Raw genomic sequence first — 144179 nt, forward strand, 5'->3', positions numbered from 1 at the left:
AGATACTTCATGCAGAAAGTGCCTTTATCATCGTTTGCCGTTCTTAGCTGCTACGGCAGCCCACGGCCAAAAAATTTTTTTGCTAAGAGGTGACGTTTTCAATAGCCATGCGGTAAATCCGGTGTTCTAAAATAAGTTGTATACCATAGGAATGTGTGCACCATGTCACTTCCGATGACGTGTAATCAGCTGTTGGAGGGGTGTGGCGCGCACTGCGCATGCTCAAGAGGCCCAACCGCCTCAAAACAGCTGTTTAAGGCGACTTTTTTGAGAACAACGCCCAGCTCCATTTAATTTCCAAATTGTTCCATCGCACGCTGCCGACTTGCCGTGCCCGGGGGGGGGGTTGTTGTGCTTATGGGGTTTACAGTGGTTGCTGATGGGGCTTATGTAGGTTACAGAGGGGTAACCTACATAAGCCCCATCAGCACCCCATGTAGACCACATAAGCACACCCCCCCCCCCGGCCATGGCAAGTCGGCGGCGTGTGATGGAAGAATTTGGAAATTGAATGGAGGTGGGCAAATCAAATGGACTACGGACCGATCAGATAATACATAGTAAAAAAAGCATTACTGCATTATCTGATTGGTCCGTGTGTCCGTGAAGTCAGTGGCTGTACAACCAATAGGGTCCAGTGTGCTGCTAGTGCCTTGTCTGATGAGTGAAGAGTAGGACCGTGTGCGCATGCACGGCACATAGAATTCCTCGACCCGTTGTTCTCAAAGGAGTCGTCTTAAACAGCTGTTTGTAGGAGGTTGGGCCTCTTGCGCATGCGCAATGAGCGCCACACACCTCCAGCAGCTGATTCACGTCACTGGAAGTGACGTAGGTCGAACATTCCTATGTGGTATACAACTTCTTTTAGAACACCGTTTTGGCGCCCATGGGAGCTGGATTTACAGCACGGCTATTTGCTAAGAGGTGAAAACGTCACCTCTTAGCAAAATATTTTTTTGCCGTGGGCTGCGATAGCAGCTAAGAACGGCAAAGGGTTGAAACGAATAAAGGCACGTTTCAAAAACGCTATGGTTGACTTTCACTTTAATGAACACCTAACAACATATGTTTTTTTTAAGTATTTTGATACAACTCAGGCTTATTTGTAAGCTTAAAGTGTTGCTATGACCCAATAAAGAGTTAACCCCTTAATGACCGGACCATTTTTCAATTTTCTTACCCTTAATGACAATGGCTATTTTTACATTTCTGCAGTGTTTGCGTTTAGCTGTAATTTTCCTCTTACTCGTTTACTGTACCCACACATATTATATACCGTTTTTCTCACCATTAAATGGACTTTCTAAAGATATCATTATTTTCATCATATCTTATAATTTACTAAAAAAAATGAAATGATAAAATATGAGGAAAAAATGGAAAAAAACACACTTTTTCTAACTTTGACCCCCAAAATCTGTTACACATCTACAATCACCAAAAAACACCCATGCTAAATAGTTTATAAATTTTGTCCTGAGTTTAGAAATACCCAATGTTTACACGTTCTTTGTTTTTTTTTGCAATTTATGAGGCAATAAATACAAGTAGCGCTTTGCTATTTCCAAACCACTTTTTTTCAAAATTAGCGCTAGTTACTTTGGAACCCTGATATCTGTCAGGAATACCTGAATATCCCTTGACATGTATATATTTTGTTTTAGAAGACATCCCAAAGTATTGATCTAGGCCCATTTTGGTATATTTCATGCCACCATTTCACCGCCAAATGAGATAAAAAAAAACAAAAAGTTCACTTTTTCACAAATTTTGTCACAAACTTTAGGTTTCCCACTGAAATTATTTACAAACAGCTTCTGCAATTATGGCACAAATGGTTGTAAATTCTTCTCTGGGATCCCCTTTTTCAGAAATAACAGACTTATATGGCTTTGTGGTTGCTTTTTGGTAATTAGAAGGCCGCTAAATGCCGCTGCGCACCACACGTGTTTTATGCCCAGGAGTGAAGGGGTTAATTAGGGAGCTTGTAGGGAGCTTGTAGGGTTAATTTTAGCTTTAGTGTAGTGTAGTAGACAACCCCAAGTATTGATCTAGGCCCATTTTGGTATATTTTATGCCACCATTTCACCGCCAAATGCGAGCAAATAAAAAAAAAACTTTACATTTTTCACAATTTTAGGTTTCTCACTGAAATTATTTACAAACAACTTGTGCTATTATGGCAGAAATTGTTGTAAAAGCTTCTCTGGGATCCCCTTTGTTCAGAAATAGCAGACTTATATGGCTTTGGCTTTGCTTTTTGGTAATTAGAAGGCCGCTAAATGCTGCTGCGCACCACACGTGAATTATGCCCAGCAGTGAAGGGGTTAAATTAGGTAGCTTGTAGGGAGCTTGCAGGGTTAATTTTAGAGATCAGCCTCCCACCTGACACATCCCACCCCCTGATCCCTCCCAAACAGCTCTCTTCCCTCTCCCACCCCACAATTGTTCCCGCCATCTTAAGTACTGGCAGAAAGTCTGCCAGTACTAAATAAAAGTTTTTTTTTTTTTAAATAAAAATAATAAAATATTTTAGTTGTGATGGACCCCTGCCTTAGCACCAACCTCCCTGATCCCCCCCTCCAGCTCTCTAACCCTCTCCCCTACCTAATTACCGCCATCTTGGGTACTGGCAGCTGTCTGCCAGTACCCAGTTTGGCCCCACAAACCAAAGTATTTCAATTTTATTTATAACTTTTTTATTTTTATTTTTAATTATTTCTGTAGTGTAGCAGCACCCCCACCCCCTCCCCCTCCCAGATCCTTTTATATGTAAAAAAAAATAATTACTTTTTTTCCCCCTTCCTTCCTTCATTGGTGTCAGTGTGGCTTGTGCACGCACGTGCACGCGCGCCCCGTGCACACGCGCCCCATGTGCACGTGTGCGCGCATTGTGCACAGGCGCGCATCGTGCACGCGTGCACGCACGCACACGCTCCCTCCTCCCACCCGGACAACGGCACCATCGCTACCTGTGCAGAGAGGGCCACAGAGTGGCTCTCTCTGCATCGGAGGCTTGTTAAAAGGTATTGCAGGATGCCTCCATATCGAGGCATCACTGCAATACCCTCAGAGCTGCTGGAAGCGATTGTGATCACTTCCAGCACTCTGTTAGACAACTGACGTACCAGGTACGTCTAGGGTTGCCACCTCAGCCATGTTTTCCTGGACACTTATGAGTTACACATGCTGCAGGGTGTGCAGGGAGGAACATGTATTGTGTTTCTGGACAGCACTATTCATGTTCCTCCCTGCACACCCTGCAGCATGTGTAACTTATAAGTGTTCTGTATTTTAAGGGACAGGTGGCAACCCTAGGTACGTCTATTGTCATTAACAGTTAGTTTTTGCATGACGTACCTGGTACGTCAGTTGTCATTAAGGGGTTAATGAAGGTAAAATAATGTATTATTATAAAAAACTAAAACTACATTTATTATTGTAGCACTGCTTAAAATAAAAAGTAAAATGCACATATGTTTCTTCAAATCTGAAAGCTCCATTACAGTGATGTATGTGACAGATTGCACTGTAGGAGCAGCCTGTATAAGTAAAAAAGTGCCTGTCATGAGATGGTACAATGCTATTTTATTGCAGAGCATAGAAGTATACAGCTTGCACAACACATCTAACTTAGTAACTGTGACATAGATAATAACGGCTATAAGCCACGCCCCCATCTGGTGACATCACACTCCTACTCTCATCACATCTTCCCCTTTTACAAAGGATAAAGCATACTTTTTTTAAAAAAAAGTACAACAAATAACAAGGTATACAAAAAGCATACAGTACAAAAAATGTTTTGTTTAGTGTACAACAAATAACAAGTTATAAGAGAATATATATGAACAACAAGAAATACAATCCTGTCTACCCTAGTCCACAGTGACCATGGGATTATTCTGCCCATTCTTCTGGTCACTGCTCTAACTACAGTGCTAATCCTGGTAGCGGGCTGGAAGTTTCACAACTCTTACACTTGACGCCATTTTACATGAACTGTCCTCTGATACAGAAGAAGGTGATTGAGAGTCTGCTGGAAGCAAAGAAGTATCCCCGCTGGGGACTTGCTGAGGGGTAGTTACCCCTCTTAAAGCAAGGGATCCCACCGGCTGTGGCTCTAAGGCATCCAGTTCTAAACTCTCAGGTACTGGCTGAAGATGTCTTCTATTTCGACGTGTGACTGTCCCTCTATCAGTAAGGACTACATAAGACCTTGGTTCTGGAGAGTGTCCTATTACCATAGCAGGTGTCTTCCATTTCTTCTCATCATCCAACTTAACTCTGACATTTTGGCCAACATTCAGCTCCTGCAAGGGCCTCACAGAGTGTTTTCTACTGTAGAAGAATCGGTAGCCCCTTTTCGCTTCTTCATCCCTCCTAAGGACCTCGTCCCGAGGAACAGAGCGGGCAGGCTGGAAAACACCCACAGAGGGTAGTGTAGTGCGGATCTGACGTCCTAGCATCAACTGTGCCGGGCTAAAGCCTGTAGCATGGATTGGAATCGCCCTATAGGCCAAGAGAGCTAAGTACGTCTCAGATTGCTTCAAAATGAACTTGGTTGTTTGAACTGTCCTTTCGGCCATTCCATTGCCCTGCGGGTAATGCGGAATTGATGTAGAATGGACAAAATCATATTCACTGCTGAAAGAACTGAACTCCATGGAAGCAAACTGCATTCCGTTATCACTAACTCCATTGGTATGCCCCACCGGGCGAACAAGCTCTTGAGCCGAGTGATAATGGCTTGACTGGTGATCTCATTCATGGGTTCAATCTCCAAATACCTGGAATAGTAGTCAATCACGGCTAGATACTTCTTCCCATGAAGTTCGAACAAATCTGCAGCTATCTTCTGCCACAGTCTGCGGCACCGGGGTAGAAATCAAAGGCTCTCTTCTCTGAGTAGGCAGGCGTTCTCGGCAAAAGGTACATTTTTACACGTGGCTTGCAATGTCGGTACTGATCTCAGGCCACCATACCACCGTAGTTGCCCTTTCTCTGCACTTTGTAATGCCCAAGTGGCCATTGTGAATCCTGCTTAAAATCTCCTGCTGCATGCTGACAGGAATAACAATATGGTCTTGGAACAGCACTAAACCATCCAGCTCTGTGAGCTGTGACCTCTATGACTGGTAAGAGCTTAAAGACATCCAGGCTACCCGGCTCTCGGGCCAACCTTTCTTTATGTACTTAGTAACTTTTTAAAAGAACTGTATCTAAATGTGTCTCCTTTCTTATTTGCTCTAGCTTTCCTGACGAGATGGATTTGGATGCCAGAACTGAATCCACGTACACTTTCACCTCTGATTCCGTTGAAGAGTCTTCAGCAGCAGCCAGCGGGAGCCTGGAAAGTGTATCTGCCACAACCAATTTTTTCCCAGGCACATGCACTGCCTGAACATTGAACCTGAGCAGCCTCATCAGAAGTCTCTGGCATCTTAGGGGTGTCTTGTCAATATCATAGGAATTGATTAGAGGGACTAGCGGTTTATGGTCAGTTTCAAGACTAACTTTCTCTAAACCCACTAGGTTATGCTGGAAGCGCTCACAGGCCCAAACTGCAACCTGGCACTCTTTCTCAATTTGGGCGTATTTCGATTCTGCAGCTGTCAGTGTACAGGTAGGCTATGGGCTGTAGTTTGTTCTCATTCAGCTGCAAGAGGGCAGCCCCTAGCCCATAACTGCTTGCGTCAGCACTAACCACGGTCTTTCTCGAAGGGTTGTAGAGCCCGACACTGGGGTAGACCCCAGCAGGGACTTGAACTGCATATAGGCTTCTTCATGTGGAGGCCCCCAGACCCAGGCAACATCTTTCTTTAACAACTCAGTGATAGGGTGGAGTACTGTGGATAAATCTGGTAGGAACCTGCCCACATAATTCACAAGGCCCAATATTTGTCTCAGCTCGTGTACATCAGAAGGACTTTTCATCTGTTCAATAGCAAGGGTTTTATCAGGGTCCAGCTTGATGCCATCTCCATTGATAATATGCCCAAAATAACATAACTCGGATTTTCCAAAGTGGCATTTCTCTTTTTTTAATTTCAGCCCGGACTCTCTAATGGTCTGCAGCACACAGCTCAATCACTGATCATGTTCTTCCAGTGTAGACCCATACACTAAAATGTCATCCATGACGACTGCCGTGCCCTTGTGGTCCCTTAAGAGGGAACTCATCTCTCTTTGAAAGATTTCAGGAGCAGAGGATATCCCGAAGGGGAGTCTGCAAAAACAAAACCGACCTACCAGTGTAATGAAGGTAGTCAGTTTGCGGAACTTTGGGTCTAGAGGTATCTGCCAGAAGCCGCTGGAATCATCCAGGGTAAAGAAGAACTTTGCGCCAGCCAGTTTCGGATCTATGTCTTCAAGCGTGGGCAGCACGTATCTCTCTCTTTTCACCGCTTCATTCAGCTCTTTCAAGTCTACACAGATTCGTACCTTACCGTTCTTCGCAGCAGGCACAATGGGGGCACACCAGTCAGTTGCTTAAACAACCTCTTCAATAACTCCCATATTCTTCATATGCACAAGTTCCTTCTCCACTTGAGGCATGAGCGGGAATGGAATTCTACGAGGAGTAGTAATGCTGTATGGGACTGCATCACTCTTAAGTAATATTCAGACTAGGTTGCAATTTAGCAGGCCCAATTCACCAAACATGTCTTCTGTAATCTCATTCACTCTGGCGACAGGGCCCAAACCACAGGCTGCTTTACTGCTCAATAGGTTGTTAACACACTGACCTCTAATTACATGTACCCACATGGTGAATTTCCTCTGCTTATACTCGCAGCTGGCAAGAAATGTCCCCGCACAATTGATGTGGCCACCAGGACTATGAACTTTCGTTGTAACTTTCGCCAGTTGAGGCTGTCGAGGCAGTTTTATGAATGCTGCAAGGGACATAACAGTGATGTCTGCTCCTGTGTCAATCTTCAAGGCAACCTTGGCTCCTATTACCATAAGAGGAACCTGCCAATCTTTGTCTGAACCAGACAGTTCAACAACAGACCCTACCAAGGACACTTCTTGACCCTCCTGGTCACGTTCTACCTGCATCTCCTTAATGGATTGTTTTACACACCATTTTAAAATGGCCCATTTTATTACACTTCCTACATCTTTTATCTTTAGTAAGGGCATATGACATTCGGATCATGGGTACGGTTACACCACGTGCAGCGAGCCTGCTGCACCCATCCGCTTCTGGGCCTATCAGTTGCCCTTAGTCTACCGCTCACACTGTGCCTTTCACCTGCAGCTCTCCTGAACTGCTGCACTTCATCCACAATACTCTCAGACCTCAGATGAGCACATTTTTTACCAGTTCACTCTGACGGGCCATCCTAATCGCCCCATCTAACTTTAATTCAGCCTCCAACTGTAGCTTCAGTGAGACCTCAGCATCTGCAATTCCTTTAACTATTCTGTCTCTGATTTGCTCTACTTTAGCAACACCAAGCTCACAGAATTCAGCTAGTTCATACAGGCTGCGCACAAATGACTCCACAGATTCTCCCACACGCTGAGCACGTTTGTGAAAACAAGCCCTCTCATGAATCACATTTCTTCTGGGCACAAAGTGAGCACTGAGATTGTTGATAACTATTTCAAAGTCAAATTCTTCCCCTTCTTGGAATGTAAAGGCATTAAACACTGGCTCCACATCTTTCCCCATAAAGTATAAAAGAGAATTAACTTGTACTTCACCACTCTCCTTGTCCAGCTTGGAAGCAATCCTGAAGCGTTGAAACCGCTGACGCCATGTGGGCCAAGCTGCAGGCTGAGAGAAATCAAAAGGCTCAGGTGGGGTAAACTTCGACATCGTCATTACTTAGAAAACAGAAGCGCAGGCAAGTACTTCTGACACTATGTCATGAGAAGCAGGACGCAGCATAGAAGGTTCAACGCTATTTTATTGCAGAACATAGAAGTATACAGCTTGCACAACACATCTAACTTAGTAACTGTGACATAGATAATAATGGCTATAAGCCACACACCCATCCGGTGACATCACACTCCTACTCTCATCACAGTGCCTTTATTTTTTTCTTATTTCACCAATTAAACAAACCATAAAATAAATCTAAGTTTGTTCCAGGGTTTATATATTAGCACACAATCCTCATTATATATTTATAGACCCACATACATTTTACATATACAAAATAAAGCACTGCATTACAAAAGATGCTAATCTAAAAATCCAGTATAAAACCATTTAAAAACTTACTTAGAAGCTCCCAGTTTAGCACTGTTAAAAAGGTTAGCCGGAACACCCACTAAAAGTGGTTCTATAGCAAAAGAGCACACTCTCCCCCTTCCACTGCATATGAAAAGACCCTTTACACAAACAGAAGCAAGCTGGAGTAGGTATACATCAGTATTCTCCTAAAACTTTGGGGCTTGGTTAGGAGTCTGAAATCAGTGCAATGTTATTTAAAAAAAGGCAAAACTATACTTTTTTTTTTTTAAATAATAAAAAAAAGCTGTATGGGCTATATAAATGGATCATCTACAAAACATTTATGCAAAGACAAATCTAGTTTATAATGTCCCTTTAACTGTCATTTTGTTAGGAAAATGTTTTACACTCCAAGGACATATCATTTGGTAAGTAATTTAAAGGGATAGGGAAGTCATAATTAAACTTGTATGATTCAGAGAGCACACAGTTTTAAGAAGTTTTCAAATTCACTTCTATTTTTAAATGTACTATGGTCTCTTGATATCCTTTGTTTAAAAATATGTACATATTCTCCAATACTGGGAGATAGCTGGTGATTGGTTGCTACACACATTTGTTTCTTGTCATAGGTTGATTGGATGTGTTCAGCTAACAGTGCTTTGCTGATCCTTCTACAAAGGATACCAAGAGAATTAAGCAAATTTGATTATAGAAATTGGAAAGTTATTATAAAAAAATGGGGGTTTAGGAGGCGGAGCTTAGCCACGCTGGATGATGGCTGCTTTTTGCTAGAGCTCCTATCTCCCTTCCCGGCAAAATCAGCTCCAAAAGCATGTCTTAGCTCTCAAATTCCCCCCTATCCCCTCCGATAGCTTTCCTGAAACTCCCCCAATCTTTTCCATGCTGTTATTTAACCAGAAACAACGGTAACAGTATTTCATCAGTACCGGAGGTATGGCAGACTAACTGCAGACAGCTTCTACAAGACACCATCAACTAAATCTCCTCGGATCCCAGCTTAAACCCCAAACTCCCCATCAGCCCGGACCGCCTTAAGATTGGATAAAGCCTCTAACACCAGACGGCGGATAACTCACCACATATTGGGGCAAGCTGAATTAGCTGCGGATCTCCCGGTCGCCATCTTGCTCCCACGTGGCTGCCTGTACTCACTTCTCCTCAGCTCGCTCACAAGACAGATCGGGTCAGGAAGGCCCAGGAGCTAATCTTTATTGCAGCAGTGAGCACTCTAGCAGCGACATCACACCGGGGGTCTGCAACACCGGACGGAGGACTGGTTCTCCCAGTAATCGTAACAACAAGATCTAGGTGAGATAGTGAGAAATTCACATGCTTAAACAGGGGGATTCTTGAATTTACATCTAAAATAAATGCTGTAACCTTTGGGACTATTATTCCGGCAACCTCAGCTAAACACACCACTTACTACCTAGAACAGAGGCATAACTTTCACTTGCACCACATACAGTGTCATCGGACATCCACATTCCCCCTACAGCAATTCTACAGCAATACTGCCCCACAGCTTCTCATACAGGAACATTACAAAATTAAAACAGAAGTCTACAGCTGTCTGCTCTTGCAAAAACAATATTGAATGGTTTGCTGCTTGTAATGCCTTGCAAAAAGAATAATAAAACAGACAAACCTGCTGCAAATAAAACCCTAAACCATTATCTTAAACCTGTGGAAACCCAAACACAAACTACTACAGGAGATAAGACACCCTCTCCCACGCTTGGGCCCCTACAAATGCAATTAGAGGAGATTTCCACAGATATGTACCTAACAAAAAAGGACATTACACATCTTTCCTCAAAGGAGGATATTAAGGAAATTATGCAGGAGATGAGAAGCCTGTTTGGAGACCTCCGCAGGGATATAGGGGCACTTGACCAGAGGGTGGTCACCTTGGAAGAAAAACAAGCATCTACAGAAAAAAATGTTCAGACAAATACTACACAACTAAATGAACATTCCCACCAGATTAATATTCTGGCGGACAAACTAGAAGACCTAGAAAATAGGTGCAGACGCAGTAACCTGCGCATAAGAGGTGTCTCAGAGACTGTTTTCCCCCCTGCCATAGAGGGCTACTTACAAGCATTATTTAAAATCATAAAAGATGATCAGGCTGCAGAGGACATTCCCATTGAGAGAGCGCATAGAGCTATTAGGCCTAAACCACCCCCAAAGGCTCCACCAAGGGACATCATAGTTAAATTCCTGCGATACAAGGACAAGGAGGATCTCCTCCGCTGTGCAAGGGCCAAACATCCAATCTACCACGCAGGGGAGGAAATCTCTTTGTTCGCTGACCTTTCCCAAGCTACTTTACAGAAAAGGAGAGAACTGGCCCCCCTCACTACAGCCTTAAGGAGACACAAAATCCAGTATAGATGGGGCTTTCCTGTATCCCTCATAGTCTCCTACAACAATAAATCGGCTACCTTTAGATCTGGGGACGACCTTGACTCTTTTTGCAAAGACCTCTCTTTTCCATTTGATCTAAAAGAGGTCAATAGGCCAGCCCCCTGCTTACCAGAAAACCACGGACCTCGCCAAGCCTCTATACATGAGTCTGCATCAGTTTAAGAGGCTCTTTTGATCTCTGTCACAACATCCCTTATTGCTACCGACCTCCTCTGTATGAGAATTTTCCACCCAGTAATATTGGAAGAATCTGGGAACAGGGGAAAACATAAGAAGAAAAGAAATAGCAGAAAGTTGGAGAATTAGAAAATAATAAGTTTAAAAAGACTGAACTCGCATCCACACTCCTGCCTGTTAGTGAAGCTTGAGCTTCAAAGTTTATGCTTTTGGACATCCTCGCAGGACAATGCGGGGACTTCCCTGCAAGAGAATATGTATCCTTTTTTGCACTAAGAACTATTGCTGTGCCATCAAAGCTTTTTGTTATGCATTTAATATGTTCTTGATTCTGTTCCCTAAGCAGTAGTGTTGATAATATTGTTCTTAATGTTGATCTTTATATTTGTTCAAATGGTTACTTTTTTTTTAATGGTTATTTGGCCCTCTCTGAGGCCTACACCACTCCACACTGTGGCCGAGAGGCAGGTTGTGATTCATTGTAAACATGAATCAAGATAGTTAATAGGCCTTTCCAACCTCCTCTCTCCCTTCCTCCTTCCTTCCCTCTCCCCTCTACCCCCTCATCCCTCCCTCCCTTCATACATCATTTTCCCAACTACCCCTGTCATCCCCTCTCCCTCCCTCTCCTATACATCTCCCCTATTCCCTCGAACCTAGAAAAGAAACATACAAAAACGGGAACTCAATATTGCTTCAGCTGATTTGAAATGTTTTATCAAAATTGTCTATCAGTAACCTAGTCTTTTATATTATATTATGACAGTTGAAATGTTGTTAATATGTATGTATAATCAGTTTTGTATGTTGAGAACACCCCAGGCCCCTTCAGGGCCTGCTCAGTGTGGTATAGGGGGGATCAGCGGTCTAGTTTTAAACCCTACATACAAGAGACAGAGGAAAGGGGCGGTTTCTACCTTCCACCACCATACTCTCCCCTCTCTTAACACCACCCATTTCCTTCTGATTATACTCTCCCCCTTCTTACCTCTACATTCTATGCCCCTCATCCTTCCTTCCCCTTCCCCCCCTTCCCTCCCAACCTCATCTTTCATTATCCTCCTCTCAAATTACCATACATGACATGCCTTTTGGAATCAATGATTAATCTACCATATCCCTTTACAAGCCGGACAGAGAGATACTCCCTCCAAGAGTCTTTACTTTCTATCTTCTTTCTGGCACTCTTAACAAGTGTTTTTTTCCCACACCTCTCTTTTTCCTTTCTCCTTTTCTTCTTTCTTACCCTCTGACCCCCCTACCTTATAGTGTATTTTGAGTGCTCTTTCTCACCTAACCTCTCCTCTTCATCACTCACCTACATACCCCTTATCACCTTAACCCTTCCCCTTTCTTTTTTTCTTTTTTTTTTTTTTTTTTTTTTTTTTTTTTCCCTTCCCCCCCTCCCTCCCTCACTAGCACAGATCCCAATCATGGCGGGTAAAATGAGCAGATTTCAAGAACACAACTTGTTAATTACTTCTATCAATGTCAAAGGACTTAACAGTCCTGGCAAACGGTCTATAGCATGTAGAGAATTTTCTAGACTAGGGAGTCAGATCTTCATGGTTCAGGAAACTCACTTTCAGAAAGGTAAGGAACCTAACTGGAATACCCCACAATATCCCACCACCAGTTTTGCTTCAGGACCCCATAAGAAGGGAGGAGTGGGCATATTGATCCATAGATCTCTCCCCTTCCAGGTTACACAAATTGATAAAGACCCCGAGGGACGTTATATCCTTATGATAGGTCACCTTTATGGCCAACAACTATCATTGCTGAACATCTACGCCCCAAACCAGGAGCACATCTTTTTTTTTAGAAAGATCTCAAACTTGATCTTAGACATGGTCAAGGGGACTTTATTCCTGGGGGGGGACTTCAACCTGGCCTTTGATCCAGGGCTGGACTCCTCTAGAGGAATCTCATCTGTCCCGAGGTCCAAATTGAAAACAATAAAGCAATTTTTCCACAATCTACACCTACATGACACATGGAGGACCTTACACCCACAAACCAGAGACTACTCTTACTATTCACCTCCTCATAATTGCTACACTAGGATAGATTATATCTTCACTGACGCTGACGGCTTATCACTGACTACCCACTGTGAGATCGGTCAAATAACTTGGACTGACCATGCACCAGTAACTTGTTCAGTTCAATGGCCTGACCTCCCAATAACATCCAAAATTTGGAGACTTGACGACTCCCTCTTAGAAGATCCCATTGCGTTGGCAGACTTGAAAAAGGAGGCTGCGGAATATTTTTTGCTTAATGGCAACTCTACAACTTCGCTGCAGTGCGAATGGGAAGCTCATAAATCCGTCATGAGGGGCATATTCATCAAGCGTAAAGCTAGGCTACTCAGGCAAGCTAGAGAGAAACACACAAACCTTCTACATAAAGTAGGAACTCTAGAAGCTGCTCACAAGCGCAACACTGATAGTGACACCCTCAGAAGCGAATTGTTTAAAGCTAGAGCTGAGTTAAAAGCACACCTGATAACAATACACCAGCGTAATGCACTCCATCTGAGGCAACATTACTATGAGGGAGGGGACAAACCAGGCAAGGTCTTGGCCAGATGTTTGAGGAGAAAACAGTTATCCTCTTACATTCACAACCTCCAATCCTCGGAGGGTCAGTTAATAAAAAGCAATAAAAACATAGCGGCCACATTTAGACATTACTACAGTGAACTTTATAACATTCAACAATCTAAGGCTCAGCCACAGGGAGAAACTCCCCCCTCGGAGCAGATTACCCACCTTGACAGCTACTTTCAGGGATTAGACTTGCCCACTTTAAACGAGGAAGGGAAAACACACTTAGATTCACCCATCACACTTGAAGAAATATTACAGGCAATCAAAGACTCCCCATCAGGGAAAAGCCCAGGCCCGGATGGTTACACAATGAGCTATTACAAGAAACTATCGGAAGTTCTATCCCCGCACCTATTAAAACTATTTAATGATTTAAGAAATAACCCATCCCTATCTAAAAATCTATTAGAGGCCCATATCACAGTCCTCCCCAAGCCAGGCAAACCTGCAACCCGTCCTGAAAACTTCCGTCCCATCTCCCTCATCAACACTGACATGAAAATCCTAGCTAAAATCTTATCTACCAGATTAAACAAATATCTCCCCAATTTGATATCCTGTGATCAATCCGGATTTATTCCGGGCCGAGAAGCCAGAGATAATGTCATCAAGACCGTTCATCTCATTAATTCTGCTAAGGCTTCGGGCACACCTATGGTCCTCTTCTCGTCCGACGCGGAGAAGGCCTTCGATAGGGTTCGCTGGTCTTTTCTGCGTCGGGCTATGACTGAGATGGGAATCCCGGAATCTTTCCTACATCTGACCTTTGCTTTATACTCCAATCCCAACGCGAAGATAAGGGTGAATAACACCCTATCAGAACCTTTTCTCATAAACAACGGAACTAGGCAGGGCTGCCCACTATCCCCCTTGCTTTTCGCCATCTCTATAGAAATTTTAGCCCAAAAGGTTAGGAACAATACCAAGATCAGGGGCCTCAAAGTAGGCCACTCAGAACATAAGCAAGCGTTGTACGCGGACGACATTTTGTTCTCCCTGACAGAAGCGGAAAGCTCCATGCCAGAGTTATTAGCAGAGTTGGAAGCCTATGGAAATGTTTCAAATTTCAAACTTAACTTAACAAAATCAGAAATTTTGAACATCAATACCCCCCACAAAATCATACAGGATATTAAAGACAACTACGGAGTCCCTTGGGCCCCACGTACACTAAGGTACCTGGGTGTCCAACTGACACCCAACACCCAAGATCTCTTCAAATTTAACTACTGCCCCCTGAAAATTGATATAACACGAGACTTATCCTCCTGGAAAAATAAACCCCTGTCCTGGCTAGGCAGGATAGGGGTGATAAAAATGAATATTCTCCCTCGGATTTTATATATAATGCAAGTATTGCCCATACAACTCCCAGATAACTACCTCTCTCAATTACAAAAGATAATAGACCAATTCATATGGGCTGGCACCCACCCCAGAGTTCCAAAGAAAACACAATACCTTCCTAGAGATAGCGGGGGGTTGGGGATTCCGAATCTCTCAGCTTATAAACAAGCAATAGCTCTCCGCCACATAGTAGAATGGGCTCATAACACCGAGAATAAGACATGGCTCCAATTAGATAGAAACATACTTAAGGTAAATAATGTTGCGACATTGGCCTGGACCCCGGCACAACAGAGACCTAAACACATTCAACAATACCTAATTACAGCACATATTCTATCGGAATGGGACAGAATTATGTCTACCACGACACACATCTCCTCAAAAATAGGCCCGCTCTCCCCGCTGCTAGAAAACATTGATCTTCCTTACCATAAACTGAAAAGTAAAATATTGACACCATATCCTCTTAGGACCGGTTCTATCAGTTTCGTTTCTGAGGAGGGTGGGTTGAAATCACAACAGACTTTAGCAGAGACACATGGGGGAATCTTCTCCTCATGGCTCCGATATAACCAACTGATTCACTACATTTCGCACCATAAACACAGATCAGACTTTGGGAGAACCCTTACACACTTTGAGAAACTTTGCATACATCCTAGTTACCCTAACCATTTGATTTCCAAATTATATAAACTTATCGCTGCCCCCTCCACAGCCTCTCTCCCATCATACACAACTTCATGGCACCGGGAACTGAACCAAGAAATCGATCCTGAAAAGTGGCTGAGAGCATTTAGGCTCATTAGGTGCTCCTCGGTTTCAGCAAAAGTACAAGAAATTCACCTTAAGCTAACTAGCAGATGGTATTTGACACCATTAAGACTGAGTAAGATGTTCCCCGGCACGACCAACACTTGTTGGAGAGGGTGTGGGGAAGTGGGTTCTCTCCTTCATATCTGGTGGAGTTGTCCCCGCTTGACTTGTTACTGGAAGGCGGTGTTCCAGGCTATGTCGGACGTGCTGGGAACAGCGGTTCCGCAAGTACCTGAGACATTAATATTCTGCTCTGTGCCCCAACTAACAGCAAGGGGCAAAAGAGCTTTGTTTCTACTCATGTTGACAGCGGCCAAAAAGATCATTCCAAAATACTGGAAAACACAAACAATCCCCTCAGAGCAGGAATGGCGGAATCAGGTGGAGGATCTGCTATTATTAGAGAGATACCATTACCTGAAAGTCCACAAATTAGATAACCATGATCTTTTAGTTGCATACTGGAACAAAACCATATAGTATTGTTGTCCATTTAGCTAGGGACCGAGGTCCTCTCCTAAGTTGGGTGACCCTGCTCCAGGGATTACCAAACCTCCTCTCCCTCCGTCACTGGTGTCGTTTTTTTTTTTTTTTTTTTTTTTTTTTTTTTTTTTTCTCCCCCTTTTCTCCCTTCCCCTCTCTTCTTCACCCCTTCTATTCTAACGCTTTCTCTCTTTCACTCTCCGGAATCTTCCGGTCAACACTCTTATCTGCACATACAATGTTATACATTCTTGAATGGAAAAAAGGAAAATGAGGTTTCACCTCATAGATAGAATCCGAATAGAGACTAATCATTCACAGGGAATTTCCTAAACGACAAGAACTACATTGGACTGAAGATTAAGTCTCATTATCGTATAACTAGATTGTATTAACTCTCAGTTCGTAACATCTTTAAAACTATGTACTAATTATTGTCAATGGAACTATTGTGTCATTATCGTGTAATAATGTTTGTCTCAACTTTTATTTGATATGTTTGGTGAACCTCAATAAAAAAAAAAATTAAAAAAAAAAAAAAAAAAAAATGGGGGTTTAAGTAGATAAGTACTGTTTATCTTATCTGCTAAAGACAATTAGAGTATATGAGCTACTACAGTGATCAAGCAATCACTGTGTATACTGTAGCAAGTTTTGGTTTCTGAATTCTGGAGTATGGATTTAACATTTTAATCTTTTGTGGAAATTGGAAAAACATACATTTTCAGATTAAAATTACAGGACATGGAGCAAAATAAATACTGTAATGTATTTAGATTGCTGTATTCTTATGATTAAAAAAATCCATACACAAGTCAGATCTCATTTTAAAATGAATAAAAAATATATATGTGCATTTTTTAATATACATATTCTGTATATCTTGCATTCAAAGAGATGATGGTAATATGAGATTGTTACAGAGACATTGTATGTGTATGTTTGGGGGGGGGGCAGTGGAGCTCTGTTATCGGAGTAGAAAAGTGTCCCTCTGGCTCTTTCAAATGTTGGGAGGTATATATATATATATAGGTATTATTATTCTTTATTTATAAAGCGCCAACAGATTCCGCAGCGCTGTCCATGGGTAACAAAGATAAAAGGACAGTACAATATGAGACACCAGACAAAATTTAACAAATAAATACAGGGGGAATTGGGAGCCCTGTTCCTGTGGGAACTTACAATCTAAATGGGTAGGAGGGTGAGAAATAGGAGGTTGGGACTTCAAAGGTGGAAATGATGTTAGTGTGGAGTTAGATGAGGGCAATTATTAGGCAAGTGGAATTCATTAGTTACTGATTTGGTGATAGGCTTCCCTGAACAAGAAGGTCTTTAAGGAGTGTTTAAAGGAGGAGAGGTTGGGGAACAGTCTGATAGCTCGAGGAAGTGCGTTTCAGAGGGTTGGTGCCACACGAGAGAAGTTCTGTAGTCTAGCAATGAGAGGAGGTGATGGTAGAAGAGGCAAGGAGTAGATGTTGACTGGCGTATATTTGTTGATGAGTGAGGACAGGTATGGGGGGGCTGCATTGGTAAGGGCTTTGTAGGTCAGAGTGAGAATTTTGAATTTAATTCTGCTGTGAATGGGGAGCCACTGTAGGGACTCACAGAAGGGTGCAGCGGATACAGAGCGTCGGGAGAGGTGGATTAGCCTAGCAGAGGCATTTAGGATGGATTGAAGGGGGGAGAAGCGGGAGAGAGGAAGGTCAGTTAGTAAGTTGTTACAGTTGTCAAGTCGGGAAATTACTAGGGAATGGATTAGCTGTTTAGTAGTTTCAGCACTCAGAAAAGGACAAATTTTGGAGATATTGCGTAGGTGGTTGCGACAGGATGAAGAGAGCGATTGAATGTGGGGTATGAAGGACAGATTGGAGTCAAGTGTAACTCCTAGGCAGCGGACTTGGGGTGATGGGGAGATAGTGGTGTCACCAACAGTGATAGTAAAGTTAGAAACTGGAGTAGAATTAGTTGGGGGGATTAGAAGAAGCTCAGTCTTGGACATGTTGATTTTTAGTTGGTGAGAGGTTATCCTGGAAGAAATGCCAGATAAGCAGTCACTGATGTGGGAAAGAACAGACGGAGAGAGTGCAGGGGTGGATAGGTAGATCTGAGTATCATCAGCATAGAGGTGATAGTTGAAACCATAGCTACTGATAAGTTCACCCAGTGAGGAAGTATAAATAGAGAAGAGTAGAGGGCCTAGAACAGAGCCTTGAGGTACTCCAACAGACAGAGGCAATGGAGAGGAGTCGCCAGCAAATGACACAGAAAAGTACCTATTAGAGCGATAAGAGTGGATCCAGGAGAGGGCAATGTCACAGAGTCCAAGGGAGCTGAGAGTCTGTAGGAGGAGGGGATGGTCAACAGTGTCAAAAGCAGCAGACAGGTCAAGTAAGACAAGTATACAATAGTGGCCATTGTTTTTAGCAAAAAGAAGATAGGTATATATATATATATATACCTATGTATAGCAGTTAAAATTATACAATATTTTTATCAGCACACAAAATAATCGTTTTAAAATAATCTAAACGGTCTTTTTTTAGTATATTCTGCATTCTTTTGAAGTTCACAAACATGCTCTTAACACAGTTCTGATTGCCACAGCTGAATTAGGGCCAGTGATCTATCTATCCAGCATGTAGCATGGTGAGCCTGGGGTGTGTAATTTCGATGCACAAATCACTTGGACAAAACATTAAAATAGAAATTATTTATGTCACAGGGAGAGTCACACACCGGGTACAGATATGCGCGTGCACACGCACAGTAGTGTGCTCGGTCGGTGATCCTTTCGCCTAACTCTCTCTCCCGCTCATTTGCCCGAAACCATACAGCTGCAGATTCGTTTCTATGGTAACAGATCAGAAAAAGGCGTTACCCCAGAGCGTTGCATTATTGGGACTTGTAGTTCTAGTTATATCTGAACTTCTAGTTGGTTGAACATGAGCGGCAGAGTAGGACTACAATTCCCATAATGCACTAAGCTAAGCGGAGATTGGATGCTTGTGGACCTATACATCTCTCGTCCCGGGAACCTTGAATATGGAGTTGGTGCTAAATGTCTGATGGCAGCGGAAGCCGCCGGGCCCTTGCCTAGAGACATGTTACTGCTCATCGGGGTTGTGTGCGGCTTGAGTTACCATGGTGAGACCTGTGTGTGACAGAACCAGCATCAGTGACCATGGTGAGACCTGTGTGTGACAGAACCAGCCTCCGTGACTACGGTGACAACTGTGTGTGACAGACCCAACCTCAGTGGCCACGGTGTGACAAACTCAGCCTTAGTGACACCTGTGTGGGATATACCCAGATTTAGTGACCATGGTGATACCTGTGTGTGACAGACCCACTCTCAGTGACCATGGTGAGACATGTATGTAATATACCCAGCCTCAGTGACCATGGTGAGACCTAGTGTGATAAAGTGTGACAGAGCCAGTTTCAGTTACCATGGGAGAACTTTGTGTGATAAGACCCAGCCTCGGGGACCATGGTGAGACCTGTATGCGATAAGATGTGCCATACTCAGCCTGAGTGACCTGGTGTGACAGATCCAGCCTCAGTGACCATGGTGAGACCTGGGTGTGACAGAGCCAGCTTTAGTGACCTATGGTGAGACAGAACCAGCCTCAGTGACCTATGGTGAGACCTGGGTGTGACAGAACCAGCCTCAGTGACCTATGGTGAGACCTGGGTGTGACAGAACCAGCCTCAGTGACCTATGGTGAGACCTGGGTGTGACAGAACCAGCCTCAGTGACCTATGGTGAGACCTGGGTGTGACAGAACCAGCCTCAGGGACCATGGTGAGACCTGGGTGTGACATACCCAGCCTGAGTGATCTGGGTGTGACAGAACCAGCCTCAGTGACCTACGGTGAGACCTGGGTGTGACAGAACCAGCCTCGGTGACCTATGGTCAGTCCTGGGTGTGACATACCCAGCCTCAGTGACCTATGGTGAGACCTGGGTGGGACATACTCAGCCTCAGTGACCTATGGTGAGACCTGGGTGGGACAGACCCAGCCTCGGGGACCTATGGTGAGACCTGGGTGGGACAGACCCAGCCTCGGGGACCTATGGTGAAACCTGGGTGGGACAGACCCAGCCTCGGGGACCTATGGTGAGACCTGGGTGGGACAGACCCAGCCTCGGGGACCTATGGTGAGACCTGGGTGGGACAGACCCAGCCTCGGGGACCTATGGTGAGACCTGGGTGGGACAGACCCAGCCTCGGGGACCTATGGTGAGACCTGGGTGGGACAGACCCAGCCTCGGGGACCTATGGTCAGACCTGGGTGGGACAGACCCAGCCTCGGGGACCTATGGTCAGACCTGGGTGGGACAGACCCAGCCTCGGGGACCTATGGTCAGACCTGGGTGGGACAGACCCAGCCTCGGGGACCTATGGTCAGACCTGGGTGGGACAGACCCAGCCTCGGGGACCTATGGTCAGACCTGGGTGGGACAGACCCAGCCTCGGGGACCTATGGTCAGACCTGGGTGGGACAGACCCAGCCTCGGGGACCTATGGTCAGACCTGGGTGGGACAGACCCAGCCTCGGGGACCTATGGTCAGACCTGGGTGGGACAGACCCAGCCTCGGGGACCTATGGTCAGACCTGGGTGGGACAGACCCAGCCTCGGGGACCTATGGTCAGACCTGGGTGGGACAGACCCAGCCTCGGGGACCTATGGTCAGACCTGGGTGGGACAGACCCAGCCTCGGGGACCTATGGTCAGACCTGGGTGGGACAGACCCAGCCTCGGGGACCTATGGTCAGACCTGGGTGGGACAGACCCAGCCTCGGGGACCTATGGTCAGACCTGGGTGGGACAGACCCAGCCTCGGGGACCTATGGTCAGACCTGGGTGGGACAGACCCAGCCTCGGGGACCTATGGTCAGACCTGGGTGGGACAGACCCAGCCTCGGGGACCTATGGTCAGACCTGGGTGGGACAGACCCAGCCTCGGGGACCTATGGTCAGACCTGGGTGGGACAGACCCAGCCTCGGGGACCTATGGTCAGACCTGGGTGGGACAGACCCAGCCTCGGGGACCTATGGTCAGACCTGGGTGGGACAGACCCAGCCTCGGGGACCTATGGTCAGACCTGGGTGGGACAGACCCAGCCTCGGGGACCTATGGTCAGACCTGGGTGGGACAGACCCAGCCTCGGGGACCTATGGTCAGACCTGGGTGGGACAGACCCAGCCTCAGTGACTAGGGTGTGACAAACTCGGCCTTAGTGACACCTGTGTGGGATATACCCAGATTTAGTGACCATGGTGATACCTGTGTGTGACAGACCCACTCTCAGTGACCATGGTGAGACATGTATGTAATATACCCAGCCTCAGTGACCATGGTGAGACCTAGTGTGATAAAGTGTGACAGAGCCAGTTTCAGTTACCATGGGAGAACTTTGTGTGATAAGACCCAGCCTCGGTGACCATGGTGAGACCTGTATGCGATAAGATGTGCCAGACTCAGCCTGAGTGACCTGGTGTGACAGATCCAGCCTCAGTGACCATGGTGAGACCTGGGTGTGACAGAGCCAGCTTTAGTGACCTATGGTGAGACCTGGGTGTGACAGAGCCAGCCTCAGTGACCTATGGTGAGACCTGGGTGTGACAGAACCAGCCTCAGTGACCTATGGTGAGACCTGGGTGGGACAGACCCAGCCTCAGGGACCTATGGTCAGACCTGGGTGGGACAGACCCAGCCTCAGGGACCTATGGTCAGACCTGGGTGGGACAGACCCAGCCTCAGGGACCTATGGTCAGACCTGGGTGGGACAGACCCAGCCTCGGGGACCACGGTGAGACCTGTGTGTGTTTTATAGCCAGCCTCAGTCACACCCAGGTCTCACCATGAGTGATCCTAGTGGGATCAACAGACTTGAGTGGCCATAGACCCAAGTGTGATATGTTGTGACAGACCAGACTTGAGTGGCCACAGTGAGATTTGAGTGTGATACAAGCGATAGAGCTGGCTTGAGTGACCACACTGAGATATGGTATGGCACAGTGACACACCCACCATGAGAGACCACAGGGAGACCTTTGTGTGTGAGAGATGTTATTGCGTTGGATATGTAATATGATACATGCAACAGAGCCTGCCTTAGTGACCACAGTGAGATACACTGTGTTAGTGACATACCCCCCCTCCCGACTGAGCATAGTGAGACCTGCATGTGCAACACAGTGTGATAGATCCGGTATGAGACCAAACTCTGACTATTATATTGTGTGATCAAGCTGGCCTGAGTGACCATAGCTGGGCTTGGTGAGACCTGTGTCTGCATACCCTGGGTGAGGTTATTTTCTATGGGATAAGATTTCTGACAAAAAGGTAAGCGTGCGTAATTCTTTATCATTGTACATTATACGAATAAAATTGTTTTTTTTGGAATTACACTTCCAGTATGTGTTGAAACACTGTCAAAAAAATAATAATCTAGTTCCCATTTTGCTAAAGGACTTGTGATGTCACAGCATTCACTTCAGTAGTTTGCCTGGGAAGCGGGGATAGGCAAGGTGTCCGTACACATACACTGGTGTCTGTGACTAGCCCTTGCAGTGTCCCCGACAACCTTAGTATAACTTTTCTTTCTGATTAAATAATAGGAATAAAAAAAAAAATATGTAGTGTGAATAAAGTTAGTGGCTTGTCAAGAGATTGCTAATATTGGGTGATAAGTTATGGAATAAATAAAGCCTGGGTGAAATACTGGATGTGTATCTGCATCTGTATAATAAAACCAGCTCTGTACAAAGACTTGGTAGTTACACTGGCACATGTATAGCCAGACAAGGGCTGGTTATAGGATCAGTGGTATCTGCATCATTATAACACCCAGCACTATATAATGACACAGTAGTGACACTGGCACATGGGTATAGTCAGAGGAGGGCTGGTTATAGGATCAGTGGTATCTGCATCAGTATAATAACACCCAGCGCTATATGACACAGTAGTGACACTGGCACATGGGTATAGCCAGAGGAGGGCTGGTTATAGGATCAGTGGTATCTGCATCAGTATAATAACACCCAGCACTATTTAATGACACAGTAGTGACACTGGCACATGGGTATAGCCAGAGGAGGGCTGGTTATAGGATCAGTGGTATATGCATCAGTATAATAACACCCAGCACTATATAATGACACAGTAGTTACACTGGCTCATGGGTATAGCCAGACAAGAGCTGGTTATAGGATCAGTGGTATCTGCATCAGTATAATAACACCCAGCACTATATAATGACACAGTAGTGACACTGGCACATGGGTATAGCCAGAGGAGGGCTGGTTATAGGGTCAGTGGTATCTGCATCAGTATAACACCCAGCACTACATAATGACACAGTAGTGACACTGACACATGGGTATAGCCAGAGGAGGGCTGGTTATAGGATCAGTGGTATCTGCATCAGTATAATAACACCAAGCACTATCAAATAATGTTTTTAATTTCAAATGTACCTTGGTGTCCTTCACTAAGGAAGGACTGTACTTTAGAAAATGTCTGCCACAGCCTTTGTCTGTACCTATCCCTGCTGGGAAGTATCTGCTCTTTTGCTTTCAATTAAATGTTGAGAAGAAAAGCTGTGATTAAATCATCAAAATCAATATTCCTTAGTACATTATTATTCTAAAACAAGGCAGAATAAGCACTTTGGTCGTGTTAAAGCATGTTGTATGGTAAAGCATAAAAACATACTCTGAAAGAAGACCACGTGCTACAGTGAGTTTTTGCTGCTACCATAAAAACTTTAATTAAAACAACAAAATCAATATTCCCCTGTATTGTGTTGTATGGTAAAATGAGAATAATCACTTCTGGCACGTTAAGCCATGTTGTATGTTACATGCTAAACGTCCTAAAGTTTACATAAGATGTTGATGTACTGGGATTGTCAGTCATTTCTCCACATTTAATTGAAAGCAAAAGACTAGCTACTTCCAAGGCCTTTAACAAAATGGGAACTAGATTTAATTTTGACACATGCTAGACGTGTAATTCCCCCCCCAAAAAAAAAGAATTGTACTTCCAAAAGAAAAATCATATTGTATTTCCAAAAACAAAAGTGCAATTCCAAAAAAAGACGATCGTACTTCCAAAAATGAATGGTATTTGTAATTAAAGATTTGCATTCTAAAAAAATAAATGTATTGCCAGAAAAAAAAATTAGATTTGTATTTATATGTCACAATTTATGTACAATGATAAAGAATCACACGCTTGCCTTTTTTACAGCAATCTTATTCCATAATTCTCTGGCTTCTAAACGGTTCTATGTCTGGAACCTCAAAATTGTGTGCGCTGCCTTTCCTAATTTTTAAAATAGATTTTTAAATACTTTTTTTCTTGATTACTATTTTTGTATACAGAGAAGGAGTTTAGCTCCCAGTCAACTGGGAAAAAGAAAGCCGGGTAGCTCATCTGAAGACGAGGAATGGCGTGACGATACAGTGAGTAGCTAAACACAGGGTAGGCCACATGGTGTACTTGTTTTTATTGTGCACTAGTTTGGTAAAACGTCCAAAAGTAATGAATCTCCATGAATACTAATATTTTTACACATCAGAAATTAGACATTGGTAGAACCCCAGTATTGATACCATGTAACATTCCCAAGCACTGATAATGGTACTTGAAATTGCTTAAAGGGATACTGTATTATTTACATTTATTTTGTCTTAATGTGTTTCAAATTACTTGTTGTTCCTGTATGTCTTTTTTTTTTTTTTTGTGTTTACAACATCTCATTAAAACAATCACCCGTTCTTTTCAAGGAAATGCCCTTAAAAATGGTCTGACCCTGTTGGTAACGCAGACCTGGTAATGTTATCTATGTCTAAATATAGTGGTATTGAAATGCTAAGTATAGCTGGGCCCAACCAGCTATTTCAGATACAGAAATCTCTCTGCTAACCCCCACTGGCAGATGATTTAGTGCTATCTTCTCCCCTTGACAAAGATTTTCTACAAAGAATACATTGGTTTACTCATATTTTCAGTCTAGGTGGTGGGTACTACAGGCAAAACCAGCTATTTAAAATGACAAAACAAAGGTAAATAAATACTTGTTGACAAATACACTCCAGCAGGTAAAATTGACAATTGGGAACACATTAATGTGAAGAAAATGTTAATGTACAATGTCCCTTCCACTATTGTACATTGGCATTGACCGTCTTGTGTTAGTTGAAATGCTCCGCTGCTTTGTACTTTACTGTAAATTTTGGCATTTTTACTCTTATTCTTCTAACTTCTGCAGAGTCCATCTCTGGAGGTTTGTGGTGCCTGCACAGTGCAGCCCTTTTTCTTTACTGTAATAAGAGAGATAAGCATTTTCAGGATAGAGGTATGAAACTATAGCATTAAGCTGTACGAGACATCACTCTAAATGGTGCTGTAGTGTCATTTCGCTGGAGCTTTAATGTCTTTACACATTGCTCAAAAAAATAATACATTTTACCAGAGAATGTATAAGTGACACATTACACACTTTATAGCAGTGAGAGACAGTGGGATTATGTGAATAAGATAAACCTAGCGGATACAGGGCCGGTCAGCAGATACATTATTTCCAAAAAAGGAAAACTACAAAAACGGGGTGAATATAAAAAAAAGTGTGATATGAATAATATGCTGTGTGCTCGGATATGGGAGATGCACCTTCTTCTAGTGCAGATGTGACCAGACTCACTGCTTCCACCAGGCGTCTAATCACCCAAACCAGCAATGCCCCCTTCGGGCATCACAGACAATCGCAAACTATACCATGTGGGATCTGCAAAAATGTGAGAGATCAGCAATAGACCTCTTATATCACTATTGGTGTGTACCTTCCAGCATCTGGTACCACACAGAAATATGAGCTTATCTACAGAAGCAGACACATTTTGAAAATAGCATTGAGATATGATGCCCCTAAAGTTAGCTCTTTGTGTCACTAGACCCCTCTTGCTTCACGTTAAAATTTAGAGCGAAACAAGTAGTGTATTATTTACATTTATTTTGTCTTAATGTGTTTCAAATTACTTGTTGTTCCTGTATGTCTTTTTTTTTTTTTTTTGTGTTTACAACATCTCATTAAAACAATCACCCGTTCTTTTCAAGGAAATGCCCTTAAAAATGGTCTGACCCTGTTGGTAACGCAGACCTGGTAATGTTATCTATGTCTAAATATAGTGGTATTGAAATGCTAAGTATAGCTGGGCCCCTAAAGTTAGCTCTTTGTGTCACTAGACCCCTCTTGCTTCACGTTAAAATTTAGAGCGAAACAAGTAGTGTTCATTTTTCAGATATCTTGAAATGCGCTGTTCACATAATTTGTACTTCGTGTTCTTAAAGGGATAGTAAACCCAAAAATTATTTTCCCATTGTTGGAAACCTCATATCTCAAATAACACCTATTAGCCATTTTTTTTACATTTACATACAAATTGCAATTGAAAATAAATATATGTGCTGCCAAACCCTTATTTTCAGTCATTATGCTGCCGAATTAACAAGTTCTACCTAGGTTGAACTAATATGGCGTCACGCCTGCGCATTTAAACATTTTTTCAATGCATGTGCATATCGGAATTCTCTCCTGGTGTTTCAGCCGCCGTGTCATTACCATCTCGCCGGATGCCGTTGAAGAGTCGCTTGATCAGCGATTAACAATGTATTGCGCATGCGAGTGCCCACACATTAGATTGTGCATGCTGAGTTCGAGGAGAGGCATTCATTTAAATATTGTAATTAGCTGTTCAGTGCTGCAGCGCCATTGGAGGAAGGGAGGGAATGCATTATGTTACTCCAGCTTACATCTATGGGCGGCTGTTACAGCTGTTTACAGGGAAAACTGTTGTATACATTTCTTAAACATTAAAGCTTCATTTTAAGGTAAGATTTCATCATTTTTAATCTATGAAACCTTAGCTAAGTGGTTGTGTATTTCTTTTTTAAGACACAATGAGTCCACGGATCATCTTAATTACTAATGAGATATTCACCTCCTGGTCAGCAGGAGGAGGCAAAGAGCACCACAGCAGAGCTGTTAAATAGCTCCTCCCTTCCCTCCCACCCCAGTCATTCTCTTTGCCTACGTTAGTGATAGGAAGAGGTAAAGTGAGGTGTTAGATATAGATTCCTCAATCAAGAGTTTATTATTTTTAAAGTAGTGCAAGATTGTGCTGCTTTGTCCTAGGGTGTAGCCGTAGTCCATATCAATCTCTACAGTAGAGCTTTGGTGGCTTTTGAGCAATGGGAACTTGTGGGACATAATTCTCACTGCGCCTCCCATATATTTTGCTGCCCTATTGCTGATAGCCTAAGTAAGATAACTCAGGCTTTATCTTTTTCCACAGGGCTATGGGAGGGAGAGGACCTCTTACACCTGCTGAGCTGCCCTGCTGTCAGGCAGAATTAAAAGGTAAGTGCTGACTTTTTATTCTGGGTCTGGGGTAAGATCTCAGAAGAAGTGGAGCACTTTAAATTATGGGACATAGAGACTCCTATTGGTAGAGGAGGACAATTTAGACAGCACCTTATTAACAGGCACTGGGGCTGAGGAGAGATTAGGACTTTTTTCACTATGAGCTTGTTTCTCTGGGTCTGTGCAAGAAATGAGGAAACGCTCAATATGAGGTGAATGCTTATAGATGGGCTAAGTTGCTGGCTAGCAAGGGACAGACCCTTTTTGGCTGCAGACTTTCAGTATGTTTATTTACTATCGGCAATAGATCCGTTTTCTATAATAATGGCGACCGGAATTTCGCCTTGACAACGCCCACGATGGGCGGAGCTTCGAGTGGCGCCAATTTGGCGTTCAGTCTGTTTATTTTACTATCGGCATTAGATCCTTTTCTATAATAATGGGGATTTCGCCTTGATAACGCCTGCGATGGGCGGAGCTTCGAGTGGCACCAATTTGGCTTGCTCACTCTGCTTCTACTCTTTTCTTGGCAACATGTACTTCCTTCTAGTACGGAAGAATAAGGGCAGTGGTTAGTGAACTGTGTGAGAACCGGACAGCACTACTATGCTGTATCTGGGGTTTTGGGTCTGCAGAAATAAAATGCATTTGTAGACACAGTAAAATTTTTTGTGTTTTTAAATGTCAAATAAAAGATTACATCTGTTTATGTGTACATTTGAGTACCGTTAAACTTCCTCTACATGCAGAAATAAATGTGACGTTTTAACATTTAAAGACATAAATGTTTAATAAAGATTACAACTGTTTATGTGTACATTTGAGTACCGTTAACCTTTCCTCTACATGCAGAAATATATATGACGTTTTAACATTTAAAGGCACAGTAACATCTTTTATGTTTTAAATGTGTAGTAAAGGATTACACCTGTTTGTTATAATTTGTTTTTGAAGCAAGAAAAAATGTGTCGTTTTAACATTTAAAGACACAGTAACATCTTTTCGGTTTTAAATGTTTAATTAATTAAAAAAAAAATTTAAACGGTTTATTGGATAATTTTTTATTTTTGAACAAGAGGTCCTGATAGATCTTTTTTGTAAAGTTAATGCCCTGATGCCGATGTGAATACACAATTTTTTCTGTTGTTGAATGTTAGGTTGTTCAGATAGACTTTTTTCTGAGCCAACTCCTTTTTAAGGCAGATACTGTTTAAGAATCTATTGATAAGGTTCAATTTATGCTGCAAATCTCTCCTCAAGTGTCCCAATGTTATAGCCCTCACAGGCAGTGCTCTGCGATTTACCTCAATCTCCTTCTGGAGTTACTTTGCCATTTTTTTCCCCATGTTGCGGGGTTGGTGCAAAAGGAAATGGGTTACATCAGTGAATACGTTTTTCCGAATGTCTCTTCCCTGAGAGCTGAAAAGGAAGATTCTTCAGGAGTGTCTGAGGAAAAAAATCTCAGACGGTAATTCATTTATCTGAAGTAATTTCATTCAAGTTTAACCTGACATACCTCCATTTATTAATTAAGGAGGCTTGGAAAACAGTTCCCAAGGGGGAGGAGCCATTTTCCACCTTAGCTAAGAGATCTACTATTCCCATAGAGGATAGTTGTGGCTTCAAAGACCCTATGGAAAGAAGTTAGAGGGTCTATTCAATAAGATGTATGTGCAACAGGGCTTACAGGCAACAACTGGGTACATTGCTACCGTCACTAGTGCGGTGGCATATTGTTTAGAGGATGGAATCTTCCTTGGATGAAATCCAGGCTAGGATAAAGGCTCTTAAACTAGCTAATTCCTTTATATGGATGTCTCCCTTCAAGTCATCAATTTGGGAGCCAAGATTTCGAGTTTCTCTTTTCCAGCTCGCAGAGCCTTATGGTTAAAACCTTGGTCTGCGGATGTATCCTCTTGGTCTAAACTGTGGGCTATCCTTACAATGGGAAGACCTTTTTTTTTGGGGGGGGGGGGGGACCTGGCCTGTCGGAGATTATCTCAGATATCTTGGGTGGTAAGGGTCATCTTTTCCGGCAGGATAAGAGAAACAAACGGACAAAAAGGACGACAGAGCAATTTTCGTTTCTTTTTGGAATTTCAAGGGAAGTTCTTTCTTTACTGTCTCCAATCAGGAACAGACTAAGCCTACATGGAGATACAATCCATAAAGCCTGCTGTTGAATTAAGGACAGCATGCCCCGATCCGGGACTGGATCTTGTAGGGGGCAGTCTTTCCTTCTTCACTCAGACTTGGGTTGAGATGTTCTGGATCTCTAAGTATTGAAAAATTTTAAATCTCAAAAGTCTAAGCAAACTTCTCAGGGTACCGTCCTTCAAGATAGAAACTATTTGTTCCATTTTTCATTTGACCCTAGAGGGTTAAGTTATAACAGTGGATGAAAGGACGTGTACCTACATGTTCCCATCCACTGGGATCAGCCAAAGTTTCTAAGGTTTGTCTTTCTGGTCAAACACTTCCAGTTTGTGGCTTTTCCTTTCGGTCTTTCAACAGTTCCCAGAAATTTCACAAAGGTTCTGGTAGCTCTGTGGGCGGTGCTTCGATTACGAGGAATTGCAGTGGCATCTTATCTGGATGACATCCTAGTCCAGAGGCCATCTTTTCAACTAGCAAGATTCCACACGGATATGTCGTTTTACTTCCTGCGATCTCACAGTAGGAAGGTAAATTTGGATAAGAGTTCCTTAGTCCCAAATACAAGGGTAACTTTCTTGGGAACCATAATAGATTCCCTATCGATAAAGATTTTCTGACAGAAGTCAGGAAATCTAAGATTTTCAATGCTTGTCTAGCTCTTCAGTCCACTCCTCGGCCATCAGTGACTTAGCACATGGAGGTAATCGGGCTGCTGGTAGCGGCAATGAGCATCATCCCGTTTTGCTTGGTTCTATTTCTGACCTCTGCAGTTAAATATGCTCAGGTAATGGAACGGAGATTATGCGGATTTGTCTCCTCGAATACATTTGGAGCAGGAGACAAGGGATTTTCTTCAATGGTGGTTGTCTCTGGATCATCTTTTCCAGGGAACCTGTTTTCGCATACCATCTTGGGTGATTGTGACAACAGACGCCAGCCTTCTAGGGTTCCCTAATAGGCTCAGGGAGTGTGGACTCAGTCGGAGTCTGTTCTTCCTATAAACATCCTGAAGCTGAGAGCGATCTTCAATGCTCTTCTGGCCTGGCCTCAGTTAGCCTTGGTTCAGCTTATGAGATTCCAGTTGGACAACATAACTTCAGTGGCTTACATCAATCATCAGGGAGGAACGAGGAGTTCCTTAGCGATGACAGAGGTAACCAAGATCATTCAGTGGGTGGAGGCCCATTCTTGTTGTCTGTCGACGATCCATATCCCAGGGGTGGAGAACTGGGAGGTGGATTTTCTGAACAGGCAGACCTTTCATCCGGGGGAGTGGGAACTCCATCCGGAAGTGTTCTCCAGCCTGATTCTCAGGTGGGGTCAGCCGGAATTAGACCTCTTGGCATCTCAACAGAATGCCAAGCTCCCAAGATTTGGGTCGAGGTCCAGGGACTCCCAGGCGGAACTGATAGTTGCTGTGGTGGTTCTTTGGACCTTCAGTCTAGCATTCCAAATTCCTCCGTTTTGCGCTTCTTCTTCGGGTCATTGCTCGGATCAAGCAGGAGAGGACATCAGTGATCCTCATTGCTACTGCTTGACCTCGCGGGATTTGGTATGCGGATCTGGTGGATATGTCATCTCTGCCACTGTGGAGACTTCCGTTCAAGAAGGACCTTCTAATTCAAGGGTCTTTCTTTCACCCAAATGTAGGGAATTTCCTTTGTGGTGTGAGGGCGATGTTCAAAATCATTGCTCTTTATATTGCGGCTTTTAACACTTTCCAGTATGGTCCCAGCGCTCTTGGGGGTTGTAGGGAAACCCCATACACTTTGAATTGTGTGAGCTAATATATCCTCCAATGCCAAAAAGTGATCAGATACTAATTTTGTGAGATCCTGTTCCCAGCCATCTACTGCTAGCAAGGCAGAGGAAGCCATTATTCAGAGTCTCAAGCTGTCACGTATCGTAGACTAGGATCACTGTACCTTGTGCAGTATGTCTATAAATTATAGAATATTTAAGTATGGCGCCCAAGCCTATCGGGAGAAGTATTAGTAGCTCAAATCTAGTTAGAGTGAATAAGTATCCGTTATTAATAAAATAGAAAAGGTAGAGCAGCACTTTTCACTGCTTATAACCCAGGATCGTTTAAATCCTGGGGGGGGGGGTGCAGTAGCCCTAGCAGCGTAGCCCTAGCACGTCATAGGTCTCACTGCCATGCGGTCAGTCTCCCCGTTGCTTAGCTGAAGAGCATAGGAAGGATTATCTTTGTGAGATATGTTCACAAACTCTCCCAGGGTTTCCCAAGAGGATGTAGTTCAAAACTCTGCTGTAGGAATCCGATTTTGGGGAAAAATATTCTTTAAAACCTAGTGAGAATCGGGAGCTCCTCTAAAACATGACCTTCCGCAACAGCTGTAGACTCCGCCCCTCGTGTCCCTTTATTTTAATTGTTTCTGCCACAAAAGTGTCCCCACGTGACATTGAGTTATCAACTGATCGTCTTGCAAAGCGAGACATCTTCACTTTGCTGGCAATTTTTGTTTATCTTCGGCTGTAGTGTTTAGGCTTCTATACATAAAGCGACATAAAACACAAAACATTTCTTTCATTATTCAGATAGAACATACAATTTTAAAAAAACTTTCCAATTTACTTCTATTATCAAATTTTCGTCGTTTTCTTGTTATTGAAAGCAGGAAGGTAAGTTCAGGAGCGTGCACGTATCTGCAGCACTATATGGTAGCAATTTTACAAGAATGTTATAGATGAGCAAGAGCACTAGATGGCAGCACTATTTCCTGTCATGTAGTACTAATGTTATACATTAGCAAGAGCACTAGATGGCAGCACTATTTCCTGTCATGTAGTAATAATGTTATACATTAGCAAGAGCACTAGAGCGCAGCACTATTTCCTGTCATGCAGTACTAATGTTATACATTAGCAAGAGCACTAGATGGCAGCACTATTTCCTGTAATATAGTACTAATGTTATACATTAGCAAGAGCACTAGATGGCAGCACTATTTCCTGTCATGTAGTACTAATGTTATACATTAGCAAGAGCACTAGATGGCAGCACTATATCCTGTCATGTAGTACTAATGTTATACATTAGCAAGAGCACTAGATGGCAGCACTATTTCCTGACATGTAGTACTAATGTTATACATTAGCAAGAGCACTAGATGGCAGCACTATTTCCTGTCATGTAGTAATAATGTTATACATTAGCAAGAGCACTAGATGGCAGCACTATTTCCTGTCATGTAGTACTAATGTTATACATTAACAAGAGCACTAGATGGCAGCACTATTTCCTGTCATGTAGTACTAATGTTATACATTAACAAGAGCACTAGATGGCAGCACTATTTCCTGTCATGTAGTACTAATGTTATACATTAACAAGAGCACTAGATGGCAGCACTATTTCCTGTCATGTCGTACTAATGTTATACATTAACAAGAGCACTAGATGGCAGCACTATTTCCTGTCATGTAGTACTAATGTTATACATTAACAAGAGCACTAGATGGCAGCGCTATTTCCTGTCATGTAGTACTAATGTTATACATTAACAAGACCACTAGATGGCAGCGCTATTTCCTGTCATGTAGTACTAATGTTATACATTAGCAAGAGCACTAGATGGCAGCGCTATTTCTTGTCATGTAGTACTAATGTTATACATTAGCAAGAGCACTAGATGGCAGCGCTATTTCTTGTCATGTAGTACTAATGTTATACATTAACAAGAGCACTAGATGGCAGCGCTATTTCCTGTCATGTAGTACTAATGTTATACATTAGCAAGAGCACTAGATGGCAGCACTATTTCCTGTCATGTAGTAATAATGTTATACATTAGCAAGAGCACTAGATGGCAGCACTATTTCCTGTCATGTAGTACTAATGTTATACATTAGCAAGAGCACTAGATGGCAGCGCTATTTCCTGTCATGTAGTACTAATGTTATACATTAGCAAGAGCACTAGATGGCAGCACTATTTCCTGTCATGTAGTACTAATGTTATACATTAGCAAGAGCACTAGATGGCAGCACTATTTCCTGTCATCTAGTGTTAGACATGTGCACGCTACCTATCTAGATATCTCTTCAACAAAGAACAAGAAGAAAATGAACCAAATTTGATAATAGAAGTCAATTACAAACTTTTTTTTAAATTGTGTTCTCTATCTGAAAGAAAAAAAAATGTTTAATGTTCCTTTAAAGGGATAGTAAAGTCCAAATTAAACTTTTATGATTCAGATAGGGCATGTCATTTTAATCAACTTTCTAAATTACTTTTATCATCAAATTTGCTTTGTTCTTTTGTTATTCTTAGTTGAAAGCTAAACCTAGGTAGGTTCATATGCTAATTTCTAAGCCCTTGAAGGCCGCCTCTCCATTTGACAGTTTTTCACAGCTAGAGGGTGTTAGTTCATGTGTTTCATATAGATAACACTGAGCTCATGCACAGTGTTATCTATTTCCTAATTTCCTGAAGTGCACGTCTGTCAAAAGATCTGAGATAAGGATACAGTCAGCAGAAGCTTAGATACAAGGTAGTCACAGAGGTAAAAAGTTTATTTCTATAACAGTGTTGGTTATGTAAATGGGGTATGGCAAATAAAGGGATTATCTATCTTTTTAAACAATAACACTTTTGGTGTTTACTATCCCTTTAATCATAGGCACATACATTGCTCATTACATAGTGATATGATGATCTAAAGGTCTCTGCTCTGGTGAGATTATCTAAGATGTCTCGTCAGTATTGTGAAGTCCCTAAAATAATTTTAGAAATGCAAATTTTAGCTTGAGAGCTGTTTATCTCACTATACAGCTTCTACATGTGAAGGAGAGACACATACATTACGGCGTTTTGCGGCACTATACAAATAAATTATTATAATATTAATGCTCAAATTTAAAGCCCAAAGATGTTGTGCGATTTCTCTCCATGTCAGCGAGTTTTGGTTATCAAGCCCGTAGTCTTGTGAATATTTTGCAATTTTTAGCAATAAAAGTTTACCTCATTTTTCTTTTGAATATTTTTATGTAGCCCAGTACCATGATCAGCAAGTATAGCTTCCACAAGGCAACAAGGTTCGTTGTAGTGCAAATTTTTACTTGCCCTGAATTATTTGAGCATTTAATTTTGGCATTACTTATCATGCAAGTCTGTTTTTAACCCCACGCACAGGGGTTAAACAAATAGTTAGTCACACTTGGTAGCTGCAGACATGACTGGTGAGTCAATCACCAGCTGTGCCTTCTTGGGACCTGCAGTTCTCTGCGGCTCCTAAGAAGGACTTTAACTATTCGAGTAACCCCTTTGCAATTTAGAGCATGTACGTTTTCTACTACAGCATCCCTTTTAAAAATTCTACATATTAGCAGTAATACGCAGGCTTTATATGTGGGTTTGTGTATTAGCAGATCTATAACTGCCTATGTTTATTAAACTTGCAGTGATACCTGCTCCTGTTCATAATATACAATGTGATATTTTTTTTTCTAGGTCCCAAAAAGAAAACGTTCTGCCACTGACCAGGACAGTCGCGACAGCTGGATCTCACCTTTCCGTAAACCATTGGCGCAGCTGACAAATCGTCCATTGTGCCTTGATAGCCGCCAACATGTGAGTGACGCATCACTGCCTTTTAAATATGGGTTTGTCCTGGTTGGGGGTTGCTGCTAATATTAAAGGTACAGGGACAGCAGATTAACTGTCAATTGCATATTAAAGAGACATTAAATACTAAATACAGCTCTTGCACCTCCGGGTGGCGCCATTAAGGAATCTAAGTTACGCTGCAGGTGCATGAAGGAGAGTTACTGCACATGTCAGGTTAGTACTGGGATGTAGTGAAAACCAGACTACAACATGGCTGTACTATAGTATATCTAGTATAGTCTAGTATATCTAGTATAGTACTATATATTATATAAAATCTGTTTAAACAAAATACCTACATACTGCTATAAAATTGCGCAACTACTGTTAAAGCCTGTGTACACGGGCCAAAATGTCCCCCTCCAAGATCCTTTCCTTATCCTTCATTCCCCCCTCCACTTTAGGATCCCCCCTATACCTGCTCCCCCGCCCTCCTTCCACCTCCCTGCCGCTCTTGGCATAAAATTTTTTTCTGTAGTGTAGCGGTCCCACCCGCCTACCTCCTAACCCTCCCACGCCACCAACGATCGTCACCACCGATGCAGAGAGGGACACTCGTGGGGCATGCAGAAATAGCGCAATCTTTACAGCGCTAGTCGTTAAGGGGTTAGGACCAGGTATGTTTGTCTTGCGCAGTCTCTATTGCGCATGACTGCGTCGGACAAACATACTTGGCCTTTTATTATATAGGATAATCTATCATTTGCCAACCTATAATAATTGTACTCAGAGAATTACAGGGACAGTAATTAATCATAGACATTCATGATTTAGAGAGCATACCATTTTAAAAAAAACTATCCAATTTACTTCTATTATTTAATTTGCTTCCTTCTCTTGTTATCCTTTTGCTAGGAAGCTCAGGAGCAGCAAAGAACCTAGGTTCTAGCTGCCGATTGGTGTGTGTATGTATGTATGTGTATATGTATGTATGTATGTATGTATGTATGTATGTATGTATGTATGTATATATATATATATATATAAATATGTGTAGCCCTCAGTTTACGCCGGGGTTAGGTTCCAGAAGGAATGGTTGTAAATCGAAACTGTTGTAAATTGAAACCCAGTTTATACTATAAGTCAATGGGAAGTGAGGGAGATAGGTTTCAGGCCCCTCTCAAAATTGACATAAGTAACACCTAATACATTATTTTTAAAGCTTTGAAATGAAGACTTTAAATGCTAAACAGCATTATAAACCAGATAAAATAATCACACAACACAGAATATATAATTAAACTAAGTTAAATGAACAAAAACATTTGCTAAACAGCATTATAAACCTAATAAAATAATCACCCAACACAGACTTCACTTGCATTTTTCTGCAAACAGTTCTTTCTATGCATTCCAATCTGGACTGATTTATAGACAGGAAGATCTTGTTCCTTCGAAATCTGCTCGATAGCTCAGGTCTGGTTAAACTGATTAATTTCAGCTTGCTTGGCTGCAACACAGGCGGACAGCTCCACCTACTGGCTATTTTAATCAATGCACTGCTTTCAATGCTTTTCAATAGCAGTCACATGACTGGAAAAAAAGGTTGTTATTCTGAAACGGTGTAAATTGAACCGTTGTAAAACGAGGGCCACCTGTATGTATGTATGTATGTATGTATGTATATGTATATATATATATATATATATATATATATATATATATATATATATATATATATATATATATATATATATAATGTGTGTGTGTATATATATATATATATATATATATATTATAGTATATATTTTGTCATTGGCTCACCTATGTGTTCAGTTAGAAACCTATAGTGCATTGCTTCTCCTTCAACAATTGATACCAAGAGAATGAAGCAAATTTGATAATAGAAGTAAACTGGAAAGTTGTTTAAAATTGTCTGTTCTACCTAAATCATGAAAGCATTCTTTTGGGTTTCGTGTCCCTTTAAGCATCTAATTCTTCCATGAACTTTGCAAATCAGCGTGATATAGCTAATAATTGCTATTTAATTCTAGACATTGAACAGCTGGTGTTGGCTGTCTGCAAGCGTGCCGCTGCTCTCTTAGAAAAATATTGTCATTTAGTAGTATTGCTGTTTAATATTGTTATAAATCCAGCTCTGAAGCCAATAATGACTGCTGTATTCTTCCTATGTAGCCGGCCGCGGTTTGCAGATCAACACCATCTGTGTAATGTAGAATGGCTTCTGGCCATTTGAGGTGCAGTTATAGCCCAGCTGTCTCCGTCCTGTGTATCTGGCATGTTGTGTATAATGTGCTGGATAGTGGCAAATAAGATGGTGGGAACAGCCAATAATATCAGTGTGTTTTATATTTTTTTTAAAAAGTATAAAAACAGACACCAGGTTCCAGCAATCTGTTAATATGGCTATTTTTGATTCATAATTGTTGAGGTCACTAGTTATCATCTAACCTGAAATCTTCTTTATAAAAGTGCCATGAGTCAGCTTATTAAAGGGATATAAAACTCGAAATGTTGTTGTTTTTTCTTCATTCAGAGCGTCTAGTTTTAAACAACTTCCTAATTTACTTCTATATTACCACATTTGCTTTATTCTATTAGTATCCTTTTTTGAAGAAGCCGCTATACATTGCTGGATGCTAGCTGAACACATCAGCTGAGCCAATAACAAGAGGCATATGTGCAACCACCAATCAGCAGCTAGCTTCCAGTAATGCTTTGCTGCTTCTAAACCTACCTAAGTATGCTTTTCAACAAAGGATACCAAGATAATGAAGCAAATTAGATAAAATAATTAAACTGGAAAGTTGTTTAAAATTGCATGTTTTATCTGAATCATAAAAAACAACTGTTTTATTTCCCTTTCAACATTGGTACCATGTGCCTTGCCAGCTTTTTTTTCAATTACTTCTTTAATGGTTGACATGACACCTTAATATCATTGCAAGAATATTTTTTAATATCTTCACTTTGTTCTTCTTTTAAAGGAAGCCTTTATCCGTAGCATATTGTCGAAGCCTTTTAAAGTACCAATTCCAAATTACAAAGGTAGGATTTTCGCTAATTTATTACTCCTGAATGTAAAAAAAGTAATTGTAAGATGTATTATTCAACCAGAGCGTATATAAGCACAACAGCGGCGCAACAAACATTTCTTTTAACCAGGACATCTTTCAAAAAACTGTAATAGGTATAATTTAAAAAAACACCTTTATTAGAAGTAAAATGTCTTAAATGTCTGTAACAAAAATGTGCAAAGTGACAGAGGCAAATTTGTTAAATAAAAGGTAATGATGATTTATAATCTCACAGTATGCTCCCAGCGGTGAGTAATGTGCAGCCTATTTATGTAATGAGAAATGCTCACATGTTGCACTTTTTATTTGCCAGTTACGTACACGGATGGTTTATAAATAGAATTTCTGGTGTTAGAGTCATTGTAAAGCTGTGTGTATATGTATATATGTGTATGTATGTGTATGTATATGTGTGTGTATGTATATGTGTATATATATATATATATATATATATATATATATATATATATATATATATATATATATATATATATATATATATATATATATATATATATATATATATATATATATATATATATATATATATATATATATATACACATACTGTAGGTAAAGCTTTTAGCACCATGTTCCATATACTCTCTTTTCTTTAGGAGGTTTGGGCTTGCGAGCTTTGGGCATTAAGAAAGCTGGCGTAAGGAGAGCACTTCATGATCCCTTTGAAGAGGCTGCTTTGGTCCTGTATGAGCCTCCTCTGCTAAGTGCCCACGATCAGCTTAAAGTTGACAAGTAGGTGGTCTCTGGATATTGTTGTTTTTTTTTCTCCAACATCAATAAGATCTGTTAAAGGGACACTGAACCCAATTTTTTTTCTTTCGGGATTTAGATAGAGCATGCAATTTTAAGCAACTTTCTAATTTACTCCTATTCTCACTTTTTCTTTGTTCTCTTGCTATCTTTATTTGAAAAAGAAGGCATCTAAGCTAAGGAGCCAGCACATTTTTGGTTCAGAACCCTGGACAGCACTTGTTTATTGGTGGGTGGAATTTATCCACCAATCAGCAAGAACAACCCAGGTTGATCACCAAAAATGGGCCAGCATCTAAAGTTACATTCTTGGTTTTCAAATAAAGATACCAGGAGAATGGAGAAAATGTGACAATAGGAGTAAATTAGAAAGTTGCTTAAAGGGATACTAAACCCAATTTTTTTATTTCATGATTCAAATAGAGCATTAGATTTTAAGCACCTTTCTAATTTACTCCTATTATAAATTTTTCTTTGTTCTCATGCAATCTTGATTTGAAAAAGCAGTACTGTAAGCTTTAGAGCCAGGCCATTTTTTGTTCAGCACATGGGTAGCACTTGCTGATTTGTGGCTAAATGTAGCAAACCAATCAGCAGCTCTACCAAGGTGCTGAACTAAAAAATGGGCTGGCTCCTAACCTTTTATTACTGCTTTTTCAAATCAAGATAACATAAGAACAAAGAAGAATTGATAATAGGAGTAAATTAGAAAGTTGCTTAAAATTGCATGCTCTATCTGAATCATGAAAGAAAAAATGAGGGGTTAGTATCCCTTTAAAATTGCTGCTTTATCTGAATCACGAAATAAAAAAATTTGGGTTCAGTGTCCCTTTAAACATATTGGGATTGTAATAGGAAATGATTAATTATGTGCAATAAAACAACTTTAGAATACACTTTAACTATGAATTTTGACCCCTCTTCCTGTAATTTAAATATGAAAATTGTGTGTTTTTCTAATTCTTTGAACTAGAAGTACACGCAGCAGACTTCACAAGCTTAGCCCTGCTACATATCTGTCACTGATTGGCCTCAGCAGTAATAATATAAGGAGCCGCAAAACAATGCAAGTGGCAAGCCTGGTTTACTTCAATAACAAGTCCTTATTGGCTCCTCCAAACAACCCAAATGTTGAGTGGGGTTTGAGTATTGGAAAAACGAGCGTTTTAGTGTTAATGAATTAATATTTATTTTAATTTTTTTATCTAGTGTGTTAATTAGAATTTTCTGCAGGAAGAAGGGATAAGGTACCCAGCAAAAAGAGTACCTGATAGTAACGTTGGGCTGTGCAGCTTGTCCATGCAGTGGTAATAGGTTTCCGAGCTGGCTTTTGCTGTTTGCTACTGGTGTAATGATATGTTTGTAAATTGCAGCTCTGTAACTGCCGTTCTCTGTGTTTTTGTAGCTCTGTAATTGTAATTTCTGTTTTTGTAACTTTTTCTCAGGGATAAAGTTCCAGTACATGTTGTGGTTGATCCTGTCCTTGTAAAGGTTCTGAGACCACATCAGAGAGAGGTAAATATGTTTTGTTTTTTGCATATAGTTACTGTTTTATGGTGGTTCTGTGTATGTCTGGAGTAGTAAGTAGATGCCCTTGGTGAGAAGGGGAGAGATGCACTGTTTGCCCTATCTAATCGTCACTTGTACCTGGATAAGCACAGAGTCAAAAGGAGCTGTGTCCTTTTTATTAAACGTGTGCGATACTCATATAGTCATTGGCTTATGTGTTGTCCTTTTTGAAGGGGGTAAATCTTATATTCTAAGGGCTGCGGACACCATATATTTTTATTTTTAGTCATTCCACCTACAAAATGCAGGATCACAACAATCTGTTTAAAGCTATAATCCCTTAGTTTTATTATTATTTTTGTATTTGCAATATGAGGTTCAGATTTCATTACTTGTGTCACATTTAAATATGTTTAATAAAGTGGTTGAAAGGTAAATTATATTTTATAGTCAATATACACTAAATGTTACAAAAGCAGATTCATTTATAATTATGTTTTTATTAGTATTTATTAAACTTGAAACAGTACAAGAAAAGTCAAATAACGTATTGGAGTTATACACGCAGAGTAAATATTTATTGTATCTTCAGAACCAAAATTCTAAAGCGAAAAATAAAACAGTTTCTCACTGTCAAGCATAGTGTCCATATAAAGTGGTTCAGTATAGGCAAAGTAATAATACTATAGTTTAACTACTGGTTTAGTATTATCCTGCTAGTTCTTGATTTAAGTACAAATAAGAATAAGTACATGAAAGTAGATAAGTGCTCCATAAGTTGTTTAAAGTGCCAAAACTACAGGGAAAGAGTAAGAGGAGAGAGAGATGGATTATTGGGACGAGGGCCAACCCCTGGGCAGACCCAGCTTGTTAACAGAACCCACATGTATAAGATATCTAGCTTTAAAAAAAAAGGTCAGGGAAAGAGATGTTATGGTTGCTGTGTGTCATTGTCAGGTGTTTGAAGAGATTCATCTCTGTAAAACGTAGAAGAAAAAGGCTAATTTACTGCGTTTTAGGAAACCATATTCTTAAAGCATTAGCAATTCAGAGACCCTTTCAAGTCACACGTGTTTGGTAAGGATGGTTGCTGTCTTCCAGTGACAGGCCTTATTTGTAGCAGGAGAGTTCTTAGTTTACATGGAATTTTCAGAAGATCATTTAGCAAAGCTGTTTGAGGGGTCAATGTGAAGTCGCCTCCAAGAACTGACCGGAGATGACTCTGTTTCTAGCCAAAAAGGTTTTATTCGGCTACATTACCACCATTTGTGCACACATTTTTAAATATATATACTCCTGAGAAGTGAATCACCCAAGGTGTGTTTATTAGACGTGCAAAAATGAGTTCTTAATTATTTGTTTGACAACTGAACTACAAAATTGAAATATTTTGGCCTGCATTTATTCATTGCCAGAACAAAACAAATAAAACATTCATTTTGTTTATCGATTAGGTAGAGCAAATGTAACATTCTTTAATTTGTTTAGTTCCAGTAATGAATGAATGCCAGCCAATATAATTCAACTTCAATATTTATTTGTCTAATAACACATTTTTGCGCATCTACTGTTTATATCTCTACACAAAAAGAGAACATTTGTTCTCTGGCCTGTTGACCTCGAAAATCTAGTAGATGGCCTTTAACTTGATTGCCATAAAACTGGAAAAATGAACAGCAACAGTGTCTGAGGTCACATACAATTAGACACTCCAACCTCAAACAGATATACTGTTGTGTAATTGCCATGTGTGGTCATGTTCATATTTATGCACATTCTTCTCCGTTCTCAGGGTGTGAAGTTCCTTTGGGATTGTGTGACTGGAAGACGTATTGATGGGAGTCATGGCTGCATCATGGCAGATGAAATGGGATTAGGAAAGACCCTACAATGCATTAGCCTCATGTGGACATTACTCAAACAAAGTCCAGATGCCAAACCTGAAATTGAAAAGGCTGTTGTAGTTTGCCCCTCCAGTCTTGTGAAGAACTGGTATAATGAGGTTGGCAAATGGCTGGGAGGACGGATACAGCCACTGGCCATTGATGGAGGCTCCAAAGAGGAGATAGACAGGAAACTAGGTTGGTTCTTAAAGCGTTTGTGTTTATTGTATTGTAAGAACCTAGTGAGGCTTATTGGACCTAAACTAAAGTGCACACAATCCTAGAGAGATAATATGATGGCGGTAGTTACTCATGTATCATAGTGGATAATAATGTGTATGTAACATTTATATCCTTTTTATAAAGGTCTGTTGTATAGCAAAAGACATTCTTGTAAAAAAAAAAAAACATTTACAAGGCAGTGATTCAGAATTCATATAAAACTGGAGGTCTATATGAAGTAGCACTTTGCATTAGCAAGAGGCCTTGACTGGTAGGTTTTGTGTACACATAAAACTGCATTAAATATGAAAAATTGTCATGTAAACATTTCTGGTTTGTTGACATTTTGTTCTTTCATACCAGCGGGGTTTATGAACCAGCACGGGACACGGGTCCCCTCGCCAATCCTAATTATTTCGTATGAGACGTTCCGTCTGCACGCTGAGGTGCTGCACAAGGGCAGTGTGGGATTGGTCATCTGTGACGAGGTGAGCACAGGGGTGATATCTTTCTGTCCTCTACTGATGTGTCGCAATCAGAATGTTTTCTGCCTCCAATAACAAACGCCCAGTTATAAATGTGAGACTGATGAGCTCACTTTAGGCTAATGGCTTTATATCACAGGCTTGTTTTACAGACATATGCAGAGCAGAAAACCATTGGCTATTTTTTTAAACAGTGGGCTAAATAATTTGTCCTGAGTTGAACCGCAGTGTCCCCAGTGCTAAGCATCTTGGGATATAATGTGAGGTTGGGTGTCGTCTGCCCCACTTGGTACATTAGTTCTAGTGCTGGAGATTTGTGATGTTGCTTTAATTTTTCCTATAGTTCTCCTCCCTGCTGTCCCTCGATTGTTCTGTACAAACTCTAATCCCTAGTAGAGAAGAGCAAACTCAATTTGTAATTACATGCACGGCAGAACAAACAGCTTACATGGAAAATATTCATAGGGATCTCTGATTGCTTCTTGTGAATTTAATTGTGCGGAGGGATTATTTCATTTTTTGTATTAGCTGTGTAGTTTAAGCAGAGACTGATCCCATCCTTGTGAAGCTACTTATAGATAGGACATAGATTAACCTCTTTACTACCAGAGAATGTACAGTCTGCTGCACACACAGACATACGTTATACTTGTTTTTTTAGGGCCACAGACTAAAGAACTCTGAAAATCAAACTTACCAAGCACTGAACAGCCTGAACACAGCGCGACGTGTCCTTATCTCTGGGACACCTATTCAGAATGACCTTCTGGAGTACTTCAGCCTTGTTCACTTTGTCAATGCTGGGATTCTAGGTAAGACCAGTAACATTCTGTCTGAAAAGCCCATTTGTCACTAAAAGCTTTTCTGAAACCAGTCCATCGTCATTAGTCTTTTAGTGCCACAGAAATCTGTACTGGTACAGTAATGCTTAGCTAAACATACCATTAGTTTTTACAGCCGATTAGCTTACCATCAGTTTATACAGCCGATTAGCTTGCCATTTATACAGCTGCTAAGCATACCGTTAGTTTACACAGCTGATTAGTTTATCGTTGGTAAGCTAATGGGCTTTATAAACCATTAGTTTATACAGCTGATTAGCTTAGTTACTTTATATAGCTGATTAGCTTACCGTTAGTTTATAAGCCCATTAGCTTACCATTAGTTTATACAGCTGATTAGCTTAGTTACTTTATATAACTGATTAGCTTACCGTTTATACAGCCGATTAGCTTACCATTAGTTTATACAGCTGATTAGCTTACCATTAGTTTATACAGCTGCTAAGCATACCTTTAGTTTATGCAGCCCATTAGCTTACCGTTAGTGTATGCAGCTGATTAGCTTCGCATTATTTTTTTTTTTACAAATTCCCCAAGCCGGGGAAAACCTTCTAGCAGAAGCGCTTGTGATTGGCACTTGTTTCTGACTGTTATTTTGCACAGGGATATAATCATAGACCCATATGTCCTGGCAATAGCGGTAATCTGGTGATGTACTTACCCCCCTCTTCAGGGCTCTTGTCTGTATCCGCCTAGTGTGGAGTTGCCGTTCGGGAGACCTCTCTCCTGGGCGATGCAGAATCTGGTTGTCCTAGCTTGAGGCCACACTGCTCCCACAAGCCGTCGATCCGGACGCCGTAAGCTCTCACACGTTCTGGCTCAGACATATGACATCATTGTTGGTGCAGACTCTTGGGGGGGTAAGTGATTCCGGAATCACTGAAACCGCTTCACAGACTGCCTCCAATCCCTTGTGCTGCCAAACTGGAAACAATGCCTCCTAGGAACAAACTGCATTAGCTCCTAGAGCGGCTCAATGAATAAATAGAAAAATGATGATCCGGAGCTGCAGTAAAAACTTGATGCTTTATTTAGTAACCATTAAAACTGGTACAGTAACATATAAAGAAAACATGACAACTACATGCCCTTAGTAGTTAGAAAAGCTCACACGTTTTGGCGGTTTGCCGTACTCATAGCTCTCTAGCTCCCTTTGTTCTAATGGGCCTTTTTAAAAGGGAATAAAATCATGTGATTGGCTAAGGGCTTAATGTTAACACATTCATTACAGTTATAAATGTTAACTACAAATTTCGTTGTCTACTTACATTTTCATTATAACCATACTGACAATACTAATACATGTTACTTCTTTCATGCTATGTACAGGTTCAAACGTTGTGAATTGCTCATTGATTATTTAGACAAAGCATATATAGACATTTCCAATGTATGATAGATAGTAGCAATTTCCACTAGATACCTAGTAATGGGTACAATTAAATTGTCTGAGTGACATGTGCAAGGCGCAGCCCCGGAATAATACTGTACTCTGCGCTATGCTAGCTGGACTCTGTAATTCAATTTAGTTTAAATTATACCTAGATGGTATTCGCCCATTAACTTATTATGCAGTTGGATAGCAACTGATTAGTTTGCCTATTCATATATATGGCTTTCCACAATTTAACAACTTTTTTGTGGACTATTTGTTTAATTGCTAATAATTTTATTTTACACAATCTAAATGGCTTAATCTGCCACACATCTAGTACTAAAAATTAATTAAATCATAGGCTGAATTTAGTCCCATTGGATATCCTAGTTTCTAATTGGAATATCCAGAACACCTCCCTTTTGGTTAGTGCTTTATTTCTGTCCCCCCTCTCCATCCAGCATCAACAGTTTCTATGATTGTCCATGTAAAGCTTGTACTGTCCTTATTATGGACTCTATTAAAATGCTGGACTAGAGGGGTACTCAGGGCCCCTGTCTTGATATCAGAGAGGTGTTCCCTGATGCGTACTCGTGTTTCCCTTGACGTCATACCTACGTATTGTAGGCAACAGACCGTGCAGCCTGCTAAGTAAACAGCAAACTTACTTCTACAATTCATGCACTTATTGTGATTGTAGGTTTTATTTGTGGCATAGCTTCTGAAGCCTTCCCCCACCATTAAATGTTCGCAAGCTTTGCAAGAAAGATTACTGCATTTGTAAACGCCCTTGAACCTAAGCCAAGAGCTTTGTTCACTCCTCTGTGGTATTTTAAGTTGTGTGGGTGCTAAAATATTACCCATAGTAACACCTTTTCTAAAGGAACATCTACACCCTTTTTCTACTGTTTCTGCTAGGGCTTCATCAGCTGCCAATATTCTGAAATGCTTCTGCACTATGTGACAGATTTTATGATATTGTATGCTGTAATCTGTGACAAAAAAGATTCCTTTGCTTTTATCCTTCATAGTTTCTACTTTTTTTTTAATTTTATTTTTATTATTTTGACTTTGTTAATAATTGCTGTCTATTAACTTTAGCCACTTCATTTCTAGCCTTAACGATGTCCTGAGGTTTATAACCTCTATTCCTCAGGCGGTTAGATTATTTTTCCTCATGTTCCCCATACTGTTTTTCATTGCTACAATTTCTCTTTAGTCTAGTGAATTGTCCTTTTGCGACTAACCTAAAGACCTGTTTCGGATTCCTGCTCCTGGCGTGGAGGAGTGTGTTACCAGTAATTGGTTTTCTTTACACTTCTGTTTCAATGCCAACATTGGGTTTTCCTGTGAGGGTTAGATCAAGAAAATTAGTCCAGCATTTTAATAGAGTCCATAATAAGAACAGTACAAGCTTTACATGGACAATCATAGAAACTGTTGATGCTGGACGGAGAGGGGGGGGGGGGCAGAAATAAAGCACTAGCCAAAAGGGAGGTGTTCTGGATATTCCAATTAGAAACTAGATATCCAATGGGATTAAATTCAGCCTATGATTTTAATTAATTTTTGGTACTAGATGTGTGGCAGATTAAGCCATTTAGATTGTGTAAAATAATTATTAGCAATTAAACAAATAGTCCACAAAAAAGTTGTTAAATTGTGGGAAGCCATATATATGAATAGGCAAAATAATCAGTTGCTATCCAACTGCATAATAAGTTAATGGGCGAGTACCATCTAGGTATAATTTAAACTAAATTGAATTACAGAGTCCAGCTAGCATAGCGCAGAGCACAGTATTATTCCGGGGCTGTGCCTTGCACATGTCACTCAGACAATTTAATTGTACCCATTACTAGGTATCTAGTGGAAATTGATACTATCTATATGCTTTGTCTAAATAATCAATTAGCAATTCACAACGTTTGAACCTGTACATAGTATGAAAGAAGTAACATGTATTAGTATTGTCAGTATGGTTATAATGAAAATGTAAGTAGACAACGAAATTTGGAGTTAACATTTATACCTGTAATGAATGTGTTAACATTGAGCCCTTAGCCAATCACATGATTTTATTCCCTTTTAAAAAGGCCCATTAGAACAAAGGGAGCTAGAGAGCTATGAGTACGGCAAACCGCCGAAACGCGTGAGCTTTTCTAACTACTAAGGGCATGTAGTTGTCACGTTTTCTTTACATCTTACTGTACCAGTTTTAATGGTTACTAAATAAAGCATCAAGTTTTTACTGCAGCTCCGGATCATCCTTTTTCTATTTATTCATTGAGCCGCTCTAGGAGCTAATGCAGTTTGTTCCCAGGAGGCATTGTTTCCAGTTTGGCAGCACAAGGGATTGGAGGCAGTCTGTGAAGCGGTTTCAGTGATTCCGGAATCACTTACCCCCCCAAGAGTCGGCACCAACGATGACGTTGTATGTTTGAGCCAGAATGTGTGAGAGCTTACGGCGTCCGGATCGAGCGGCTTGTGGGAGCAGTGTGGCTCCAAGCTAGGACAACCGGATTCCACATTGCCCAGGAGAGAGGTCTCCCGAACGGCAACTCCACACTAGGCGGACACAGACAAGGGCCGTGAAGATGGGGGTAAGTGCATCACCAGATTACCGCTATTGCCAGGACATATGGGTCTATGATTATATCCCTGTGCACAATAACAGTAAGAGACAAGTGCCAATCACAAGCCTTCTGCTGCAGCTAGAGGGTTTTCCCCGGCTTGGGGAATTTGTATATTGTTGTTTAAGTGTACGGCTTTACTTAACCCTTTACCTTGAGGTCTACTAATTGGACATTTTGGGACTTAGCATCAGCGCTTAATACTGCCATTCATTGGGGACTCAACTAGATCGTAGTATCAAGTTGCACTATGAACAAAATGCTATTTATAAAAGGAGTACTTTTGTTGTGAATTGAATGGTTATTCCTTAGACTACTAATGTCTTGCAACAGCCTTGTGCTTAGATATATGGCTTATCATGTTATGCAAGAATCGGCTAAGAATCAGCTAACATCATTTTGCCCAATATGAATGACTATTGATTAACAAAAGGACACAATCTTTCTGTTATCTACATAAGCATTAAGAGGGATTGTAATAATTTAATCTCTAATTGCTAATATTCCCTGAATTGTCCGGCCAAATACTGTGATTGTTATATAGTGTGATGTATTTTACATAATATGGTGATACATTGGCACTTATTTTAGACCACGCTTAACATTCAGGATTAATTACATCAGTTTGCAGTCAGTAAGGTGTTACATTTTAATTGTTAATAGTCATCGAATAGATGGAGATTACTACTTGATGACACAATTTTGAACAAATGTTTTGATTGTATTACATATATGCTTGTAATGGTAGATATAGTCTGTGCAAGAAGCTATATAACTTCAAGCCATATCAGTTTTCAGCCATAGATCTGTATTGAGGGTTTATTACAGTGGTTACTTATCATATCGGACTAAACTTTGAACACACATAACCAATTAGACACTTTATTCCAGTGTACCAATTGTCATTGCATAGTAGATAGCCTAAGGGCAGGAAGACACTATGGAAGTAGCAGTATCAAATGAATTGGGGTCCTTTTTTTTTTCTTTCTTTAAAAACATTACAGGAAAGGGACAATAGTATACAGGACTTAGAAGTCTTTTGCACAGATAGATCAGTTTACATTAGCAAAACTGTTTGAGGAGATGGAATTTTTACTTTTGAAGGACAACAAATTGAGATGGGATATAATGACACTAAATGAATACCATGAATTAAAGATTATACCTAGGGGCCTTAGGCTCAATAAATTCCCTACCTTCCAAACAGAGGATCGTGAATTTATAAATGAATGGAACTTAATTCTATCTGAATGTTCTCTCCGCCTTATGTTGCTTCTAGTTGATTAAAAAATTCAAAGCCCTAAATTTGATAAATCATCAAATAGAGTTACTTCAAGTGGAATTAAATTTGAGGAGAAATGCACTTGAATACCCTAAATATGACCATATTCTTCAAAAAACATTGGTAGAAACCAAAGCACTTTTGATTGAAACCAAACATAATAAATATTTAAGGGATCAATCAGATTATGATAATAACAGGATTTTTGTTTGGAATAGAAAGGATAGGTTTTAAGGTCGTAGAGCCTATAATAGGTCACGAGGAAGGGGTAGGGGTTTCAACAATAATAAAGGCAACAGGAATAATAAGGAAGTGGGGCATAAAGAAAATGATTCCGGAAAGAGTAAGAAAGTTAAATTTTCAGAAAGTGAGGCAGAATCATATGATGATAGTTCAGCGTCAGGTGGGGAGGATAATGCCAAAACTTCAAGTTTGAGTGAACCAATACTAGAGGACCCACTTGTTGTGAGACCTAAAACTTCCAGCACAACTATTCCTCCAATTCTTAAACAGTACCAGGGGGGATCAAAATATACCCCGGATGCTGTCCCTATCGGGTGTCCATCCAATAAAGATAATGTTGTAATAGATCATGAGGACAGACACGGTTTAGAACAGGTTTGTTCCCTCCCACATGCAAAACCCGAGGGGGGAGGAATAGGAAGGGGTGGCCAAACAGGACACCAAGGACAAAATCGCTACTCAACCAGAAGACGGAGATCAGGGAGCAAATACCAATAGAGACTAACACAAATGTAATTAATCTGTCAGATTTTAATTTGTCTGACATTGAAATAAGTGTTAAGTCTGGGCCTAGGCTTTATACCCTTACAAAAGTTCAATCTCTTTAATACCCTGATAGACGTCAACAAATTAATCAGAGGATTAACAGTACAGAAGTACTACTACTAGACAGATCAATACAGATTAATTTACCTTTAGTGAAAATTGTGATGTGGTCACTATGGAAGGTTTATTACAGGAAGGGGCAGTAGGAGAGGACCAGCAGGTGTGCAAAATACCACAATTCAAAGAAATATCCAGATTTTACCCAATACAGAATAGAGGCGGCACATTAGAGTTGTTTCAGGCAAGAGTTGAGAGAGATCTTACATTGCTACACCGTGCCACCACCGACAATCGGCATAACCTTAATTTTAAAGAAAGAGAAGCACTAAGCAAACTCCAGAATAATGATCAACTAGTAATTAGGAATGCTGACAAGGGTGGCTCGGTGGTAGTAATGTCAAAAAGACAATTTGTTGCAGAAGCGGAAAGACAATTGTTGGATGAAAGGTATCAGAAATTGAATGGGGACCCAACTTTAAAATATAAACAGGAATTAGCACAGATCCTAGATGATGGCAAGGAATTGGGTATCTTGGATGGGTCTACCTGTGACTTCCTCCTGGTGGACAATCCGGTGACACCTATTTTTAACCACCTCCCCAAGGTGCATAAGTCTCTGGAGGGAGTCATGGGTAGACCTATCGTAAGCGGTATAGGGTCGCTATTAGAAAGGACATCACAATTTAATTGTACCCATTACTAGGTATCTAGTGGAAATTGATACTATCTATCATACATTGGAAATGTCTATATATGCTTTGTCTAAATAATCAATGAGCAATTCACAACGTTTGAACCTGTACATAGTATGAAAGAAGTAACATGTATTAGTATTGTCAGTATGGTTATAATGAAAATGTAAGTAGACAACGAAATTTGGAGTTAACATTTATAACTGTAATGAATGTGTTAACTTAACATTGAGCCCTTAGCCAATCACATGATTTTATTCCCTTTTTAAAAAGGCCCATTAGAACAAAGGGAGCTAGAGAGCTATGAGTACGGCAAACCGCCAAAACGTATGAGCTTTTCTAACTACTAAGGGCATGTAGTTGTCACGTTTTCTTTACATGTTACTGTACCAGTTTCAATGGTTACTAAATAAAGCATCAAGTTTTTACTGCAGCTCCGGATCATCATTTTTCTAATTATTTTTTTTCTAGCTGATTAGCTTGGTTATGCAAAACTGGGGAATGGGTAATAAAAGGATTATCTATCTTTTTAATCAGTAAAAATTCTAGAGTAGACTGTCCCTTTTAATGTGCCTTTAAATCATACAGTGCTGGTCTCAAACATAGGCAACTTCCAGTTGTAGGGTCTTATCAGCCCTGTGCACGTACCAGGTAAAGACCGATCCAACATGTCCTTGAAACCTGTGCTGTGATATACAGAATTGGGTTATTTTTACAAGCGCCCTCTATATGTCTTCACATTATTAAGTCAGCAAAGACTGTGACGTCTTATCAGAAAGCCAAATCTAGAGTATGAGGCTCTTATAAGTTTCCTCATCTTCTTAGTGTGTCGTTGGTGGTTTTGATTTCTTTTTTATGCCTACAAAGCCTTACCTCAATTTTGGTTTAGGTATGAGTGGTTTGTGCTCTTTGTATTACATTGCACAAAAAAAATAATCAGGTCCATGGAGGACAGAATGGGAGGAACAAGCTATGTACAGTATCTGCGGGTAGAAATGTAATGGACAGTACTCCCCCCGATCATTGCTTTTAAACTGCTTCTCACTATTTATAACAACCTCCCTTAGCCTTTCTGTCTCTAGCTACTTACATTTTAATGTCTGTCTTCACAGGGACCGCACAAGAGTTTAAGAAACGTTTTGAAATCCCCATCTTGAAAGGAAGAGATGCTGATGCCAGCCCGGCAGACCGGCAGAAGGGAGAGGAAAAGCTGAAAGAGCTGATTAGTGTTGTAAACAGGTTTGTTGTTCTGTAGGTTACACTGATAACATGACCGCAACGTGACATGGACTTTACAGAGTATCTATTTGATATGTTACATTGCTGCCTATTTCAGATACTCCCTTTCCTACTGTCCTGTGGCAGAATTGACCAAATCAAATAGCGATTGCACCTGTGCCACCCCATTGGCTCCCGTATTAAAATTTGTAGCTCACTACTCCAGATCTGCTAATTGCTCAGATTAGACCAGTTGTTCATTTTGAAAATCCTCAACTAAAAACTGGTTCATCTGTTCGCTTGTTCTACCTAATTGATGCTGCCTGTTACGTTGTGCACATCCTTATGTTACTGTCCATTACTTCTGCCCAGATAGTGGTGCTTCTTATGCTGATAGATATGAGCACACAGTTCTAGCATAAATGGTTTATGCTTGTCTGTAGCAGGTATCGGCTATGCCCCCTAAAGTAATAACTGAAGCTAACTTAGGGTAAAGTCCTACAGAAGAAGGTTCAGTAGGGGTGTGCATTTGGATGCTTTAGTAGAAACTGGATGCACTTTCACAAGAATAAATGTGTCTTTGAAAAGAGCCAAATGCCGCCACCACCGCCGACTTCCGCATTCGAATGCTACCGAAGCATCGAAATGCAGACCCCTAATGTTCAGTTTTCATTATTATATATCTGAATAATGCCTTCATCACAAGAGCCATTGCGGTAATGATAGCCGTGTTACTGTACATTATTTTCAGAACCAACTGCTGTTACCTTAAACCAGCTATCATATCTTTTTCTTTATTATAAAGGTTAGTAAAATAAACTAGTTCCAAACCATGTTAATCTGTATGACTTTGTTTATACTTTTGTGCATCATCACTGACACTGTCAGGTATGTGCCAGCAAACCAAAAACCAGCTGTGCACCTGCTGTAGTGACATCCCCCTTTCTATACTGTGTATAACGATTATATCATTGGATCTGTTACAGGTGTCTTATCAGAAGAACCTCAGACATTCTGTCCAAGTACCTTCCAGTGAAGATTGAACAGGTGGTTTGCTGCAGGTAACGTTTTAAATTTTTTTAAAAAAAAATATATTCTGAAAAACAGATTGTTTGTTTATTTTTCTTTCATGATTAAGACAGAGCACACAGTTTAGACAACTTTCCAATTTGCTTAAAGGGACATGGAACCCAAATTATTTCTTTCATGATATAGAAAGAACATGCAATTTTAATCAACTTTCTAATTTACTTCTATTATCCAATTTGCTTCATTCTCTTGATATCCTTTGCTGAAAAGAATATCTAGATATGCTCAGAAGCTGCTGATTGGTGGCTATACATAGATGGCTCGTGTGATTGGCTCACTCATGTGCATTGCTATTTCTTCAACAAGGGATATTTAAAGAATGAAGCAAATTAGATAATAGAAGTAAATTGGAATGTTATTTAAAATTGTATTCTCTACCTGAATCATGAAAGAAAAAAATTGGTTTTAGTTTCCCTTTAATTTTCTTGGTATCATTTGTTGAAGCTGAACATATCAGCTGAGCCAATGACGAGCGGCGCATACATGCAGCCACCAGACAGCTAGCTCCTAGTAGTAGTTGCTGCTCCTGAGCCTACCTAGGTATTCTTTTCAACAAAGGAAATCAAGGGAATAAAGCAGATAACAGAACTAAAGTGAAAAGTTGTTCATGCATGCTCTATAGTGAAAGAAAAATCCATTTAATTGTAACAAGTGGCTGTAATGTTTTTTTTCAGACTGATAGATGTATATGTTAGAAAACTATAAAAGTGGGTACACCTAAATGTATCCACCAATACAGAAAAGAGTGCGCACACTCACAATGGGATTCAAAAGTATTTAAACTAATAAAATCAATTAGATCAAAAGAAATGTATGTATAGATATAATATTTTACATTACAATAAAAAGTTTTTCTTAGTAACAATAAATATATATGAATATATATAAAATAGAAAGTCTTATCCTGATAAGGCGAAGTAGTGTCAGGAAGAGGTGTTTAGTGCTGCTCGTCAAAAACAAACTCAAGGTTCAAGTTGAGTGATGAGGTACAGCTGCAGATATCTAGAAAAACAAGCGCACAAAAACACCTCTAATAGTGCAAATCAGTTTAATAAGAACAAATACATATAAATAAACCTTCCCCTAGGGTATTCCCTACTCACAAAACGAGACCTCAATACCATAGGGGAAGGTTTATTTATATGTATTTGTTCTTATTAAATTATATATAGTGTGTGTATCAGCTAGTTAATTACAAACTTGTATGTATAGACTTTTACTCGGTAAGAACAGAAAGTTTGCATGTAAAACATAGATGCACAATTTGATGATGGAAGTAAACTGCATTTTTTTTAATGGTCTAACTGAATCATGAAAGTTTAATTCTGACTTTATTGTCCTGGGCCTAGGAAACATTACTGCTACTGTGAATATTGCTGGTAAACGTGTCCTGTTTTGGTGGATGTGTGGAAGTTTTTGACACTAAACTCTCCCAGTAATACAGCAAATGTGTCATGGGATTAAGCTAAATCTGTTTAAGTGCAAAAGGATTTTTCACAGTTTCATGTCCCCTCAATGTCCTATCATAAACAGCCACTATGTTATTCTGTGTTTCAGGTTAACTCCTCTCCAGTCCGAGCTCTACAAACTGTTCTTAAAACAAGCAAAGCCTGTAGAGGAACTGAGCGGGGGGAAAATGAGCGTGTCTTCACTGTCCTCTATCACATCTTTAAAAAAACTTTGCAATCGTGAGTATCCTTAATTGTGTGGTCAGCAAGATGACGATGCAGTTTGCAAAAGCTTTACATTGGCCTAGCTTCCATAAGAATTGGCAAGACCAGTAAGGGGTGACATCTGGGCAGTCATTAAAGGTCTTTTTCTCAGAGCGCTCACTGACGTTCAGTACCTTGGCTTTGCCATCCTTAGTGAATCTTAAAGGGACATAAAACAGTATGAACTAACATACTGTAAGTTTCTAAATATATAATGAACACAAAGCTTACCTAAAAAACGGTTTCTATATTAACCCCTTTAATTCAGGCATAGTTTTGTTTGCAGCAAGCTCCCCCCTGGGCATTTCCATATATGGAAGGCGCTATCCAGGCCATAGCTTCTGCAGAATGCACTTGTGCACGGTAGGGGGCAGTCACGTGGCACCTGACCAATGCAGTGCACAGTATGTTGAAGCTTTCACAAAGCATGTGAAATGATCCCAATGGAAACGAGCAAGCCTCTTGGCAACAAACAATAGCAGTACCTGCTGTCCCACCTCAACCCCCCCCCCCCCCTTGCTTACATAAGTAATTATCCTCACATGCACACTTTACTATATGATACCACAAGGTTTGGAGTAGGACACTGATAAGGTGGGTGGAGCAAGCTACACTTGGCAACATTAAAGTGTAAGTAATTTTGTAGATTTTTGGAAATGTTATTAAAAACGTATAAGCTTTTTTTTTTTCCCCCCCCGCTCACTGTATTTTACCCCTTTTATACTATACACATAACTCAAAATGCTTTATGGCACTTTAAACACATAATTCATTTACTCTTATTTTACATTTTCATACATTTTAAAACATTTTCGTCATGTTGTAAATTTATAGATCCTGCGCTGATTTATGATAAATGTGTAGAAGAGGAGGAAGGATTCCAAGGAGCAGTAAATTTATTCCCCCCTGGGTATAGCACTAAAGCTGTGGAGCCGCAGTTATCCGGTAAGAGCAAAGCTTGGTGTTATAATAAAGCATTAATTGGATGTAAGCTATAAATAAATAAATAAACATTTCCATCTTTCTCATTTTTAATTTTGATTTAGTACAATCTGGCTCCATGTCTCTGTACGTGCTGCTAACTATTAATCTATCTAACCAAGTTGTATGTACTTGTCCTGGTCTTTAGGGAAAATGTTGGTTCTGGATTATATCCTGGCTGTCACCAGAAGCACAAGCAATGACAAGGTTGTCCTTGTGTCCAATTACACCCAGACGCTGGATTTATTTGAGAAGCTCTGCAGGACTAGGAGGTAGGATAAGTTCCCAGACATCAGAGGGATGGTCATATTTAGTAATTATCCCTACAGTACTATTTAATTACACCCACAGCTGCAGTGCCACAAGATGTTTGTGAAGAAGAGAACATTGGGATCATTTGTGGTTACATATCCGAACCCCTTACAGTTAATGTTAGGGACCCTGCAAGTATGTACCAATGTGAACTATTAACCCTTTTGCTACTAAGTGCAGAGCTATTTTTTAGCTTTTTTGGCTATCTACATTTAAGCCCTATTGTAAGTTAAATTTCAGTGAGTGATCCACACAAACTATATATTGGGTTTTTTTTCCAGCAGATTCACAATATGCCATTGTTCTATTTATAATTCATAGCATGTGAGATCTGCGGCAAAAACTGTTAAAAAAAAAAAAAAGTATAATTCTTTCCCCCATAGATTTTAGTAAAGGATATTGAAAATGGCCCAGCGACCACTGCTGTAACTGTGATCACCTTACTAAATTGTCATCAAGGGTATCCACATGTGAAATAGGGGCACTACCGGCTTTTGGGGGTTATAATATAAATTGGAGAGAACCCATTGTGCAGTACAGAAATAAAAGCACTTTTTTTTTTCTTTTTTAAGACACGATGAATCCACCGATCATCTTAATTACTTATGGGATATTCACCTCCTGGTCAGCAGGAGGAGGCAAAGAGCACCACAGCAGAGCTGTTAAATAGCTCCTCCCTTCCCTCCCACTCCAGTCATTCTCTTTGCCTACGTTAGTGATAGGAACAGGTAAAGTGAGGTGTTAGTATAGATTCTTCAATCAAGAGTTTATTATTTTTAAAGTAGTGCAAGATTGTGCTGCTTTGTTCTAGGGTGTAGCCGTAGTCCATATCAGTCTCTTCAGTAGAGCCTTGGTGGCTTTAGAGCAATGGGAACTTGTGGGACATAATTCTCACTGCGCCTCCCATATTTCTTGCTGCCCTATATCCTTCAGTCTAAAGTGATCTTTAACTCAGCATTTTATTCTCCTCAGGTCGATGTGAGGGATAGGACCTCTCAAACCTGAGAGGTGCCTTGCTGCCAGGCAGAAGTCAAGATAAGTTCTACCTTTAGTTTTCTGGGAAAAGGACTCAGAAATTTTATAAGCACACTGGAACGTATAACATAAGGGGCTCTTTATTAATATAGTGCTTTATATTGGAACATTAAATGTTTTTCAGGTGGGAAAAACTATTTGGGCAGTTTGATATACCAGGGCACAGGGGCTAAGGGGTTATGCTGCAAGATCTCACAGATCTTTAATGGCTTCGTGGTTAACTTGTTTGATAGAAAGGAAGGGTTATTTAGGTCATGCCCACGATGGGCGGTCCTTCCGGCATTTGCGCGCCACTCCATAGCGCTTCAGTTATCAGAGAAGCTGTGGGAAGTGCTGCGAAGAAATTCAGTCCTAGTATTTGATCGGTCTGTGCTGGAGTCGCATGGAGAACATGCGTTACTAGTACAGGCGCGGTCTTCTCGGTATATCAGCTGTTGTTGGCTTTTCTAACAGATCGTCTGCAGACAGGGAAGGAGTCTTTGAACGATCTTCAGTAAGGTAGGAGCACTTCAGCACTTCAGAGTGCTGAGGTGCAGAGGTTGTATTATTTTTTTGTAACGAAGTTTGCAAATGAAAAGAAAAAGGACCGTTTTGTATTTAAAGTGACAGTAACGTGTTTTTTTTTTGTTTTTTTTAAATTAATATTTCCAAATAATTTTGATAATTTTTTGTTATTAAATGGAATATTGTATGTAAGCATGGATCAAGGGGACTTGCAAGATATCACCTGTGCTTTATGTTTTGATGCTAATGTGGAACCACCAATCCCTTTCTGTCCTTCATGTGTACAAAGGACTTTGAGTTATAAGATTTTTTGAGAGCCAGTCTCTTCTAAGGCAGATGTTGTCAAAGAGTCTAATGACGAGGGTCAATATATGCTGCAGCTTTCTCCCCAAGCGTCCCAAACTTTATCGCCCGCACAAGCAGGGCCCTGCACTTCTGCTATAGCTCCTGCTGGAGTTACTTTAAAAGACATTGCTTCTCTCATGTCTTCTACAATTTCTGATGCATTATCTGCTTTCCCAATGTTGCAGGGCAAGCGTAAGAGGAGAGCCAGACATTCAGTTAGTTCTGATGCAATTGTTGCAGTTTCGGAGGTACCCTCCCAAGACCATGAAGAGGAGGGTCCTGCTGTTTCATCGAAGGGTGAAATCTCCGATTCGGAAGGTTCATTGCCTCTGACAGACTCCGAGGTTGTAACTTTTAGGTTTAAGTTAGAACACCGCCGCCTGCTACTCAGGGAGGTTTTGGTTACTTTAGACAACTGTGACTCCACGGTTGTGGTGGCCCCTGCAAAGTCTAGTAAATTAGACAGATATTTCAAAGTTCCTTCTTACTCAGACATATTTCCGGTACCAGAGCGAGCTTCGGAGATAGTTACTAAGTAGTGGGAGAGACCAGGCATTCCCTTTTCCCCATCTCCTATTTTTAAGAAGAGGTTTCCCATTGACTCTTTCAAGGAGGCTTGGCAAACAGTTCCTAAGGTGGAAGGTGCTGTTTCCACCTTAGCCAAGAGAACTACTATTCCCATAGAGGATAGTTGTGCTTTCAAAGATCCTATGGACAAAAAATTAGAGGGTTTACTTAAAAAGATTTATGTTCACCAGGGTCTGCTGTTGCATTCTGCTGCGTGCATTGCTACTGTCACTAGTGCGGCAGAATATTGGTTTGATGCTCTGTCTGAGTCTCTCAGGACTGAGACTTCTTTGGAGGAGATCCAAGACAGGATAAAAGCTCTGAAGCTAGCTAATGCTTTTATTACGGATGCTTCCCTTCAGATTATTAAGCTGGTGGCTAAGAGTTCGGGTTTCTCTGTCCTAGCCCGCAGAGCCTTATGGTTAAAACCTTGGTCTGCGGACGTGTCATTTAAGTCTAAGCTTCTAGCAATCCCTTACAAGGGGAAGACCTTGTTTGGACCTGGCCTGACGGAAATTATCTCTGATATTACGGGAGGTAAGGGTCATCTCCTTCCTCAGGATAAGAGAAACAAACAAAAAGGACGACAGAGTAATTTTCGTTCCTTTCGAAATTTCAAGGGAAATTCCTTCTCTTCCTCCTCCTAAGCAGGAACAAGCTAAACCTACATGGAGACCCAACCAGTCTTGGAACAAGGGTAAACAATCCAAGAAGCCTGCTAATGAATCCAAAACAGCATGAAGGGCATGCCCCCGATCCGAGACCGGATCTGGTAGGGGGCAGACTTTCCTTCTTCGTTCAGGCTTGGGTTCAGGATCCCTGGGCAATAGCAATAGTGTCTCAGGGATACAAATTGGAGTTCAAAGATTTTCCTCCCAGAGGCAGATTTCTTCTTTCAAGATTGTCTGCAGACCAGACAAAAGGAGAGGCGTTCTTACATTGTGTAAGAGACATCTCTGCCCTGGGAGTGATTGTTCCCGTCCCAGTACAGGAACAAGGTCAGGGTTTCTATTCCAATCTGTTCGTGGTTCCTAAAAAGGAGGGAACCTTCAGACCAATTTTAGATCTAAAGAGTCTAAACAAATTTCTCAGATTTCCGTCCTTCAAGATGGACACTATACGTTCCATTCTCCCATTGATCCAAGAGGGTCAATTTATGATAACAGTGGATTTAAAGGACGCGTATCTACATGTTCCCATTCACAGGGATCATCACAAGTTCCTAAGGTTTGCCTTCCAGGATAAGCACGTGTTCCAGTTCGTGGCTGCCTGGCCACTGCTCCGAGAATCTTCACAAAGGTTCTGGGGTCTCTGTTGGCGGTTTTTCGGTCACGGGGCATAGGAGTGGCGCCTTCTCTGGACAACATTCTAGTCCAGGCGCCATCTTTTCAACAAGCAAGATCCCACACCAACATAGTGTTATCTTTCCTGAGAACTCACGGGTGGAAGGTAAATGTGGGAAAGAGTTACCTAGTTCTGGATACAAGAGTCACTTTCTTGGGAACCATAATAGACTCCTTGTCCATGAAGATATTTCTGACAGAAATCAGGAAATCAAAGATTATCGATACTTGTCAAGTACTTCAGTCCACTCCTTAGCCGTCAGTGGCTCAGTGCATGGAGTTAGTAGAGCTGATGGTGGCAGCGATGGACATCATCACGTTTGCTCGTTTCCAGCTCAGATCTCTGCAGCTAAGCATGCTCAGGCAATGGAACGGGTATTATGCAGACTTGTTTCCTCGAATAACTCTGGAACAGGAGACAAGGGACTCTCTTCAATGGTGGTTATCTCTGGATCATCTCTCCCAGGGGACCTGCTTTCGCAGAACATCTTGGGTGATTGTGACAACAGGTGCCAGCCTTCTGGGGTGGGGAGCAGTCTGGGGCTCCCTAAAGGTTCAGGGAGTTTGGACTCACTCAGTCTGTTCTCCCCATAAACATTCTGGAACTGAGAGCGATCTACAATGCTCTTCTGGCCTGGCCCCAGTTACCCACAGTCCAGTTTATCAGGTTCCAGTCGGACAACATAACTTTAGTGGCTTACATCAATCATCGTGGAGGAACGAGGAGTTCCTTAGGAATGGAGGTATCCAAGATAATTCAGTGGGTGGAGGCTAATTTTTGCTGTCTGTCGGCGATCCACATTCCAGGGGTGGACAACTGGGAGGCGGACTTCCTGAGCAGGCAGACTTTTCATCCGGGGGAGTGGGAACTCCATCCGGAAGTGTTCTCCTATCTGATTCTCAAGTGGGGTCAGCCTGAGTTGGATCTCATGGCATCTCATCAGAATGCCAAGCTCCCGAGATACGGGTCGAGGTCCAGGGACCCCCAGACGGCACTGATAGATGCTCTGGCGGTCTCTTGGACCTTCAGTCTAGCATACTTATTTCCTCTGTTTGCGCTTCTTCCTCAGGTAATTGCTCGAATCAAACAGGAGAAGGCTTCGGTGATTCTTATAGTACCGGCCTGGCCTCGCAGGATCTGGTATGCGGATCTGGGGGAGATGGCATTTCTGCCACCTTGGAGACTCCCGTTGAGGAAGGACCTTTTGATTCAGGGGCCTTTCCTTCATCCAAACCTAGTTTCTCTGAAGCTGACTGCTTGGAGATATTGAACGCTTAATTTTGTCCAAGCGGGGGTTTTCTGACTCCGTCATAGAGACCATGATTCAGGCTCGTAAGCCTGTAACTAGGAGTATTTACCATAAAATTTGGCGTAAATATCTCTATTGGTGTGAATCCAAGGGCTACTCATGGAGTACAGTTCGGATTCCTAGAATTTTGTCTTTTCTCCAAGAGGGTTTGGAGAAAGGTTTATCGACTAGTTCCCTAAAGGGTCAAATCTCGGCCTTATCTATTTTGTTACACAAACGTCTGGCAGATGTTCCAGATGTACAATCATTTTGTCAGGCCTTAGTCAGGATCAGGCCTGTGTTCAAACCAGTTACTCCTCCATGGAGTCTTAATTTAGTTTTCAGAGTTCTTCAAGGGGCTCCGTTTGAGCCTATGAATTCCTTAGATATTGTTATCTTGGAAAGTTTTATTTCTTGTTGCTATTTCTTCGGCTCGTAGAGTGTCAGAGCTTTTGGCATTGCAGTACAAATCTCCTTACCTTATTTTCCATTCAGATAAGGTAGTTTTACATACTAAATTAGGATTTCTTCCTAAGGTGGTGTCTGATCGGAACATTAATCAGGAGATTGTTGTTCATTCCTTCTTTGTGTCCTAATCCTTCTTCTCAGAACGTCTTCTGCACAATTTAGACGTGGTCCGTGCTTTTAAAATTTTACTTACAGGCGACTAAGAAATTTCGTTAGTCTTCTTCTTTGTTTGTGATTTTCTCTGGAAAACGTAAGGGACAGAAAGCTACGGTTACTTCTCTTTCTTTTTGGCTGAAGAGTATTATACGTTTTGCATATGAGACTGCTGGACAGCAACCTTCCGAGAGGGTTACGGCTCCTTCCACGAGGGCTGTTGCTTCCTCATGGGCATTCAAAAATGAAGCTTCTGTGGAACAAATTTGCAAGGCTGCAACTTGGTCCTCTCTTCACACTTTTTCAAAATTTGACACTTTTGCCTCGGCTGAGGCTGCTTTTGGGAGAAAGGTTCTTCAAGCAGTGGTGCCTTCCGTTTAGGTTCCCTGTCTTGTCCCTCCCGTATCATCTGTGTACTCTAGCTTGGGTATTGAATCCCATTAGTAATTAAGATGATCCGTGGACTCATTGTGTCATTAAAAAGAAAAGAAAATTTATGCTTACCTGATAAATGTATTTCTTTTTTGACACGATGAGTTCACGGCCCGCCCTGTTCTTGTAAGACAGGTTTTGGGTTATGGTAAACTTCAGACACCTCTGCACCTTGGCTTTTCCTTTCTCTTCCTAACTTCGGTCGAATGACTGGAGTGGGAGGAGCTATTTAACAGCTCTGCTGTGGTGCTCTTTGCCTCCTCCTGCTGACAAGGAGGTGAATATCCCATTACTAATTAAGATGATCCGTGGACTCATCGTGTCAAAAAAGAAATACATTTATCAGGTAAGCATACATTTTCTTTTTTTTCCTTGCAAGGTGTTCACTCTTACTTCAGTGATCACCTGACTATACAGACCAAATCAATGTTTTTTTTTTTTTTGTTTTGTTTTTTTTTTTAAAGAGAGGGACTTGTCTAATAGAATTAATGAGTTTATTAGGGTTCTCTATAAATATTTTTTTTTCATTGTGCATATAAACTATAATCCCTGTGTTTTTGTTTCGTTTTATTATTTTTAAATGATCAGCTTTCTTTTACTGCTCCAATACCACCATTTGATATAGCAGGCAATTCTCTTTCAAATTAGAGTCTTGGAGGTCTGTATGCTATGGGAACTGAAATTGAGGGGGGTTTGAAGAACCTCCCCCATCCAGTTCCCTTGCAGTTACACTGAGCTTTCTGGCTCAGCCCCTTTGTGACGTTGCCAATTGCGTACATGGTGATGTCACTGGCACTCCCATGAAGCCTGGGAGTGGCACCTACTAGGCCAACAATGGATTCCCGGCCTGCAGATCGGGGATTGCGGTAAACTGCATTTTAACAGCGATTCACCCTGCATGACAAAAAGACATAGTCATGCGCCTGCAGACTGCTATATGCATGACAAACATAGTTCGTCATGTGCATCGAAGGGTGTTTAAAGGAGCTCTGCGTCCTATAAAGCACCAAGATTAGTTTAAATCTAATTTGTAAAAATCTAATATAATCCTATCTGTGTGCATAAAGTAAGGAAATTTGAACATGTGAATAACATACGTCAAGTGTTTAAATGCTCTTGTGCCAGATTTTTTTGGTGGATTCTTTCACCACCCTGCCATTCTTGGAATTCACCTGGATGCAGCTTCGCTGCATCCAGGTGAATTATTTTGTCCTCGCGCTGCCAACATTCCATTGAGGATGCGTACATAACTGGCAACGGACATTACAAATGCAATTATAATATAGATTCTAAAATGCTATACAGGGTCACAGTGTGGCTCCTTTATACCTCAATAGGATAAAGGGTAATATCTCCTTTAGGGAGATTATTTGAACAGTTTGGAAATTTATATCTGCTTAATGTTTTTGTTTGTTTTTAGGCTCATAGGCTGTGTGTTATTGGCCTGCAACAAACAGGTTTCACTTTCGTTTTTTGAAGTGTTGCGCAGCTCATAATAGCTGGCGCCCTTTTTCATAGCAGGGGAAGTCCTGTCTTACGTACCACGTGATTGGGCGCGGTCTTTTTATTTCTTAAGATCCTGCTGCAGACAACACTCCTGAGGAGAGCGCTTTCACTGTTAGCTGTCTGGGTCTAGGAGGTGGTGAGTGCCCCAGCCATTGGGATTATTAAGGTGCCGTTTTTTAAATAAAAGCATTTCTTTTTGATTGTCGTCGTGTGGGTATATACAAAGCTATGGAGGACTCTGATACTACATTAGAATAATTCCTGTTTATATTGTGAGGAGGCTGTGGTTTGCGCGCCTGCTCAATTTTGTTCCATTTGCCTGAACACTGTTCTAAAGCCTAAGAAGGGAGACAAGCCTGCTAATACTCATAGCGCTATTAGCCCTTCTGAGCCGTCTACTTCTCAGGAATCCTGAGAAATTACTACCCTTTCTACATTACCTGCTCCACATGCAGTTCTCGCGGCTCAACTAATCCTTCATTTGGAGGGGGCTTTTTTCCAGCGGACTTTACTGCGCAGTTACAATCGACGGTGTCTGCGGCCCTGAGTGCCTTACCTCACTCTAACAAACGCAAGAGAAAGGTTTAACATAGTTCTCCTGACCAAGAGTCATCTAAATATTTGTTGGATTTAGCTACTATATACCAACTATCTGAGGATGAGTTATCCTCTGTAGCTTTAGAGGGTGAACATTCTGAGTCGGAGACTTTAGTTACTAAACCTCCTTCAGCGGAGGAACCCTCCTTTTAGATTTAAAATTTGAGCATCTGCGTTTTGTATTAAAGGAGGTTCTGTCTACTCTAGAGGTTCCAGAGGCTACACTCTGAGGAGCCTAAGATCCCTAAATTAGACCGGGTTTACGAAGATAGAAAGGTCCCTCTGACTTTTCCTGTGCCAGATAAGATTGCGAACATTATTATTAACGAATGGTAAAGAGTAGGAACTTCTTTTTCCTCCTCGTCTACTTTTAAAAAATTATTCCCGCTCCCTGACTCTCAATTAGATTTGTGGGGCTCCATCCCGAAGGTGGATGTCGCTATCTCCACCCTTGCTAAACATACTACTATCCCTCTTGAGAATATTTCTTCTTTTAGAGAGCCTATGGATAAAAAAATGGAAACTTTTCTGAGGAAGATGTTTCAACATACAGGGTTTTCTTTCTAATGACACGGTGAGTCCACGGATCTAATTACTATTGGGAATATCACTCCTGGCCAGCAGGAGGAGGCAAAGAGCACCACAGCAAAGCTGTTAAATATCACCTCCCTTCCCTCCGACCCCAGTCATTCTCTTTGCCTACGTTAAAAGCAAGGAGGTGGTACAGTTTAGAAGTCTAGAAGAAGATTCTTCGATCAAGATTTTTATTTTTCAGCAGTGCAAGTTTGTTCTGCTTTTTTCCTGGGGTGTAGCCGTAGTCCATGTCAGTCTCTTCAGTAGAGCAGTGGTGTCTTTTTATGCAATGGGAACTTGTGGGGTACAATCCTCACTGCGCCTCCCATGTAGGGAGTCTTTATTTTTTTTTTCCCACAGGTCCATATGAGGGAGCATGCCTCTCAAACTAAATATATGGCTCCTAGCAAGTTAAGGGGCTTATATAAGACAGTGGTTGCAGGCACTGGGGACGAGGAGATAGCCTCAGTCAGTATGTCTAGAGGTGGTGTGTTTTTCCTCAGTGTAATCATGACGACCTGGAGGTTAGTCCTGTTATGCCCACGATGGGCGGGGCTAGCTGAGGCGCTATAGTTTTCTATTGCGCGCCCTTTCTCTTCAATTCCTGTTTTCCGGAGGGGAAAAATGTGGTTGCGGTTCCAGTTTTGTGTGCATACGCTCAACTGACATTGGGTGCAGCGCTCTGGATTGAGTCCGGAATCCATCTAACTATTGTCTCTGGTTTTCCAGCAGGGCAGGTAGGCACCTAGCAAGTACTTTTTTTATTTTTAATTTGTTCAATTCTGGGTAAAGATGGACCAGGAGGCTTTGCAAGAGATTATCTTCTTTGATGGTTGTCTCAGGAACATCTCTCCCAGGGAACCTGCTTCCGCAGACCCACCTGGGTGATTGTGACAACAGACGCCAGCCTGCTTGGATGGAGAGCAGTCTGGGGCTCACTAAAAGCTCAGGGGACATGGGCTCGGGAGGAGTCTGTTCTCCCCATAAACATTCTACAGCTGAGGGAAATCTTCAATGCTCTTCTAGCCTGGCCTCAGCTTCAGCCCGGTTTATCAGGTTCCAGTCGGACAACATAACTTCAGTGGCTTACATCAACCATCAGGGAGGAACTTGGAGTTCCTTGCCATGACAGAGGTAGCCAAGATTATTCAGTGGGCGGAGACCCACAACTGCTGTCTATCTGCAATCCACATTCCAGAAGTGGACAATTGGGAAGCGGATTTTCTGAGCAGACAGACTTTTCACCCGGGGGAGGGGGAACTCCATCCGGAAATGTTTTCCAGCTTGATTCTCAAATGGGGACAGCCGGAACTGGATCGAGGTTGAGGGATCCTCAGACTGTACTGATAGATGCTCTGCCGGTCCCTTGGTATTTCAGTCTAGCATACCTATTTCCTCCGTTCTCTCTCCTTCCTCTGGTCATTGCTCGAATCAAACAGGAGAGGGCATTGGTGATCTTCATTGCACCAGTGTGGCCTCACAGGATATGGTATGCAGACCTAGTGGAGATGTCATCCTTCCCACCTTGGTGACTCCCACTGAGGAAAGATCTTCTACTTTAGGGGCCCTTCCTTCATCCAAATCCTGATTCTCTGAAACTGACTGCTTGGAAATTGAACGCTTAATATTGTCTAAGCAGGGATTTTCTGAGTCTGTCATTGAATCCATGATTCAGACTCTTAAACCTGTTACCAGGAAGATTTACTACAAGATATGGCGTAAATATCTGTATTGCTGTGAGTTTGGATTCCTAGAATTCTGTCTTTTCTCCAATAGCGTTTGGAGAAGGGTTTATCGGCAAGTTCCTTGAAAGGTCTAATATCTGCCTTGTCTATTTTGTAACATAAACGTGTGGCGGATGTACCAGACGTGCAATCGTTCTGTCAGGCCTTGGTCAGAATCAGACCTGTGTTCAAACCTGTTACTCCTCCCTGGAGTCTTAACCTTGTTTCTTCAGCAGGCTCCGTTTGAGCCTATGCATTCCTTGGATATTAAATTGTTATCTTGAAAGGTTTTGTTTCTTGTTGCTATTTCGTCTGCTCGTAGAGTCTCAGAGCTCTCGGCGTTGCAGTTTGAATCTCCTTACCTTATTTTTCATTCGGATAAGGTGGTTTTGTGTACTAAGTTAGGGTTTCTCCCTAAAGTGGTTTCGGATAGGAACATGAATTAGGAGATTGTTGTTCCTTCTTTATGTCCTAACCCATCGATCATAAGGAACTTCTGCTGCACAACCTAGACGTGGTTTATGCGTTAAAATTCTATCTACAGGTGACTAAGGATTTTTGCCAGTCTTCTGCTATGTTTGTAGTTTTCTCTGGGAAACGTAAGGGGCAGAAAGCTACGGCTACTTCTCTTTCTTTGTGGCTGAAGAGTATCATTCACTTGGCCTATGAAACTGCTGGACAGCAGCCTCCTGAGAGGGTCATGGCTCATTCTACGAGGGCTGTTTCCTCTTCCTGCGCATTCAAAAATGAAGCTTCGTGGAAAAGATTTGCAAGGCTCCAACTTGGTCCTCTCTATACACTACTTCAAAATTCTATAAATTTGATACTTTTGCCTTGGCTGAGGCTTCTTTTGGGAGAAAGGTTCTTCAAGCAGTGGTGCCTTCTGTTTAGGTTCCCTGTCTTGTCCCTCCCTTATCATCTGTGTCCTCTAGCTTGGGTATTGATTCCCAATAGTAATTAGATGATCCGTGGACTCACCGTGTCATTAGAAAGAAAACAAAATTTATGCTTACCTGATAAATGTATTTCTTTCTTGACACGGTGAGTGCACGGCCCGCCCTGTTTTTTAAGACAGGTTTTTGGCGTTTTTATAAACCTCAGACACTTCTGCACCTTGTTACTTCCTTTCTCTCCTTTTACTTCGGTCGAATGACTGGGGTTGGAGGGAAGGGAGGTGATATTTAACAGCTTTGCTGTGGTGCTCTTTGCCTCCTCCTGCTGGCCAGGAGTGATATTCCTAATAGTAATTAGATGATCTGTGGACTCACCATGTCAAGAAAGAAAGAAATTTATTAGGTAAGCATAAATTTTTTGTTTTTATTTAAACAGACAGCAGCTGTAGCCGCGGTTGCTAGAGCAGCTACCTACTGGTGTCGGAGTTCATTTAGGTGGAGACTCCTCTCGCGGATATTCAGGAGAGAATTAAGGCACTGAGAATTGCCAACTCCTTCATCTGTGAAGCGAATATGCAAAGGCTGCTGGCTTTGCGGTTCTAGGCTGCCGGGCTCTCTGGTTGAAGTCTTGGAGGCCCATTTATCAAGCTCCGTATGGAGCTTGTGGGCCCGTGTTTCTGGTGAGTCTTCAGACTCGCCAGAAACAGCAGATATGAAGCAGCGATCTAAAGACCGCTGCTCCATAACCCACAATTCAACCCAATCGTGTATGATCGGGTTGATTGACGCCTCCCTGCTGGCGGCCCATTGACTGGTGCGATGCTGAATACGGAGAGCGTATTGCTTTCCGCATTCAGCGAGGTCTTGCAGACCTGATCCGCAAGACCTTTGATACATAGGCCCCTTGGTCTGCGGATATGACTTCTGAATCCAGAATCCTTTCTCTTCCCTTCTAGAGGAAGATTTTATTCAGTCCAGGACTGGACTCTATTATCTCTACGGTTACCAGAGGGAAAGGTGCCTTCCTACCACAAGATAAGAAGAATAGGCCTAAGGGACGGCAACTGTCTAATTTTCGTTCCTTTCGTCCTCTTCCAAGTCCGAGCAGCCAAAGAGTACTTGGAAGCCTGCTCACTCCTGGAATAAGTCCAAACAGACTAAGAAGCCCGCCGAGAACAAATCGGCATGAAGGGTGGCCCCCAATCTTTTTTTTTCTTTTTCCCCAGATGCTTGGTTCCAGGATATACAGGATCCTTGGGTCCTGGAGGTTGTATCTCAAGGATGCAGGATAGGATTCAAGTCTCATCTGCCCAGGGGCAGATTCCTACTCCTCCAGTCTTTCAACAAGACCAGAAAAGAGGGCTGCCGCCAGAAGTTGCGTACTGGATCTCTTCTCTCTAGGAGTAATTGTCCCGATATCTACAGCAGAAAGAGGTTTGGGGTTTTATTCAAAGCTTTTCGTGGTTCCAAAGAAGGAGGGAACTTTTCGTCCAGTTCTGGACGTAAAGTGCCTAAACAAGTTTCTGAGTGTTCCCTCTTTCAAGATGGCGACAATACGGTCAATCCTTCCTTTAGTTCAGGAAGGACAATTTATGACCACAATAGACCTGAAGGATGCATACCTTCACGTTCCGACTCACAGGGAACATTTTCAGTTCCTGAGGTTTGCTTTTCTGGACCAGCACTTCCAGTTCATGGATCTTCGGTTTGGCCTAGCTACTGCTCCAAGGATATTTACAAAGATTCTGGGGGCTCTTCTAGCCGTTGCCAGAACACAAGGTATTACAGTAGCACCTTACCTGGATGATATCTTGGTACAGGCACCATCTTTTCGTCTAGCGGAAGAATATTCAGAGTCCCTTCTCAGTCTTCTTTGATCACATGGATGGAAGATAAACTTGGAAAATAGTTCTTACTTCAAGTACAAGGGTGAATTTCCTGGGAACTATAATAGACTCCATATCCATGAGAATATTCCTCACAGATCAGAGACGTTGCAAACTAACTTCTGCATGTCTTGCCCTCCAGGCCTCCTTGATGCCCTCAGTGGCTCAGTGTATGGAGGTAATCTGACTCATGGTGTCCTGCGTGGACATCATTCCTTTTGCAAGATTCCATCTCGGACCCTTACAACTATGCATGCTGAGACAATGGAACGGTGACCATTCAGATCTGTCTCAACAGATTGTACTGGACGCCTGTCGAGAGACTCACTCTCCTGGTGGCTCTGTCCAGATCATCTGTCCCAAGGCACGTGCTTTTTGAGACCGTCCTGGGAGATTGTGACTACACACGCAAGCCTTTTCGGCTGGGGAGCCATTTGGGGTGCCAAGAAGGCACAAGGTCTGTAGACTCAGGAGGGAGTCCTCCCTTCCAATCAATATTTTGGAACTCCAGGCAATCCTTCAATGCCTTGTAGGCTTGGCCCCTTCTGGGTTCGTTCCAGTTTATCAGATTCCAATCAGACAATATACCCTCGGTTGCCTATCAACCATCAAGGGGGGACGTGAAGTTCCTTGGTGATGAGAGAAGTATCTCAGATACTAGAGTGGGCGGAGACTCAAATGCACGCTGTCAGCGATCCACATTCCGGGTGTGGACAACTGGGAAGCGGACTTCCTCAGCTGACAATTCTTTCACCCAGGGGAGTGGTCTCTTCACCCCAAAGTGTTTGCAGAGATATGCAGCGAGTGGGGGACGCCGGATATAGATTTCATTGCATCCTGCCTCAATACCAAGCTACCCAGGTACGGGTCGAGGAATCCTCAGGCGGAATTGATAGATGCCCTATCAGTACCATGGAGGTTCAGACTCCTATATCTTTTTCCTCCATTATCGCTTCTCCCTCGTGTGGTGGCTCGCATCAAGCAGGAGCGAGCATCTGTGATTCTGTGACTCAGGCTTGAAATAGAGACATAGCAGCCATGGTTGTTGAATACGGTGCATAAAATCAAATAATCAGATCCGTTATAGACAGAGCTCTAGGGTTAGAGCGTTAGCACTAAGTGAAGTACCACATTAACGGTGGAGTACAGAGTAAGTAAACTCTTGCAGTTCCGATTATACTGACTGGCAAATTTAATTAAAACCGGTATAAAATTAGATAACCATATTAGTTTTATCTATCTGACCTAACAATCAAAGGAGCTCCCAGACTCCTCACCAGTGCCCTAGATGTTGTTCGTGCCTTGAAGTTCTATCTTCAGGCTATTAAGGAATTCAGACAATCTTCCTCTTTGTCATCTATTCGGGGAAGCGTAAGGGGCAGAAGGCTACTATGACTTCTCTATCCTTCTGGTTGGGGAGTGTCATCCGCTTAGCTTATGAGACAGTGGAACAACTTTCCAATTTTACTTTTATCACCAATTTTGCATTGTTCTCTCTGTATTCTTAGTTGAAAGCTAAACCTAGGAGGTTTATATGCTAATTTCTTAGACCTTGAAAGCCACCTCTGCATTTGAGTTTTTCACCATTAGAGTGCATTGGTACATGTGTTTCATATAGATAACATTAAAGGGACAGTCAAGTCAAAAAAAAAACTTTCATGATTTAATTAGGGCATGTAATTTTAAACAACTTTCCAATTTACTTTTATTACCAATTTCTTTTACAAGATATGAGTCCACGGATTTTATCCTTACTTATGGGATAACGCCTCCTGGTCAGCAGGAAGTGGCAAAGAGCACCACAGCAGAGATGTGTGTATATATAGCTCCTCCCTTCCCTCCCACCCCAGTCATTCTCTTTGCCTGCGTTAGTGATAAGAAGAGGTAAAGTGAGGTGTTAGTTTAGATTCTTCAATCAAGAAGTTTTTTTATTTTAAAATGGTGCCAGTGAGTACTATTTTTCTCAGGGAGAAATTGTTAGTCAATAACTTCCCAAGAGGAGTGGAGACATCTTATTTTCTGCCCTGATGTTGATGATCTTAGCAAAAGTATCTAAGATCCTGCCAGTTTCCCACAGAGCAGTTGAAATGTAACTTCTTCAGTGTGGAGGACCGTGTCATGCTACAAGCAGCATTGAGGTATGTTCAGTCGTTGTTTCTGGGGAGACTAGATACATCAGAACAGGCTGACATTATTCCCTAACCTGGGGAGGGGTAATCAGTATGCACTATACAAATGGAAATGGTGCCCCTGGAATTCCCTTTTTATTTTAATTACTATCAGTGTGTTTTATGCAGTGATGTTTTTCACTTATGCATTATACTGTGTGGGACTGATGCTGGGAGATGCTGTTTGTTTATTCAGGACTATCGTTATTATATTAATATAACTGGCCTTGGGAGTATGTGATAAGAGGGCACATGGCGTTTTTAGTAGTTAAGTATGGGATTCAGACATGTTTTTTCTTCTTCCCATGCGGGTCTCATTAAGGCTTGAGTTACGCCCACGGTGGGCGGGGCCTAGTTTTGCACGCTCAGCCGCACAGTAATCATCTGGATCGGCAGCAAGGTCCTGGGCTCCGGTGTGGCCTAAGTCAGTTTGTACGCATAGCGGTACAGAGAGACTTGTGAGCGCTGCTCACAAAGGATCAGTGTGGTCTGGGGGCAGGTAGGCGCCGCAGCAGGGCTGTGGCGAGGTGCAGGGGCCTGGAGTTTGATAAAAGTTTGTATATAGAGTAACTAAACAAACGGAGCAGTATTGTTAGGTTAATTTGGGCACATAAGCACACTGTTAATTGCTGCAAACGTTGTTATACTGCTAGCAGAAAAATTGTTGCGCTTTTATTATTTAAAGGCGCAGTAGACTTTTTATTTCAATATATTTGACTATATTATTTTACTTCAGAGTTAAATATATCAAGTAGAGAACGACTATTATTGCTAGTCTGTCTAACATGTCTGAACTTCTGGAAAGTACCTGTTGTATGTGTTTAGATGCCAATGTGGAACCCCCTCTTACTTTTTGTCCGTCATGTACTTAAAGGGCCTTACAATGTAAAGAACAGATTTTCTTTAATGCAAGTATGTCTAAGGATGCTTCTCAGACTGATGAGAATCAGGGTATGCCGCTACTTTCTCCCCAAGCGTCACAACCTTTAACCCCCACCCAAGCGACGCCGTGTTCTTCAACCGCGTCCACTTCTTTTACTTTGCAGGATATGGCTGCAGTTATGTCATCTAGCCTTACAGAAGTTTTATCTAAGTTGCCAGTGTTGCAGGGCAAACGCAGTAGGACAGAAACCATTCCGAATCCTGCGACTTCTGATGCTTTGATGGCTATTTCCGATGTACCCTCACAAGGATCTGAATTGGGGGTCAGGGAACTTCTGTCTGAGGGGGAACTTTCCGATTCGGGAAGTGTGTTACCTCAGACGGACTCTGACGTCATGTCCTTCAGATTTAAGCTTGAACACCTCCGCCTGTTACTTCGGGAGGTTTTAGCGACTCTGGATGACTGTGACTCTATTGTGGTACCACCAGAGAAATTGTGTAAGATGGACAAATACTTAGAGGTGCCTGCTTACTCTGTTTTTCCGGTTCCTAAGAGAATCTCAGAAATTATTACGTGGGAATGGGAAACACTGAGTATCCCGTTCTCACCTTCTCCTAATTTTAAGAAAATGTATCCCATAGCTGACACTGTCCGGGACTCTTGGCAAACCGTCCCTAAGGTGGAGGGAGCTATATCTACCCTGGCTAAGCGTACTACTAATCCTATTGAGGACAGTTGTGCTTTCAAAGACTCTATGGTTAAGAAGTTGGAGGGTCTTCTAAAAAAGTTATTTATTCATCAGGGTTTTCTTTTACAACCGACGGCCTGCATTGTGCCAGTTACAACTGAGGCGGCCTTCTGGTTTGACGCCTTAGAAGAGTCTCTTAAGACTGAGACTCCTTTAGAGGAAATTTTAGATAGAATTAAGGCTCTTAAGCTGGCTAATTCTTTTATTACGGATACCGCCTTTCAAATTGCCAAATTGGCGGCTAAGAATGCCGGATTTGCCATTTTAGAGCGTTATGGTTAAAGTCTTGGTCTGCTGATGTGTCATCTAAGTCAAAGCTTTTGGCTATTCCTTTCAAAGGAAAAACCCTATTCAGGCCTGACTTGAAAGAGATCATTTCTGACATTACGGGAGGTAAGAGTCATCTCCTACCTCAGGATAAAGCAGCTAAACTGAGGGGTAAACAAAATAATTTTCGTTCCTTTCGGAATTTGAAAGGAGTCCCCTCTTCTTCTTCCGCTAAACAGGAAGGGAATTTTGCTGAAGCCAAGTCCGTCTAGAGACCCAACCAGGCTTGGAACAAAGGTAAACAACCCAAGAAGCCCGCTGCTGCTCCCAAGACAGCATGAAGGGGCGGCCCCCGATCCGGGACCGGATCTAGTAGGGGGCAGACTTTCTCTCTTTACCCAGGCTTGGATAAGAGATGTTCAGGACTCCTGGACACTGGAAATCGTGTCCCAAGGGTATCAACTGGAGTTCAAAAATTCTCTCCCAAGGGGGAGGTTTCTTCTTTCACGATTGTCGACCAGATAAAAAGAGAGGCGTTCTTACGCTGTGTAAAAGACCTCTCTACTATGGGAGTAATTCATCCCGTTCCAAGACTGGAACAGGGGCAGGGGTTTTACTCAAATCTTTTTGTGGTTCCCAAAAAAGAGGGAACGTTCAGACCCATTTTAGATCTCAAGAGTCTAAACCAGTTTCTCAGAGTCCCATCCTTCAAGATGGAGACTATTCGAACTATTCTACCATTGATCCAGGAGGGTCAATATATGACTACCATGGGCTTGAAGGATGCATATCTTCATATTCCTATCCACAAGGATCATCACCAGTTCCTAAGGTTTGCCTTCCTGGACAAACATTTTCAGTTCGTGGCTCTTCCCTTCGGGTTAGCCACAGCACCCAGGATCTTCACGAAGGTTCTAGGGTCCCTTCTGGCGGTTCTCAGCCCGTGGGGTATTGCAGTGGTGCCTTATCTGGATGATATTCTGATCCAGGCGTCTTACCATCTGACAAAATCACATACAGACATGGTTCTGTCCTTTCTGAGGACTCATGGGTGGAAGGTGAATCTAGAAAAGAGTTCACTAATTCCACAGACAAGGGTTCCCTTCTTGGGAACTCTAATAGATTGTATATCCATGAAAATTTTCTTGACAGAGGTCAGAAAGTTAAAGATTCTGAATACATGCCGAGCCCTTCAGTCCAATCCTCGACCATCAGTGGCTCAGTGCATGGAGGTGATTGAATTGATGGTGGCGGCAATGGACATCATTCCGTTTGCTCGCTTTAATCTCAGACCACTACAACTGTGCATGCTCGGGCAGTGGAATGGAGATTATGCAGATTTGTCTCCTCAGATAAATCTGGATCAGGAGACAAGAGACTCTCTTCTTTGGTGGTTGTCGCCGGATCATCTGTCCCAAGGGACATGCTTCCGCAGACCCTCTTGGGTGATAGTGACAACGGACGCCAGTCTACTAGGCTGGGGTGCGGTCTGGAATTCCCTGAAGGCTCAGGGGGTGTGGACTCGGTCGGAGTCTCTGCTTCCAATGAATATTCTGGAATTAAGAGCAATATTCAATGCGCTTCAGGCTTGGCCCCAGTTGGCTTCGGCCAAATTCATCCGATTTCAGTCGGACATCACGACTGTGGCTTACATCAATCATCAGGGAGGAACGAGGGGTTCCTTAGCGATGACAGAAGTATCCAAGATAATTCAGTGGGCGGAGGCTCACTCTTGTTATCTGTCAGCAATCTACATCCCAGGAGTGGACAACTGGGAAGCGGACTTTTTAAGCAGACAGACCTTTCATCCGGGGGAGTGGGAACTCCATCCGGAGGTCTTTGCCACCCTGATTCTCAGATGGGGCAGACCGGAATTGGATCTGATGGCGTCTCGTCAGAATGCCAAGCTCCCAAGATACGGATCCAGGTCAAGGGATCCTCAGGCAGAACTGATAGATGCCTTGGTCGTTCAACCTAGCTTATGTGTTTCCACCGTTTTCTCTCCTTCCCCGGGTGATTGCACGAATCAAACAGGAAAGGGCTTCAGTAATTCTAATCGCGCCTCGAAGGACTTGGTACGCCGATCTGGTGGACATGTCCTCTCTGCCGCCGTGGCAGCTTCCATTGAGGCAGGACCTTCTCATTCAGGGACCCTTCCATCATCCGAATCTAGTTTCTCTGCAGCTGACTGCTTGGAGATTGAACGCTTAATTTTATCTAAGCGGGGGTTCTCTGATTCGGTCATTGATACTTTGATTCAGGCACGTAAGCCTGTCACTAGAAAGTTCTATCATAAGATATGGCGTAAATATCTCTATTGGTGCGAATCCAAGGGCTTCTCATGGAGTTAGGATTCCCAGGATTTTATCTTTTCTCCAAGAAGGATTGGAGAAAGGGTTGTCAGCAAGTTCCTTAAAAGGACAAATTTCTGCTTTGTCAATTTTACTACACAAGCGTTTGGCAGATGTTCCAGACGTTCAGTCTTTTTGTCAGGCTCTGACTAGAATCAAACCTGTGATTAGACCAATTGCTCCACCCTGGAGTTTGAATTTAGTTCTTAATGTTCTTAAAGGGGTTCCGTTTGAACCCATGCATTCCATAGATATTAAGTTGCTATCTTGGAAGGTTTTATTTTTGGTTGCTATTTCTTCTGCTCGTAGAGTTTCTGAGCTTTCAGCGTTACAATGTGACTCTCCTTATCTTATTTTCCATTCTGATAAGGTGGTTTTGCGTACGAAACCTGGTTTTCTTCCTAAGATTGTTTCTAATAACAATATTAATCAGGAAATCGTTGTTCCTTCATTGTGTCCTAATCCTTCTTCTAAGAAGGAGTGTCTGTTGCATAACTTGGATGTGGTCCGTGCCCTGAAGTTTTACTTGCAGGCGACTAAAGAATTTCGTCAATCATCTTTATTATTTATTGTTTTTTCTGGAAAGCGTAGGGGCCAGAAAGCTACGGCTACCTCTTTCTTTTTGGCTGAAGAGTATCATCCGTCTGGCATATGAGACTGCTGGACAGCGGCCTCCTGAAAGAATTACGGCTCATTCTACTAGGGCTGTGGCTTCTTCATGGGCATTTAAAATCGATGCTTCTGTTGAACAGATTTGCAAGGCTGCAACTTGGTCGTCTCTTCAGACTTTTTCCAAATTTTCCAAATTTGATACTTTTGCTTCATCTGAGGCTGGTTTTGGGAGAAAGGTTCTTCAAGCAGTGGTGCCTTCCGTTTAGGTTCCTGTCTTGTCCCTCCCTTTCATCCGTGTCCTATAGCTTTGGTATTGTAGCCCATAAGTAAGGATGAAATCCGTGGAGCGTCATACCTTGTAAAAGAAAAGGAAATTTATGCTTACCTGATAAATTTATTTCTTTTACGATATGAGTCCACGGCCCCCCCTGTCATTTCTAAGACAGGTATTTGTTTATTTTTGTTAAACTTCAGTCACCTCTGCACCTTTGGCTTTTCCTTTCTCTTCCTAACTTCAGTCGAATGACTGGAGTGGGAGGGAAGGGAGGAGCTATATATACAGCTCTGCTGTGGTGCTCTTTGCCACTTCCTGCTGACCATAAGTAAGGATGAAATCCGTGGACTCGTCATATCGTAAAAGAAATAAATTTATCAGGTAAGCATAAATTTTCTTTTTGCTTTGTTATCTTGGTATTCTTAGTTGAAATCTAAATCTAGGAGGTATATATGCTAATTTCTTAGACCTTGAAGGCCACCTCTAATCTGAAAGCATTTTGACAGTTTTTCACAACTAGTGGGCGTTAGTTCATGTGTTGCATATAGATAGCATTGAGCTCAGGCACGTGAAGCTCCTAGGAGCAAGCACTGATTGGCTAAAAATACAAGTCTGTCAAAAAAACTGAAATAAGGGGGCAGTTTGCAGAGCCATAGATACAAGGTTATCACAGAGGTAAAAAGTATATTATTATAACTCTGTTGGTTATGCAAAATTTGGGAATGGGTAATAAAGGGATTATCTACCTTTTTAAACAACAAAAATGTTGGTGTTTACTGTCCCTTTAAGCTCATGCACATAAATTTACTGAGGAGGGAGCACTGATTTGGTTAAAATGCAAGTCTGTCAAAAGAACTGAAATAAGGGGGCAGGGGGAGGTAAAAAGTGTATTATTATAACTGTGTTGGTTATGCAAAACTGTGGAATGGGTAATTAAGGGATAATCTATCTTTTTAAAACAACAAAAATGATCGTGATGACTGTCCCTTTAAGCCTTTGGCTGGGGTGCCTCTGCCTCCTCCTGGTGGCTAGGTGTTGTATTTCTCAACAGTAAGGAATTAAGTCGTGGACTCTCCCTTCCAGGAAGGAAAGGAATTTATCTGGTAAGCATAAATTATGTTTTTTGTGGGGGGAGTTTATAATTTTATTTTTTGAGACTATAAATCAGTTATTGGAACATGTACAAAATATATAGCATCATTTGTTTTAATTAGACCATAATCCCAGATGTTGAATATACTTTTTTATTTTTTTATTTTAATAAATCCTACAACATAATTTCAGCTGTGAGCCAATTTTAGTAGGAAGGTTCTCTTTAAACGTTGCTCTTTCTAACACTGTGTGTGTTAGATATATTATGATTACAAAAATAAACCATAGCTACTGTCTTCCTGTAGAAAGTGATTTAAAAAAAAAAAAAGACATCGTAGCCCTGACAAGAAATCAGAAGAGCAGAACTGTAAAGCAAATAACTGTCAGATAATGTGCATACGAGATCAGTTCATGAGGATAAATTAAATGTTAAATATTCATTAGGTGGAAATTCATCACATTCAGTTATTATAATGTCTGATAAGGGACATTTTTATTCTTGTATAAGAAGAGAGAGTAAAATGAATATTCCCTACTAATAAAATAAAAGGTTTGTCATTTTTATTTTATAATCGCATTTTAAATAATGTAAAACGATTTTAATTTCCTTTTTCTATTCCAATATTTTATATTCAGCATAAATCTGACCATCTCCCCCCCCCCCCCCTCTCGAATAATTACTGGGTTCTGCAAAATACTAACTATAGTTAGTTAATACTAACAACTAACTTTCCCCACGTGTCAGACCCTTTGACTCCCGCTTAAGGGACTCACGCTCAAATGGCGCCAAGTACATCTAGGGCGCCCATAGTGTTTACTTTACAAGACATGGCGACAGTCATGGATAATACACTGTCAGCGGTATTAGCCAGACTACCTGAAGTTAGAGGTAAGCGAGATAGCTCTGGGGTGAGACAAAATGCAGAGCATACTGACGCTTTAAGAACCATGTCTGATACTGCCTCACAATATGCATAAGCTGAGGAAAGAGAGCTTCAGTCAGTGGGTGATGTTAATGACTCAGGAAGATACCTGATTCTAATATTAAACTTCTCGTTAATGTACTGACTAATGCATTACTAATCCAGCTGAATGTGGCCACTGATCCAATCAAGGGTGGTATATGTGCGTAGGCACCAAAGGATCAGTAGTGTATTGCTGCCCTAGAGCCGACTTTAACTGTATGTTTAACACATAGATAAGGATAAGCAATTGCAGATAAAATCATTTAGAATTCCAGCATGTTAGTATACTGTGTTTAGCTCTTTATTTTCTGTCTGGCAGCCAAGGGGCTAAGTGGGACCATCTGCTTTACCTTAATCACAAACTTTCTTCTTTGCGCAAGGTATCTGTATGTGCGTCTCGATGGGACCATGTCAATAAAGAAGAGAGCGAAGGTAGTGGAACGCTTCAACAGCCCCTCAGTAAGTGCTTATTTCCACGTTGTTATTTTAAAGCACAAGCTGTGATGCTTATGTACAAAAAGTAGCCACTTTTATATAACTTTGTTCAAGATGGACACATCTTTACTTTATCACGTTCTGCTCCACAGGAACTATACACCTGTATATCAGCAGGGGGTTGGGTAGATTCTCAGTGTTCCTCTTCACTTTATTTCATACAAATTTTGTTCCAATCATTACAGAGCCCAGAGTTTGTGTTTATGCTGAGCAGCAAAGCGGGCGGCTGTGGCCTCAACCTGATAGGTGCAAACAGACTGGTAATGTTTGATCCTGATTGGAACCCTGCAAATGATGAACAGGCGATGGCTCGTGTGTGGAGAGACGGGCAGAAGAAGACCTGTTTTATCTACAGGCTTCTCTCGGTATGGGGAACATCCACCAAACTTGTATTACAATACGCATTTTACTCAGATATGACTTAGGTTTCTGTGTTTTCTTTCTTTGACCCTTAACTACCCGAGAGGGCTAACTACTTTGTTACTGACAACTAAGGGGTTAAAGAGCCATGAACAATATCTTGTTTAAATAAGTTGTCTCCTCTTATGGGGCTTTTTTTTTTTTTGTTCTGGTTAGAAAGATCTGTGATGTTTAAAGCAGACAGGTCTTCATTTCTGATACCCGATTGCAATGTATTCTGAGACGTCTTCCGGTAGCATTATTCAATACATGCAGGGTCACTACTTACCATGCAGGTTTTATGTTCTCCTGTGTCTGCAGCTCACTTCAAACACATTATCCTGTTCTAAAACTGCACCTGATTAACATTAAATCCAGGTAATGTTTCACTGTGATGACAGGTAGTTAATGACAGTTTTTTGTTTTCCTGGTAGACCGGCACCATAGAAGAGAAGATCTTCCAGCGTCAGACTCACAAGAAAGCCCTGAGCAGCTGTGTGGTAGATGAGGAGCAGGACGTGGAGCGACACTTCTCTATAGGGGAACTAAAGGAACTCTTTACGCTGAATGAGGATACGACCAGTGACACCCATGACAAGTATGTGTTGTGCAGAAATCACTAGCAGCTATAGAAACTTTATTCCTGATCCTCCTTGATGGCCCAAATGAGGTATCTGTTCCCTACATAGACAGAATCCCAAGCCCTACGCTAGGGGTAGAATTTCCCCTTACAGGTTAGCTTTATCATTTGTTTTCCAGACCACCTGGGTGCAGTTTAGTTATAGTGTGATTTAATCATTATTATCTGCAGTAATTGCAAAGTAAAAATTGAAATCACGCAATCGTTCAATCATCCAGGTGATCGTGTGATTTCAATGATGGGATTGAGTTAGGGGCGAGTGCCTATGATGCTAGGCAAGCCCTCCAGCCCACTATCCCATTTAGAAAGCTGCAGAGGCTTCAGGAAAGCCAAGCGGCTAGGACATTCCATGCCATCCTAACTGTGCTAAAGCCCAGCGCAGTTACAACAACATGGAACATCCCAACGGCTGGAAGGAGTTAACATAATCATTTTGCAGGCAAAATATACGTTAACATGTTTAATTTCTGCTCTCTCATATGCATGAGTAGTTTTATTGTTTGACAATATTCACCTAATTTTATTGCAAATAACGAATGCTGAGCAGCCTTATAAAACTGAGGGTGGCTGCGTCCCTTTTCTTTATGATTCTTAAAGGGACAGTCTACTCCAAATTGTTTGTTTAAAAAGATAACACCTTTTATTACCCATTCCCCAGCTTTGCACAACCAACATTGTTATATTAATATACTTTCTTTCATGTAATTAGCAAGAGTCCATGAGCTAGTGACGTATGGGATATACATTCCCACCAGGAGGGGCAAAGTTTCCCAAACCTCAAAATGCCTATAAATACACCCCTCACCACACCCACAAATCAGTTTTACAAACGTTGCCTCCTATGGAGGTGGTGAAGTAAGTTTGTGCTAGATTCTACGTTGATATGCGCTCCGCAGCAGGTTGGAGCCCGGTTTTCCTCTCAGCGTGCAGTGAATGTCAGAGGGATGTGAGGAGAGTATTGCCTATTTGAATTCAATGATCTCCTTCTACGGGGTCTATTTCATAGGTTCTCTGTTATCGGTCGTAGAGATTCATCTCTTACCTCCCTTTTCAGATCGACGATATACTCTTATATATACCATTACCTCTACTGATTCTCGTTTCAGTACTGGTTTGGCTTTCTACAAACATGTAGACGAGTGTCCTGGGGTAAGTAAGTCTTATTTTTTGTGACACTCTAAGCTATGGTTGGGCACTTTTTTATAAAGTTCTAAATATATGTGTTTAAACATTTATTTGCCTTGATTCAGGATGTTCAACTTTCCTTATTTTCAGACAGTCAGTTTCAAATTTGGGATAATGCATATGAATAATTCAATTTTTTCTTACCTTAAAATTTGACTTTTTTCCCTGTGGGCTGTAAGGCTCGCGGGGGCTGAAAATGCTTCATTTTATTGCGTCATTCTTGGCGCGGACTTTCTTGGCGCAAAAATTTTCTTGTCATTTCCGGCGTCATACGTGTCGCCGGAAGTTGCGTCATTTTTTTTACGTTTTTGCGCCAAAAAATGTCGGCGTTACCGGATGTGGCGCCATTTTGGCGCCAAAAGCATTTAGGCGCCAAATAATGTGGGCGGCTTTTTTGGCGCTAAAAAATTTGAGCGTCATTGTTGTCTCCACAATATTTAAGTCTCATTATTTATTGCTTCTGGTTGCTAGAAGCTTGTTCACTGGCATTTTTTTCCCATTCCTGAAACTGTCATTTAAGGAATTTGATCAAATTTTGCTTTATATGTTGTTTTTTCTATTACATATTGCAAGATGTCCCATGTTGAAGCTGAGTCAGAAGATACTTCTGGAAAATCGCTGCCTGGTGCTGGAGCTACCAAAGCTAAGTGTATCTGCTGTAAACTTTTGGTATCTGTTCCTCCAGCTGTTGTTTGTACTGATTGTCATGACAAACTTGTTAATGCAGATAATATTTCCTTTAGTACTGTTACATTACCTGTTGCTGTTCCGTCAACATCTAATACTCAGAGTGTTCCTGATAACATAAGAGATTTTGTTTCTAAATCCATTAAGAAGGCTATGTCTGTTATTCCTCCTTCTAGTTTACATAAAAGTCTTTTAAAACTTCTCATTTTTCAGATGAATTTTTAACTGAACATCATCATTCTGATTCTGATAATGGTTCTTCTGGTTCAGAGGATTCTGTCTCAGAGGTTGATGCTGATAAATCTTCATATTTATTTAAAATGGAATTTATTCGTTCTTTACTTAAAGAAGTCCTAATTGCATTAGAAATTGAGGATTCTGGTCCTCTTGATACTAAATCTAAACGTTTAGATAAGGTTTTTAAATCTCCTTATATTTATGCTTCGCACTTTTTTCTTATCACCCCACTTCTTGGCTATTCGTTAAACAGAATTGTGGTGTGGTGAGGGGTGTATTTATAGGCATTTTGAGGTTTGGGAAACTTTGCCCCTCCTGGTAGGAATGTATATCCCATACGTCACTATCTCATGGACTCTTGCTAATATGAAAGAAATGAATTTATCAGGTAAGTTCTTACATAAATTATGTTTTTATAACATTTAAATATCTGCCTGTTTCTAAGCCCCTGCTGGCTGACCGTAATGTGTGCCATATAGATAACATTATGCTCACACACGTGGAGTTTTTCATGAGTCAGCACAAATTAGATAAAATGCAAGTCTGTAAATAGCACTGAGATAAAGAGAGCAATCTGCAGAGGCTTAGACACAGTAATCACAGAGGCAAAAAGTATAATTATATAATAGTGTTGGTTATGCGGAATGGGTAATTAAAGGGATTATCTATCTTTAAAAACAAAATTATTTTGGAGTACACTGTCCCTTTAAGTTGTCTCAGTTTGATTTACTGAATGCAATCATAGTATTTGGATCAGAAACCATAAATAGAACAGGTTAAATGTACTTTCTGATCTGATTATGGAAAATCTGTTTCTCCAGCTACTTCCATCTTGAAAGATCTTTGTTTTGTTTAGGTTCAAGTGTCGCCGCTGTGTGAATGGACATCAAGTCAGACCGCCACCTGATGGGACAGACTGCACATCCAACCTCTCACAGTGGAATCACTGCGCAAATAAGCGAGGGCTGCAGGACCCAGTTCTGTTGGCAGCTTGGGATGCTGCTGTTTCATTTACATTTCATCACCGTTCCCATGAGGAGCAGAGGGGCATCATCTAGTCACAAAGAGCAAGGGCAGATACAGTGACTGGAGCTGCCCACAATCTATCCTTCTGCTACAAACTTGTGTTGTTGTGGTTATGAAGGAGTTAATAAGGCTGAATTACTTTTTTTTTATTTATTAAATAAAACAAACAAACAAACATGGCTCTGTATAGAGTATGAGACAAAAGGAAGATGCAAAACTTTCTCAGTGATGTTTATACGGACTCTGTAATTTTGTCTCTATGATACAAATGGTAGAGTTGGAGTTTAGGAGGTAACAGGTTATTTCTGTATATTCTGGCTCATTAAAGTGAATGTCTTATTTATATCGTATGTTCTGATTCTAAACACCTTCACAGCATTGTCTATAGGTTTGTGTACCCTGCATTTGGTCTGCTCATCCTTTTTTTGGCATCTCTAACAGTTAAGCGCGTTGTGCCAGTGAGGTGCAGCTAGCTTTCAGGTGTGTGGGGAGGGGCAGCCGTAGGTTTGCGGTAAGGTGGCAGCCCTCTGGGGTGCTTGGTGGCAGCTGTCAGGTGTGCAGGGAGGGGCAACCATCATCTGTGCAGGGGGGGGGGGGGGTTCATCTGTGCGGTGAAGGGCAGCGTGCCGGTGAGGGGCAGCGTGCTGGAGAGGTGTCAGCCATCAGATGTGCGGAGAGGGGCAGCATGCCGTTGAGTTGACAGCCATTAGGTGTGCAGGGAGGAACAGGGTGCTGGTGAGGTGGTAGTCATCATCTGTGTGAGGAGAGGAGGCGTACCGGGGAGGTGGCAGCCGTCAAGTGTGAGGGGCAGCTGTCACGTGTACAGAGAGAATTCATGGGACTTTTGAAATAAAATGGAAGAAATTCAAGGAGCCTGTAACAGAGTCAAAAGTTTCACAATAGACTTGCTATTTTCTGTTACCAATGCTAAAGAGTTTTAGATGAATCATTTTTAAGGGTATCAGAGTATGACAGTGTGTGCATCACAGACGTGTAGTGTTAATGCCAGGACAACAGCAGCATACAGAAGGGCAGAACCACTGGCCACCTACCTGTCTTGGAAATGGAGAAAGAAAAGGGCACAACTGCTTTGCAACCTTTAACATTACCCTGTGTCCAGCACTTTGTGTGATAAGCAGAACTAGGAGGGATAGGGACATTTACACTACCTATTCTCCTAGAGGCTGAAACAAAATGATAAAGGAGGTGTGCACATTTGATGAATTAGCCAGTAAGATTTTGTTTTTCTCCCACGCTAGAGAACAAAGAGTGCATGAGGTTAGGCAAAACCTAAAAAAACACTCTTTGCTACAGTGATTAGTTAGATCAGTGCACACTCATTTAAATATATCCAGTGATTACATAGACCATGTAAAAATAAAAATGTTTTCAAAGGGTGTGTTCCTGGACTTCTCTGAAATATCAAAACCATTCAAATGTTTCTAACAGGTCTGCCTATAATATTCCTTCATGATCTTTCTCTAAAGAGATTTTATACTGGCAGCTGCCACAACCAGGAGACCCCTTTAGTTGTGTATTATGGGACCTTTTTAGCCACCTCTATACTGGATAAAGAAAGGAAAAAAAAATGCACCAACAGACAAAGGTCTTATAAAGTACAGAACAAATGTGCCTTTAACAATGAGAATTAAAATACATGGAAATGAACATCCAGTTGTACCAAGAGAAGACAAACACAAAAATGTTCCCAATAGCCTTGACCAGCTTTATTGTTCCAAATGTAACATTTAGCAATTAATATAAAAATATTTACAATAGCATAGAAACAAGATGAAAAAGTCCAAACAGCAAAATGAAATCTCGCCCATCATGTTTGAGCGGTGATTCCTCTCTTTAATGTTAATCATTTCAGATAAAGTATGTCCTGTGATCTATAAGCACGTTTGTTAGAGCGACATCCCTGTGACTTGCAGATATGAGGTGCACAGACATATACAGGGTTTTTGGCACATACTGGTCATTACCTGTTCCAGAGATCCAGTCGCATGTGCAACATTTAACATTTTTGTTTCTAAAACTTATTAAAAGACTTTCAACCAGCAGAAAATGGTATCAGAATATTTGTCTGCTGTCAAGCCCCAATTTATGATCAAATGGTTTATGATAAGATAACTATGTCAAGGTAAACTGCCCCTTTAATAAAAATGTGAACCTCCGATTTTAAACAAAGCATTTTATCTCCGTGGAGAAAGCTCAGTTTTTTTATATTTAAATACAAAAATCTATTTTCACTTTACTTTGTAGGGGTTTTTTCTGAAACAAGGCGCGACTTCCCCCCCCCCCACCCACTTGGGAATTAGAGCTAAAGTGCAATAAAGGGCATTTGCTACTCTGCTGCCCTTGATTACACAAATATAGGACTTTTTAATGGAAAACTCAGCAGGGCAAGTGTTTAACTCCTCATCATTTTTAAACAGTCACATTAAAGTGATTGTAAACTTGCATAGTCGTTCAAGTCATAGGAAAGAATTTAAAAAAATTAATGAGACTTTCATTCATGAAATGTGTAGGATATTCTTACAGTATCTGATATTTTCAGCTTGTAATGCCAGAACGGTAAGCGCCGTTCCTCCGCCCGCTATATTTGTTAATTGATTGACAGATGACTCATCTGCAATCCACTAATCATTGTTCCCTCCCCCGGGCGTGACGTTTGTGCAAATGGGCTAGAGTCATCTGTCAATCAATTAAAGAATATGGCGGGCAGAGTAACGGCGCTTACCGGTCTGGCATTACAAGCTAAAAATATCAGAAGATACTGTAAGTATATCCTTTACATTTCATGAATACAAGTCTCATAATTTTTTTTTTAAATTATTTCCTATGATTTGAGAGACTATGCTCAAGTTTACAATGACTTTAAAGAGAAATGAAACCCAACCTTTTTCTTTCATGATTCAGACAGATCAGCATATTTAAAAAACCTTTCTAATTTACTTCTGTTATCAAATGTTCTTTGTTCTCTTGGTATCTTTTGTTGTAAGCGCAAAGGGCACTATGTGGCAGAGTTGTGCAAGAATGTTATTCATTTGCAAGAGCACTATATGGCAGCACTATTTCCTGCCATGTAGTGGTCTAGATGCTACCTAGATATCTCTTCAACACAGAATATCATGGAAATAAGGCAAATTTGATAATAGAAGTAAATTGAAAGCTTTTTTTAAATTGTATGCTCTGTCTGAATCACACAATTTTTTTGAGGGGGTGTTCATATCCCTTTAAAAGTTAAATTGAGTCAGTAAGTAGGGCAACCTCTGTGCAAATCCAAGTTCGGTCAATGGCACAAATTCACAAGTGCAGAATGTGACTTATACTGGAAACCTTGGTTAAGACAAACAGTTTAGAAATACAGTTCATTGGTTTGGACAGATCTAGCGCAGAAATAGTTAAGACTTTATATACAGGTCAGACATGAGTAGTATAATTATGTACATGTTTATCAGCAGTTCTGCCCCTCCCATGGCTTCTTACAGAGAAACATCACAGTAATAAAATGATATTGTAATTTGCATATATCAGAAGTTGTAGCTTGTGAAACGCACCTTATTGTTTAGAAAATATAAACCAAATCAGAACAAGAAAAAACAGATACATAAGACCTTATGTGCTTCATTGTACTCATTAATTTAGTGTGAGAACACCTTTTATTTACCATTGTGCCCAGGTCACCCAGTAAATGCAAGAAAATACGACTTACTGCCATCCGATCGCGTATATACACTGTGTTAATGTATCCACATTGTTGTGCTACAGAAGATGGAATAACCTTCACATTCAGAACACTGATAACTGCCTGACGTTGCTAAGTACCCGCTACCTGATTCCTGCTTTGTATTTAAATGCAGTTAGAACAAATTTATTTTATTTTTACCTAACTCTAAAGAAGTCTGACTGCTCAGCTTGGGCTCTATTCAGTTTATTCATAAGATGCAGGATGGCGCCACCTGCTGCCTAAATCTACTCAGCCCTGTCAAGGGTTCTCTAACACCTTGAGATTTTTATATAAAATATTTAGTTATTTGTAATGAAACAACTTTGCATTATATTTTCTTTCTTTATTTTGCACTTTTGAGTAGAAGATAGGAGTGAGCTTCGTTGAATCAACTGCATAGAATAACATAAGTACAGGTGCTAATGGCGAGAGCTTTAGTGAATTGTGGTCAGTGATATCTCCCCCTTCCCTCTCAATTATAAAGCTGAATAGTACGTGCAATAAGACTCTGCACACATCTACTTACTCCTTGTTGAGTTAAAGCCTATATATATATATATATATATATATATATATATATATATATATATATATATATATATATATATATATAGTAGGAGCTTCTTTTACACCCCTTGATGATCAAGTCAATTCCAGCAGGTACGCATGGGAATGGAGTCCCTACACCATTTTTGCAGGTGGAACGAAGTTCCCCCTGGACAGAGAACAGAAACACTTCAGTAAACACTGCTGCTGGTGGGAGGAGCTGGAGCACAGCCTGGTTAGAGGGATAGTGAGAGCCTCTAGTAATGGGCAGTAACACTTCCTAAAATACACTAAATGCAAGCCTGTCAGCGCTCCTGCTGTGTGATAAATCCCCCACTGTGTGGTGCTTACATATCCATGTGGCTTGCTCTGGGGTTATGTAGCTCCCCTCAGCAGGAATAGGACTATTGCACTTAAAGTGGGTAACAGAGTCGTCGTCTCAGGCCCAAAGGCAACCATTCAACCCTTTATTGGTTTTATTAACCAAAGTGTATAGATTATATAATACAATTACAGTATATATATATATATATATATATATATATATATATATGTGTGTGTATAAAATATTAATTGTGATGGGGGTGGAAGTCTTGGTGAGTTCCCACCCTTTTTTTTGTTTGTAAGACTAGACCCCTTGGTCTCCATATGACCACTACAAATCTTCCCTCTGCACATTTTCATATGCAGCTGTACGTCCTGTCATACTGTAATTGCAAGGGCCAGTCCCAAATTACACTATTTTCCCCTCAGTCTAAAAATCCCTAGAATGCAAGCATAATTAATGATCATCACCAGAAGTGTCAGCCTTACTAGCTGGGATAAACTGAAGAACTCAGAACACTGTATGAGAGCACCAAACAGCCGCAGACAAGCTTGCAACTCATCCTCAGTATAATAATATAAATACAGACCACAGGAAGTCACATGATACCTCCTCATACTAGTACTGTGGTGAAAAAAAAACAGGGAGAGGATCATGGACAGGTTTATGGTCTAACATAGTTCCACAACAACAACCCCCATGAATCTGCAGATTTGTTAGATTCCTTTATTTGTTTTCTTTGATGATAAACAATCTCATGGAACTTGATCACTTAGGAATCCCACTGTCCCGTAAGGGCCACTCTGGCCGCTTGTTTTTTGGACCTCTTGCTAATTTTCCATCACAGCACCATGGCTCTGCTCTCCAAACAGTTCCATTAAGGAGATGATGACCACTTCATAAACATGATATGGTTAAGACTTGAGTATTATTTGCAGACTAACACATTGTTATGAAAATTGGACCCATTGAAGCTAGTTAGTCTTTGCATAGTAAGTGCCGGTTGCTCTCCCCTAAAACTACCCTATGGGTGTGAGCTCTCTCTTTTTTCAAATTGACCTCTAGGCTTAGCTAACAAGGGCTGAGAGTAAAGTGGACAGCACGGGGAATGGTCATTGGAACGGTGGTCCTTATTACTATACATAAGTATTCCTGTGCATCGCGCATAGCTGAGTTGCAAGGGGTTTTCATATGTGCTCAGCTAGCTCCCAGTAGTGCATGTTACTTGTGTTCATCCCCTTTACAGAGGTGCAATAGGAATAGAACAGCATTTTCTTTTTGCAGTTATTTGTCCCTTAAGAGCATAACGGGTCTGTTGTGGCTGCTTCACAGAAAATAACTACGTTCTCAGGGTAAAAACCAACACATAAGAATAAAACACATTTATAGGCCATATGATCACTTTACAAAGGAAATACAACTGCTATGGAAAACCTCAGAACAGATTTAGCTAATTCCGCAAAACATTTTAGTGTCCAGTTCAGTGTCTTCTAAACCTTGAGAACAACAGTGTGAAAATAATTCAAATTATTTTAAATAAAAATGTTAATATATATTTACAGATATATCTACTTGTAATCTGGGCAAACAATGCTAACTCAGCAAATGATTCTGTTTTTACAACGTGCGTCTGGTCTCTTTGTCACACCGCTATAATCAGGCGTAGCTTGCAGGCAGGCAGGAGGTATTTAATACCTGATTATTTTGAACTTTAGAATAGTAAGAGAATATTTACATTGCTTTTTATAAAAGTGCGTAAACAGAGGAAAAATCCAACACATCTGTGCTTTGTACAACACTGGTGCGCGAATGAGTCCTGGGCAACGCAACGCATGCACTGGCGCGGGCTATCCTAGGGGAACAGAGTAGCCCGGGTTTTTGTAAAACATTCATGCGGGCAGCTTTGTGTATTGGATTGAATATTTATATGGTGATCACACCCCAGAGCCCAACACACGTTGCATATACTGCATGCACCAAACTTTACAATAAGACGTACAGGAAGAAACAGTCATTACATGACACTGACATGATCAGCAAAGGCTTGAGAAGAGTTCCAGCTGTCGCTGAATACAGAGCACACACCCTCCAGAGTCTGTAGTGCTTCCTGGGCCAACATCGGGTCACGGTCCAACAGGTTTTGGGACAGAGACAAGTGCCGCAGCTTAATCTTTCCGCATCCTTCTAACTTCTTTGCAAACTGAAGCAGCCCCTCTGGCTTAATACAGTTCGAGCTTAAAAGAGATCAGAAAATCATGTAAGTAAAGCGAAAAACAAGGCCCAGGTAGAATATGAACAATGTAACGGTGTAATAATATCTGGGGACAGGATAGCAGATTTCCTCCATACAAAATTATTAACCTGTAACGTTCCTCTTAGAAATGTAAATACATGTTTAAAATTTAAAAACCAGTGGAATATTTATGAGCCACAGAAAGAAGGGAATTTCACAGCAGTGTGTGTACAGGGAGTGCAGAATTATTAGGCAAATGAGTATTTTGACCACATCATCCTCTTTATGCATGTTGTCTTACTCCAAGCTGTATAGGCTCGAAAGCCTACTACCAATTAAGCATATTAGGTGATGTGCATCTCTGTATTGAGAAGGGGTGTGGTCTAATGACATCAACACCCTATATCAGGTGTGCATAATTATTAGGCAACTTCCTTTCCTTTGGCAAAATGGGTCAAAAGAAGGACTTGACAGGCTCAGAAAAGTCAAAAATAGTGAGATATCTTGCAGAGGGATGCAGCACTCTTAAAATTGCAAAGCTTCTGAAGCGTGATCATCGAACAATCAAGCGTTTCATTCAAAATAGTCAACAGGGTCGCAAGAAGCGTGTGGAAAAACCAAGGCGCAAAATAACTGCCCATGAACTGAGAAAAGTCAAGCGTGCAGCTGCCAAGATGCCACTTGCCACCAGTTTGGCCATATTTCAGAGCTGCAACATCACTGGAGTGCCCAAAAGCACAAGGTGTGCAATACTCAGAGACATGGCCAAGGTAAGAAAGGCTGAAAGACGACCACCACTGAACAAGACACACAAGCTGAAACGTCAAGACTGGGCCAAGAAAAATATCAAGACTGATTTTTCTAAGGTTTTATGGACTGATGAAATGAGAGTGAGTCTTGATGGGCCAGATGGATGGGCCCGTGGCTGGATTGGTAAAGGGCAGAGAGCTCCAGTCCGACTCAGACACCAGCAAGGTGGAGGTGGAGTACTGGTTTGGGCTGGTATCATCAAAGATGAGCTTGTGGGGCCTTTTCGGGTTGAGGATGGAGTCAAGCTCAACTCCCAGTCCTACTGCCAGTTTCTGGAAGACACCTTCTTCAAGCAGTGGTACAGGAAGAAGTCTGCATCCTTCAAGAAAAACATGATTTTCATGCAGGACAATGCTCCATCACACGCGTCCAAGTACTCCACAGCGTGGCTGGCAAGAAAGGGTATAAAAGAAGAAAATCTAATGACATGGCCTCCTTGTTCACCTGATCTGAACCCCATTGAGATCCTGTGGTCCATCATCTAATGTGAGATTTACAAGGAGGGAAAACAGTACACCTCTCTGAACAGTGTCTGGGAGGCTGTGGTTGCTGCTGCACGCAATGTTGATGGTGAACAGATCAAAACACTGACAGAATCCATGGATGGCAGGCTTTTGAGTGTCCTTGCAAAGAAAGGTGGCTATATTGGTCACTGATTTGTTTTGTTTTTGAATGTCAGAAATGTATATTTGTGAATGTTGAGATGTTATATTGGTTTCACTGGTAAAAATAAATAATTGAAATGGGTATATATTTGTTTTTTGTTAAGTTGCCTAATAATTATGCACAGTAATAGTCACCTGCACACACAGATATCCCCCTAAAATAGCTAAAACTAAAAACAAACTAAAAACTACTTCCAAAAATATTCAGCTTTGATATTAATGAGTTTTTTGGGTTCATTGAGAACATGGTTGTTGTTCAATAATAATAACATTAATCCTCAAAAATACAACTTGCCTAATAATTCTGCACTCCCTGTATGTATGTATGTATGTATGTATGTATGTATGTATGTATGTATGTATGTATGTATGTATGTATATATATATATATATATATATATATATATATATATATATATATATATATCGCTTGAGATCAGTGTCCAACTCAGTTCTTGTGGGGCACATCTCACAAGGGTTTTCGGGTCTCTGCTTTGCCTTTGGTAAGCAACAGTGAGCCTGATTAAGTCACCAGTGCTCAGGACTAGACAAATGAAAAAAGGAGTCATGTTGGATCTCAGAGTCTTGTATAACTAGGGTTTATTAGACAATGCCAAAAGTCAGACAGTAAAAACAGACGCGTTTCGCACATGCGCGTAATAATGCTCAGGACTAGACACAGGCTCCATAGCACATCTAGGTGCTAATACATGTGAGTACAGCAGCACACAGGGAACTCATAAGCCAGTTCCAGGATGCAACAGTTAAGTATTAAACCTTACCATAAAGCTTACATATTATGTGAAACATTGCACTTAGACAATCAAGATAGACTGTGCACGGCAGACAGTAAAATCTATTACTATGGTTTTTAGAGGCAACAATTATTTACCTGACATCCAAGTAGTGAATAGAAGACAGTGAATCAGCGGAATATATATCTGCCAGCTCTGCTAGACCGTCATTCCCTGAGGAGAAAAATGGTTCACACAGAAAGAGTTAATGTTTCTTATTTATTAACGGCCATTAAAATAATATGGGTTTTTTTGCGGTGTCTAAAAAGGGACATTTTAACCCCTTCACTACTGGGACTTTCAGAGAAGAACTTGCCTAAAATGCTAGAGGAATTTTTAGCATTTTTGCTATCACTCCATTTAAACAGATATGGAACCTGGTTTTGTTTTTTTTAATTACCTGTCAAAACTATATATTTTTTTAAAAATAGACAACCCAAGGTATTTGATAAAGGCCCATTTTGGAATATTTTATGCCACCATTTCACCGCCAAATGCGATCATTTTTTCACAAACTTTGGGTTTCTCACTGAAATTATTTACATACTGCTTGTGCAATCATGGCAAAAATGGTTGTAAAAGCTTCTCTGGGTCCCCCTTTGTTCAGAAATAGCAGACATATATGTCTTTGCCATTGCTTTTTGGTAATTAGAATGCCGCTAATTGCAGCTGCGCACCACATTGCTATTATGAAAGGCAGTGAAAGGGTTAATCTGGTAGCTTGTAAGGTTAATTTTAGCCTTAGTGTAGAAATTACCCTCCCACCTGCAGGGCCGGACTGGGAATTCAGACCGGCCCTAGAAATTTGTGTAGACCGGTCCTGCCCCAGCACATGAATTGGGAGAGGCTCCTGCAAAATGCATCTAATAATTCCTAGTATTGTCACGCTGGCAGTGGCTGCCTCCCTCACCCTCTTCCCTCCGCGCATGGCTACCTAAGACGCTGTGGGGAAGTGATGGGGGAGCAGGAGGTCAGTGTCACCTTTCAATTCCCCCCCCCCAGGCTAGTCGCACGGATCTAGGAGGCCCCTCCTCCTCCCACCCCGGCCGGATCTATAGTAGGCACAGCACCTATCTCCTGCCTGCATACAGCAACTATGAGATCCACTTGCATACAGCGGCTGTGAGACTAGGAATCCTCCACCTACTTCTTGCAAGTCTGTGCCCCTGGTGCAGCCTTTTACAGTGCATAAATGAGGCCTGGGGGCAATTACAGTGACAGGCTTGGCATGGCAGGTAGTGCAGCAGTAGCCAATCCCCTCCACCCCTAACAGGGGTGCTGTGCTGCTACTGACTTGAGCTGAAGTTATGTTGAGCTCTGTGTGCTAGGCCACTTGTGTGTGTTGAGCTCCTCCATGTGCCGCAACCATACTCCCTCACCTGTTCACTGTGCAGGGCTCTCTCTGCTAGGGTGGCCCACCAGGATTTTTCCCTGTATCCCGGAAGCCCAATCCGGCCCTGCCCACCTGACACTTCCCACCTCCTGATCCCTTCCACACAGCTTTCTTCCCTACCTCACCACCCCCTGGTCTCCACCATCTTAGGTACTAGCAGACAGTCTGCAAGTATTTTTTTATTATTATTTTTTTTTTCTTCATTATAGCTCAACAGGTTAAATGCAGCAAGAGGTTATAAACAGTAAATAAAGTGCTTTACCAAGGCGATTCCCACACAGCTTTAAGATTTTTATAGACGAGTTTCTCTTCAGTGAGTTGACAAACTGAATCAGGAATTCACTGGTGTCTTTTTCAAACAGACGACAGAATGAAAATTTCACTTCTGCAGAACAAAGAGGGAACATTGTGTTAATAATATATGTGTGTCCTTTAGAAATAGCAAGATACATGATTATTAGCAAAGCTGTCTTCTGGGATGTCACAGGAATATGTATAATACAGAGTTATGTGCCGTGCGCACTTTACCTGTCACCCCTAGTTTATTCAGCAAGTGCCTGTTTAGTTATATCTATAGATACATACAAAGCCATGTGATGTCAAGTAGATTTTACACGCGTTTTGTTAGTGTAAACCAACTTAAAATGGAATTCCCCATAAAATGTGTGTGTCCCAGGCCTACAGAACAATGCATATTATATCAGATCAGATGAATAAAAACATTTGGCATGCTGATCTATTGTAAGGCCAAAACTCATTTCTTATGCATAAATATAAAATGTTACTTTTGCCTCTAATAAACATTTGCTGTGTCACTGTGCAATGATCAGGATAGATGATGGCATCAGACTCCTGCAGCAGGTGACATGTATGTCCCCATAACAATCACTGCATTTATGAGAACAAGCTTTGTGACACATCTAGGTGTTCAGCATGGGGCCAACACTTACTGTACCTTCAAGACTCAGCTTGTTTATCAAGAGTAGAATTTCACTGTGTGCGTCTGTCAGCTTCATATCATGGAAACTTAATCGCCTCATTGATGTATTATGTTCTGTACGAAGACAAAAGGTTGATAGAGTGGCCGTTACATGGCTGTGCACAATCCCAGTGCCAAAAGGCCACGTTCATAGGTAACTGGACTTACAGACGTGCTGAATTTCACCAGTTTAAACCTCATGCATCTGCCGTTTTAATAACGTAAATCACACAACATTACCTGCAATTGTACGCAGCACACATCGCAGATCCTCCTGACAGAGAAATGTAGCGTTGTCAAACGAGAGCTCCAGCAGGGAGAGGGAAGCCTTTAACACGGATGTTAGGAGCCCGACATGCAAAGGATCTTGGGGAAATCTGATCTCCAATTGCTTTAAATTATTCTCTGCAAAAACAAATACATTCTTTACCGATCAGTGTGCACATTAGTACCTTACGGTGTGTTTACAGGTGTGCAGCTTGTGAAGTTCAGTCTCACAAATTTTAGATAAAGAAAAAAACTGTTCCATCCCTAGTCCCTAAAAACATGAAGCAAATCTGGACAACAGCGGACACCAAAAACACAAGTGTACAAGTTCCCAAATTCTGATATGAAAATGTGTTTCATCAAAGCTTTAAAAGCAATGTGAGTGCTGCAATCCAGGCTTGTTCTCTGCAAACTGTATAGTAGCAGATAAATATCAAGGACAGCACTTTATCCAATAAAATCAAATCTTTAATAAAAGGGATAGTAAAGTCCAAATTAAACGTTCATGATTCAGATAGGGCATATCATTTTAAACAACTTTATCATTTACTTTTATCATCAAATTTGCTTTGTTTTCTTTGTATTGTTAGTTGAAAGCTAAGCCTAGGTAGGCTCATATGCTAATTTCTAAGCCCTTGAAGGCGCCTCTTATATAAATGCATTTGACAGTTTTTTAATGCTAGAGGGTGTTAGTTCATGTGTTTCATATAAATAACATTGTGCTCACTCACGTGAAGTTATTTTAGAGTCAGCACTAATTGCCTGAAATGCAAGTCTATCAAAAGTACTGATAAGGAGGCAGTCTGCAGAGGCTTAGATACAAGGTAATCACAGAGGTAAAAAGTGTATTTATATAACAGTGTTGGTTATGCAAAACTGGGGAATGGGTAATAAAAGGGATTATCTATCTGTTTAAACAATACATTTTTTGGTGTTAACTATCCCTTTAAACAATTTCCATTGCACACGTGTTTCACAGCTCCCTACTCCATTCTTAAAGGGATATGAAACCTAAAAAATGTATTGTATGATTCAGAAAGAGCATGCAATTTTTAAAAAAAAGAAAATTTATTTCTTTTTTGACACTATGAGTCCACGGATCATTTTAATTACTAATGGGATATTCACCTCCTGGACAGCAGGAGGCGGCAAAGAGCACCACAGCAGCGCTGTTAAATAGCTCCTCCCTTCCCTCCCACTCCAGTCATTCAACCGAAGTTAAGGAAAGAAAGAAAAAGCCAAGGTGCAGAGGTGTCTGAAGTTTAAAATACCCAACAACCAGTCTTACAAGAACAGGGCGGGCCGTGGACTCATCGTGTCAAAAAAGAAATTTATCAGGTAAGCATAAATTTTCTTTTCTTTTTTATGACACGATGAGTCCACGGATCATCTTAATTACTAATGGGATTCAATACCCAAGCTAGAGTACACAGATGATACGGGAAGGACAAGACAGGGAACCTAAACGGAAGGCACCACTGCTTGAAGAACCTTTCTCCCAAAAGTGGCCTCAGACGAGGCAAGTGTGTCAAATTTGTAAAACTTTGAAAAAGTGTGAAGAGAGGACCAAGTTGCAGCCTTGCAAATCTGTTCCACAGAAGCTTCATTTTTGAATGCCCATGAGGAAGCAACAGCCCTCGTGGAATGAGCCGTAACCCTCTCGGGAGGTTGCTGTCCAGCAGTCTCATATGCAAAAAGTATGATACTCTTCAGCCAAAAAGAAAGAGAAGTAGCCGTAGCTTTCTGACCCTTACGTTATCCTGAGAAAATCACAAACAAAGAAGAAGACTGACGAAAGTCCTTAGTCGCCTGCAGGTAAAACTTTAAAGCATGGACCACGTCCAAATTGTGCAGAAGTCGTTCTTTCTGAGAAGAAGGATTAGGACACAAAGAAGGAACAACAATCTCCTGATTAATGTTCCGATCAGAAACCACCTTAGGAAGAAATCCTAATTTAGTACGTAAAACTACCTTATCTGAATGGAAAATAAGGTAAGGAGACTCGTACTGCAATGCCGAGAGCTCTGACACTCTACGAGCAGAAGAAATAGCAACAAGAAATAAAACTTTCCAAGATAACAACGTAATATCTAAGGAATGCATAGGCTCAAACGGAGCCCCTTGAAGAACTTTGAGAACTAAATTAAGACTTCATGGAAGAGTAACTGGTTTGAACACAGGCCTGATCCTGACCAAGGCCTGACAAAAAGATTGTACATCTTGGACATCTGCCAGACGTTTGTGTAACAAAATAGATAAGGCCGAGATTTGAACCTTTAGGGAACTCGTCGATAAACCCTTCTCCAAACCTTGTTAGAAAAAAGACAAAATTCTAGAAATCCTAACTGTACTCTATGAGTAGCCCTTGGAGTCACACCAATATAGGTATTTACGCCAAATCTTATGGTAAATCCTTCTAGTTACAGGCTTATGGGCCTGAATCATGGTCTCTATGACCGAGTCAGAAAACCCCCGCTTGGACAAAATTAAGAGTTCAATCTCCAAGCAGTCAGCTTCAGAGAAACTAGATTTGGATGAAGAAAGGACCCTTGAATTAGAAGGTCCTTCCTCAACGGATGTCTCCAAGGTGGTAGAGAAGCCATCTCCACCAGATCTGCATACCAAATCCTGCGAGGCCAGGCCGGTGCTATAAGGATCACGAGGCCCTCTCCTGTTTGATTCAAACAATTACCCGAGGGAGAACAGCAAACGGAGGAAATAAGTATGCTAGACTGAAGTTCCAAGTAACAGTCAGAGCATCTATCAGTTCCGCCTGGGGGTCCCTGGACCTCCACCCGTATCTCGGGAGCTTGGCATTCTATCGAGATGCCATGAGATCCAATTCCGGCTGACCCCACTTGAGAATCAGGTTGGAGAACACTTCTGGATGGAGTTCCCACTCCCCCGGATGAAAGGTCTGCCTGCTCAGGAAATCCGCCTCCCAATTGTCCACCCCTGGGATGTGGATCGCCGATAGACAACAGGAGTGGACTTCCGCCCACTGGATTATTTTGGATACCTCTGTCATCACTAAGGAACTTCTCGTTCCTCCCCGATGAGTGATGTAAGCTACTGAAGTTATGTTGTCCGACTGGAACCTGATAAACCGGTGTGAAGCTAACTGGGGCCAGGCCAGAAGGGCATTGAAAATCGCTCTCAGTTCTAGAATGTTTATAGGAAGAACAGACTCTGACTGAGCCCAAACTCCCTGAGCATTTAGGGAGCCCCAGACATCTCCCCACCCGAGAAGGCTGGCGTCTGTTGTCACAATCACCCAAGACGGTCTGCAAAAGCAGGTTCCCTGGGAGAGATGATCCAGAGACAACCACCATTTAAGAGACTCCCTTGTCTCCTGCTCCAGAGCTATTCGAGGAGACAAGTCTGCATAATCTCCATTCCATTGCCTGAGAATGTTTACCTGCAGAGGTCTGAGGTGGAAGCGAGCAAACGGGATGATGTCCATTGCCGCTACCATCAGCCCGATTACCTCTATACATGAACCTCTGACGGCCGGGTAGTAGACTGAAGGACTAGGCAAGTATCAATCTTTGATTTCCTGACTTCTGTCAGAAAAATCTTCATAGACAGGGAGTCTATTATGGTTCCCAAGAAGGTGACCCTTGTGTCTGGAACTAAGGAACTCTTTTCCAAATTTACCTTCCACCCAAGAATTTTCAGGAAAGATAACACCATGTCGGTGTGGGATCTTGCTTGTTGAAAAGATGGCGCCTGGACTAGAATGTCGTCCAGTTAAGGCTCCACCCCAATGCCCCGTGACCGAAGCACCGCCAACAGAGACCGCAGAACCTTTGTGAAAATTCTGGGAGCCGTGGCCAGACCGAAAGGAAGAGCCACGAACTGGAAGTGTTAGTCCTGGAAGGCAAGCCTTAGGAACTTGTGATGATCCCTGTGAATAGGAACATGTAGGTACGCATTCTTTAAATCCTATTTCTATTGCCCAGGGATCCTGAACATCCCGAACCCAAGCGAAAAAGGAAAGTCTGCCCCCTACCAGATCCGGTCCCGGATCGGGGGCATGCCCTTCATGCTGTCTTGGATTGTTTACCCTTATTCCAAGACTGGTTGGGTCTCCATGCAGGCTTAGATTGTTCCTGCTTAGAGGAGGAAGAGGAAGAATTTCCCTTGAAATTTCGAAAGGAACGAAAATTACTCTGTCGTCCTTTTTGTTTGTTTCTCTTATCCTGATGGAGGAGATGACCCTTACCTCCCGTGATATCAGAGATAATTTCCATCAGGCCAGGTCCAAACAAGGTCTTCACCCCTTGTAAGGAATCGCTAGGAGCTTAGACTTAGATGACACATCCGCAGACCAAGGCTTTAACCATAAGGCTCTGCGGGCTAGAATAGAGAAACCCGAAATCTTAGCTCCCAGTTTAATAATTTGAAGGGAAGTGTCCGTAATAAAGGCATTAGCTAGCTTCAGAGCTTGTATCCTGTCTTGGATCTCCTCCAAGGAAGTCTCAGTCCTGAGAGACTCAGACAGTGCATCCAACCAATATGCTGCCGCACTAGTGACGGTAGCAATGCACGCAGCTGGCTGCCATTGCAGACCCTGGTGAACATAAATCTTTTTAAGTAGACCCTCTAACTTCTTGTCCATAGGATCTTTGAAAGCAAAACTATCCTCTATGGGAATAGTAGTTCTCTTGGCTAAGGTGGAAACGGCCCCTTCCACCTTAGAATCTGTTTGCCAAGCCTCCTTGAAAGAGTCAGCTATGGGAAACATCTTCTTAGTAATGATCTCTGAAGCTCGCTTTGGAACTGGAAATACGTCCAAGAAGGAACCTCGAAATATCAGTCTAATTTACTAGACTTCTTAGGGACAACCACTACCGTGGAGTCAGTCATCCAAAGTAACCAAAACCTCCCTAAGCAACAGGCGGAGGTGTTCTAGTTTGAACCTAAAAGTTACAACCTCTGCGTCCGTCAGAGGCAATAAACTTTCTGAATCTAAGATTTCACCCTTAGATGCTACAGCAGTACCCTCCTCTTCGTGTCCTTGGGAGGGTACCTCCGAAATTGCAACAATTGCATCAGAAACCTTGCTTACTGAATGTCGGGTTGTCCTCTTACGTTTGCCCTGTAACAATGGGAAAGCAGACAATGCATCAGAAATTGTAGAAGACAAAAAAATCTGTTCCCTATAAGCTAAAGTCCTCTCAATACATGAGGAACAGAAAGGGACAGGTGGTTCCACATTAACATTCAAACATAAGGAGCAAGTGACATCTTGCAAAGCTACTTGGTCCATGCTGTTCACTATGTATAAATTAATAACTTAAAATAAATAAAAACTTTGTACAGAAAAAAAACGTTACTGCGCTTTTAAATTTAAAATGGTAACTTTTTTACCCTGCTATGTCGTATTGAAAAATAAAGCCAATTAACTTCAGACACCCTTAGACCTCAGCAACCCTGCTGAGGCGCCTACCTGACCGCCAAGCAGAAGTCACTATCCCCTCTTGTGGAGAAGGGACGATCCGGACCTCAGCAACAAAATAACATTAACAAATAGGACTAGAATCACTTGCTTAATATATAAAAAAAACATGCGGTTCTAGCGATAAGATATTCAGCCGTCTCTGCAACGAAGACTTGTCTCAGCACTACGCAGTTAAGAAAAGCGCGCAAACCCGATAGGTCCGCCCATCGTGGGCGTTACTGTACATTCATCTACTGATCGGCTTATTTTTTGCTTGTTTAAGCCGTTGAGAGAAATAACCACCAGAGCAAATCAAAATAAAGCTTAACTCCCAGCCCCAGTGCCTGCAGTTATGGCTGTTAAATTACTCTCCAGACTAGGAGAACTTGTTGTCCCAAACATAAAGTGCCCCTTGTTGAATGAGCCTTATATGTTCTCTATTATGTAAATACAATTGCCCACTTTTCCTCTGAGTCTTTTGTTGCTTGGCCCCAGAATAAAAAAGCAGCACTTACCTTACATCTACCTGACAGCAAAGGCAGCTCACAGGCTTGAGAGGTCCTATCCCTCACATCGACCTGTGGATAAATAAAAGTCTGAGTAAATCCACCTAAGGCTATAGAAGATAGGACAGGATTCTAATATGAGAAGCGCAGTGAGAATTATGTCCCACAAGTTCCCATTGCTCTAAAGCCACCAAAGCTCTACTGAAGAGACTGATATGGACTACAGCTACACCCTAGAACAAAGCAGCACAATCTTGCACTACTTTAAAAATAATAGATATAGATTCTTCAATCAAGAGTTTAACACCTCACGTTACCATTTCCTATCACTAACGTAGGCAAAGAGAATGACTGGAGTGGGAGGGAAGGGAGGAGCTATTTAACAGCTCTGCTGTGGTGCTCTTTGCCGCCTCCTGCTGTCCAGAAGAGGAATATCCCATTAGTAATAAAGATGATCAGTGGACTCATCGTGTCATAAAAAAGAAATTCCAATTTACTTCTATTATCAAATTTGCTTTGTTCCCATGATATTCTTTGTTGAAGAGATACCTAGGTAGGTGTCTGGAGCACTACATGACAGGAAATAGTGCTGCCGTCTAGTGCTTTTGCAAATGGATAACATTCTTGCAAACTGCTGCCATATGGATAACAAATGGATAACATTCTTGCAAAACTGCTGCCATATAGTGCTCCTGAGCTCGAAGGGATGTTAAACAGTCTGTTTCATTGTTTTAATAATAATGTTCTTAGCAGTGAGTTATACAGGGAGTGCAGAATTATTAGGCAAATGAGTATTTTGACCACATCATCCTCTTTATGCATGTTGTCTTACTCCAAGCTGTATAGGCTCGAAAGCCTACTACCAATTAAGCATATTAGGTGATGTGCATCTCTGTAATGAGAAGGGGTGTGGTCTAATGACATCAACACCCTATATCAGGTGTGCATAATTATTAGGCAACTTCCTTTCCTTTGGCAAAATGGATCAAAAGAAGGACTTGACAGGCTCAGAAAAGTCAAAAATAGTGAGATATCTTGCAGAGGGATGCAGCACTCTTAAAATTGCAAAGCTTCTGAAGCGTGATCATCGAACAATCAAGCGTTTCATTCAAAATAGTCAACAGGGTCGCAAGAAGCGTGTGGAAAAACCAAGGCGCAAAATAACTGCCCATGAACTGAGAAAAGTTAAGCGTACAGCTGCCAAGATGCCACTTGCCACCAATTTGGCCATATTTCAGAGCTGCAACATCACTGGAGTGCCCAAAAGCACAAGGTGTGCAATACTCAGAGACATGGCCAAGGTAAGAAAGGCTGAAAGACGACCACCACTGAACAAGACACACAAGCTGAAAAGACTGATTTTTCTAAGGTTTTATGGACTGATGAAATGAGAGTGAGTCTTGATGGGCCAGATGGATGGGCCCGTGGCTGGATTGGTAAAGGGCAGAGAGCTCCAGTCCGACTCAGACGCCAGCAAGGTGGAGGTGGAGTACTGGTTTGGGCTGGTATCATCAAAGATGAGCTTGTGGGGCCTTTTCGGGTTGAGGATGGAGTCAAGCTCAACTCCCAGTCCTACTGCCAGTTTCTGGAAGACACCATCTTCAAGCAGTGGTACAGGAAGAAGTCTGCATCCTTCAAGAAAAACATGATTTTCATGCAGGACAATGCTCAATCACACGCGTCCAAGTACTCCACAGCGTGGCTGGCAAGAAAGGCTATAAAAGAAGAAAATCTAATGACATGGCCTCCTTGTTCACCTGATCTGAACCCCATTGAGAACCTGTGGTCCATCATCAAATGTGAGATTTACAAGGAGGGAAAACAGTACACCTCTCTGAAAAGTGTCTGGGAGGCTGTGGTTGCTGCTGCACGTAATGTTGATGGTGAACAGATCAAAACACTGACAGAATCCATGGATGGCAGGCTTTTGAGTGTCCTTGCAAAGAAAGGTGGCTATATTGGTCACTGATTTGTTTTTGTTTTGTTTTTGAATGTCAGAAATGTATATTTGTGAATGTTGAGATGTTATATTGGTTTCACTGGTAAAAATAAATAATTGAAATGGGTATATATTTGTTTTTTGTTAAGTTGCCTAATAATTATGCACAGTAATAGTCACCTGCACACACAGATATCCCCCTAAAATAGCTATAACTAAAAACAAACTAAAAACTACTTCCAAAACTATTCAGCTTTGATATTAATGAGTTTTTTGGGTTCATTGAGAACAAGGTTGTTGTTCAATAATAAAATTAATCCTCAAAAATACAACTTGCCTAATAATTCTGCACTCCCTGTACTTAATATAAATCATTGCAATATGTATTTTTAATCATTTTAAAACGATTTTACCTTTTACTTCATTTGTGCAGTGTCAATTACTTCCTGTCACAGCCCTACAAGGAGTCTGTGGTCTCTAAAGGAAGACTAATCTAGATTGATGTCATAAATCTTCTAGAGTAACGAGCTGGTTTACTATTAAGATAATGCTAGAGAGAGACAGTATGTTTGTTTTGTCCATGTTCAGTAGACAGAATGCAACTTAAGTTTAAAACATGAGAAAAGAGTGTACCTAGGCGCCAGACAAACGGAGGCAAAGGTAAATATACAGTACTATTTATTAACCAATAAAAGATATATTAGTACAATATAACAAATAGCATGGATCCACGCAATAAAAAACTATAAAAATAGCATAAAACTGAATGATAAAACCTGCACAATTAAAAATCCAAAAAATCAAAAATTCAAAACATATCCATATTAAAACCAGCAATGCAGTCAGTGGGTACGGTGCGTGCAAATAATCAAAGTAGCAAAAATAGTGCAAAGTCTGTGTCTGATCAAATAACTCCAATCCTGTGCAGAAAATCCCAAAAAAAAAAGGTCCTAAAAAAGTGGTGTTGTGCTGTTCCTCCTGTGTAAAAAATACAATATAAAAATGTGAAGACAAATGTTATTGGAAGTGTCCAATGGAAATAGTAGTGTGATTGCCCCTTGATGCTGTGATGCCTGCCGGGGCAGGAGATAAGTGAAGAAAAGGGAAAACAACAAAAAACTGTGATGTGTAAAAACCTGTGGAGAGAAAATAAAAATACGTGTAGAATGTTTACAACTACTTCCTTCAACTGAAATAAGGCTTACCAGTGCAGGTCTACGCGTTTCGGCCCTCTCTAGGCCTTTATCAAGACTTGATAAAGACTTGACAGTCTTGATAAAGGGCTAGAGAGGGCTGAATCGCGCCTTTGCACTATTTTTGCTACTTTGATCATTTGCATGCACCGTACCCACTGACTGCATTGCTGGTTTTAATATGGATATGTTTTGAATTTTTGATTTTTTGGATTTTTAATTGTGCAGGTTTTATCATTCAGTTTTATGCTATTTTTATAGTTTTATATTGCGTGGATCCATGCTATTTGTTATATTGTACTAATATATCTTTTATTGGTTAATAAATACTACTGTATATTTACCTTCGCCTCCGTTTGTCTGGCGCCTAGGTACACTCTTTTCTCATATCTATTTATAGGTGATAGCTAGGTATCACCATCCTAGGCAATTAAGGTTCACTGGGTGCTGGGATACATCTCTGTACCACATTGTTAAGTTTAAAACATGTCAACTCTTATCACCCTGAGGGCAGTTGCTACATTTTTCACAGTTAAAAGTGCCATAAAACATGTTGAGATCTTTGCATATCCTTAAAAGGGCTAATTAAGTAAAAATAGTTTGCATTAAAAAAAATTTTTAAAAATTGCTGGCAAGTATTTTAAAATAATTTTCAAAAATAAGCAAAATTAGTTACATAGCCATGCTGTCTGTAGTAGTCTGATCCGCCCCCTTATCAGTGTTTAGCATCGGAAACACAGGCATTGTATTTCAACTGAGTTCACAGCAGCTTATTTGCTTCTAGGCTTGCTCCAGCAGATGAGTGTTAACGTCTTGCATTCTACCAAATCAAAGATAGATATAGATACAGCCATAGAAGGAAATGTGTCGGGGGGAGTTAGAGCTGTACAATTCGGAAACTTAAAAGAAAGGGTTAATGGCGAAGCACTGCAGTATAAATTTGCAGGTAAAGTAATTAAAGTACATATTATTATATTTTGTCTTTATCCCAACTTGTTTTATTTCTTTTTAATACCATGTGAGTGCATCTCTGTTAAATAGTGACAGCTGCAGTATAGCTCTTTCCAAAAGTCTCAAGTAGTAGACACTGCCTTTTATTCATGAGAATTATTTTTGCTAAATCTTAATAATGCTGCTTATTTTGCACATGAATCATTGATCTATTTGAAGGACAAAGCAATCTGATCAGTGTGTTAAATATTAACCACGGAAGGTAACAGCAGATCTACAAATACAATTTTAATTGCACCAATTTACCAACCTCTGAATTCTGTTGGGCTGTCATCAGATTTTTCCTTCTCGTTGTGGTTCTCCAGGTCATAACTTAGTGACAGAAGCTGTAGTGACGGGAACATGGTGAGAATTATGTGCACCAAATCCAGAGTAGAAACATAGGTTGTGAAATCGCTCATTGAGATCACACTGAGACAGCAGCCAGGGCAGCGAGATAGCGCCGTTAGTGCCTCAACCAACAGGAAGATATTGGTACCGAGATCTATAGACAGAAGGATCAGAATACAAGCTGAAGGTTCGGAGTGAGTCATAAACTAGGATTGATGATGATATCACAACAAAAGGTCCATGATTACTTATCAAACATTTTGACAAACAGAACTGGGTAAATCCAGGAAGGACAGGAACTCTGTATGCTAAATTCTGTTTCTAAAGAAGATTTTACACACAATTGTAAATACATCCTGCCAACCCGCAGATAATGGAAGATACAACAAATTACAAAACTTCATTCATTTAAGAGCAATGTTTTCAAAATTACAAAAAAAGTTTTTAATGGTGTGAAAGGTGAATAAAAAAATAAATTAAAAAATGTGTTAACATTACAGGTTAAAACATATTCAGGTGCTATTCATAAAGGGTAAAATTTCCCAAAAGAATGACTGGCAGTGCCAGCTTCCTTACCATTGTATGCCATGGTAAGCCTTTCCAATGACACCCAGGAACGGAGAAGATGGCACAGAGTGCGACAGGAACTTAAACTTAGGGGAACATTGTGCAAATTCAGGGCCTTGACACTCCTTAAACGCTGAGCACCATCAAGAAATGGCATTTCAATGCGTCTTTGCTCCATGGGAGCCACAATGTCCGGCAAGTGCACAGCAGCAAGTTCTGGGGGATTTCTGTTGGCACTTTCCCTATATCCATTACTTATGTCCAATGCTTTTCCTTCTTCTTTGCCAGAAACACTAAAAATAAAGTCATACAAATCTTCTGGCTCTGATCTGAAGTTGCCCTGGAAGTTTGCACCAGTCTTGAGATTTTTTATTGAGGTAGATTCAGAAGCAGTGGAAGGCAGCGAAGATGAACGACATGTCACTTTCTTGGTCTGGCAATTTCCAGGTACCCTAAGCACTGAAGACTGTGTCTCTCCAGCAATGTTGCACTCAGGAAGGTTGGTTGAAACGTTCTGGTTGATGTTAAGGGGCTGTAGGCTTAGCAAGGCACTTTGGCTGCTCACCTCCTCTTCCACACTCTGCCCTGAATGTATTCCAGAGAAGTTTGTAGTGCAGGCAGCTTGCAGAAGGTCGGAGTCTAGTCTCTGCTCCTGGGCAACCTCGCTGCTTCCGTTCCTTGGTTTCTTTAAGCAAAAAACACACTGGGAATTTTTATGCTTTTGCCAAAACCCAGCACTGATACTGAGGATCAGAACTAGGAGATTGGTGTCAGGAGAAGGCCAGGAGAGCAGTGACACCTTGTTGACCTGGCCATGGTGGATAAGACGGTGCAGAAGTGACCTCAGTGATTTTTGGGTAGTCAAGTCAGAAGAACGCAGGTGAAGGAATTTCAGGGTTTCCACAGACTGAGCAAGGCTCTCCAGTACTGCCGGTGTCAGTTCAGACACCCCTTGCTGTTTGTTACAGATGGTAAGCTCAGACACGTGACGGGAACTGTGCACCAAGGGAGAGAAGCGATGATCACTCAGACGCCGGTCAGAAGAAACATCAAGGATTCCGCGCAGTACGTTATGAAAAAAGGCTTCCAGGAACTTCTTCCGCCAACATGTTACAGTCTACAATTATATAAATAAATGTTATCAAAATCATACCCATGCAGATGAACAATTTGAGGCAAAATTATTTTGATAATAATCCATTTAAAATTATTTTTTTTAATTATTTTTTTTTTCCAACAAGTAATTGAATTAAGAGTGGTATTGGTTAGAGCCACCAGTGAACTATAACACCACAAATTAAGAAAAATACTGACAAAATAGCCAGAGAACGTTTTTTTACCAGCAAGCAAATTATCAGCTACTTTTGGTGTTCTCTTCCTATACAAATTCCAAGACTGCATTGTGTGATATAGAATCCTGATTACTGACTGGGAAAGATCAGAGGTATCCAGAGATCTTTGTTGTGGTTCACATAATACAAAACACTATTCCATGGCATAGTTTACTTGAATGTCCAAAAACTCACCCCAAATCTTGATGGCTTGCATTTCATGACATCATTCCAGAGTTTGCGCCAGATAGATTGAGTTGAAAGACCTGTACAGTGAAAAAAACAGGATTATAAAATAGTAATTATTATTGCATTTAATCCAGAGAGTCTTCAACCCCAGGTATGTCAACTCCAATACTTAAAGTGAAAGTCAACCCTTGCGTTTGTGAAACGCTAGGATGAACTATTGAAACAAATAAAGGTGACTTTAATTCATGAAGTATAAGATACTTCATGCAGAAAGCTCCTTTATTTGTTTCAAGCGATCGCCGTTCTGAGCTGCTAAGGAAGCCGACAGCAGATCACTGTTTTGCTTTAAAGGTGCCGTTTTCACCTCTTAGCCAATAGCCGTGCAGGAAAATCCGGCTTGGCGCCCATGGGAGCCGGATTTCCTGCACGCTATTTGCTAAGAGGTGAAAAAGTCACCTCTTAGCAAAATAAATGTATGCCGTGGGCTGCCTGAGCAGAACAGCAATCGCTTGAAACAAATAAAGGAGCTTTCTGCATGAGGTATTTTATACTTCATGAATGAAAGGCCCCTTTATTTGTTCCAATAGTTAATCCTTGTGTTTCACATACGCTAGGATTGAATTTCACTTTAAATACCAGTAATCACAGATATGTAAAATAACTGGAAAACTTGATGGCCCAGGAAAAATATAATAAACGTTATTTTTATGTTATGAAATACATTTTACTGTTTCAGCAAAATAAAATATGTACTTTAGTCCCCTTTATTTGTTTCAATAGTAAATCCTAGCGTTTGTGAAATGCTAGGATCAACTTTAACTTTTTCACAAAAAGTTGCAGCCTATTCTTGGCACACAGGAAATACAAAGACTCAAAACGTAATTCTCTAAACCTATCTGGTCTAGCAAGATCATCTAAGAAGTCAGTAATGCAAAATCCCTCAAAGGCAAATAAAAAAAGCAAATTTTAGCTCAAGAGCTGTTTATCTTGCTAAGCAGGTTCTGGATGTGAAAGAGAGATACATACACTACAATATAATGCTCAAAAAGGAAAAAAGGATTTGTGCGATTTCTCTCCAGGACAGCTAATTTTAAATCCAACCCTTAGCTTGAAACAACGATTTATAAATCCAATTAAAAATGAAATAGTACCCTACAAATCTGTTTCTGCATTGCCTAGAATCACTCGCAAACAGTACAAGTGACCCAGTTCTGTCCTGTGTAAAAATTCTAGGTTTAAAAGAGGTTCGGCAAACTTACCTTTCTTAACAGCCGCCTGTTCTATTCTCTCCAGATAGTAAATGTTTAACAGAGGCAGAATTCCCTGTAGGATCACAGCCGGCAGCCCTAGGAAAACACATACATAATAAATATCACGTGATCAAACTGTAAATATGCATATTATGTACTAATAAGCCGAAAGGACATACAAAATTAATATTAAAAATAAATTAAATTTTGTGTACAATTAAGTTTCCCTACACTCCCTAGATAGAGGCCAAAAAAACTAAATTCTGTAACCATCCGATTTTACTTTTTGGCCTCTCCAGGGAGCATGAGACAAAACACAATTCTTACACAAATACAAGAGGTTTTATAATCTGCCTATAATATTCTAAATGTGCTTTTAAAATGTACGCTATACATTAAGAGTATGTTATATTATTAGTATTTTTTTTGTTTTGCTTGCTTGTCCTATAATTTAAAGGTACAGTCTAGACAAAATTAAACTTTCATGATAGGGCATGCAATTTTAAACAACTTTTCAATTTACTTTTATCACCAAACTTTGTTCTCTTGGTATTCTTTGTTGAAAGCTAACCCTAGATAGGCTTATATGCTAATTTCTAAGCCCTTGAAGGCCGCCTCTTATCACAGTGCATTTGGACAGCTTTTCACAGCTAGACAGCGGTAGTTCATGTGTGCCATATAGATAACATTGTGCTCACGCAAGTGAAGTTACCTAGGAGGCAGCACTGATTGGCTAAAATGCAAGTCTTTCAAAAGAACTAAAATAAGGGGGCAGTCTGCAGAGGCTTAGATACAATGTAATCACAGAGTTAATATAACAGTGTTGGTTATGCAAAACTGTGGAATGGGTAATAAAAGGGATTATCTATATTTTGAAACAATAAAAATTCTGGAGTAGACTGTCCCTTTAACTCTAAAAATGACCACAGACAAGCTGAAGTGTAACCTGCAGGATACAGAACTATTTATATCTGGGGTGTGTCCTGGAACTGCAACACAATGCACAATTTTTGCAAACAAGATCAAAGTTTTTAAAACATTTTTGTTATGAACATTGTTTGCAGTGTGGTGATTATTTACGGATATATATATATATATATATATATATATATATATATATATATATATATATATATATATATATATATATATATAAAAAAAAAAGTGTAGTCTTTTAACTAGTGTAACTCTGAGTCGTTACCCACATATATTTTTAATTGTGCTATATGGAAATCCCTCTGCATAGATTTTTCATCAACACATTATCTTTTCACTGTGATCTCATTTTGCTTTTTGCACATGGCTATATATACACACACACTAACCGCCCACTTTATTAGATACACCTGTTCAATTGCTTGGTAACACAAATTGTTAATCAGCCAATCCCATGGCAGCAACTCAATGCATTTAGGCATCTAGACGTGGTGAAGATGACTTGCTGAAGTTCAAACCGAGCATCAGAATGGGGAAGATAGGGGATTTAAGTGACTTTAAACATGGCATGGTTGTTGGTGCCAGACGGGCTAGTCTGAGTATTTCAAAAACTGCTGATCTACTGGGATTTTCACGCACAACCATCTCTAGGGTTTACAGAGAATGGTCAGAAAGAGAGAAAATATCCAGTGAGCGGCAGTTGTGTGGACGACAATGCCTTGTTGATGTCAGTGGAGAATGGGCAGACTGGTTTGAGATGATAGAAAGGCTACAGTAACTCAAATAACCACTCGTTACAACCCAGGTATGCAAAATACCATCTCTGAACGCACAACACATTGAACCTTGAAGCAGATGGACTACAGCAGCAGAAGACCACACCGGGTGCCACTCCTGTCAGCTAAAAACAGGAAACTGGGGCTACAATTCGCACAGGTTCAACAAAATTGGACAATAGAAGATTGGAAAAACGTTGCCTGGTCTGATGAGTCTCGATTTCAGCTGCGACATTCATATGGTAGGGCCAGAATTTGGCGTTAACAACATGAAAGCATGGATCCATCATGCCTTGTATCAACAGTCCACGCTTTGTGGTGGTGTAATGGTGTGGGGGATATTTTTTTTTTTTGCTACACTTTGGGTCCCTTAGTACTAACTGAGCATCGTTTAAATGCCACAGCCTGAGTATTGTTGCTGACCATGTCCATCCCTTTATGACTACAGTATACCCATCTTCTGATGGCTACTTCCAGCAGGATAATGCACCATGTCACAAAGCTCAGATCATCTCAAACTGGTTTCTTGAACATGACAATGAGTTCACTGTACTCCAATGGCCTCCACAGTCACCAGATCTTAATCCAATAGAGCACCTGTGGGATGTGGTGGAATGAGAGATTCGTATCAATATCAAGGATGTGCAGCTGACAAATCTGCAGCAACTGCATGATGCTATCATGTCACTATGGACCAAAATCTCTGAGGAATGTTTCCAACACCTTGTTGAATCTATGCCATGAAGAATTAAAGAATGATGGCAGTTCTGAAGGCAAAAGAGGTTCCAACCCGGTACTAGCAAGGTGTACCTAATAAAGTGGCCGGTGAGTGTATATAATCATATAATATTTAAAATATTATGTCATAACATATATCATTCTCCACTTCTGAAGATCACTCAGTACATCTAAATGCTGTGTGTATTGGCATTAGTGTTGCCTGCTTTGGCTATAATCACAGATTTTTGTTTATTCTTTACTCTCACCCTATGCTGGCGGTTGTCTCCCACTAGCCACGCTCAACCCACACATCCTTCTCTAAGGTATCTTTGTTGACTTTCACTGTCTTGGCAGTGTGTGTACTCCCTGCCACCTTCACCCCACACACATCTTGCTAAAGGGTCTCCATGTTGGCTGCACTGCCCTGACAATGTATGTGTGTACTCCATGCCACCCTCACCCCATATACCCTGCGCAAGTGACTCAATGTTAACTGCCCTGGCACAGTATGTATTGTTTACTCCCTGCCACCCTCACCTCAAACATCCTGCTCCAGGGGCTCCATGTTGATTGTCACTACCTTGACACAATATGTATTGTGTACTCCTTGCCACCCTCACCCCACACATACCGCTCTGGGGTCTCAATGTTAGTTGTCACTGCCCTGGCATATGTATTGTGTACTCCCTGCCACCTTACCCCAAACATCCTGCTCTAGGGTCTCCATGTTGGCTGTCACTGCCCTGGCACAGATCTCAAAAAGGGTGGGTGTCCCTCCAGCATCTTCCACCGATTCCTCCATGGCCTGGGGTCCCCTGATTACCGCCAGCAGATCATATCAGGGGAGATCCGAAACCGAGAGCGACGGACAAGACAGAAGGAACAGAGCCGGGCGGGGACTGATCAGGGAGGGTAGGGGGCCGCCATCTTTGGAAGATCAGGTGTTTGGGTCACGTGGAAAAGGATGCGGAGTTTCCAAGCAGCCATCTTGGAGAAATCAGACGCAACAGCGCAGAAACCAGGCGGCCATCTTGGGGAGGTCACAAAGGCAGAGCAGCATGGCGGCCATCTTGGAAAGGTCATATAAGCTCATATGGGTCCAGGAAATCATACAACAGCGGCCATCTTGGAAAGATCACATGAGCAATCAGGGGGCCATATTGGGAATGCCACAATATAAACGTGTTTTCTTTCTGTCGCCTATAGATCACTAAATAAAATCCATTAGTCATGCTGGGCACAAAGCTTTTATTATAGTTTACACACAAACACACTCATGGTGCAAGTATCACCACACGGACCAATCAGATGTATGGAATCACCGGAAGTGACGTCAGATTGGAGTTTTCGATTTATTGAAGCGCACTGACATTACACACCAGACTGCATATTTATATACATTTCCGGGTACAGCAGCGAAGTGACAGGGGAAGTGTTTCCGGCGCAGCGTGTGACGTATTTCCTGCGGCTGACCCCTCGCCTGTCCTTCTGTTTGATTCTGATCTGCTGAGCTGACATGGTGCTGGAGGAAGAGAGAGTTCTGGAGGGCGAGCCCGAGGTGGGAAACTGTGATTGGTCTGGGATTCCTGAGTATTAGTAAGGGACACGCCAGGGACTCCTGGGTATCAGATGGGGAGGATTCTGGGACTCATGGTTATTTATAGTAGACTAGTCCTAAAGCCCGTTCACACGGGCCGTGTGGTTTATTTTTATATTCTATCTCTCTCTCTCCCCTCTTTCTCCCCCCTGTCTCTCTCACTCTCTCCCCGTGTCTCTCTCACTCTATCCCCCCTGTCTCTCTCACTCTCACTCCCCTGTCTCACTCTCACTCCCCTGTCTCACTCTCACTCCCCTGCCTCTCTCTCCTCCCCCCTGTCTCTCTCTCCCCTGTCTGTCTCTCTCTCTCCCCTCTCTCTCTCCCCCCCCCCCTGTCTCTCTCCCCCCCCCCCTGTCTCTCTCTCTCCCCCCCTGTCTCTCTCTCTCCCCCCCTGTCTCCCTCTCCCCCTGTCTCCCTCTCCCCCTGTCTCCCTCTCCCCCTGTCTCCCTCTCCCCTGTCTCCCTCTCCCCCTGTCTCCCTCTCCCCTGTCTCCCTCTCCCCTGTCTCCCTCTCCCCTGTCTCCCTCTCCCCTGTCTCCCTCTCCCCCTGTCTCCCTCTCCCCCTGTCTCCCTCTCCCCCTGTCTCCCTCTCCCCCTGTCTCCCTCTCCCCTGTCTCCCTCTCCCCTGTCTCCCTCTCCCCTGTCTCCCTCTCCCCTGTCTCCCTCTCCCCTGTCTCCCTCTCCCCTGTCTCTCTCTCCCCTGTCTCTCTCTCCCCTGTCTCTCTCTCCCCTGTCTCTCTCTCCCCTGTCTCTCTCTCCCCTGTCTCTCTCTCCCCTGTCTCTCTCTCTCCCTCTCTCCCTCTCTCCCTCTCTCCCTCTCTCCTGTCTCCCTCTCCCCTGTCTCCCTCTCCCCTGTCTCCCTCTCTCCCCTCTCCCCTGTCTCCCTCTCTCCCTCTCCCCTGTCTCTGATCAGCTGCTTTCAACGGCTATTTGCGTGCGCAGGGTGCGAGGGTGCGTGCGCATTCTGCAAGGGGGATCTCATGTCAACGATTAGTTGCGTGCGCGTGGGTTCGCGTGCGCATGTGAGTGCGAGGGTGCGTGCGCATTCTGCAAGGGGGATCTCATGTGTCGCGGTGAAAGTTTTGTCACCTACGCTAAGTGGGTGCGAGGGTGGTGCGTGCGCATTCAGCAGGGGTCAAAGTGCTGACATCAGTGGGTGCGAGAGTGCGCGCGTGCGAAGTATCAACAGCTGGCCAAGGGTGCGCGTGCGATCAGCGGCAAGAGTTTGTCTGAACTGCGCATGACGGCTTCAGACAAACTCTTGTCTTTTATAATATAGGATGCTCTTGGGGCCCCCGTGTATCAACTTGAGACATTCCTGGAAATTCCGAGTTTGTGTCAGGGTCCTTTACTAGGGTCATTCCTAAGTACCTGGGGGTTTGCTAGGGTCATTCCTAAGTACCTGGGGGTTTGCTAGGGTCATTCCTAAGTACCTGGGTGTTTGCTAGGGTCATTCCTAAGTACCTGGGTGTTTGCTAGGGTCATTCCTAAGTACCTGGGTGTTTGCTAGGGTCATTCCTAAGTACCTGGGTGTTTGATAGGGTCATTCCTAAGTACCTGGGTGTTTGCTAGGGTCATTCCTAAGTACCTGGGTGTTTGCTAGGGTCATTCCTAAGTACCTGGGTGTTTGCTAGGGTCATTCCTAAGTACCTGGGTGTTTGCTAGGGTCATTCCTAAGTACCTGGGTGTTTGCTAGGGTCATTCCTAAGTACCTGGGTGTTTACTAGGGTCATTCCTAAGTACCTGGGTGTTTACTAGGGTCATTTACTAGGGTCATTCCTAAGAATACCGGGTGTTTGATAGGGTCATTCCTAGGAATACCGGGTGTTTGCTAGGGTCCTTTACTAGGGTCATTCATAAGAATCCTGGATGTTTGCAAGGGTAATTTACTAGATTCATAACTAAGAATCCCGGGTGTTTGCAAGGGTAATTTACTAGATTCATAACTAAGAATCCCGGGTGTTTGCAAGGGTAATTTACTAGATTCATAACTAAGAATCCCGGGTGTTTGCAAGGGTAATTTACTAGATTCATAACTAAGAATCCCGGGTGTTTGCAAGGGTAATTTACTAGATTCATAACTAAGAATCCCGGGTGTTTGCAAGGGTAATTTACTAGATTCATAACTAAGAATCCCGGGTGTTTGCAAGGGTAATTTACTAGATTCATAACTAAGAATCCCGGGTGTTTGCAAGGGTAATTTACTAGATTCATAACTAAGAATCCCGGGTGTTTGCTAGGGTCATTTACTTGGGTCATTCCTAAGAATCCCGGGTGTTTGCTAGGGTCATTTACTTGGGTCATTCCTAAGAATCCTGGGTGTTTGCTAGGGTCATTTATAAGGGTCGTTCCTAAGTATCCTGAGTGTTTGCTATGGTCATTTACAAGGGTCATTCCTAAGAATCCAGGCTGTTTTGCTAGGGTCATTTACTAGGGACATTCCTAAGAATCCCTGGTGTTTGCTAGGGTCATTTACTAGAGTCATTCCAAAGAATCATGGATGTTTGCTAAGGTCATTTACTAAGGTCGTTCCTAAGAATCCCATGTGTTTGCTAGGGTCATTTACTAGGGTCGTTCCTAAGAATCCCAGGTGTTTGCTAGGATCATTTACTAGAGTCATTCCAAAGAATCATGGATGTTTGCTAAGGTCATTTACTAAGGTCGTTCCTAAGAATCCCAGGTGTTTGCTAGGGTGCACTGCTTTATAAGGGTCGTTCCTAAGAATTCCAGGTGTTTGCTAGGGTGCACTGCTTTATAAGGGTCATTCCTAAGAATCCTGGGTGTTTGCTAGGATCATTTACAAGGGTCATTCCTAAGAATCCTGGGTGTTTGCTAGGGTGCACTGCTTTATAAGGGTCGTTCCTAAGAATTCCAGGTGTTTGCTAGGGTGCACTGCTTTATAAGGGTCATTCCTAAGAATCCTGGGTGTTTGCTAGGATCATTTACAAGGGTCATTCCTAAGAATCCTGGGTGTTTGCTAGGATCATTTACAAGGGTCATTCCTAAGAATCCTGGGTGTTTGCTAGGATCATTTACAAGGGTCATTCCTAAGAATCCTGGGTGTTTGCTAGGATCATTTACAAGGGTCATTCCTAAGAATCCTGGGTGTTTGCTAGGATCATTTACAAGGGTCATTCCTAAGAATCCTGGGTGTTTGCTAGGATCATTTACAAGGGTCATTCCTAAGAATCCTGGGTGTTTGCTAGGGTCATTTACATGGGTCGTTCCTAAGAATCCTGGGTTTTTGCTAGGGTCTTTTTACAAGGGTCGTTCCAAAGAGTCCAAAGAACACCATTACAAGGCAACTGCAAGTAATAAAGTCCCAGCAATAAATGACACACAACGGCGGGGTGCAGGCAATGTGGTAAGCTAGAACAGGGCTATAAGACAATGCAAAGAAAAGAACATATTGATGCACTCTTGTTAAAAACTAAAACAAAAACCTTTTCAGAGTTGCATTAAAAATACATGGAGGATTGCAGTCAGAACTTTCACACCTACATACATTCTTGGGAATCCTGTGTGCTTGCTAGGGTCAATCTTGGCAATCCTAGGTGTCTGCTAGGGTCATTCTTGTGAACCCTGGCTGTACATTTTTTAGCAGTCTTGTACTGCTTTTTTTTGTAAATTGTGAACCCTGGCTGTATGCTTGGGTAATTCCTGGGAATACCGGGTGTTCTAGTAGGGTTATTTACTATTGTCATTCTTGGGAATCCTGGGTCATTTAATAGGGTCATTCATTGGCATCCCAGTATTCTACTAGGGACGTTCCTGGGGATCCCTGGGAACCGGTAATATTCTTTTTATATTTGGAATTTTGTGCTGCACAACAAGGGTCTAATGTATAATATTTATGTTTTTGGTTATTAGGTGCTTTGTTGTGAAATGTTCTTATTAGTTTTTTTTTTTTTATTATTGTAAACGTTTATGCAAATCCAGAATTATCTGACCTTTGTTAATTTTTGTATTTTATTGTTGATGGGGAATCAGATCTAACAGCTACTGGCTGATGGGGAATCAGATCTAACAGCTACTGGCTGATGGGGAATCAGATCTAACAGCTACTGGCTGATGGGGAATCAGATCTAACAGCTACTGGCTGATGGGGAATCAGATCTAACAGCTACTGGCTGATGGGGAATCAGATCTAACAGCTACTGGCTGATGGGGAATCAGATCTAACAGCTACTGGCTGCTTCTCGCTGTTACAGTTGTTATAGACACAAATCTGGTTAAGAAAATCTTCAGAGGTTGGATATAACTTAATTTTCATAGCTGGGCAAAGGGCAGATGTAACTAAAGCTGGAGTGTGGGAATATGCTTCCTCTTTTGTTATGGAATCTAAAATTTAATTGTTCTCTCACTACTTGGTGGGCTGCCTCATGTTTATCTCACGTTCATGACAAACTTCACAGATCACTGTACCGTGCTGAGGATACTTGACAAAAACTTGCAAAGATCTTCACCCCTAGTAACAATTAGATTTAGTTTGTAGAAAGATTATTTATTGATTCTTGCAAGTTTCTAAACAAAATAGAAAGACAAAACATAATTTTGTTTCCTTACATTCACAAGGAGAAAAAAAAACCCATAATAAACCAAATGCATTATACATCATGTATTAACGGGATCAAAACAATATCAGGTATTGAAAACACGTTTATAGCTTATAAAGAACCTGTAACGATTGCTATGAGGCATAAACTCAATTTAAAATAACTTGAGTTTAAATAAAGCCTCTAATTTTTATATGCACATTCATATCATGTAACCATAAATTACTATGTGCTAGGGCTGGGCGATATGGGCAAAAAATAAAATCGCAATTTTTTTTCAAGAAAAATTGTGATTGCTCACATGCTAGCTGGTGGGTAAACTCATTACCAGATGTGTACAAGATCGGCCCCAACACCTAATACAAGTCGCACTCCCTTACTTCCCCTCTGGCCGCTTACACAAGCAACTGCGTGTTATACAGAGGTAAGCTATGTCAGAGTACGTATTTCTGCATGTCTGTCCCTAAACATACATGCAGATACCGCTATACTGGGGTAATACAGGTGGTCTTATGCATCCAGCGGTATAACAAGGTGACATCAGATACACAGGCTACACCCACAGACCCCTCGGCACACGCAGGCCGGTACTCACTCGGGTAAATAACTGGAGGAGAAAGAACTCCACTTGCACACAGTGTATGACAATGTTCTTCTCTCTGCCGCCACCTTGTCAGCAGGAAGCCGGAGGGGACGGGGCCCGGTTTAAAAAGCTACGGTGGGCGTGGCTGTTGTGCCATTACTTTGAACGAGTTGGAGTCGTATGATATCACAACGCGGTAGACTTCTCAACGACCTTATGCTATTACCTTAAAGCAACGCCTCCAATAATCAATGAGTGACAGATCTTATCTAAACCCGCCCATATTAGTTGATTGACATTTGACGGGTCACGCATACTCTTATAAGTAGTGATGCTGTCTGACCGTGACGTTTAGGGTTGAGACGAGGGAGAAACTGAGCTTGAGGTGTTAATACTATTAGAGAAAGGGACATCACACAAATAATTCAGCGGTTAACTGTAATTCTAGTTTGCTTAGCTACATAGCTTTGTCTTCTTAAACTATACTAATTTTATCATCCAGCCAATACATATTTGGGATTAGTGTGTCCCACTATGAGACAGTGTGACACTGTTTGATGTATTTTCACCAGATCATATTATGGAGGGATAAAAAAGTGTAAATCTTAAGTGTGATCACACAAAAACACTAACACATTTACATGCTTAATCTGACACTGTGGGTCTGTCAAATTAAAAACACTACCTTGTTATATAAATGCAAAATTGCTTCCCCTCTGGCCGCTTCCAAGCTTTTGATCAGCTTCTTTCAGCATAATACGTCATAGGTGGCGAGGTTAAAAATCGCACACACTCGCAGTTTTTAAATCGCGGCGGTTAATCAAGGTTTAAAACCGCATCCGCGGTATATCGACCAGCCCTATGTGCATATCACACCCAAATAAATTATAGCACCATACATTTTTTACTTAACCTTGTAAAATAATAATAGTCTTGCAAATAAAACTAGATAAAGCAAATTATGTATGTGTGTGTGTATATATATATATATATATATATATATATATATATATATATATATATATATATATATATATATATATATATATATATATATATATATATATAGTGTGTGTGGAGAGCGCTTTGTTGGAAAATACCTTGGTTCTCTATTCTCTTGATTTCACATAAACCAATGTGTATATTGTCTAACACACACATAAATAAATATATACAAAAATATATATACAAAGTCCTTATAGAGTGTATTTAAACTCCTTCTTATAGATCTTCACAACTGTCCAGTATTTAAAAGAACAGGAGAATATGGTATTCTTCCATATAGTGAAAATGATAACAGTTCTTTTGTAATATCCAGAGTCAATATGAGGGAAAATGACAGACCCCATCAGGGTTCCTACTTACTTTCCTTAACCCCAATCTTATGAGGCAAGTGCCGCACAGTGAGGATAGCCCACGAAGATCTCCAGAATCTCCTATTCTCTGCTCCTTGGGGGTGATAGAATGGTCTTAGGATCACATATTACGAATCACATGTAGTGGAAATAAAAAAGAGAGCAAAAATAGTGCAATACCGTAATTTTATTTCTACTTTAACACAGACACTCTAAAAATATGCTGCTTACAAAGTGCAACCTCAATCTAATATGAGGCAATGTAAAAGCTCTGTTAACAACCAGATCGTCTGGTAAGTCCTTGATACTAATTCCAATGTGTTCCAAAATTGTTTAGCAAATTCAAAAAGCTGTTCCGCTATCATTACTTATGTGTTTCGAAGGTATTGACCCGCAGGTCCCTTCTTCATCAGAGGAGTGAATAACAGAACGCCAAAGATAACGGCTTTCAAAGCGAGGCGGCGGCACGCCCCCCTGAGTTTAAATCCTTGATTGGTTGGCATTGCCGTCACATGGTTAGGTGACGTAGAAGCCTGTATGAAAACAAACACGTGTTCTTGAAAACTAGTTCCGGGAAGCGGGTTTGACAATCTAGTTCTAAAAGGTTATATACGTGTACTTGTGTTGCAAACTTTATTGTAATAACAGGTTTTTCTTATATATATGCCTATAAGCCAGGGCTTTAATTATTTGTTTAAAATAAATTTTCTTAAAAAGTCATATCAAATATGAGTTCTAAATAGGAAAAAAAATAAGTGTGTGTAAACACCTTCTAAAATCCTTTTAACAGTTATTAAAAAGGGGTTAAAATACAGAATCTCATTAAGTCTCAAATAATTCTTAATAAGGCTTCTTGATAAAACAATTTGTTTTAGAGCTTACAGAAAATGTATTTAAAACAAATAATTAAACCCCTGGCTTATAGGCAGATTAGGGTAGTATGATCATGCTTCAATAAGTATTTAAATAATAAAGTGGCTATATTGTATGTAACTACCAAAGTGACGTTGCAAAACAAACATCAGGAAAAAATGTTCAATTGAAATAACATTATCGGATGAATTTACCTAACGAGTTGGAGCTATACATTTCCATATATAAGAAAAACCTGTTATTACGATAAAGTTTGCAACGCAAGTACACATACGTAATCTTTTAGAACTAGATTGTCAAACCCGCTTCCCGGAACTAGTTTTCAAGAACACATGTTTGTTTTTCATACCGGCATCTACGTCACCTAACCATGTGACGGCAATACCAACCAATCAAGGATTCAAACTCAGGGGGGACGTGCTGCCGCCTCGCTTTAAAAGTCATTATCTTTGGCGTTCTGTTATCCACTCTGATGAAGAAGGGACCTGCGGGTCAATACCTTCGAAACGCGTAAGGACTGATAGAGGTACGACTTTTTGAATTTGCAAAACTATTTTGGAACACATTGGAATTTGTATCAAGGACTTACCGGACGATCTGGTTTTTAACAGAGCCTTTTCATTACCTCATATTAGATTGAGGTTGCACTTTGTAAGCAGCATATTTTTAGAGTGTCTGTTTGTGTTAAAGTAGAAATAAAATTACGGTATTGCACTATTTTTTTATTTCCACTACATGTGATCCGTAATATGTGATCCTAAGACCATTCTACCATCCCCAAGAAGCAGAGAAGAGGGGATTCTGGAGATCTTCGTGGGCTATCCTTCTCACTGTGCGGCACTTACCTCCATAAGATTGGGGTTAAGGAAAGTAAGTAGGAACCCTGATGGGGTCTTTCATTTTCCCTCATATTGACTCTGGATATTACAAAAGAACTGTTATCATCATTTTCACTATATGGACGAATACCATAGTCTCCTGTTCTTTTTAAATACTAGACAGTTGTGAAGACCTATAAGGAGTTTAAATACACTCTATAAGGGCTTTGTGTATATATATTTGTGTTACTTAGATGTGATACTTAGACAATATACACATTGGTTTATGTGAAATCAAGAGAATAGAGAACCAAGGTATTTTCCAACAAAGCGCTCTCCACACACTTGAAATACATTCCTTTTTCAGTATTGAGTGTACTATAGAGGGCCTGTACACAACATACTTTATAGGTAGCATCTGCTGTTAGGATTAGTGGGTGTTCTCCAATTGAAATAACTAAAGAATTTTTAAATTCTTTTGGTGTTAGTATGTGTGTGTATAGATAGATATAGATAGATATATGACACAAAATCTACTTAAACAGTCTAATCCAGAATTTGTGTTTAATAAAATAGATAATCCCATTTATTACCAGTTCCCCATTTTTACATAACATGGTTATATTAATATACTTTTTACTTCTGTGATTTACTTGTATCTAAGCCTCTGCAGACTGCACCCTTATTTCAGTTCTTTTCACAGACTTGCATTTTAGCCAATCAGTGCTGACTCCTAAATAACTCCACAGGAGTGAGCACAATGCTATCTATATGGCACATGTGAACTAGCGCTGTAAAACTGTCAAAATGCACTGAGATAAGAGGCAACCTTAAATGGCTTAAACATTAGCATGTGAGCCTACCTAGGTTTAGCTTTCAACATAGAGTACCATTTTTCTAGAATACCATTTCTGCCAATAAAGTATTTATAAAATGTTTAACCTGGCTTGTTTATAGTTACCATTAGAGAGCAAGAAAATAAGAATGTTTTGTGTATGTGTGTGTATATATATATATATATAACATGAATGAGGCTTTTATTGTAAAGTTGCATTTAGAGAACAAATTTCTTACTCCACTATTCTACAAACCTGACCCTGAAACACCAACGTGCTTTAAGCACAAATGGCTTTTCATAAACTTGTCTATTTAGACTGAACGAGTGCTCAAATCAGGGAATCTAAGGATACTTATAAGACAAAATTCCCTTAGATATTTGCCATGAGTTACTGTGCAAGGATGACAAGATCTCTACTCTCTTAGAACGTTGATATCTCTTCAGAAAGTAGAAATGCCTTTGAATGAAATTGACTTCTACCTGTTCTGTTTATTGTAACCTTTTATTTTACTTGTTTCAGGAGGAAGAAGAAGAGGAGGAGGAGGAGGATTTGGTGGTAAGGATTACACTGTCCCTTTTTATTGTAATGTTTTATGTCTGATCTTTTCCCATAGTCCACTGGGAAAACTACTTTTAGAACTCTAATATTTTGACAATGTAATAAAAGTTTAATTATATGAAGTAAAAAGATATTGTTGCAATATACTTAATTATTTTTGCCCCATTTTCCTGTAATTTTTCACTGAAAATGAGTCTTATCAATTCCTCTGAGTTTGTATAAAGTAGTGGCTGCTACATGTTGTAACTTGGTTATCCTAGATTTTTTTTTCTTTTCATTTCATATCCCCTGATGAGGCCGGTTATTGTTATAAATGAGCCGATAAAGTAACTATCCTAACAATGCTATATTTTGCACAGGTCCCTGATTGTCCTCAGTATAAGAGATTAGATAAGGTAAACCTAGGTTACAACATGGCAGTGTGCATTACTAAACTAAATCTGCATGTTGCTGTCAGGCTAATGTTACCTAGAGAGAATTATATATTCATATTTATTTGCAGTTTAATGTCCTTTTAGATTCCATCTTTTTATTCACTATAACTTGGTGTGAATTCGGTGACATAAAATCTACAAAACACACGTAGGCCGCACTGCAAGATGATGATCTTTTGTTCGCAATGTTCTCAATCCGGTGTGATTATATAAAATGGTTTAACTATAAAGGTCACTGTTACATGTAGGGAAATTCGTGCAGTAGTCCTTGGTATTGAGAAGCTATTGACGTTTTCTACTGATAATTTATTGAAACATGGGTTTTGATGGAAAATATGAACCGCAGGCCCAACAAGTGTGCCCAGATTGATTAGATAGTACAGCCTTCTGCTCACCGCAACCTGCTACCCTTCAACTTCACAGCATTGTTTGTGACAAATACTCCGACTCAATATACTTAAAGGGATATGAAACCCAAATGTTTTCTTTCGTGATTCATATAGAGCAGCAACATTCTAATTTACTCCTATTCATTTTTCTTCGTTCTCTTGGTATCTTGTATTTGAAAAAGCAGGATTGTAAGCTTAGGAGCCTGTCCATTTTTGGTTTAGCACTCGGGTAGCTAAATGTAGCCACTAATCGGCAAGCGCTACCCAGGGTGCTGAACCAAAAATGGGCCGGCTCCTAAACTTACATTCCTGCTTTTTCAAATAAAGATACCAAGAGAACAAATAAATTAATAATAGGAGTAAATTAAAAAGTTACTTAAAATTGCATGCTCTATCTGAATCATGAGAGAAAAAATGAGTTTCATATTCTTTTAAAGGGACAGTAAAGTCAAAATTAAACTTAAATTGACTGGATAGACAATTTACATTTTTAAACAACTTTCTAATTGGCTTCTATTATCAGTTTGTCTTCTCTTGGTATCCCTTGTTAAAGGTTAATTCTAGGTGAGCTTAGGAGCGTGCATGTGTCTAGCCATCTGGCAGAAGTGTTTATAACAGTGTTATACATAGACTGCTAAAGACACATGCACGCTCCTAAACTAATTTAGATTTAATCTTTATCAGCCTACCTAGGTTTAGACTTCAAAGGATTCTAAAAGAACAAAGCAAAAACTAAATTGAAAAGTTGTTTAAAATCGCTCTCTCTGAATCGTGAATGTTTAAATTTTTACTTTACTGTCCCTTTAAGTTTCTATCTCCTATCTCCTTCCCTCTAAGCTATATATACACATGTTTAGGTCATTGAGCCTTTCATTTCCAAGTTTTATTATTTAGACCACTGGTTTTCAAACCTTTCTTGAAGCCTCCCTAACAGGCTAGATTTTCAGGATTACCTTGGATAAGAGCAGGTAAATAACCCTGTTTACTATTTAGCTGATTATTTCACCTGTGCTCCAGTTCAGATATCCTCAAAATGTGTCCTGTTTGAGAGGCCTGAGGGCAGGTTTGAAAATCAGTGATTTAGACAATGTACCATTTAGTAGGCTTCTTTGTTTCCACTGTATTTATATCCTCCTGGCAATATGGCCTCCAGAGCTGTACACAATACTCAAGATGAGACCTAATTGTGATCTGTGAAGTGACCATAAGAACATTCCTACTGCAAATACCGCTACCTATTATACAACCAAGCACTCTACTGGCCTTACCCACAGCAATACTTACTATTCCTGCTGTAGATACCGCTACCTATTATACAGCCAAGCACTCTACTGGCCTTACTCACTGCAATACTTACTATTCCTGCTGTAGATACCGCTACCTATTATACAACCAAGCACTCTACTGGCCTTACCCACAGCAATACTTACTATTCCTGCTGTAGATACTGCTACCTATACAACCAAGCACTCTACTGGTCTTGCTGCAATACTTACTATTCCTGCTGTAGATACTGCTACCTATACAACCAAGCACTCTACTGGTCTTGCTGCAATACTTACTATCCCTGCTGTAGATACTGCTACCTATACAACCAAGCACTCTACTGGTCTTGCTGCAATACTTACTATTCCTGCTGTAGATACTGCTACCTATACAACCAAGCACTCTACTGGTCTTGCTGCAATACTTACTATTCCTGCTGCAGATACCGCTACCTATACAACCAAGCACTCTGTTCTTTACCGACATCTAAAATGTGTCTGATATTAATGTGAGTTCCTGGAGGAGAAAAGTTCTACAAATACTTTTCTCATTAGATCAATAGTGATAAGCAGAAGTGTAATTGTGTGTGTGACATAGGTTGATATACATTTGCTGTATTTATAGTTGCATCATTGTCTCTGTGCCGCTGCAGGATCCCCTAACAACAGTAAGGGAGCACTGTGAGCAGAGTGAGAAATGCGTGAAGGCTCGAGAGCGGCTGGAGATATGTGAGACGCGTATCAACTCTCGCTCTCACACGGAGGAAGAATGCACTGAAGAATTGTTTGATTTCCTCCATGCTCGGGACCACTGTGTGAGTTAATGGGTCTTTTTGTCCTGTTTCTCAAAATAGTTTGCTCTTATGTATTCCAATGTATTTAGTGACCAAACTCTGCCCTAACCAACACAACAACTACACTTTATTGATGATTCTCATAAGACTAAATGTCTTCTAGTTGTTACATGCCTAGTGTGTATGTTTGTTGTTTTTTTTGGGGGGTTTCCCCCCAACTTTATTATTTTGTGTCTGAGGTTTGATCAGATAGAATAATCACTGTCCATAAGGGTTATGATTTGGGAGTGGGTGGTTTTCTTTGGTAAGTTATCACTAATTAGCTTATGGTAACAAGGCTTCAGTTAAAGGGACACTGAAACCAAATGTCATCTTTTGTGATTCAGATAGAGCATGCAACGTTTTAATTTACTCTTATGATTTTTTTTTTTTATTCGTTCTCTTGCTATCTTTATTTGAAAAAGAAGGCATCTAAGCTAAGGAGCCAGCCAATTTTTGGTTCAGCACCCTGGACAGCACTTGCTTATTGGTGGGTGAACTTATCCACAAATCAGCAATAACAACCCAGGTTGTTCACCAAAAATGGGCCAGCATCTAAACTTACATTCTTGCTTTTCAAATAAAGATACCAAGAGAATGAATAAAATTTGATAATAGGAGTAAATTAGAAAGTTGCTTAAAATTGCCTGCTCTATCTGAATCATGAAAGAAAAAAATTGGGTTCAGTGTCCCTTTAAGCCTATGCTGTAAAATACTTAGTTCTCTGTTCTGTTTTCTAGATTTGGGAAACTGACTTGAATCTATTGAATTAGTATGAAATAAATTATTATATTAATGTGTTTACCTTCCACCTTAGGTTGCCCATAAAGTGTTTAAACATATAAAGTAGATGTTCTTCATGAAACCTCCTGTCTCCTGCTTCCTGAATCAGGCGTGTTATGGCTTTTGTGAACCATCGTGCTGTGGGTCGAACCTTGCAGATCTGCTGTCAGTATAGTATTCCGAAGCCTATACCAACATCCTCAGCTCGCTGCACTGTCCGCAGATTATTGCAAACAAACTACTGTGACTCTCCTTAATAAAGATGTTGTTTGAATTGTATGTGGTTTGTCATCCTATATCTGTTTACTTTTGCGCAGTTTATTTGCTGACTAGTCTTAAAGCAAAATGTGTCCAACTCCAAGAACCTTTCGCTACTCTTTGATTTAACCCCTCCCTGACACTGAACATTTTTTTTTTTTTTTCTTCAGCGTATTGGTCCCACCTGCCTCCCTCCTAACCCTCCCGCACCACCGATGCAGAGGGACACAGTGTCCCTTTCTGCTTCGGTACCTCTGCAAAACTATTTCTGCATTGCCTCACTCGTGGGGCATGCAGAAATACTGGAATCTCGCTACTTTTAACGAGATTGCGGCAGAGAGAAGCCCAGGAGAGCAGTCCTTAAAGGGACATGAAACCCAATTTTTTGTTTGTTTTTTTTCTTTCTTGATTTAGAAAGAGCATGCAATTTTTAAACATTCTAATTTGCTTCATTCTCTTTATCTTTTTTCTGAAAAGCATATCTAGATAGGCTCAGTGGCTGCACATAGATGCCTCATTTGATTGGCTCACCCATGTGCATTGCTATTTCTTCAAAAAAGGATATCTAAATAGTGATGCAAATTGGATAATATAAGTAAATTGGAATGTTGTTTAAAATTGTATTCTCTACCTGAATCGTAAAAACATAATTTATGCTTACCTGATAAATTTATTTCTCTTGTGGTGTATCCAGTCCACGGATTCATCGATTACTTGTGAGATATTCTCCTTCCCAACAGGAAGCTGCAAGAGGATCACCCACAGCAGAGCTGTCTATATAGCTCCTCCCCTAACTGCCACCTCCAGTCATTCGACCGAAGACAAGCAAGAGAAAGAAGAAACTATAGGGTGCAGTGGTGACTGTAGTTTAAAAATAAAAAACACCTGCCTTAAAATGACAGGGCGGGCCGTGGACTGGATACACCACAAGAGAAATAAATTTATCAGGTAAGCATAAATTGTTTTCTCTTGTAAGGTGTATCCAGTCCACGGATTCATCCATTACTTGTGGGATACCAATACCAAAGCTATAGGACACGGATGAAGGGAGGGACAAGGCAGGCGCTTTAAACGGAGGGCACCACTGTCTGTAAGACCTTTCTCCCAAAAATAGCCTCCAAGGAAACAAAAGTATCAAATTTGTAGAATTTAGAAAAGGTATGAAGCGAAGACCAAGTCGCCGCCTTACAAATCTGTTCAACACAGGCCTCGTGTTTAAAAGCCCATGTGGAAGCTACTGCTCTAGTAGAATGAGCTGTAATTCGGATTATACTTTTTAGCCAAAAAGAGAGAGAAGTTGCCGAAGCCTTTTGGCCTCTCCTCTGTCCAGAGTAGACAACAAACAAAACAGATGTTTGACGAAAATCCTTCGTAGCTTGAAGATAAAACTTTAAAGCACGAACCACATCAAGATTGTGCAACAGACGTTCCTTCTTTGAAGAATGATTAGGACATAGTGAAGGAACAACAATCTCCTGATTGATATTCTTATTAGATACCACCTTAGGAAGAAAACCAGGTTTGGTACGTAAAACTACCTTATCTGCATGGAAAATCAGATAAGGGGAATCACACTGTAAAGCAGATAACTCAAACTCTTTGGGCTGAGGAGATAGCTACTAAAAAAACAGAACTTTCCAGGTTATAAGTTTAATATCTATGGAATGCAAAGGTTCAAACGGAACCCCTTGAAGAACTTTAAGAACTAAATTTAAACTCCATGGCGGTGCGACAGGCTTGATTCTAACTAAAAAAAATGGTGGGTATATGGTGCGCAAATCTGCCCCTTGCAATACACACTAATCTGCTCCCATAAAGCAGATAATGCAAGAACTGGTACAAAGAAAAAGAGAGATGTGTGTATGCGCTAAACAGCTATGGGGATGATGAATAATCTATAAATATATATTAGTATATTTAGAGATATGAATTTATATATTATAAAAACACTTTGTGTGGCATAAAAATATAGTGTAGGTGTTACAGAGTCAACCTGTGCGACTGGTTCAAATCTAATATCCAAGCAACTAAAATAAATCAAATATCAAAGCAGTATGTATATCAAAATAAAATTTATTTATCTTAATTAAAATAACAATGAAATATTGTCTACTGATACTGTGATATTATGACCGGTCATATATAGTAACAAACTCTATGCTAAAACATAAAAAATAAGCTAAAAATAGCTGACTTTTGGTGCAGCTCAGTCTAAAATCATATTGGGATAGTAGCCCTATATGAAAAAGTAAATCCACCTATGGAATCTTGGCTTCTATAACAGTGAAAGTTCAGTTTGGGAAAGAGGTAGATATCAAACTACCTAGGGATGAAGTATTATTATGGCTCCGTTATAGGAGTAAACAGGTGTAAAAGTCCCGTATGGAGATATTGAAAGTTCTTGATAAAGCCATTCTATATGGTGAAACGCGTTGATGGACCTAGAAGAACAACTACAAAGTGAGAATATATAATTATCTACAAGGATTGCAAAGGATTCGTTGGGATTATTTGATCCACTTCTAATACTCTGCGCAGAGTTTTTTCATTGAGACCGGACCTACATTCGACACGCATCCAGCGTTCCTGACGTCACCAGCTGTAGTGAGCCGCGCCGGACACCTGGGCCATACCTTGACGGAGGATTCAGCTCGACTAAAGAGCAGGTAGGCACCATAGAGGTGTAGCGGTCCTGCAGCGTGGTTGTCAGTGGGTATTCATAACAGAAGGTATCAACTTATTTTCACAGAAACTGCCAATTACGGAACTTTCAATATCTCCATACGGGACTTTTACACCTGTTTACTCCTATAACGGAGCCATAATAATACTTCATCCCTAGGTAGTTTGATATCTACCTCTTTCCCAAACTGAACTTTCACTGTTATAGAAGCCAAGATTCCATAGGTGGATTTACTTTTTCATATAGGGCTACTATCCCAATATGATTTTAGACTGAGCTGCACCAAAAGTCAGCTATTTTTAGCTTATTTTTTATGTTTTAGCATAGAGTTTGTTACTATATATGACCGGTCATAATATCACAGTATCAGTAGACAATATTTCATTGTTATTTTAATTAAGATAAATAAATTTTATTTTGATATACATACTGCTTTGATATTTGATTTATTTTAGTTGCTTGGATATTAGATTTGAACCAGTCGCACAGGTTGACTCTGTAACACCTACACTATATTTTTATGCCACACAAAGTGTTTTTATAATATATAAATTCATATCTCTAAATATACTAATATATATTTATAGATTATTCATCATCCCCATAGCTGTTTAGCGCATACACACATCTCTCTTTTTCTTTGATTCTAACTAAAGCCTGGCTGAACGTCTGGAACCGCAGCCAGACGTTTGTGCAAAAGAATAGACAGAGCAGAAATCTGTCTCTTTAAGGAACTAGCTGACAATCCCTTCTCCAATCCTTGTTGGAGAATGGATAATATCCTAGGAATCCTAACCTTACTCCATGAGTAACCCATGGATTCACACCAATGAAGATATTTGCACCATATCTTATGATAGATTTTCCTGGTGACAGGCTTTCAAGCCTGAATCAAGGTATCAATGACCGACTCGGAAAAACCACGCTTTGATAAAATCAAGCGTTCAATCTCCAAGCAGTCAGACGCAGAGAAATTAGATTTGGATCTTTGAAGGGACCTTGAGGTAGAAGGTCCTACCTCAGCGGCAGAGTCCATGGTGGAAAGGATGACATGTCCACCAGCTCTGCATACCAAGTCCTGCGTGGCCACGCAGGAGCGATCAAAATCACCGAAGCTTTCTCCTGCTTGATCTTGGCAATCAGACGAGAGAGCAAAATCATCTGGGCAAATACCTCCGGATGGAACTCCCATTCCCCCGGATGAAAAGTCTGTCGACTTAGAAAATCCGCCTCCCAGTTCTCTACTCCTGGGATATGGATAGCTGAAAGATGGCAAGAGTGAACCTCTGCCCATAGAATTATATTTGAAACCACGAACATTGCCAGGGGGCTCCTTGTTCCCCCCTGATGGTTGATCTAGGCTACAGTCGTGATGTTGTCCGACTGAAATTCGATGAACCTGACCGCAGCTAGCTTAGGCCAAGCCTGAAGAGCATTGAATATCGCTCTTAGTTCCAGAAAGTTTATCGGAAGGAGTGCCTCCTCCTGAGTCCACGAGCCCTGAGCTTTCAGGGAGTTCCAGACTGCACCCCAGCCCGGAAGGCTGGCATCTGTCGTTACTATAGTCCAATCTGGCCTGCGGAAGCTCATCCCCTTGGATAGATGGACCTGACATTGATCCAGATTTAGTAGAAGGGACAAATCTGTGTAATCCCCATTCCACAGACTGAGCATGCAAAGTTGCAGTGGTCTGAGATGTAGGCAGGCAAACGGTACTATGTCCATTGCCGTTACCATTAAACCGATTTACTTCCATACACTGAGCCACTGAAGGACGAGAAGTGGAATAAAGAACATGGTAGGAGTCTAGAAATTTTGACAACCTGGCCTCCGTTAGGTAAATCTTCATTTTTTTTCTAAGGGGCTACTGCTATACCCCGTGGCCTTAGGACCGCTAGAAGGGACCCTAGAACCTTTGTAAAGATTCTTGGTGCCGTGGCCAACCCGAAGGGAAGAGCCACAAACTGGTAGTGCCTGTCTAGAAAGGCAAACCTGAGAAATTTGTATAAGATCTTGAGATCTAAGATTGGTCTGAATGTTCCCTCTTTCTTGGGAACTACAAACAGATTTGAATAGAAGCCCTGACCCTGTTCCTCCTGCGGAACTGGGTGGACCACTCCCATAACAAGTAGGTCTTGAACACAATGTAAGAAAGCCTCTCTCTTTATCTGGTTTGCAGATAAAAGTGAGAGATGAAATCTCCCTTTTGGGGGAGATGTTTTGAATTCCAGAAGATAACCCTTGGACACAATTGTCACTGCCCAGGGATCCTGGACATCTCTTGCCCAAGCCTGGGCGAATAGAGTCTGCCCCCTACCAGATCCGTTTCCGGATCGGGGGCTGCTCCTTCATGCTGTCTTAGAGGCAGCAGCAGGCTTTTTGGCCTGTTTCCCCTTGTTCCAAGCCTGGTTAGGTCTCCAGGCCGGCATAGACTGGGCAAAAGTTTCCTCTAGTTTTGTGTTAGAGGAAGTTGAAGCTGCGCCACTCTTGAAGTTTCGAAAGGGCCGAAAACTAGACTGTTTGGTCCTTAATTTGTTGGACCTGTCTTGAGGAAGGGCGTGACCCTTTCCTCCAGTGATGTCAGAAATGAACTCCTTCAGTCCAGGCCCAAATAGGGTCTGTCCTTTGAAGGGAATGTTGAGAAGTTTAGACTTTGAAGTCACGTCAGCTGACCAGGATTTAAGCCATAACGCCCTACGCGCCTGAATAGCAAAACCTGAATTTTTAGCCGTTAGCTTGGTTAAATGAACAACGGCATCAGAAACAAATGAATTGGCTAGCTTAAGGGCCCTAAGCTTGTCGATAATATCTTCCAATGGGGTTTCAACCTGTAGAGCCTCCTCTAGGGACTCAAACCAGAAAGCCGCGGCAGCAGTGACTGGGGCAATGCATGCAAGAGGCTGGAGAATAAAACCTTGTTGAATAAAAAATTTTCTTAAGGTAACCCTCTAATTTTTTTTATCCATTGGATCTAGAAAAGCACAACTGTCCTTGACAGGGATAGTGGTACGCTTAGCTAGAGTAGAAACTGCTCCCTCCACCTTAGGGACCGTCTGCCATAAGTCCCGTGTAGCGGCGTCTATAGGAAACATCTTTTTAAAAACAGGAGGGGGAGAGAACGGTACACCTGGTCTATCCCATTCCTTAGTAATAATTTCAGAAAACCTTTTAGGTATTGGAAAAACATCAGTGTAAGTATGTACTGCATAGTATTTATCCAATCTACATAATTTCTCTGGGACTACAATAGTGTCAGTCTTCCAGAGTTGCTAAAACCTCCCTGAGCAATACGCGGAGGTGTTCAAGCTTAAATTTAAACGTAGATATATCAGAATCAGATTGAAATATCTTTTTACAGTGTGTATAATAGGCTAAAAGATCATTGCACCCACTTGCAAATGGATTATTAACCCCTTAGTTTCAAAACCGGATGAAAAAAAACGATTTTAAACAGTCACAACAAACTGCCACAGCTCTGCTGTGGCCGTACCTGCCCATACAACGACTTTTTAAGGCACAAAAACCCTTTAGAGAGGTCCTAAGTGTTCAGGGGACTCCTTCCTGGAAGCTGGATGTCTCAAGCTGCAAAAACTAATGGAAAATAGGCCCATCCCAACCTGTACTCACAGTGAGAGCCTAAAAAAAACTAACCCTAGGCAAAATCTAGTCAGCCATGTGGAAAAAAACTGAGCCCCATGAATAAAGTCTTATCACCAATATGTAATAAACGTTATATCTATTCAGTAATGTGAGTAAATAATAAAAATATTACCCTTCACAGCAAGCATGATACCAGTTGTTATTAAATCACTGTAATCAGGCTTACCTTAAAGGGACACTATACCCAATTTTTTTCTTTTGTAATTCAGAAAGAGCATGCAATTTTAAGCAACTTTCTAATTTACTCCTATTATCAATTTTTCTTCGTTCTCTTGCTATCATTATTTGAAAAAGAAGGCATCTAAGCTTTTTTTTTTGTTTCAATACTCTGGACAGCACTTTTTTATTGGTGGATGGATTTATCCACCAATCAGCAAGGACAACCCAGGTTGTTCACCAAAAATGGGCCGGCATCTAAACTCACATTCTTGCATTTCAAATAAAGATACCAAGACAATGAAGAAAATTTGATAAAAGGAGTAAATTAGAAAGTTGCTTAAAATTTCATGCTCAATCAGAATCACGAAAGAAAATTTTTGGGTACAGTGTCCCTTTAAGTAAATCCGGTATTGTCAGCATTTTCTAGCTTATCATTTCTCTAGAAAAATTTAAAACTGCACATACCTCAGAGCAGGAGACCCTGCACGCTATTCCCCCAGCTGAAGTTACCTCTCTCTTCAGTTATGTGTGAGAACAGACAACCTGCTAAGATCATCAAAGACCACAGGCAGACTCTTCTTCAACTTTCTGCCTGAGGCTAAAATAGTACAACTCCGGTACCATTTGAAAATAACAAACTTTTGATTGAAGATAAACTACATTAATGCACCACATCTCTAGCTACTTCCTATCTTGTTGAGAGCTGCAAGAGAATGACGAGGTGGCAGTTAGGGGAGGAGCTATATAGACAGCTCTGCTGTGGGTGATCCTCTTGCAGCTTCCTGTTGGGAAGGAGAATATCCCACAAGTAATGGATGACTCCGTGGACTGGATACACCTTACAAGAGAAAGAAACATTTCTCCAACATTGGTGTGTCCGGTCCACGGCTTCATCCTTACTTGTGGGATATTCTCTTCCCCTACAGGAAATGGCAAAGAGAGCACCCAGCAAGAGCTGTCCATATAGCTCCCCCTCTGGCTCCGCCCCCCAGTCATTCTCTTTGCCGCTCTGAACAAGTAGCATCTCCACGGGGATGGTAAAGAGTATGTGGTGTTAGTTGTAGTTTTTTATTCTTCTATCAAGAGTTTGTTATTTTGAAATAGTGCCGGTTTGTACTATTTACTCTAAAACAGAAAAGGATGAAGAGTTCTGTTTAAAGAGGAGTATGATTTTAGCAGCAGTAACTAAAATCAATTGCTGTTCCCACGCAGGACTGTTGAGCCCAGAGAACTTCAGTTGGGGGGAACAGTTTGCAGACTTTCTGCTCAAGGTATGATCAGTCATATTTCTAGGAATACAAAGGATAAGAGTGCGCTCAAAAGAGCTCTACCATAAATGTGAAATGTGATTAAAATAAAAACCAATTTTATTTAAAATATTTCATTTTTAATTTAATCGATTTGTTTTAAAAATTAGTTAATTATACAATACAACACACTAATATCATGAACAAATATAATCTATAATAAGGTGCACCTTTTTTACAACATAAAGAACTTTAGAGGTATATTTCAGCGTGTTTCTTTAAAGTTTTTGCAGCAATGCTTTTTTTCAATGAATTGCAACTGTTTCCAGTGATATTTGCTACACAAATGTTGCAGCAGTGCTGTGAGAAATGCTTGTATCATAAACTGACTTTTTCAAAAACAAGTGTGCAAAGTGTTTACGAAGTCTGTGTAGGAGAAATAATATGACTTAGTATCTCTTACTTGCCAAACTTTTGAATAGAGGCGATAAGTCTATAATTTGTTGCAGAATGATAAATACTGTTTTCCTTTTCTATATAGCAATAAATTCCGTCTTTTTAAGAATCCCCAAGTTGGGTATACAAACTCACCAGAATACGAAAGGTAGATGTTTTAAATACCTTTCCCTGACTTCTCCGAATATTGGCGTCCTCTGAGTCAGCCGTTAGATCCGACTGTGACGTGTATCATTCACGTGATGTCGCTCCTCCGCCAATAGCCTAGTCAGGTTGCCGGTGGATGTTTTTTCGAATGGAAATGTATCCAGTTACTTAAGATTCCAGGTAACAGATTATGCTCGAACACAGCAAGTATCCAGATCAACTCCTCTGTGATTTAGATCACTCGTACTGCCTTTTTAACTTTTTGCAGTGGTCCAGAATGAGACGTTCAGTGTGGCAAAGATAGGGCTGGCCAGCTTCCACAGATCTGGTCATCGATCTACGCGTTTCAGCAGAAATGCTTTTTTCAAGATCCTTGAAAAAAGCATTTCTGCTGAAACGCGTAGATCGATGACCTGATCTGTGGAAGCTGGCCAGCCCTATCTTTGCCACACTGAACGTCTCATTCTGGACCACTGCAAAAAGTTAAAAAGGCAGGCAGATCTAAATCACAGAGGAGTTGATCTGGATACTTGCTGTGTTCGAGCATAATCTGTTACCTGGAATCTTAAGTAACTGGATACATTTCCATTCGAAAAAACATCCACCGGCAACCTGACTAGGCTATTGGCGGAGGAGCGACATCACGTGAATGATACACGTCACAGTCGGATCTAACGGCTGACTCAGAGGACGCCAATATTCGGAGAAGTCAGGGAAAGGTATTTAAAACATCTACCTTTCGTATTCTGGTGAGTTTGTATACCCAACTTGGGGATTCTTAAAAAAGACTTCTAACGGAATTTATTGCTATATAGAAAAGGAAAACAGTATTTATCATTCTGCAACAAATTATAGACTTATCGCCTCTATTCAAAAGTTTGGCAAGTAAGAGATACTAAGTCATATTATTTCTCCTACACAGACTTCGTAAACACTTTGCACACTTGTTTTTGAAAAAGTCAGTTTATGATACAAGCATTTCTCACAGCACTGCTGCAACATTTGTGTAGCAAATATCACTGGAAACAGTTGCAATTCATTGAAAAAAAGCATTGCTGCAAAAACTTTAAAGAAACACGCTGAAATATACCTCTAAAGTTCTTTATGTTGTAAAAAAGGTGCACCTTATTATAGATTATATTTGTTCATGATATTAGTGTGTTGTATTGTATAATTAACTAATTTTTAAAACAAATCGATTAAATTAAAAATTAAATATTTTAAATAAAATTGGTTGTTATTTTAATCACATTTCCCATTTATGGTAGAGCTCTTTTGAGCGCACTCTTATCCTTTGTATTCCTATATTTACACTAGTGTGTTAACTGGGGATTATCACACTTAAAGAGTAGCTATTTTTCTACCTATTGGGTACTCCTTGTTATATCAGTCATATTTCTAACAAGACATGTTAATGGTAGAAGACTGTCAGTTTTCCCTTAAGGGGTAAGTAAGCCATTTTCTTAGACTCATAACAGATTAAGGCTTACAAATGGGCTATACACTGGTTGACACTATTGTGGGCTAAATCGATTGTTTTATTTCATATTTTAATGGCATTTAGAGTGTTTTGTGCACTTAAAAGCACTTTTGGGAACGTTTTTTATCGCCTGGCATTGAGTTTGACGGCTATTTCAGTCACGAAGGCCCCTTCACTCTGGTATGCAAAGGAAGGAGGCCCCGTTTTCGCGCCTCAATTGCGCAGTTTACTTCCATGGCAGTGCATGCAGCTTCATGTGAGGGGTCCTGTGGCATACTAAAAAGGACTCTGGAAGGTTTATTTCAGTGCTGAATAACTCTCAGGGAAGGTAAAAAGCCGCAGCAAGGCTGTGGCAGTGATTGTGGTGTACTAAAATTGTCTAATTGAACAAATAGCTCCGGTTTGCTCATTTTAAGGGTTAAAGTCTTGAAACTTGGTGGGCAATACTTTCAGGGCATTAGGACTCTGGGGTAAAAATTTAGTAAAAATCGGACATTGCCTTCATTGTTTTTCAATATATTAGAAATAAAGTGTGCCTGTTTATTATTTAAAGGGACAGTAACGCTTTTCTTTAAAAACGCTTTTATTGCATTATTAGCCTGCCAAATTCTGTCTAACATGTCTATACCTTCAGATGGCTTATGTTCTGTGTGTATGAAAGCCAAGGTGGTTCCCCCAATTAATGTTTGTGCAAATTGTGTCATAGCGTCCAAACAAAGTATGGACAGAACTGCCACATTGAATAAGATTGCCCAAGATGATTCTTCTAATGAAGGTAGTGGGGATAGTTCCTCATCCTCTCCTTCTGTGTCAACACCAGTTTTGCCCGCGCAGGCGATACCTAGTACTTCTAGCGTGCCAATGCTTGTTACTATGCAACAGTTATCAGCAGTAATGGATAATTCTATAGCAAATCTGTTATCCAAACTGCCATCCTACCCTAGAAAGCGTGACAGCTCAGTTTTAAATACAGAAGATGAGCAGGTTGGCGCTGAGGACAATTTATCAGTTATACCCTCACATCAATCTGAATTGGCAGTGAGGAAGGGCCTGTCTGAGGGGGAAATTTCTGATTCAGGAAAAGTTTCTCAGCAGGCAGACACTGATGTTGTAAAATTTAAATTTAAGTTAGAACATCTCCGCTCCCTGCTTAAGGAGGTCCTAACTACTCTTGATGACTGTGATTCTTTGGTAATTCCAGAGAAATTGTGCAAGATGGACACATTCTTAGAGGTCCCAGTGCACGCGGATGCCTTTCCGATACCCAAGCGGGTGGCGGATATAGTGACTAAGGAGTGGGAAAAGCCAGATATACCTTTTGTTCCACCTCCTATATTCAAGAAAATGTTCCCCATTGTTGACCCCAGAAGGGACGCATGGCAAACGGTTCCTAAGGTTGAGGGGGCAGTGTCAACGTTAGCTAAGCGCACAACTATTCCTATTGAGGACAGTTGCGCTTTTAAAGATCCTATGGATAAAAAAATTGGAAGGATTGCTAAAAAAGATATTTGTTCAGCAAGGTTTCCTGCTTCAACCAATCTCGTGCATTATTCCTGTCACCTCGGCAGCGTATTTTTGTTTCGAGGAACTAGAAAATTCGCTCCAAAAAGAGACTCCATATAATGAAGTCATGGACAGAATTCACGCACTAAAGTTGGCTAATTCCTTTATTTTGGATGCCGCTTTCCAATTGGCTAAGTTAGCGGCGAAAAATTCAGGGTTTGCAATAGTGGCGCGCAGAGCGCTTTGGCTAAAATCCTGGTCGGCGGATGTGTCGTCCAAGAATAAATTGCTTAATATTCCTTTCAAGGGTAAGACCCTTTTCGGGCCGGAATTGAAAGAGATTATTTCAGACATTACTGGTGGAAAGGGACATGCCCTCCCACAGGATAGGCCTTTCAAGGCTAAGAACAAATCTAATTTTCGTTCCTTTTGCAATTTCAGGAACGGACCGAATCCTAACTCTGCGGCCTCCAGACAAGAAGGCAACTCTTCCCAGCCTAAGCCAGCATGGAAACCATTGCAAGGCTGGAACAAGGGTAAACAGGCCAAGAAGCCTGCTGCTGCTACCAAGACAGCATGAAGGGGTAGCCCCCGATCCGGGACTGGATCTAGTAGGGGGCAGACTTTCTCTCTTCGCTCAGGCTTGGGCAAGAGACGTTCAGGATCCCTGGGCACTAGAAATAGTCTCTCAGGGGTATCTTCTAGAGTTCAAGGAACTTCCTCCAAGGGGAAGGTTCCACATGTCTCGCTTATCTTCAGACCAGATAAAGAGACAGGCATTCTTACATTGCGTAGGAGACCTATTAAAAATGGGAGTGATAAACCCAGTTCCAACAGCGGAACAAGGTCTGGGTTTTTACTCAAACCTGTTTGTAGTTCCCAAAAAAAGAGGGAACTTTTAGGCCAATTCTGGATCTAAAAATTCTAAACAAATTCCTCAGAGTTCCATCATTCAAAATGGAAACCATTCGGACAATTTTACCAACAATCCAGGAGGGTCAATATATGACTAACGTGGACTTAAAGGATGCGTACCTGCATATTCCTATCCACAAAGATCATCATCAGTTCCTGAGGTTCGCCTTCATGGACAAACATTACCAGTTCGTGGCTCTTCCGTTCGGTTTAGCCACTGCTCCCAGAATCTTCACAAAGGTGCTAGGGTCCCTTCTAGCGGTTCTACGACCGAGGGGCATTGCTGTAGCACCTTACCTAGACGACATTCTAATCCAAGCGTCGTCTCTTTCCAAAGCAAAGGCTCATACAGACATTGTTGTGGCCTTTCTCAGATCTCACGGGTGGAAGGTGAACGTAGAAAAGAGTTCCCTGTCTCCGTCAACAAGAGTTCCCTTTTTGGGAACAATAATAGATTCTTTAGAAATGAAGATCTTCCTGACAGAGGTCAGAAAGTCAAAGCTTCTAAACGCTTGTCAAGTTCTTCACTCTATTCTTCAGCCTTCCATAGCTCAGTGCATGGAAGTAGTAGGATTGATGGTTGCAGCAATGGACATAGTTCCTTTTGCTCGAATTCATCTAAGACCATTACAACTGTGCATGCTCAATCAGTGGAATGGGGACTATGCAGACTTGTCTCCCCAGATTCAAGTAGACCAGGTAACCAGGGATTCTCTCCGCTGGTGGTTGTCTCACGATCACCTGTCTCAGGGAATGAGTTTCCGCAGACCAGAATGGGTCATTGTCACGACCGACGCCAGTCTCTTAGGCTGGGGTGCTGTCTGGGACTCTCTGAAAGCTCAAGGTCTATGGTCTCGAGAAGAGTCTCTTCTCCCGATAAACATTTTAGAACTGAGAGCGATATTCAATGTGCTCCTGGCGTGGCCTCACCTAGCAAAGGCCAAATTCATAAGGTTCCAGTCGGACAACATGACGACTGTAGCGTACATCAATCATCAGGGGGGAACAAAGAGTTCCTTAGCGATGAGAGAGGTATCCAAGATCATCAAATGGGCGGAGGATCACTCCTGCCACCTATCTGCAATTCACATCCCAGGAGTGGACAACTGGGAGGCGGATTATTTGAGTCGTCAGACTTTTCATCCGGGGGAGTGGGAACTCCACCCGGAGGTTTTTGCCCAGTTAACTCAACTATGGGGCATTCCAGATATGGATCTGATGGCGTCTCGCCAGAACGCAAAGGTTCTTCGATACGGGTCCAGATCCAGGGATCCCAAGGCGACACTGGTGGATGCATTAGTGGCGCCTTGGTCGTTCAACCTAGCTTATGTATTTCCACCGTTCCCTCTCCTTCCCAGGCTTGTAGCCAGGATCAAACAGGAGCAGGCCTCGGTGATTCTAATAGCCCCTGCGTGGCCACGCAGGACTTGGTATGCAGACCTGGTGAATATGTCATCGGCTCCACCATGGAAGCTACCTTTGAGGCAGGATCTTCTAGTACAAGGTCAGTTCGAACATCCAAATCTAGCCTCTCTCCAACTGACTGCTTGGAAATTGAACGCTTGATTCTATCTAAGCGTGGGTTTTCAGATACAGTCATAGATACTCTGGTTCAAGCCAGAAAACCTGTAACTAGGAAGATTTACCATAAGATATGGCAAAAATATATCCGTTGGTGTGAATCCAAAGGATTCCCTTGGAGTAAAATTAAAATTCCTAGGATACTTTCCTTTCTCCAAGAAGGCCTGGATAAAGGTTTGTCAGCTAGTTCCTTAAAAGGACAGATATCTGCTCTGTCTGTTTTGTTACACAAACGTCTGGCAGCAGTGCCAGATGTACAGGCGTTTGTACAGGCGTTAGTTAGAATCAAGCCTGTTTACAGACCCATGACTCCTCCTTGGAGTCTAAATTTAGTTCTTTCAGTTCTTCAGGGGGTTCCGTTTGAACCCATGCATTCCATAGATATTAAGTTACTATCTTGGAAAGTTCTGTTTTTGGTTGCTATTTCTTCTGCTAGAAGAGTTTCTCAATTATCTGCTTTGCAGTGTACTTCTCCCTATCTGGTATTCCATACAGATAAGGTAGTTTTACGTACCAAGCCTGGTTTTCTTCCAAAGGTCGTTTCCAACAGGAATATTAACCAGGAAATTGTTGTTCCTTCTCTGTGTCCGAATCCAGTTTCAAAGAAGGAACGCTTGTTACACAATCTAGATGTGGTCCGTGCTTTAAAGTTCTATTTAGAAGCAACAAAGGATTTCAGACAGACATCATCTTTGTTTGTTGTGTATTCTGGTAAGAGGAGAGGGCAGAAAGCTACTGCTACCTCTCTTTCTTTTTGGCTGAAAAGCATCATCCGATTGGCTTATGAGACTGCCGGACGGCAGCCTCCTGAACGAATTACAGCTCATTCTACTAGAGCTGTGGCTTCCACATGGGCTTTCAAGAACGAGGCTTCTGTTGATCAGATCTGTAAGGCAGCGACTTGGTCTTCTCTGCATACTTTTGCCAAATTTTACAAATTCGATACTTATGCTTCTTCGGAGGCTATTTTTGGGAGAGAGGTTTTGCAAGCCGTGGTGCCTTCCGTTTAGGTAACCTGGTTTGCTCCCTCCCTTCATCCGTGTCCTAAAGCTTTGGTATTGGTTTCCACAAGTAAGGATGAAGCCGTGGACCGGACACACCAATGTTGGAGAAAACAGAATTTATGTTTACCTGATAAATTTCTTTCTCCAACGGTGTGTCCGGTCCACGGCCCGCCCTGGTTTTTAATCAGGTTTGAAAAATGTCTTTCTTTATACACTACAGTCACCACGGCACCCTATAGTTTCTCCTTTTTCTCCTAACCGTCGGTCGAATGACTGGGGGCGGAGCCAGAGGGGGAGCTATATGGACAGCTCTTGCTGGGTGCTCTCTTTGCCATTTCCTGTAGGGGAAGAGAATATCCCACAAGTAAGGATGAAGCCGTGGACCGGACACACCGTTGGAGAAAGAAATTTATCAGGTAAACATAAATTCTGTTTTTGTGTTTATTGTCCCTTTAAGGGCTTAACGGCTCCTCTGCGCTAGTCGTTAAGGCTTGGTATGTTTGTCTCGCGCAGTCTCTACTGCGCATGAATGCGTCGGACAAACATACTTGGCCTATTATAATATAGGATGTTCTAATATGAGCCCTCAGGTGCAGGACCTATTATATAAGTCCTAATTTTAATTTGCAGCTGATTTAATTGTGCTACTCTTATTTCCCATTTCAGCAGTAAATGTTTGTTCACTTTTTAATAGGGTAGGCACTCTGATTTAAAACATATCCATTTTCTGCCTAACAAAGCAGTTTTTGTACATGTATGTTAATCTGTATTGGAGTAGTGGTTCAGTAGGTGTAAACACAACACCTTTTGTGAAAAAATTATGTTTTCCCACACAGCAAATTCTGTAACCTGCAGATTAAATTAATTTGGCAATTTTATAGCATTTTAAAAATTTAGGATACAAATTGTGCATTTTGACCTTTAGGGAAGTGTGGAACAGATTATGTGCACAAAAACAAGAGGTGTTTAATGTTCCATAAGACATTGTTATTCCATCAGGATACACTGTCTCAGGCACGCAGCCGCCATCTTTATCCTGCTTGCACCCGCTATATTTACACGCCCTACAGCTTTGCTACTGACAGACCCATGTGACCCAGAGGTGCAATCTCTGGCTGAGCCTTATCTGTGGCAAAGAATAGACTGCATAGTTCTGCATGCCGGGGTGAAGGTTTTGTGTTACAGTAACAGACATAAATAGGGCAGGAAGGTTATAATCAGTGTAAGCAGATCACACTTCTAAACTTCACAATTAAACATCCGCTTACTAAATACAATTAGTTTTGACAATATTCCTTATGTCAGTTAGCCTAGGTCTCATACAACAAATGCTTAATGTCTTCTGGAGCACGTACCTTACATAGTGTCACATACTGTACTCCAGAACAGTGCTTCTATAATGTCTCACTATCTCATACTGTGTCCCCGAGCACAGACCTCACCACGTGTTTCATACCGTGACCCTGAGCACAGATGTCACCATGTCTCACTGTTACATACTGTGGCAGTGAGCACAGACCTCACAACGCATTTCATACTTTTACCCTAAGTGCTTCACGCTGTCACATACGGAGACCCTTGGCATAGACATTAGTGCCAGGCTGTGACCCTGACCATAGTAGTCATGCTGTCGCACACTGAGATACTGACCACAGATGTTAGTGTTTCACCCTGTCACATACTGTGACCCTGAGCATAGACCTTACATAGTGTCACATACTGGATCCTGAACACAGTCCTAACAGTGTCACATACTGAGACTCTAAGCAGGGCTCAAAATTTCAAGCCATAAGCTACCAGCCAGCCCAAAATGTTACTTGCCACTTTTGATCCCTGAACACAGACCTCACCTACTAAGACCCTAAGCATAGACGTCACATAGTTTCACACTGTCACACACTGAGACCCTGAGCACAGACCTCACATAGTGTCACATACTGAGACTCTAAGCATATAAATCAGTGTCACACTGTCACTTGCTGTGATCCTGAGCACAGACCTCAGTGTCACTTTCTGTGACCCTGAGCATAGATGTCACATACTGAGACCCTAAGCACAAACCTCAGTGTCACATACTGAGACCTTGAGCACAGACCTCATATAGTATCACACTGTCCCTTTCTGTGACCCTGAGCATAGATATCACATTGTCACATACTGAGACCCTAAGCACAAACCTCATAGTGTCACATACTGAGACCTTGAGCACAGACCTCACATAGTATCACTCTGTCACTTTCTGTGACCCTGAGCATAGCTGTCACATACTGAGACCTTGAGCACAGACCTCACATAGTATCACACTGTCACTTTCTGTGACCCTGAGCATAGCTGTCACATACTGAGACCCTAAGCACAAACCTCACATAGTGTCAGACTGTCACATACTAAGACCCTAAGCATAGACATCAGTGTCACTTGCTGTGACCCTGAGCATAGACCTCACATAGTGTCACACTAACATACTGAGACCCTGAGCACAGACCTCACATATTTTCACATACTGACCTTGAGCACAGACCTCACATAGTGTCATACTGAGACCCTAAGCATAGACTTCACAAAGTGTGTCACATACTGGGTCCTGAGCATAGACCTCACACAGTGTCACATACTGTGACCCTAAGCACAAACCTCACACTGTCACATACTGAGACCCTTAGCACAGACCTTGCATAGTGTCACTGTCACATACTGAGACCCTAAGC

General features: G+C 41.3%; 3 protein-coding genes across 4 annotated transcripts; 2 read left to right on the forward strand and 1 right to left on the reverse strand.

Moving 5' to 3' along the window:
- The first annotated feature begins 19122 nt into the window (after positions 1-19122).
- On the forward strand, positions 19123-83903 carry RAD54L (RAD54 like). 2 transcript variants are annotated; one of them, XM_053693981.1, is made up of 18 exons: positions 19123-19279; positions 24497-24577; positions 35168-35287; positions 38272-38332; positions 38979-39114; positions 40578-40647; positions 42434-42722; positions 43110-43234; positions 43893-44043; positions 52017-52143; positions 53109-53183; positions 54769-54899; positions 55758-55868; positions 56053-56176; positions 79272-79350; positions 79572-79751; positions 80220-80383; positions 83391-83903. In XM_053693981.1, exons 1-18 carry the CDS (start codon positions 19277-19279, stop codon positions 83590-83592), a joined length of 2229 nt encoding a protein of 742 aa, XP_053549956.1. In that variant the 5' UTR covers positions 19123-19276; the 3' UTR covers positions 83593-83903. The 2 variants fall into 2 exon arrangements, with proteins under 2 accessions (XP_053549956.1, XP_053549957.1); XM_053693982.1 differs by having other exon boundaries at positions 19123-19239.
- A 5628-nt stretch (positions 83904-89531) lies between these two features.
- LRRC41 (leucine rich repeat containing 41) lies at positions 89532-112497 on the reverse strand. Its single transcript, XM_053693419.1, has 10 exons — positions 112196-112497; positions 109074-109160; positions 107821-107891; positions 106304-107411; positions 105648-105881; positions 95279-95443; positions 95015-95113; positions 94322-94444; positions 92765-92840; positions 89532-90398 (listed from the first exon to the last, which is right to left on the reverse strand). The coding sequence occupies exons 1-10, from the start codon at positions 112296-112298 to the stop codon at positions 90179-90181; spliced, it is 2286 nt and encodes a 761-aa protein (XP_053549394.1). The 5' UTR covers positions 112299-112497; the 3' UTR covers positions 89532-90178.
- A 411-nt stretch (positions 112498-112908) lies between these two features.
- On the forward strand, positions 112909-126657 carry LOC128640947 (cytochrome b-c1 complex subunit 6, mitochondrial). Its single transcript, XM_053693420.1, has 4 exons — positions 112909-113054; positions 122636-122671; positions 125416-125577; positions 126413-126657. The coding sequence occupies exons 1-4, from the start codon at positions 113013-113015 to the stop codon at positions 126443-126445; spliced, it is 273 nt and encodes a 90-aa protein (XP_053549395.1). The 5' UTR covers positions 112909-113012; the 3' UTR covers positions 126446-126657.
- Positions 126658-144179: the final 17522 nt, after the last annotated feature.

The sequence above is a fragment of the Bombina bombina genome, chromosome 10 (genome assembly GCF_027579735.1).
Source record: "Bombina bombina isolate aBomBom1 chromosome 10, aBomBom1.pri, whole genome shotgun sequence".
Classification (NCBI taxonomy): domain Eukaryota; kingdom Metazoa; phylum Chordata; class Amphibia; order Anura; family Bombinatoridae; genus Bombina; species Bombina bombina.

What these genes read in the sequence shown, in the direction of transcription:
- RAD54L (XM_053693981.1), top strand. An exon ending in GATCAGCTTAAAGTTGACAA is followed by an intron (nt 39,115 to 40,577) that starts GTAGGTGGTCTC and finishes ACTTTTTCTCAG; the next exon opens with GGATAAAGTTCCAGTACATG. An exon ending in GGAGATAGACAGGAAACTAG is followed by an intron (nt 42,723 to 43,109) that starts GTTGGTTCTTAA and finishes CTTTCATACCAG; the next exon opens with CGGGGTTTATGAACCAGCAC.
- LRRC41 (XM_053693419.1), bottom strand. Translation starts at nt 112,298, where the DNA reads ATGGAGGAATCGGTGGAAGATGCTGGAGGGACACCCACCCTTTTTGAG. An exon ending in GCTTACCATGGCATACAATG is followed by an intron (nt 105,882 to 106,303) that starts GTAAGGAAGCTG and finishes TTCTGTCTATAG; the next exon opens with ATCTCGGTACCAATATCTTC. An exon ending in CAGCCCAACAGAATTCAGAG is followed by an intron (nt 95,444 to 105,647) that starts GTTGGTAAATTG and finishes TTGTTTTTGCAG; the next exon opens with AGAATAATTTAAAGCAATTG.
- LOC128640947 (XM_053693420.1), top strand. Translation starts at nt 113,013, where the DNA reads ATGGTGCTGGAGGAAGAGAGAGTTCTGGAGGGCGAGCCCGAG. An exon ending in TTCTGGAGGGCGAGCCCGAG is followed by an intron (nt 113,055 to 122,635) that starts GTGGGAAACTGT and finishes TACTTGTTTCAG; the next exon opens with GAGGAAGAAGAAGAGGAGGA. An exon ending in TCCATGCTCGGGACCACTGT is followed by an intron (nt 125,578 to 126,412) that starts GTGAGTTAATGG and finishes CTTCCACCTTAG; the next exon opens with GTTGCCCATAAAGTGTTTAA.